Genomic DNA, 144,179 nt, shown 5'->3' on the forward strand with positions numbered 1-144,179 from the left:
TTGTTATGGAAATCCTAATTGTTAGGGCTTGTTTCTTAAATCTCGGTACATTCTTTGTTCGGGAATTAAAATTTTTAATTTATCTCGTGCAAATTTTCAGATAGCCGTTTCTTGCATAATTCACAACAACTTCTCGACAATACAAATTATACGATATTATATAAAATAATTTCCATGTTTGGCTAGCAACTGATTAAGTATTGATCTGTGAATCGGGACAACAAACTTTGCCTTTTTAAAATTCGGACGAGTAAAATTAATTATTTTCCTGCAGGCTTTCGGTATGATCAGTTTTAATAGAGTTTTTGTTCTTGAAAGTTTCGGTAACTTTAAAATATTTTATTAAAGAAAATAAACAAGACGAGATTCACTAGCAAAATATTATCGAAAATTAAGTAGCTTCTGGGATACCGGAAGTTTATTTTAAAAATATTTATTTCAATTTTTGTATGGAGTCTTGTTGATAATTCTATTAAGTATAACATATGCTGCGGTTGGTGCAATCCAATCAATGCAATTGTCCACAATTCGGGTTTCGGAATTTTTTTTTGTATTTCTTTTTAGATTCCTCTCTATGTCCAAACAACAATACATCTAAATCCTTGAAATCTATGTATCTGTTTGTAATCTAGATAGTTGTTCCACAACTGTGTACTGATTGTCGCATCTTAATAGAATAACTTCATTTTTATGTAAATCGAGTTCATGAAATTCATTGATTATCGTGGTATCGCAGCAATGGTAACTCTAGATGGCAAAAATATTGAGTAATTAATAATAACTCTTATAAAACAATGATTTTAGTGTTAAACATTGTGGAGACTAATAATATCTGGTATTACTATACAACTACTCCAACTGAACTTGTAAAACAATCAGATATTTATTGAAGTATTAGAGCTTTTGGATTATGCATAAGTTAAGGTTTGAACGATGTCCAGCGTTATTCGTCACTTGTGCACATTTAAGATATTTTTACAGTGCATGAAACACAAAATTTTAATTTACTTTGCTGACTTTACTGTTTACTGTTTAACGGAGCAAAACGATACTGCCAGTTCAAATTTATTCTAAATTAACTAAATCCCTATGTCTAGACGTATCACTCATCGTACGATTCAGTCTGTTATAAACACATTTTCTTCGTAAGTATCCATTCAGTCACGCGATATAACGCCTTCCTCTTATAAAAAAAAAACGACCAAAAGGATGTATGTGATCATTTTTTCGCCTGGATGGCTTACAGTTGTCGCCTGTATCTTCGTGTGTCAGTTTGCATTTGATGATCTTCTGAATTACACTCTTTTGTCCACCAAAATATCCATGGTGGAATATGGGGAATTTATGAGGTTTCTAAACATTGAATCTGGGAGATCATAAGGCTGTTCTCTTGTGCAATTCAATTAACCGTAGTCAAATTAATTATCAAGAAAAGAAGACAGGTCGACGATGGATTGGCAATTTTTCCAAAGTTACTCAAAGAGTTTCTTGATATAGTTTAGTGGAGTTTAAGCGAAAATATTTCAGCTGAAGCTGTAGGGTCACAAAAGGTGGATTTAAGGTACTCAACGACCACTATCCATGTATTATTTCAAGTAAAGAACATTATTCAAGTTCTGAAGAACATCTCTGATCCATGGACTCCCTGAACATGCATCACAGTTGAAGGTGTAAGGACCCGAAGGTGGACTAAAGTTGCTACAAATTAACATAGTCAAGAAGTTTATAGCTCACACCACGTGTGGTCGTTTATTTATGAGTTAGATGTCATATAATACGGGTCTGACTATCCGGCTATTTGTTTTTGAAATTACCTGAATGATGAACAAGTGAGCCGACAGAGAGTAGGGGCCTGTTTTCTAATAGATGAGAACCCTCAGTATCGATTTTTAACGCCGTTTAACCAGTCGCTTCTTATTTCCGTAAAGTAAAATAGTTTTTTAAGTAAAATAATGTAGTAAACCTTGCGATTTTTACGATACTTCTAAACTACTTGTATACTGATGTTTGTTCCCTTTGATGTTTTTTAGGCATATGAATCTGAAGGATCGAGATTGATATTTCCATAAAATATAATTGATTAGTTATTTTATAACTAAAACTGTGCCATATATATGTATATATAAGTTCTTTAAAATGAATCAATTATATGAGCATCTACGATGCACTAGGAAAAGTTATTAACTAAAAGAAATAATAAGTCCGTTCTAAAGTTCAGTGTAAAACATATATGAGTATTAGACGAATCGCTAATCACTACAAAACGGAAGCTTCATAGAAAATTACAGCAATTAAGATTCGAAAGTTCCGCCTTACATTCAACCGAGATTGCGAAACGAACAAGCGAGAGGAATACGGAAGAAGAACTTCCCGAAAGAACAAAAGTCGATTCTAATTCAAAACTTCATTTCGCAGATAGAGAAATGAGACAGCGAGTTTTAAGATTCTCAAGCTTTTACCATTGCTATTTTATCACCGTTTCGTACAACTTATACTTAATAAATAATTAGAGAATCAGAAAAGGGTTCATTGAACCTTTTTTTTTTTAGAAAAACCGCCAGTAAACTTTTTAATCCCGTTTCCCCACTCACTCTCGATTTAAACACATTTCGCAGCCCTATGGTTTCGGAGTGCCTTGCAGGGCATACATTAATTAATTATTTTTCGTTGTTTCAGAGAGTTCTTCATCTGTACGTCCGTCCATCTGAATAAACGACCAGGGCAAGGAAAGTTTGGTGCGAGGAGTAGTCGTTCGGTTGGGAAACAGAAGAATCAGCATGTCGACGATGAGCGATTATGAGAGAATCCGGCTGGTGATACTAGGAGGGCAGGGTGCGGGGAAAAGCTGCATCATAAAGCGGTTCCTGTTCAACACGTACTGCAACAAATATCGAAGTACCGTGGAGGATTTGTACAACAAGGAGTACGATCTGGGACACATGACTTTGAAAGTGGATATTTTGGACACAGCAGGTACGAATATACTTTCATATGTATTTATAGATATTTAAATTACTGTATGAGTATTTTCTTTTATTTATCGGTGTAGTCTATCGTACCAAATATGATAATTTGTTTTCTTCTCTGTTCTGCGCCGTTCCCGAAAACAATAAGTCACCACGTTGTCTAACTTATAAGTTGTTAGTTTAATAGCATTTTTTATTTTCTTATGAGAGTTGGGTAAGCCTCCTTTGATATTTTATGATTTATTTCCTGTTTCACTGTTCTCAAATTGAGTATGTTTCGTAATGTTTCGCTCTGGAATTTTTCTATTTCAGTACTACTGTTGCGTGCTGTGTGGTTTTTAACTCAAAGACAAGAAGCTTCCTTCAGATCTTCCTTCTTTACACTTTTTTTGTAGAGGCCTGGGTTAACTTGTCTGGTTTACTTAAAATAATGTTTAATTATTTTTGACAAAACAACTATAACAACTGGAGGAATTGTAATGAAAAAGAGTATTTTTAATGTAATAATTTTTTCCTTTTCTTGCACAGATGTTATATGCTCGATAGTGTACCCCTGAAATTATTTCATCCCATTTTAGCAACTCGTAGTGTATCACGCCGGATTGGTCCCACCATATATATAGCAACACCTTTAAATATTTAGCTTCGTAGGGGAAGCGTTGATTTTTCCCTTACTTTAACTTTGATATACAAAATTGTCTATTTTTTCTGGCGTTGGAAGAATTGCTGATATACGAAAAAAATGCTGTTCATCATATCTAGGCTTTAATTTAAATAATATCCAATATACTTTTTTGATCCATCTCCAAGACTTTTAATCAATACAAAATGTTTTTTAGGTAATCTCTAATAAGTGACCTGCTGCTCTTGCTGAGTTTGACCACAATACTCGTTCAGAGTATCCTCCAATTTCACGTGTTCAACGTTCTTCACTATTCAACCACTAACAATTGGCTCTTGTAAGACTCAGAACCAATGTTGTTGACTCAGTTGAATTCTAGTGTCGAAAATTATTTTGTCTTGGTATAATTGGTATTTCTAATATTTGGTTAAATTGTGCAAAAGGATAAAATTCAAATAAGAAGCTTTAACACGTGTATTAGATTTTTTCAATAAGTTCAAGGAAATATATTAATGTATTTTAATTATAAAAATGCATTTATTTTTCAATATAGTTTCGACTTTAATACACCTTTTCCGTCTTCTTCACCGTCCAAAATACGGATAAAAGAGCGAATGTCAAGAGAAGCTAAAGCTGTCGAACAAGTTGGAGGACGAAATAATCCATAAATTAATTCTGCAGCTATGTATGTTGAAGTTATTTCTGCTATAGTTTCTGATATTAATGTCGTTATTGAATTCTCTTTACAAAAATGGTTTCCAAACTTTGTATCGTCTCAGGTATGACCACTCATGAGCTAGCCTACATAGAAGGCTTTGTATTGGAGATGGTTCACCTAATCCTTTTGGTATAAATCTCCATGACTTTTCAACCGTTTTTAAAATGAACTTAATATTCAATTGTTCTATTGGCTTCAATGACTTTAATAGATCAATTGTACAATTACAATGATTTTTGATTCTTATGTTTTTATGAAAGATGGCGTGTTAAAATAGAGACGAACTTAAATCAATTGAAGATTCAACATTTCATAAATAGTGCTACGCCATATTATTTACAAAAGTTATATTTTATCACTTGCTTCATTTTAATTCGTCTAGAACATTTAAAATGCTTTTTTTGTAGCGTATCTTCTTAACTAACCCACTAATGAAAATACCTCTTAAGCTCAATGGTTATAAACTCATTATTACGGTAATTATGATTAAATTTGAATTTTCTTGAAGTACGGGGGATTCCCGACAAGCTGACGGTATTATCTTGGATCTCTACATATATTAATATATTTTTTGTGGGGTAATTACGTTAGATTTTAATTCTGTTGTCGAGGAGGGTTGCCGGCACTGATCCTCTCGAGAAAATTAATCAGTTTTACACTGATGGCGGGTAATAAGAGAATGGTATTATTTTGTTTTGAAAGTTTTTTTTCGTTGGGTCTCCGGAGAAATGCCACGAGTCTGTGGAATTAGCTCATCCTTAGTATATTTTAATTAACAGACAATTCACATAATTTTATAGAAATTTATAATGTTCTCTGGTGTATACAGTGTTTGTAGATTAGCCCTCCATCCAGAAAACTGTTGGTGATGGGGGTATTATTTGAAAAAAATTAACTTATAATTAATTTTATCCATCTATATGAATTTCGTCTTGATCTATTTTATGTTGTGTAATTATTAATCATATATTTATTATTTTATTACTGTTGTTGTTGGCATTAGACTATATTGAACAGAATTTTATCGAGAAATGCCTGAATCCTTTCTCAATCGTAGATAATTTGATGTCGTATATATCAAATGTACTATAACTCATTAAAATAATTTGCAACGCTTTATTCTGGTAAGTTTTAAATATTACTGCCTTGAGGAAGCCTTCTTCAGCTTACTAGAGACTACATTTGGGTCAGCAACGTCTACTCCAATCTTATAATATTTGTATAAACACCTTCAATTCATAGTTAAATAAATTTAGTGATGGAATAATGATGATGGATAATTGCAATGCAATAGAGATGGATAATTGTCTAAATCTTTTTTACAGGTGATATGCAGTTTCCAGCAATGCGCCGACTGTGTATCGCTACTGCTCACGCTTTCTTACTGGTGTACTCGGTTGCATCGGCATCGTCATTCGAGAGCATCAAGCAATGTTTCGAGGAAATTCGGGAGCAGCGAATCGATTATCAGGACGTGCCCATCGTAGTGGCTGGGAATAAGTTGGATCTTACCCCAGCCCATAGAGAAACCACACCGGAGGATGTCTCTGAATGGGTATACTGCGAACTACCAAAACTGAGGTAATTCGTTTTCATTTTGTTATTTACAATATTTGCTATTCGTTTATAATTAGTTAAAAATATTTTGCTTAGTTCGATTAATGAAGTTCTTCAGAATTTTTTAAGAATTATCGAAAACCATCATCGATTTTATGGATTCCAAGTGATGTTTTTGTCTGAATTTTAATTGATTGGTTAATATTGTAATAAGTTATAAGTTTTCTCAACTTGCTATTTTTTTGCTTGCTTGCTCAAACAACAGTTTTGTTACAGGCCTGTGTAAGCCAGACGATCAGAAAGAAATAAGTATAATTTTTCGATATAAAATCCGAACACATGAAAAAACAGTATTTAGATTTAGTTTAACAAAAGTGACTCTCAAAGTAAATTAAATCTCAGACCTTATAGGTGTAGAAATAACCCAAAACAGGCAACTATTATTCGCAGTGCCCATTTAGCAGATTGTTTTCAAAACACCTGACGTTTCCAATTTTGCCTTTATCAAAACTAAAACGGTCGTTAAAAACGGCAGGGCACAAGTGGTTTCCCATCTCGTTGTCGAGTCGATAACAGCGTATCGGTTGGGGTTTCCTCGGGGTGTATTCCGTCACTAAATCGAAACCTAACAGCAAACAACTTTAATTTTGCCCGAAGATTTGTCGCCGGCAACTGTTCCAACTATTTCCATAATATTAACAAGGAAACCTGGGGTTGCTCGGAATTTTGGTCATAATTAACATCCACATTTCTTGTAGTAGTTATTCTCGGGTTTGAATGAAAAAAAGTGACACAAGCGATACAGTTCGAATGATAGTTTATGGTTACTTACACGTATATTGATTATTTTTTTGGTCAATATAACCTTAGTAAAACTTTTTTGCGAATACATGTTACGTATATGCCATATTTTTGCCATCCGTCATGTAGTCAGTTTGTTAAAAATGTTTCTTAACTTTTTTCGTTGAAATCCACGCGGAAAAAAGATCCACGCGGTAGACTTCCAATAACATTAGTTAGCATGGTAGTAAAAATACGATGAAGAGAATGAGTATCATTGTGTCATCCCTGTGTACAATTCTCCAGTTCTAACCAAAGAACTAAAATACATTCGAATTCTCACAAACATTTTAAGTATTTTAGAAAAAGCACAACGAATTTTGTGCCCCATTTTATCGCTATGGTCTACTAGATTGATCCTTCATCAATAAAGAAGGATAAGGAGTCGTGTACTTTTGTTCCAAAGTGAATTGGGTTCAGTGATTTCACAAGAAGTTTTTAACATCGTTTTTCCAAACGCAAAACTATTTTTTTATATTGCACACCCATATTATAAATTTAACCTCTTGGACTAGCTGAATGTAAAAATGTGTAAGAGTTGGAAGAGTATTCCGATAATCTAGAACTCTATAAATCCATAGGAACATTGAAGATTCCTGATCAGTGTATGTCACTAATTGATACGCTATTGTACTTTATAAAATCGCTTGTTCATATTCTTTTTCTTCTTCGTGTACTTACTTCCAACACTCTTACATTTTATGTGCTTGTTCTTATTTAGTTTTGTGTTTTGTCAATTTTTCTCGACCGTACTTATCTCCCATCTTTATTTCACATCTGCAGCCATCTTAAATAATTACCTATTTTCTTGTTTTATTCATTTTTCGAATACATTTTATATTTTTGATGGTTTTTTATTGAAATATTTACATTAGTATTATCTTCATCATCATCTGATTTTCTCTTGATATTAGTGTACTCTGCAACCACTTTCTGCTTACCTTTGTTCTTTACTCACATGTTATTTAGGGTTATCTAGAAGAAGGGGAAGAAATAAGTCCCTTTTTTCTACATCTCCCTTTCTTTTATCTTTTCTTTGTTTCACCTTACCTTCCACTCAATTTTTATCTTTTTCTCCATTTCCGATTTTTACTCATTTTCAATTTCTTCTGTCCTTTTATTTCTGCATGTAATTTTAATAGTTTTTTGATGATTAAACTTTTTCACCTAAATATTTTAAAAATAATTTCATTCTGTATTATTTTAAGTCTTTTCAGTTCACTCTTTTTATGTAATGAAACTGTTTGTCAGCCCGTTTTTTTGTTCGTTGTTGTATCTATCCTCATATGTTTCTTCATAATTTGTTGTTCTTAATATCGATGAGTTTGTTTTCTTATCGGTTCTGTATTTAAAATTTTTGTGCTTCTCCTTTTTTTTTATTTTTCATTGTCTTTATATCTACTTGCCTCTATTTGATTTTTTATCTATGTTTAATACTTGTGCCGTTATATTTATTAACATAGAAACCTTTTTCTGCAATTTTTCTAAAATTTTTCCATTAGCATTTATTACGGCCTTGTTTAATTATAATAGTAGCAATTATATGCAATATTCATTAAGATTAAGATGGAAACCTTTTTCTCTGCTTTTTTTCTCAATTTTTCCTTTAACATTTATTACGGCCCTGTCTAATTATAGTAAATTCTTATAAATGTTTCCTTTATTCTTGCGCTTATTGTTTTTTCCTTATTTAGTTTATTTTATTTAAAGGTTGTGCTATCCACCATTTTATTCTCTTCTAAAGCTAGGAAGGTTGTATTCAATAATAATATATCAATAATTTAAACTACAAAATACCAAAAAACAAGCTTATTAAATAACCTGGTGAGATTTGAATCTAAAAATTACTTTACAATGTTAAGATGTACACACTAAATGTTGTACATTATATTAACGGGGTTTTAGTGAAATATTGAGATAATTATGTAAAACTTATCATCAAACTTTTGTCCTGTCGGAATATTTTTCGTATCAGTAACAAGGAGAAGTTGCAGAGAGGAAGCTTGTAACTTTATGTAACTAATTAACTTACAGAACTTGCCTAAACCACGACAGGGACTTAGGTCCATGTTTGCTTAATAAAGCCGTTGTTCACCATGTTTTTGGATAATCCGTTTTACTACAGAAGAAGCTGTATGTATATAGTAAAGTACAGGAAGTTAGTTTTAAACGCGAACTTACTTGCTACATTTTTGGGTGGACTCTAAGCATCATATATAATCTCGGAAATTTTCTTGCATCTGACTTATATGTAATGTTTTATTTTTATAGTTTATGTTGCAATATGAAATATTAAATTGAGGACAAAGTTATTTCAGCTTTTTTCATGTTTTTTTGAATCGAATCAATGACCTTTTTGTCACTTTTATAGTTATAAAACCGTAATTCCGTTACTGCAGATTTCGTAAGATCTCTGAGTGAAAACTAGACTGAGTCATTGGCATAGGTCTAAAGGTCTATAGATTAAAAAATACAATAGACTGTAGTATAACCAATCCAGTACTATTGGCTCCACCATTAAAGAGTATCTTTACTATACTTTTGTCCACATGGATAAACCTATGTTCTCCGATTTCCTACGCTTTAATCTAACTTAGATATGTACCTTATAATATTCCTTAGATTTTTTGATTTGAGTTGTATATAGAATTTTTTTACAGGTTTGAGTTGTTTTTACTTGGAATTTTCCGTATTTTTTTGTGTAAAAAAATGTTATTTAAACATTTATAGTAATATTGTTTTTTTGTTTTGATAATTTTCTTTATTCAGTTCTGTCGATGATGGTAAATGCTAATACGTTACAGGCGCAGTACCGAAATACAGTGTGGGACATAAGTCCCGCTACCATTTTGATTGCCTATAACTTTGCTCAAAGAAAAGATAAGTAAGTTTGGTTTTCTCAGAAAGTTTATTTGACCTTTACATTTTTTTTCATTATTAATCAAAAATTATATCATCTAAATGGTGGCCGCGATTCGCTAGGCATCTTTCGGCTCTTTTTAAGGCATTTTAAAGACATTCTGCAACATCTGAAACTAAATTTCTTCAATTTCGTTACGAATATTGTCTTTAAGATGTTGAATTGTTTGGGGGATATTAACGTAAACTTTTGATTTTAAAAACTCCGATAAAAAAAGTCTGGTGCATTTAAATCCGGAGATCTGGCTGTTCATGCTAAATCGCCACTTCGCGAAATTAGTCTTCGTGGAAAAGCGTCATTTAATAATTGAATTGTTGAACGAGCTGTTTGTACTATAGCCCCATCTTGCTGAAATCACATGTCCTCCAGTCCTTGCTCTTCCATTTCAGGCACAAGAAAATTTCGAATAATGTCTTGGTACAAGAAAATTTCGAATAATGTCTTGGTACCGTTCAGCAGTAACAATAACTGCACCACCTTGGTCATTTCCAAAAATATAGGGACTAATGATGTTTCCAACATGAATACCACACCATATGTTACAGTTGCTTTTAGTGGATGCAATGATGTTTCATGGATTACTTGGAGATTCTATGTTTCCCAAAACCGACTGTTCTGTTTATTTGCGTGGCCAGTGAGAAGAAAATGGGCTTCATCACTCATTATCAATTTAAACGAAAAATCTTTAATTTCACCAGACAGCCTTAGGATTGCATTACTGTACTCAACTCGTTGGTCAGGTTACTTAGAGCATCGTTGGTCAGGTTACTTAGAGCAATTTTTCTACTAATTGAATTTTGTACGGTTTCCAAAATTCGCCTTAACTGCATGCAGAAAGGTGTAACTGGGAACCATGTCTCCGAGTTATTGTTTTTGGAGATTCTGCAACACTATCGCGCACCGGAGCTATATTTTCAGCGTTACGAGACGTCCGTTGCCTTCCAGAATGAGGCCAGTCTGCTTTCGTACCGTACTGTCGAAAATGATAAGTTGTGGTTTTATGAATAACTAAGTAATTTCCACTCAGTGGCAATAATAGAACGATTATTTTCAATAAATATTGTCATTACTTCTGCTCGTTCTTGTGGCATATATAAAACCATAATAATTTGGACAACATAATGGTTAAAGCGAAACTGAGCTAAACGTCATATAACCAAGATGGCGCGCTAACAAAATGATAGCAGGACATTTGCCCCACTGTTAAATAAAAAATAAACCAGCCAAAAAAATATAGATATTCATGTCATATACAACTATTTTAGCGATTTTTTTAGTGTTGCTAAAATGTTAATGCTATTATGTAAATATTAGAAGTTCGAGTACCTATAAGGGATAGAAAGGCAGGAATATATATTTTATCTTCCCCATCATTTCTCGACTAAATCCGCTCAGAAAATAAAATTTGCCACCTGGACACGGTCGTAAAATCGACTAACGTCGTTTTCCGTCATGTTCCAGGGTCCGTATCCTGGAATGTTCGGCGAAGGACGACATCAACATAAAAGAGATTTTTCGCTCGTTCCTGACTTTGTCGAAGCTGGTGCCGAAAAACGACGTGACCGACGCCAACGCCGGATTGAAGAGGAGATCGAGTGCATACGTATCGGCCACCAGCAAAGGGAAACGAAGAGCGGAAAGTCCTTTGCCGGAAAAAGCCTCTGGCTCAGGTAACGTTACGAAATACTGGATATAATAATGGTTTTTAGATTACTTTCAGGTGGATACAATTTTGATTTAATTATCGTAATAATGATGATGCAGCTTTTATTTCCTAAAAACAGTTTCTTTTTAAAAAAGTGTCTTCAAATAGTTGTTATGAATATAAATGGTCAGGTCTATCTTAAAATATATTGATATGTATGAGTTGTAGAAAAGACAAGCACCAGTTGCGTATTGTATGAAGACTTTTGTTGTCGGATATTTCATATATATATATATAACAAAATATTTCAGTATCTAAAGGAATATAACAAACAGCGGATTTTAAAACCAAAAAATACAGCGAGAACTTAACATAAACAATACCTAGTTGAATTAATTTATATAATAGTTTTAGGCATATAAAGCTAGGAAACTAATAACTTTCCATTTTGAAGGTGCCGGTGGTTCGGAGGGAAGTCACCTGGCGAAGCCCCGGTCCCGTTCTCTAATTCGCCGGGCCAGCAGGAAAACTAAACAGCAGATAAGGGACGCGCAGGTAGACGAATGTAACGTATCCTAAGCGGTTCGCGGAAAGGGTTGTTTTCGGAACTTTTAAGGGTCGAACAGGTGGTGTAAGTGACAGTTCAGGAAGTTTACGGGGAATGTAAACCGTCAGATAATGCCGTCGGTGACACAGCGGCGGAGCCCGTTGGTGACGAAGACTTACGGCGAGGGTTGCGGGAGGTCCCTCCCGAATGTTACTGTATCGGTGATCCGAGCTCTTCGATGTTCAGTGTTTAGTCGTAAGCAATGGGACGCAATGATGACGTGCGCGTTAATATTATTTTTTAGGTGACAGCCCTGAGTTTTAATAATGTACGTTTATACATAATTATATATACATGAACTCGTATTGTTATATAAAATGTTACATGTGTTGACATAGCTTTACCAAAATTAGTTCGTACACTGCAGGAGGTGTTCCAAATCGGCGACACTATCACGACCACTTCTGGTTGTGAGGGGACATCACTATTTTATTGGTTTTAGGTAATTGAGTACTGTGTATTAGAGGAAGGAGTCATTATGATTTTTCAATCACTAACATAAAATACTGAAGGAAGAAATATAGCAGAATATTTTTCAAACTGACGAAATTATTTTTTGAACGCTAGATTTTGGTATTTCTTACGTTTTACAACGATGAAATAAAATAATCCAGAATACCTATATTAAAAGGTAAGCCCTATTTATATTCTCTATATATATGATGCTTGAATGAAAAATTATGAATGTTAAAATGGTAAATATTCAGTTTTTCCCTATATTTATTTCCCAGAATTCATTTATTACGCGAAGAAGAAGTTATCTGAAAAACCTTTAATGTTTTAACAGCGTTACGAAATAATTTCATCTACCATCTTCAGGTCTTCTTGTGAAGATACTATGTTTATATCACCTTCTGAGTTTTGTTGTTCAGAAACAGAGATCGAGAATCTGAGAACAAAGAGTAAATAAACTATATATGATGTAAGGGTTTGAAAGAAAACTAATTAAACACTTGTTGAGTATCAATGAAATTAACTGAAAATTGAAAAATTTATTATTTTCTAAAAAGTGAAACTGAAACGATTATTAAAATAGTAAGCATTCAGTTTTTTCCTTTATTTATTTCTCAGAATCCATTTATTACGCGAAGAAGAAGTTATCTGAAAAACCTTTAATGTTTTAACAACGTTACGAAATAATTTCATCCACCATCTTCAGGTCTTCTTGTGAAGATACTATGTTTATATCATCTTATGAGTTTTGTTGTTCAGAAACAGAGACCGAGAATCTGACAACAAAGAGTAAATAAACTATATATGATGTAAGGGTTTGAAAGAAAACTAATTAAACACTTGTTGATTACCAATGAAATTAACTGAAAATTGAAAAATTTATTATTTTCTAAAAAGTGAAACTAAAACGATTATTAAAATAGTAAGCATTCAGTTTTTTCCTTTATTTATTTCTCAGAATCCATTTATTACGCGAAGAAGAAGTTATCTGAAAAACCTTTAATGTTTTAACAACGTTACGAAATAATTTCATCCACCATCTTCAGGTCTTCTTGTGAAGATACTATGTTTATATCATCTTATGAGTTTTGTTGTTCAGAAACAGAGACCGAGAATCTGACAACAAAGAGTAAATAAACTATATATGATGTAAGGGTTTGAAAGAAAACTAATTAAACACTTGTTGATTACCAATGAAATTAACTGAAAATTGAAAAATTTATTATTTTCTAAAAAGTGAAACTAAAACGATTATTAAAATAGTAAGCATTCAGTTTTTTCCTTTATTTATTTCTCAGAATCCATTTATTACGCGAAGAAGAAGTTATCTGAAAAACCTTTAATGTTTTAACAACGTTACGAAATAATTTCATCTACCATCTTCAGGTCTTCTTGTGAAGATACTATGTTTATATCATCTTCTGAGTTTTGTTGTTCAGAAACAGAGACCGAGAATCTGACAACAAAGAATAAATAAACTATATATGATGTAAGGGTTTGAAAGAAAACTAATTAAACACTCGTTGAGTATCAATGAAATTAACTGAAAATTGAAAAAATTATTATTTTCTAAAAAGTGAAACTGAAACGATTATTAAAATAGTAAACATTCAGTTTCTTCCTTTATTTATTTCTCAGAATCCATTTATCACAAGAAGTTCTCTGAAGAATATTTAATGTTTTAAAGGCGTTACGAAATAATTCCATCTACCATCTTCAGGTCTTCTTTATTTTTCTGATTCTGGGTTTTTTTGTTCAGCAACTGAAATGAATGTATATAAAGCAGAGATCGAAAATCTAAGAACAAAGAGTAAGTAAAGCATGAATAATTTTAACTTATAATTGAATGATTGATTATTATTTTAAAAATTTAACTGAAACAATTATTAAAATAGTAAATATTCAGTTTTTTCCTATATTTATTTCTCAGAATTCATTTATTACAAGAAGAACTTCTGTGAAGAATCTTTAATGTTTAACAGCGTTACGAAATAATTCCATCTACCATCTTCAGGTCTTCTTTGTTTCACTGATTTTGGGTCTTGTTGCTCAGCAACTGAAATGAATGTTAGTAGAAACATAGATCGAAAATCTAAAAACAAATACTAAATAAACTGTAGATGATAAAAAGGTTTGAAATAAAATTAATTAAAAAGTTGTTGAGCATCAATAATACTAACTGATACTTGAAACATTGATTATCATCTAGAGAATGAAACCAAAACGATTGTTAAAATGGTAAATATTCAGTTTTTTCCTATATTCATTTCCCAGAATTAATTTGTTACGGGAACAAGAAGTCTTCTGAAGAATCTTTAATGTTTTAACAGCGTTACGAAATAATTTCATCTACCATCTTCAGGTCTTCTTTATTTGTCTAATTATGGGTCTTATTGCTCAGCAACTGATATTAATGTTTATACAAACAGAGATCGAGAATCTAAGAACAAAGAGTAAGTAAACTACTAAAGCAGCCTAGCGTCCTATGTTATTGCCAAGATGCAAACATCATATCCAAGAGCCTGAAACTGGCTTGCCACAAGAAGAAACATTCAGAAAAAAATATCCTCAGGGAATAATCCTGGACAATATCAAAATCAAACTGCAGTTAGATTTAAATAACGTGCTACATTCAGTAGTAAGGGAAACACTAGATCAGCTTCACCAGATCAGCAATTGAATTGCTATTAGAAACTGACCTAATAGTCAAGGAATCAAAAGACAAAAAGAAATTTGAACGCAGCAGAACCATAAAACCAAACAGGACCTGAAGATGACAGAGGAGATTCTGTCGAAACGTTATCAAAACATTAAATATTTTTCTGAAAACAATAAAAATATTTTAAACTAATAAAAGCAATCAAGTAAGTTGCACTTATTTCAAAATGAAGGGAAAACAAAGGCTGTGATGAGGTGATGTATGACTTTTTATTTACAAAGATTGGTACCAGGAAAGCTAGGATTTCTAGCGACTAATTTAGGAGTTATATTCAATAAAAATATTTTAAATTTTAATCTGGGATGAGATTATGTTAAATTTTCTTCTTTAAATAAGATAAGACTACTAGAACTTACTAAATGCTTCTATGTTAAACTGATTTTATAGAAAACATGGTTTAGAGGAATGGATATCAAATAAGTAACATTTTTAGACTACTTAGTAGACTGTTTCAAACTTATAAACCTTTAATACACAATACTCGAAAATAAATAAAAAGGAAATGAAATAATAGCTCGTATTTTATTTCTAAATACCAATTAAAAACGCCCGAAAAATTCTGATTATCTCGTACCCAGAATGTCGCGCGGTTGTTGCTTTTGTTTTGAAACTCCTGTACGTAGGTTATAATATTATCGTTGAATTTTATGGAATTTTATATTTGTCCGTCTAAATAAACTTTGAATATTTCGCCTTTTTAGTATTAAAGGATCCCACGTTGCAAAAAATAAACGATAACAACCCGAGGAATGTTTACGGTTTGGCCAGCTTTTTTACTACCTGTCCGATCTAGTTTACCATGGATAGTTGATGAGTCCAGATGACAGACCTTTTTCGAATATTTCAAGTGTATGGTTTTATTTCCAGTTATTATAATTTACCAGTTATAAAACGGTGAGTGTTACATTCAATATTTTTAGTATATTATATTGAATTCCAAGTTTGAATTAAAGAATACAAATATTTTTAAAAATTCGAAGCAGACAATATATTAGGATATATAACACTGTTGCCAGATTGTGTATATCTGAGGATTTTAATATGAAAATTGAAATCTGGTAATTTTATATGTGGAAACATATATATATATATACATATATATATAAACATTTTATATATATATATATATATATATATATATATATATATATTTTATATATTTGTTAGGAAAACCATATTTTTTGATATTTTTCAAATAATGTAGAACAACATTGCCAAACTTTATAGCAATTATTGATATCTGAAGATTTTTTTAATATATTAAAATTACTACTAGACTGATTGTTCCTTGCTGGGTTATTGTTTTATGGTTATATATTTCAGTTGTTTTTCATATGTTTCGAATTATATAGGTTGTCAGATTGTGGATTAATTGTTTAGAAATTGGAATATTTGTGTAATATCAAGAAATTAATTATTTTATTTTATTATTTTCAGTTTATTATTTGAGATTTATCCATTTTTTTTAAATTTTAAAACTATGTTTAAAAAAAAAATTATTTGATTTTTTCCAGGATTTTATTGCCCATGTTTTTATTTTACGTATGTTTGGACCAAATTTAATATTATGTGAAATATCGTCTTATATTTTATGGGTCGTATATATATATATATATATATATATATATATATATATATTCAGCTATTTTTCAAATAATGTAGAGCAACATTGCCAAACTTTATAGCAATTATTGATATCTGAAGATTTTTTTAATATATTAAAATTGCTACTAGACTGATTATTCCTTGCTGGGTTATTGTTTTATGGTTATATATTTCAGTTGTTTTTCATATATTTCGAATTGTATAGGTTGTCAGATTGTGGATTAATTGTTTAGAAATTGGAATATTTCGGTAATATCAAGAAATTAATTATTTTATTTTATTATTTTCAGTTTATTATTTGAGATTTATCCAATTTTTTTAAATTTTAAAACTATATTTAAAAAAATAAATAAATTTATTTGATTTTTTCCAGGATTTTATTGCCCATGTTTTTATTTTACGTATGTTTGGGCCAAATTTAATATTATTTGAAATATCGTCTTATATTTTATGGGTCGTATATATATATATATATATATATATATATATATATATATATATTTTAGTTGTTAAGTTTATATGGATATTTCACGATTTAATGATTGGCAAAATTTGGTTGCCATGTGTTTCTACTGGTGGGATTTTTGTTTGAAGTTTGATTTTTTATATAATAATTTAGGAAAATGTTGCCAGATTGTCGTATAATTAATTAAAATTGACGATATTCTTTTATTCCCGAATTAGTCACTGACTACGTTCGATTAGTTTGGTTTTGAACATCGTTATAATATCTATTTCCATTTTTTAAACAAAATGATGTTGCCACATTATACTATGTTTATATCATATAACCAGGATATCATCGTGAAGTTTAGATTTTTATGTATTATAAATCGTCTCGTATATAATCGTCAATTACACTATAATTGAAATTGAAGACTTTCTCATTTTTCAGAGTTATTGTTACATATATATTTCTAACTTTAGATTTAGTATGTGGGGTCATCACAGTGCTTAACTATCTGTAGATTTTCGGCACAAAATTGATTGTTCGTCTCACTACTTTAACTGGACATTTATTTTAACATATAATATAAATAACTTACCTATATCATGTTGGCAATAATATTTTTTATAATTAAAATGTATATGGTTTCTTATTGTCCTACGAACAGTAGAAATTATTTTTGCGGTGTTGCATTTTAATTATTTCGATTTAATATTTCTTTAGTTATCCAGAAAATATTTACTATCAGTTTTACCTCTGCGCTTATTTTGTAGGTAAGCCTTATTTAAATTGTCTCCATTTTCTAATAAAATTAAGACCACATAGAATATATTAATTCAATTAGAAAGCAGTTAATATATATGTAACTGTTTTAAAAATAGTAGACATTGTTGCCAGATCGTATTTTAATTAATTATATTTAGAGAATTAATTTTCTAACAATATTGGCAAATTTAGTCATATTGAACTGTTCTTAATTTTTAAGTATTTATGCATATAAATTACGCAATCAAATGTTAATTACGTAGGGCAGAGTATCAATACATCAATAAATTTAAATAATAAATATTTATAGCCCACATTCGATTTAAAAATCCATAATAATGCAAATACGAGTCCCCTCCGCGAGGCCTTTTTTAGCAATATGGCATTTCTTCGAGGATTCCGCGTCGCCCACTCCACTATTTGATCTCGCTACCCCACGTGGAACCCGAGAAACGACGCTAAACGACGCGAGGGGTAGAATTCTTATAAATTCGAAAAGAATCTCGCTCCTTTGTCTGGCATATCGTAACAGAAAGTTTCGGCTGATTTTCCGGTACCGTGCATTTTTTTTATTTAACAAAGTTTGGTTGTTTTAGCGGCAGTTTCGGTTAAATGAAGGGTAAGCTTATAGGCCAGTCGGTTTGGTTTTTTCAATATTTACACACGCCCTAGCATTTTTATTTGTAATATTGAGTAATATCCTTTAAAATATGATTTGAAATATGTGAAATAGATTTTTCTGAATTGGTGCTGATGATGATCATTTTTCAGTAAAATATAATGACATATATATCAAATCATAACATTGCTTACCTTGTATTAGGCCAGATTCTTATCATATATTGGTCAGTTAACCTCATATATAATGCTCAGTTAACATATATAGATTTTTAGTAAATGGTACTTTATGATCTTTTCTCTTATTCTCGTTAACTGAATGAATGAATCATCATATTGAAACTTCCTTCTAAACTAAGATAAAAAAGTGTTGTTAATTTGTAGCTAACTTAATGTACACACTAATAATGAGTCTTTTATATCCAAAACTAGAGTTACGCTTGCTAAAATATTAAAATGTTTTAAAATTTTGCGACAATTTTCATCATAACATTGGCTAAAATGTGAAAGTTTTTCTTCATTTTGTAGTGGAAGTTTTTAATTCTCCCTTTATCTGCTCATGGAAAAATCTTAAACAAAATAGTCATATTGGAAAGTTTTAAAAAAGGTCAATTTACATGAAATATATATATATATTTATATATTTTAATATTTAATTATTACATTGTTACGTCGTTTCCCAGTAACCTACAATTTGTCTTTATGATAACTTAAATCTAGGTATATAACTAGGGGGACCCATCGGCCCAATCTCAGTCTCTGGTGAAATAATGTTTATACATGTCACTGCTGAATTTTTTATTAACTGCACCTCACTATACAACACCAGGTGGTTTGAATCTTTTAAGTCTGTGTCCAACTCTGGTGGTATCCAAAAGTTGCAATACTGCAATATTTTCATGAGAATGGAGTCCTCATGTCCCCTTGCAATTATCTTGATTTCTTGACTGACTGTGGGTATCTCAAGGTCTCGATGTAGGTAGTCACTCCTGTAGTATTTGAGTGCGACCACAATACTTCTCAGGACTTTGTTTTGAAAAAATTGTATTTTGTTTATGTTAGTCTTTGCAGAACATAATTGAACTCCAAATGTCCATATAGGTTTCTGTATTTGCTTGCAATTATAGCAATTTATTATGTACTGATAATTGTGATTTTCTTCCAAATAGCCAATACATTTTCCTCTATTTCAATTCCAGTTCTTTGCTTTTCTTCTTTATATGTTCCTTCCAGTGAAGATTTGCATCTAGATTCATTTTGAGATATTTAGCGTTGTTGCTATATGGAATGATAGTATTACTTAATAGTTATTGGTTATTCATGCTTGTACAGTTTGATTAGAGCTGAACTGCACTTGTATAGATTTACTTTCGTTAATTTTTATTTTTCAACCTTGTGTCGAATTATTTATATTGTCACTTGCCTGTTGTAATTTTCGTGTGGCTTATTCACTATTGTCTCCGACAGCTATAATCGCAGCATTATCAGCAACTGTGGTCATCCTAATATTCTCCATTTGTGGTATATCACAAGTTTAAAGTAGATAAAGCAAAGGTCCCGGTACACTTCCTTGTGGTACACCTGCTTTAGGTCTTTTTATTGTTTAAATCTAAAAGTTTATCGTTTTGTCATCTGTTTTTCTGTAGACCTACTACATGAAATATATGATTACAATTAAAATATGGGAATATATGAAAAACGTTATGCTAATTCGAGATAAAAATATTTTTTCCAGAAATGTATCGTTAAATTTCAAAATAATTCAGTTAAAATATATAAAAATTACAAAAATTTTTGCAGTTGTTGATATTTTATATAAACAGAATAGGCTAGTTTGGACTGTTCATTCTGTTATTGCAACAAAAAATTTTAAGTAATAGAATGGCTCGGAGATTTTTGATATTCCTTTTTAATCCCTTGATCAAATTTTTTGCATTCTTCGGAAGTTGTGGTCTAGATTGTTGAATGTTTGTATATATTATACTGCAATAATAGATCTTCGTATTTTGAATGCTTGTGGACATCGCTTGGTCTAAAATCTTAATTTTTTAAAATTATTTCATCTAATTAAAAATAAATCAGATCACCCTATAAAATACTAAACAATCCCTGTTTCTGTTTAAAACAATAATTCTTTAAAATTATATAGGTTAGATACTGTAATAAGTTTGGTTAGTCTGTTCATTAATTCTTATTAATAATATAACTGCGAGTGTTAAAAACCTTTTTTAAAATTCTCTTAAACTTCCTAATTTCAATAAATACTTACATCTTATACACTAAAAGTATATATTATCATTCCTAATATTCCTTCTTCATCTTATTTTATATTTATAGATTGTAACAATATATAACAGTAAATAATAATATAAAAAATATGAAATCCCAATACTCGCAAACATCAAATAGGCAAAGTAAACACTACAAAAACTGCAATACAAGTTCGATTGTTAAATATTGACGCCGAAACAAAAAGCCTTATCATCATCCAGGGTCCCCACGTCTCCTACATTATTCATCGGGTTTTTTCAATGCCGCCCTCTAGAGGATTACGGACATATCATTTAAGAACCTCCACGGACCGCCAGATTTTTTTAATATAATCCAAATAATAATAAACAGCGAACAAAGGCACCACCAGAATGGAGAAAAGGTCACACACAGACATTAAATAAATAGAGCAGCGTTTCGTTGACCCATTTAATAAACGGAATGGAAGCCGAAGGCAGCCGGGATTGACTAGGCTCGATGTTCGGTATTTTTCTCCCGCCGCCCTCCGTCAAACCCTCCCCGCTCCCCGCGCCCGATGGCGGGCGATTATTTTAGTCAGGTGGATTAAAGATCTCTCTGTATAATTCAGCGGGTGAATGTTTTATGCCGTCCGAGCCGGTGCTTCGTAAAATTAGTCTAATTCTTTTGTCTGATTATGGCCCTTTGTAGTCGTTGTGAGGGATTATTAGCCGTTCAATTTTAAACGCATGAGTTATGGCGCGCGATTATTTATTCAAAACGGTCCGTTCCTAACGGATGATGATAATTTGTGATTAATTCGTTCGTTAACTTTTTATATTTGTCTAAAATATTCATGAAAACCGTTCTTTTTTTATATATGTTTTTTAAAGTCTCCTTTTACCAACTATGGGTTTATCTGGACTGGGCCTAAAGTTTAACGTGGGCTCCGAACCATGGTCCTCAGCAATAAGTTTACCGACTTGCGAGTGACCAACTTTAGAAATCATCCCAGAAGACATCCGGTCTTACCCAGCCTGATTACTGGCGTGACTGGGATCATTTTCCTTGTCGGATTTTGCACTCTTCCCTAAGGACAATCAGGAACATGAATTTATGACAATGCCTCAGCAGGATTCGAACCCGCGGCCATCGCAACAGTAGGAGAACTGTCCCATCGCCTTTACCACTACGTCACCAAGCCGACAAAACCGTTCTTTTGTCGGAGAGAAAAACACTTAAAAAAAATAGTGGGTTCTGAAGCAAACCATCTTCATTCTGCGTCATTATGATATGCCGAATTTAAAAGAAAAAAGAGAGCTCGAGTATTAACTAATTGGAAGATCTAAAACCTATGCTGGATAAGACTGAATGTCTTCTGGCTTGGTCTCTAAGTTGTCAATCGGTCTGGATAAACTCAAATTGGTAAAAAGAAGACCTTATTATATATTTTTTTAAAGTTGTAGGCGTAGTATTTAGATCAGTACCCAGTTAGATCAGTTATCTGATAACTAGTATTGCTTTGTAGCTAATAAGCTTTTTCATGTTTTTTTAATTCATAAAATTAAAACATTAATCAACGATATATGTACCGTTTTCATTTTGTCACTTCTTTTGGCATCACGGTTTACTAAATTCTTCATTATTTTGAGTCTGCTTGTTAGTAGTTAGGGTTTATTTGAACTGAAACTATTGTTTAGCGTGAGTTCTGAACCACGCTCCTCGGTATTAAGCCAATTTAGGTGTTTCCTAGCCTAGTTACTGCTGTGAATGTGTCATTACAGTAGTCTATGAACAATATTTAACATTTCTAATAAATTTCCACTTGTTATGTTTCCCTCTACCTTTATAACTCAATAGTCAACCGCCCACCACATACTCTTTTTAAAAGTAAAAGCCAATGAAGATAAACAATAAATAAACGCACCGAGAGAATTGGAAAAGCTCTGATACGCACGCTGAATAAATAGAGCTCCGTTCTGTTGACTCGCTTAATAAGGGAGATGGAAATAAAGCCGAACGAAATTGACTAGGTACGATCGTCAGCGTTTGTTCCCTAGGGATTATGCGAGTCAGGTGGATTAATTTTTTTGTGTGTGTATGTAACTGAAAAAGGGATATTTAGTATGGGCAAATTGGCAACCGCCTTTTTTACGTGTTTGCCTTTGTCTAACTTTTAATGCCTGGCAATTTCGGTCTGATAAATCTTATTTTTTATATACTATTAACTCGGAATTAAGATCATTAATATTATTTTTGTTTTTTCTCTTTATTTTCATTTCGCCTGTCTGCTGGAACTCTGGAAAGATTATGAAACTCTCATATAAGTATGACTCATATGACTCGGTGAACTTCCCATTATATATATGTATCTTGTATCTTGCAAATTTTCTCCAACACTAACAATAGCCACTTTATCGATTATTAATGAATCTGAAACAAATTTGAATGTTACTGAAAAATATTGACAAACTGGACATGAAATTGTCCTGTTCAAGTTTAAAAACACTTGAAACCTTTAATATAATTGGACACAATAAATATTATATGCCTACCAACGTCTGCATCTAGTCGTTCTTCCTGTGTCAAGTGTCAGTTGATGTTGGGAACAAAAATTCCAGCTGTTTCAAGTAGGGACTGCAAGACAGATAATCAATAAGATGAAACTCGATGACAAGAGCTGGATCAAGACTTACCAATATCCTCAGTAACCATTACAATTTCACTCTTATATCGTTTTGACGAAATATTCATATATTTTTGAAATCTATAAAGCGCGGTTATGAACTTGTTGGCCTTCCGAAATTTCTTTTCCTATATTTACACGCTGGCCTGTAATATGAAGTTTTCTGTGTTTGCCTCTTTGTAATCAAGGTTTTTACCACGGGTTTTTCAGTTTATTGCAAAATTTATTAGAATTGGTGCAGTGCCCATACGCTTTATGTTCTTTTTTTCAGCAATACAAAAATACAATTCATCCTAAGCATTACTTTTGGTCGTCCCTTATTTGGAGACGACAACTAGCTGAGAGCCCTTCTCTTCCTTCCCCTCAGTTTGCGGTCGTCTACAGGCACTTCTAGGGAGCTGAAAAAAACATAGTTGCCTAGTTTAGTTACATACTTTATTTCTTTTATATATAGATCAGAAATTTGATTTTAAGTTCACAGAACTCAAAAGAGTATTATTTAATTACAAAACATAATTAATGGCTTATTTTGAGATCTAGAACTACAGGTATAGTCTCTTCAAAGTTATTATGCACATACAAGTCAAAATTGCCCTATCAACTCTGAGTTTTAGTTTAGTTTGGCTTTGACCAAAAATTGATTGAACAAAAATGTTAGCCAATATAATTTATCTTAACATTATAGGGCATCTAAAAACTACACTTAATTATAATTAGTTATAACTTCTTATAACTATTGCTTTCAAGAATTTTGCATACGTCTGATAACCGGACGACTTTGACAGACTCATTTCCTTACGCATTCGAACTAATCAGACAGCATTGTGACTCTTTTTAACTAGAATAAAATGAGAAGGAAAATATTGTCTGATTCTGAAACGAATTTACTAGCCAATACATTAAATAACTTGATGACGTATGTACAAAAAACTTTGAATAGTGGTTTATTCAAAATTACTTAATAAAATTTAGATTAACTCAAGTATTTCCTCCTTGACTTATCCAATAATCGTAGTGTTGTTAGGATCTTTTCTTACAATAACGGATGGTCTTTCTTGAAACACTTATTTTCTAAATCACTGAACTGGGGATTTAACTATAAGGCTTAAAGGGATAATTAGTTTTCGACCGGGGATTTTGATATTTTAATATATTTTCGATTTCACTAAACTCAGAATAACATGTTTTAATTTGTTTTTTACGTTGTTTTTTATGTAGTAAATTTATCATTATATGCAGAAAACCGTATGTGGATAAGAAACATTTGTTTCTGATCCTATATTTATTTACCTTCTTTATGCTATTGTTTTCTTCGACCTTTTCGCCTTCCTTAATTAGAAGCACAATTAGGCCCTGTAAGGTGGCACAGCGATAGGGTTGCTGATTTTTTTACCTCTTAAGCGTTTTTGGATTATTTCCACAAAATATCACTACAAAATGACTAATTGGATGTTACTGGATGATATGAGTAGGCGGAAGTATATATATATATATATATATATATATATATATATATATATATATATATATATATATATATATATATATATATATATATATATATATATATATATATATATATATATATATATATATATATATACTTCCAAAAACTTCCGCCTACTCATATTCTGCCGGGACCATTTCGTTTTGTATTCCTGTTATTTTCGATCCGATTTTAATTTGTACATGTAAATGAGGGATTATGGAGGGATTGGTGTAATTGACAAGTCCTATAAATAAAAGCTTTTAAAAAAGGGACGACAGGATGCCGGACAACCGGGGGTTGAGCGAGATTTGATCGAGATATATCGATCATTTTTGTAATGATGCAGGTATTTTTTCGTGACCTGAATTTTAAGGTTGCCCCATTTTAATGTGCATCTGATTTTACATGTTTAGTTCGAGCTTTGCGTTATGTTTTGATTGGTATTTCACTCATTTCTTAATTATTTATTACTTTGTAACCTGTCTAATAGTCAATGAATATCGTGTTACCTTTTTGCCAAAAGGATAAAATGAATATGCAAATTTTACTAGGTTCGATAATTTAGGATATAAAGAAAATAAATATCATCCAAGTACAAATATAAAGTATTTTAATGACTTCAATGACTTTCAGCTTCCAGATAAATCCCTAGTTGATAAAAGGAGACATTAGTATATAGAAATAAAAACATATTTGAATAAGTGCAATATACCAGCGAATCTGATTTTGAATTACGACATTTTAGTTAATCCACATCTTTGTTCTTAGGCGCCAAAATTATAGCTACTTGTTATTCTTGTGGTTAACAACGATATCCGGGATTATTTTGTTCGTGTGTTCGTCTTTTGATGAGACCAAGTTGCAAAAACTCGTAGAAAATGCCCAATTCGATGACAATAACCTTACCAATTGCTTGAAGTAATCTTCAGATTACGTGTTATTCAGCAAGCTGTAACTAACCAACACGACTTTGTTTCATGTGTTTACATAAGGTTTTAAAAATTATTTTTTACGTAATTTCCTTGCATTTACTCGACATTTTGATGGTTATTGATCAAATCAAAGATACTTCAAGAAATCGGTTCAGCCGTTCTTTTATTATAAATTGTATTACTAACACATTTATTTTATGTTTTATCCGATTTTGTTTTATCATAAAATAGTTTCCGCTGTCTGTTCGGTTGTAAAACTATTTTCTCGCCCTTTTTCTAGGGCGCAGCGGTGATTATAACGGGACTGGAGTGATCGACTGGCGTTCTATAAATAATGTTTTTTAATCCTGGCGAATTGACCGATGAACGAAAGGTTCAATGCGGTTTCCATTAAATTAGGCTAATCGATGATTCTCTGCCATTTATTTTCACTTTAATACATCAAAAATGTTCATTCTCGTGAGGCCGTTCGGTGATTTATTTTGTCGTCGTCAACAGGATTATATAAAAATATAATCAGTATTTTCACGCGTCGTTTATTTGATACCGTCGAGGACGTTTTATTTTGTTAATTGCGTTGTGGTGTCAATGATACCTCTTGTCTGATTCATTGGTGGGAGGAATAACCTATAGTGGGGAGAGACAGTAAATATAAACAATTATTTACCCTGGATATATATTGCTTAGTATCATAGTGCCGTAGTAATCATCAGAATAGGCTTCATTACTCTGGATTTATCCAAACAGTATATAAAGATTTATGAAACAGAATTTATTATAGTATGCATTTTATTATAGGTTTAATGCATTTAAGTCTAAAGTGTTTCTTGAGCAGAGATATAATGTTATATGTGATGATCTTTGGTAGTTTCTGGTTAAGTTATTTCATTGAAAGAGTTCTGGTGAGATTGGGTCAAATAATAAACAGAGAGTACAGTATATGGACTATATATGTTTCAACTATAGACTTTATTCAACATTCAAGTGCTTGACTTAATTTTTCTAGTTGTTTACATAATTTATAATGGACAATTCTATTCCAACCTTTCCATAAACATAGCGCCAACTTTATTTTCTAATTATTATTAATATTGGTACTTATTTTGGCTTATTTTTATTACTCTATCTAACTCCGTCCATTCCTACTCTTCTTTTTTACAGTACTGGCCAGCTTGGGTAGCGCAGTGCTAAAAACGACAGGACGGTCCTCCTACTGTTGCGATAGTCGCGGGTTAGAATCCTGCTGTGGCATGGTCATAAATTCATATTCCTGATTATCCTTAGGGAAGAGTGCAAAATCCGACAAGGAAAATGATCCCAGTCACGCCAGTAACCAGGCTGGGTAAGACCGGATGTCTTCTGGGATGATTTCTAAGTTGGTCACCAGCCAGTCGGTACGCTTAATACCGAGGACCGTGATTCGGAGCCCATGTTAAACTGTAGGTCCAAAAAAATGAGACTTAAATATATATATACATACATATATATATATATATATATATATATATATATATATATATATATATATATATATATATATATATATATATATGTATACTCTCGAACCACTGCATCAGTTTCGAAATCCGTATACTTATTGATTTCACAATACTATTTCATTTATTTCTTGTTAGTAATGATATAACATTCAATAACCCATCTGCTTTTTATTTCAATACGATCTAGCCTGAAGTTTGTCATATCTCTTTTTTTCCTTTCTGATCTGGATAAGTCTTTTTATAACTGTCGTATTATTTTATTTTCATTCATTTCTTTCATTTCGTTTAGTAGCCTTATATTTTTAAATACTTAGCACGAAAAACAGAAGTAAAGTCACATTGATTGTAGTTTTATGAACATTTATATACGTATACAAATATATTTAATTATAATCTTACAAAACAAAAATAATTAAGTTCACTTCGAATCCTGCTAGGACATGGTCGTAAGTTTACGTTGATTTTATGTGATTTTCCAAGAAGCAAGATGCAAAATCCGACAATGATCTCAGTCACGCCAGTAATCAGGCTGGGTAAGATCGGATGCCTTCTGGGATTCTAAGATTGGAGCCCAGCTAAACCAGATAATAACAGGCAAAAAGGAGGCTCATATATATAACAAACTAAAGTTATTAATATTGTTAAGATTTTTTTACTTTTAACACTTTATTGAAACTACTCCTAATTTTTTGTTTTTATGTTCACCTTTCAAGTTAAGGATTGTACAATATTGTTCCCGATTTTATTCTGTATTTTATAAACCATTTTCATCTTTAACCAGTGTGCATATTTATATTGTTTAGGTTGTTTTTATAATCATTCGTCACATTTAATTACAAGGGACATATCGTTATGATGTGCAGCATAAATTATAATCTTAAACGACATCAGCTACTACAATCTGCATCTGCTTATAAGCGTAAGACATTTATTATTTAGGATAAATATTCATTAGTAAAGCATACAGTTTTAAACTCGTTTTACAATAAGGTCAATTATGCTTTATTTTTGAAATTGTGGTGATAATGGAAATTAAACAGGACTAGGATGTCTGAAAGATTTTAATATTGATATAAAATGCAAGAGAAATATAATTTTCTGTGGAAAGAAGCTTTAAATGAATGGCTTGGTTGTTGTTTAGGGTCTCTTATATTTTATATGTCACTTTAACCTTTATTATTCTTTTTATAATTATTACACAATTTAAAATTTAATTGTTTGCTCATTCTCGCAGTATTTTGTTACCATCACCATTTTTCCTATGTTTTGGGCAACCTGCAACGGTCCACCTACGGTTGCGATAATCGCGGGTTCGAATCCTGCTGGGGCATGGCCGTAAATGTATGTTTGTGATTGTTTAATATTTGTGATTGTCCTGGGCAAGAGTATAAAATCCGACAAGGAAAATGATCCCAGTCGCGGCGGTAACCAAGCTGGGTAAGACCGGATGTATTTTGGGATGATTTCTAAGTTGCTCACTCACCACGTTAAACAGTAGGTCCAGTCCAGATAAATTCTCGTTGGTAAAAAGGAGACTTTAAAATATATTAAAAAAAAATATAGGTAATAATATAAAGAAAAGATACTTAAGATTTACAAAACGTACTCTCGATCGACTTTGTTGTAAAACGAGAGGCACGAGAGCATTAAAAATCAATGAGATATTGAGGGGAAAAATTGAAAAATAGCATGTTCATATTATGGAGGATATCGATATTTTTTGTCCGTGTTTGCAAGGCAGCTACTTGAGAATTTATCGGCGAAAATGTAATTATTGCCAAGACTACCAGCTCCCGAGTCCCCGTTCTTTTCGGTTGCTTTATATTTATTATCTGGTTGTAAAACGATAGCGAAATAATAAATGTCCCACCGACATTTTTATCAATTTTAATTTAATTTCTATTTTTATTTATTTTTTACGATACGAGCATCTAATTTGGTTCTGTTGGTAGTATAAATTTGGTTAATTATCAATATTTTGTAAATACACTAATTATTATTAAACTTAATAATTAAAATATTAATACAAATAAATATTTTTTCCACTATTTTATGTTTATATATATATATCATATAAGTGTTTGCTTGCCTGTATTCTTCCAGGGTTAGTTCGTTTCCCTGATACTTTAAATTTGATTTTAATATGTACACGTAATTATGAGGATTGAAGATTGGTGAAAATTGGTACTCTAAATGCATATAAAAGTATCATTCTTTCTTGCTTTTTTTAATAGCATTTAAGTTATAATATTTTCCCTAAATTTATAATTATTTTCTAAGTAAGATCCTTCTAATAATAATTATTATTTTTTTTATTTATAATGCCAGAATTATATTAATTAAAATTTAAAAGAATTGCTGAAAACTTTACAATTTAAATTTAAATGATTGAATAACACACTTAAAAACAGTTTTGTTGTTAAAATTCAATTAATTATCTCATTCAAATAAACCAGATAAAAAATATTTAAATATATATTTTTTAAATTTATTAATATATTATCACTAGTCATTGCTGAATAACTTTTAGTCTCTACATTACAATTTAAAATAAGGTACTCATCTAGGAAGACCCGTTGGTCCTTATCTAGTCTCTAATAAAATACAATAAAGTACACTTTACTGCATAATTACATAAGATCACACACCTAGGTTCCCTTGAGTCTGCGCCCTAGTACAGTGTTGTCAAAGAATTGCAACACTTCGATGTTAACACGGGAGTGTAGTCTTTGTCATCATGTCATACCTCTTTGAGTCTCTTAATTACCTCTATGACAGTTGGAATCTAAAGGTCTCGGTATAAGTAATTGTTCTCTGGTTCTTTGGCCTGCCTCTGATCTAATCTGGGTGCATCCACAATACTTCCCAGGACTTTATTCTGAAATATTTAATACTACAGTATTATATTGATATTGCTTTTCGCAGAACATCCTCATAACTGATTCACATAACCTATATGTACCTATAGGTTTTATTATTTGATTGTACAGTTTTTTAATTCCAGTTCTTTTTGATATGCGGCTTCCAACGAAGTTTGGCAAGTTTTGGAAGTTGGCATTGTTACTATTTGGGATAATATTATTATTCATATGTGTTGGTATATGAACAGTTAAAACATGATATGAACTCGTTGAAATTAAATATTAAAAATTACTTTATTTAAGAGTATTTAGTTGTCTTTTTTAGCTTGTTTTTTAAGGGTCATAGATCTTTTTTATAAAACTTATTAGTTTTATAAATTTTCAAATGAAATTATTCATATATCTTCAAAAAGGAGCAATGGTTTCTATTTTTGACATAATAGCATCATACCAAAATGAGAATATTCTTCATTATATTTTGCTGTTCTTCTTTACGAATTTTTGTGTTCCTCTTATATGAATAAGATAATTTTTATATAGATGATATATTTAATATTATTGGGTGAATTATTTTATTTTATGCCACAGCAAATAAATTAGTTACAATTAGGAAGAGACAATGTTGAACCACTTTAAAAGTTATTGAAAAGCTCTAAAAATAGATGGAAAGAGAAATTTAACATAAGCGTTTCCTTTACGGCAGATTATTTATTATTTAAATTATATATTTATTTACGTTATCTTAATATATTCTTGTTAAATTATTTTTCTTTGTATGCAATTTCTTTGTATAAATGCAATACATTTTTCATGAAAAAATCTTATGCAAAAACCTAAACCTAAATATTTTAATTTCTAAATATTATTAAGTCCCATAAGACATTAGTAGTCCCATGATTTTTATTGTTTTTATTATTTTATATATAAGTATAATACAAATGCTTTCTTTATTTAAAGGTTTATTCCTTCTTTACTATTTTTTAATTGTCTTCTTATATGTTTGTTGCCTTTATAAAAATTTATTAATTAATTAATTTAAAAAATGGAAAAACAACAAATCAAAGCTATTATTCGGATTGTAGTTAATTTATTCAAGAGGATCAATATCATTGCCGGGTAATTCTACTTGGCGTTTCTGTTAAGCGCTTCAGTTGCACGAGGTTTTAGCGACGCAAAGGAAACTGACGCTAAATCTGTTTATACAGTTTATCCAGTTCTTTAATGTTGTTCGAATTGGTTTTGTTTCGGAAACTTGATAGGTTTTTTCGCTGTTTTATTTTATATCCTGAATAATTTCCCGGGAGGGGTGGCCGAGGTCCCGGTTTTTTTATTTTTCAATAAATCAGGAAACTTTACGACCTCAGCGAAGACGAAGTTTTCTCGCACCCTCTTATGTTCGATTATGTTTAATTTCTTTTTTTTTCGCACTTTTTTCCTTCCTCCCGGCGAAAAATAAAATATTTAACAGTCGCAATTTATTTACTTTTTATAATAAAATGGAATTCGAGTCAGTACTTGAATGGAATGGTTAAGATTGGGTGTTTAACATTAACGAGATGCCTTAATTTGTTTTTATGGTCGTTTTTAACGTTAATATAAATACATTTCAATATCGGCGATGTTGTGAGTGGAATTTTTTATTTAATATTAACCGGTAAATATTTTTTGTAGTCTATTTTTGTAATCATTTACAAATCTTTGAAGTACCATTATAAGATGAAGTTCTTAGGTGCTTTGGAAGGTTTGCTCTGTTGGTAAATTCCATTTCATCTCCCCACGTCTTTAATTATCTTTTTATATGATCATTTCCTGTTCCTATCTTCAAGTTGAATTTCATCTAACTATGTTGTCATCTCAAACTATGCAATCAATTGCAATCCATACTCCAGTCATTTTTCGTCTTATTGTTGCTTTGTTTACAGTAGATATAATCCTATTTTAAAATTCATTCTTTTCCTGTCACTTTTTTTTGTTAAATTTTAGTCTCCTTTTTACCAATTAGAGTTTGTCTGGACTGGACCTACTCTGGACCTAACGTGGGCTCCGAACCACGGTCCTCAGCATTAAGCCTACCGAATGGCGAGTGACCAACTTAGAAATCATCCCAGAAGGCATCCGGTCTTATCCAGCCTGGTTACGTGGCGTGACTATTGTCGGATTTTACACTTTTGCTGCGTGGATTCAAATCCACGAATATCGCAAGAACAGCAGGAGGACCATATGTGTTCTATATTGAATATTATATATTTATATTTTACTTTTTATGGTCTCTTCTTTTTCATGTTCTTAATATTCATATTAAATATGTTCTTAATTATTATCTATTTATTTTACTACATTCAGCATTGCAATTAAAATTATTACAATTAAAATTATTATGGAATTTATGCACATATTTTAAACTATATAGAATGCTGAAATGCGTACAGATTATTATATTGATATAAAATGTATATCATCTATCGATTAATTATGTCACCAAGACAGACCAAAAGATCATGAAAGAGAAACTTTAATTATTCATTAGTTTATAATATTTATATTGAGGACTCTGGTTTGGAAGATAGGTAGTAGTAGGTCTAGTCCAAAGAAACAGAACTATTTCAAATTTATTTATAGGTACAATTAAATAGAGAGATGAGCCTTGAATAAAAAAAAATCGATTTCATATAAATAATTTGGCATGGAGAAATGATATATAATACGACGAAATTCGATAACACCGTTAATATTCTATATTTTGGTTTTTATATTACAATTCCAACGGCATGGTTATTTTTTTATTCAGAGCATCAGTTCGTTGTTCCTATTGTTTTCGGAATTAGACAGAAAACAATTAACTTTATTTGATTGAAATCAATACCGTATTATTTCAAATATAATTAAAATATACCTCAACATCCTTTAATATTTTTTACAATGGAGCTGTTACATATTAAAAATATTGGAACCAAATATCATATTAATAATTTTCGGGTATTGTACGTTTTAACCATAATTATATCGATTCATTTTCGAGATAATTATGTACTTTAAATTGAATGTAATTTCATAAAGTTCTGTATCTAAATATTTTACTTAATTTTCGTAAATCCGACATTTATACAGATTTATTATATTTTAAACCAGAATAATGAAACAGAAATAGGTGTAATTCATATTTTTGACGAAGGTATATCTGTTAAAATTTATAGATCTTATCGCTCATAAATTAACATTAAAATAGAAGGAAATGCTAATTAATTTTCTTTCATTGAATGTTAGGAACATATATTATTATTATTAGTGTTATTAGTTATATGAACATCAAAAGTTCCTACATATTTAAATTGGATCAAAGTAACAAAAAGCAAAGAGTTGATTTAAAATTTATAAATTCAAACCGACCTCGCTGATTTTTAAAATTTATTTATAATAACTCCGGGCATATTATTAGATTCCCCAAATTATTCCAAAGAATTATTATTTTTTAGATTGCTTATACTCCGTTATTATGTTTCGCCTTTTTTTTACAGCAGCCCTTGGAGTACATTTTTATTATTATTTTTTTATATGATCATTTTTCGGATGGATATTCCTGTGGTGGAGATGGTTTTTAGGAAATCTAATTTTTTACGGCCGATTTGCTAAATCAGGGAATTTTACGATGTATATGAAAATGAGTTTTTTTCCTGAATTTAATTTAAATTTTAGTATGTCAGTCTCGAATCCATATCACAAAATTGACGAACTGGGTAGTTATATTTTGAGTGTGTCCATATATCAATGTATTATTATTGTAAATGTAAACTATTCTTTATATATATATATATATATATATATATATATATATATATACATATATATTAGGAAATATAATTTTTTACGGCCGATTTGCTAAATCAGGAAATTTTACGATGTATATGGAAATGAGTTTTTTTTCCTGAATTTTATATATATATATATATATATATATATATATATATATATATATATATAATATATATATATATATAATATATATATATATATATATATATATATATATATACATATATATATATATATATATATATATATGTATATATAACCTTTATTAATATCTCATTTCAATTTCTTTGTTCGATTTTCCAACATGTCTTACTGTTTTGCGTTTGTAAATGATAAAGTTATTACTTGTATATGAATGTTGTTTCGAGAACAATAGGTCTTTTATCAGTTATAATTGTCAACCGATATTGTAAAGCACTAGACACCTTCTCTCATCTTTATGGAAGTACACAGTATATCTAATTGTTCCTTGTTTCTTTATTTAATATAAAGTAGATAGGTTATGTTATTTTGTTCGAAATTAATATAAAGGAGCAATTTGGCGAATATAGAGGGTAGGAGGGGATTATTTAACGCTTTCAAATAAAAAATCACAAACAATTGAAGGCAGTGTAGCTGATATTTATATAAAACAATTTGTGGTCTGTGGACTCTCTATTTTGTTGATATTTCTTGATACCTTCATTTTCTGTTTTGTTTGAGTAATGTAGATTATTAATAATTAATTTTTATGTAATAATCGCCCAATAGTCGTAAGTTGACCAAATTTCAATCGACCATCAAGTTAGTTGTTTCTTTTTTAGTTATGAAGCGGAGAGAAATATTTCAAGCCTAGCAATGAAAACGAAACTCAAATAATTTTTTTTTTAATGTTTAATAATATATGTCTGTCTATTAAAATAGGGAATATGTTTCTCCAACGATTAAAAATATATAAATAAAATGGTAATTAATAAATGTTTGAATGAATAAAACATATTTTATTACGTATATTTCATCAATACTAATTACGTGGCTAGATTTTTTAATTTTTCTCCATTAGTTTATCCATATAATCTACTATGCAATCGTCTTTTAGTCCAATGAATTAACAAACAATATTATCAGCATATTTTGGCAAAACCTTATTTACCTTTATTCCTAGTGTGTTATGATTTGGGTGTTGATAATTAACAATATTATATTTTATTTATTATCTCAAGTATTCTTTTGTTTTAAATGTATACGTTTGCAGCTGGGACATCTTCAAATTTCTTTCTTCAGCTATCATGTCTTACAAATGTTCCAACAGAACTAACTAACAATTTATATGCAAAAGCCGAGTCAAATTACCAATAAAAGTATTTTTACTGATATCATATTTAATTTCGAACTAAATTTACAACATTTCAATAACATTTACAATTTTTTTTTTAATTTCGGATCTCAGGAGTGCGAAAATTCTCCTCTTGTGGAGGAAGGGTAGGTGATTCATCTTATTATGGAATCTTGTTAATCTCTTTAACTTCACAGCTAAATATACTGCGTAACAAAAAACTGTAATTGGCAAAATTTAAAATGTTTAAGTTTCTATGGTCTATTTGTGATTTTTTTAATCTGAACTCACCCTTATTGTTCCATAGCTCCAACAATACTGGAATAATAATATATAATAATAAATTATAAATATAAAGGTAACACAAAATCTTTGAAGAATTGTTCAATAATAATTAAACCATAGCAGCCTCAATTTTCATATGAAGTTGTATTGTTTCATTTTTATTTTTTAATTTTCTTAGTTATTTTTGAATTGTACACAAATGAAACTAAACTAACTAAATTATTATGTGAAAAAGTTAGTTCATATCCCTCTAATATGCCATGTATTATGGCTTTAGAAAAAAAATCTGTTATTTCTTTCAACTTTCTTTGCACGTAACTTTGATGTAATGGCATAAAGATAAATAAAGCAGCTCTTCAGCGGCGGGCAAAAGTTCGCGAGTTTAAGGGCGATCTCGACCCCCTCCCTCCCGACAATTAGCGCGAGTTCTCGCGTTGTTTGGCCGCGATGTCTCAGTTCTTTAGGAACGAAAACGAGGGTGGTACGTGAGATGGCTGTGGAATTTTTCGCGGGGTTGATTCCGAACGAAATATCGTTGAGTGGAATGTGAGTTTCCTTTTTTTTGCGATTTTTTTCTCTCGTAATCCGACCAAACCGCAATGCTCATGCAAATGAGATGATTTAAAAGTTTTCACGCCTTTTCATTTTGAGCTTATTTCTTTTGTTCTCTCGGCCTGTCGAGTATTGTTATAGGAATGAAATACGTCGTTTGGTTGAAGATAATGTAAGAATTTCCATGATATTCACGTTCATTGTTATATATATATATATATATATATATATATATATATATATATATATATATGTGAGAACTATACAATACAGTTCATTTTGGAAATAGAAAACGTAAAATAGTAAAATCCCTTCAAAACAATAAAGGATGCAAGAAAAACTATTCCACAAAAAAAGATTAAGGCTTTTTCAAAATTCATATTTCTTATAACCACTTCCAATCATATATGAAAATTATTTCTCTTTCTTTATATTAATCTTGAATTATATCAGTTTTTTTTGGAAATGATTTATAGAACTTGGCATAGAGTTAACTAACAATTAATAAATAATGAAACTTATTTTGTTATTACAATTCTGTGTACTAAAAATTGCCAAATTCTGGAAAGATAGAAGCAGTTGCAAATTTTGAGCTCGGAACAATCCTCAAGAAGTGTATCAAGCTTCATTGCGTTTTCTAAGGTACTATCATCTCCTTTGTCTTTAAAAATGAATAATATTAATGATATTCAGAGATTATTGTAGCAAAAAATAACATTATAACACAGTTAACACAGAAGAAACACGATAATTATATTGTTCTACGCTTGGAGCTGATGTTATTTGCTATGCGACATTCGACTGTGTCCTGTGAAAACTGTTTTGTTGTTGGAGACTATTACATTCAACTGGTTTTTAAAGAGACCCAGATCTAAACTGAATTAACTTGTTTCGCAAGAAATGTCGCAAGAAACAAAGAACCACTCGCCATTCTAGACCGTCTAACGTGAAATACCATTCGATATAAAATCGTAAATGCTACAATGCTGCATGTTTTTAATTAAACCCATATTAACATATAGTGAAGAATTTATTGTTTTGTAACCTCATATTTGCCACATAATAATTATGAATAAGTAATTAAATAAATAAGTAAAATAAATAAGTAATTAAATTATACATATATTTGAAGTATCGGCTGATACCAAATACAATAAGTTGAGTCCAAATATACGATAAAATTGACGGAAAATACCGTCAACGGACTCGGATTAATGGTCACAGAGACGAATTCCAGGAGAGATCACTTATTGAAATAATTTTGTACGTGCTAAATAATATGAATCAAAATAAACTTGTTACCCACTGCATCATCGGAAAGATGTAGGCTTAAAGTTTTTTAATAGTTTTGTCTATTATCAGGACACTTTTATTTTGTATATAATAGTATAAGTAATTATTTAAAAAATGAGGGAAATGAATAAAGAGAAACAAAAGGTTCCCATTGATGATTGAATTGAATTATATATGTTCAATATAATAAGTATTTGAAAATTTAAAGAAAATTCTAACAAAAATATCTAAGTATATCCATTTTATTCTCTGCGAAAAGTTACCGAAATCAGCTTTTCTTCCAGCGCTCTACAAGATCAAATAAACGTCCGCTCATCCAATTCGAAAGCGATTAGAAGTCTAGTCGTTTTAACGGTCCACGATCCAACGTATAGGGACTTAGTTTTGGCGGAGAAGTCAAAAATCGCATTTCGTTTAAGCCGCTAAATACCTCGCTAAAAATTTACAGAAACCCGACCATATTAAAACATCGAGTATGGCTGATGATTATGGAACACGATTATGATCTGATGTTTTTTGCAGCGATCTCATTTAACAACAAAAGTTGTTATACTAATTCGGAACCCATTAAAAGTCGTCTTTGAGATCTATCCCCAACTTTGTGTCCCAACAAACAAATTTATCATATTTCGGCATCAATAGAACTGCCAAATATTAAATTATCTTCGAAAACATTATTTCATACTTCTATGAACACGTAACTATTAGACGTACCGTAATCTGTATTGTCTGGCGTTGTGAAATTTTGTTCGGAACATTAATTTACCAGATCTGAAATTTTATCAGATATTACTTCATGACGAAATCCTTTTAAGGTCTAAAACGTAATTAGAATGAAGCTTAATTAGATATCTTGTTAATTGTATTTAAATATGTTCTTCGTTTCAGTTCATCTTAAATTATAATTTACATTAAATATGCTTTATTGTGTGAGAGGTAAGAGGGGCTTAACATATTATATGGTATTATTTTCTCCGGTATTAGTTGAATAATTTCTATATATATTATAGCTCTGCACTTTTTTAGAACTACAGCAAGAAAGCTGTATACCGCATCTATAATTTCCAATTTTAATTTTATTTACAAACACATCTCATAGTTCTTTTTTTTTCATAATATTAATTTAAGTTTAATAGTGAATCAGTCAACAAAAGATGCATTCTAAACTCTCTAAACATTTTCCATTGTAGAGTTTACTACTAATAATTTTTTGTTTCATTGTCTCCAAAATAAATTACGCTCGATTTTTGATTTTATACAACTTAGTTTTAAAATTTTAACTATTGTTAAATTCATGGCTTATATAAGGAAATTTAGTTTTAAGATATTGAAAGTCTTTGCCAAATCTTGATTCCTTGTTCTTCTTTGTATCTTTAACAACTTTTCCACCAGATCTAGCTTCATATGATGCGAATATATTATATATATACGACAGTTGATAGAATAATTAAAAAAATACTGGTTGTAATTTTATTTTTGTTGTTTCTTCTCTGATTTTCAATTGATAAGATCAAAATTATCAGATCAAAATTGTATTTGGAATGTTTAGACATTTTTTAAAGATATCAACATAGTTTAAATAAAAAAAAACAAAATGTTCCGCTTGATAATGAAATTGAATATAACACAAAATGTATACCAAATGTATAGGCATAACACTGAAAGAAGATATAGTTCGGTTTCGTTAAGTTTCATGATTTTTGTTTAAATATTTCATTGCGGATATGTGTAGTTAAGCTGTTTGTAGTTATTTTCATCTAGTTTTGATATGATATATTATTGCTGTTCTACTCCAAAGAAACGTCAACATTATATATTTCAATGCGCAAAGTTGTCTTATGTTGGTTCCAAAGTTATCGTGGTCTGGTGTCTTTATAATTTTGCAAGATAATATATCTTGAAGCCAGTTAAGTAGTGCAAGTTCCACCTGATCCTCTTCTTCATCGGTATACAATGTATACATACTTGTAAAAAAATTCATTTTCTGACACTGTCTCGGTTGAGTATTTTAGGATAGTTGTCCTGACATAATACATTTATCAACAATTTTTGGGATTTCTATAGGAGGATTATATGCATCTATCAACAGTGTTTTATCACGTCAACAGCTGCTTTTTTCTCCATACTTCCTTCGCTCTTTTGCTTGATACTTATCGTTTTATTGAGTATAAACCAGAAATTTGTCGTTTGATACCTAGTACTATATAGGAAAGCTAGAAATGCACTATAGTTAAAATCAGCCATCTCTTGTACACCTCTGCGATTAGTATCAACCCTTCTTATAATGTAGTCTTTCACTCCTCGCCTAAAGATACAAGATCTGAATCTGAATAAAAAATAATGTGTACTATGTACATCGCATATCATGCTTATTTAAGCGCTTGTCTAGTTCTCAGATTATCATTCTTTCATATCAGTTATATCTGCAGGATTCACCTGCTTAACATTTAACGAATTGTTTATATAGAATGGGGCAAAAGTCCCTCTACCATTGGCGCAATTTCCGCTGAGTGGCAATAATGGAACGATTATTTTCTATAGTCACTATTTCTGCTGGTTTTTGTTTCTTATATTTATCCATAATACAATTTGGACATCTACACAATACAATGGTTAAAGCGAAACTGAGCTAAACGTTGCATAACCAAGATGGTGCGCAATGAAAATGGTAGCGGGACTTTTGTCTCCCTTTTATATAAAACATTTTATTTAAAAAATAATTATATTGAACTTTATTTTAAGTCTTTATTGTAACTCTATTGACCTACTAGCTGCTTTCGTATAATAACCGCTCTGGGTTTTTTCTATATTTATTATTATATTACAATAATACCCAAAAAGATAAAGAGATTTTAAGTTCACCTACTTTTAAACCTTAAATGCAATTAGGGGAAAATATTTATTTTAGTTGTTTTTTATGTAGAACATATTTGTGTAATCTATATAATATTTACAATCGCAATATATTTAATTATAATTGCAGGATTTATTAAAATACCTATTAAATCGAAAACAAAAGCGTTGCCTAAACCGTAAACAGTCTCTCTTAGTTGTCGATTCTTCGAATTTATCTAGACACTTACTATAATCTTAAACAAATATTTATCAATGTCTTAGTCGAGGTGTTTGTATCTTAGCTTGAAGCTGTTTCTCCTCACTGTAATCGTTTAGATATCTTGAAATGTTGTCAAAATGTTTACCGTCCTTTACAATGTGGTAGGTATACTAATAGGGCAATACTATATTTGACCAACATAAGATTTTATAGTTAGCTAGCGTACTTTTGAGTGTTTCTTTCGATATATTTATATTAATTGTTCTGGGATAACCAGGGTCTTGATCACTGTGCACAAGAAAAAATTGATATCTATTAGAGATTTCCAGTTATCTTCGAGATAGAATTAGTAATGTTAACCACTGTAATTTATACGCATTACGTTCTTGTATATTTGTAAAAATATTGGGTTGCTTTCCGTTGAAGAACGAACCAACATTGTTGTTGTAGAATCGATTATTTTAGAATGATTGGTCGACTATATTTATATATTACTTCGACCCATGATTCTAAAATATATTATATACGTTATTATAAAATTCGTATTGTATTACTTTCTAAGAATTAAAGTTAAATAAATAAGATTTAAAACAATTGTCTGTGACATGTAATACGCTTGAAAAAAATTTGAGGTACCTTTAAACTAATAATATAAATAAATAATCAAATTTTTGAGTGTACTTATTATATAGTTGGAGTTTTAAACTTAGCGCTAAGCTAGGATATATTTAAGTAATTCCTGTACCAAGTATTATATTAACCGTTTAAAGAGAACAAGAATTGCTCATGGAGTATATGTATTATTGGGTGTTTCGGAAATTTTTGTATGTATTTTTCCTTTTCATAATTTTATTTATATAATATTTATATATAAAAAATAAACATATCCCGCATTGCGTTTGTTTTTATTCTATGCCGTTGATTTTTCTCTCCTTTGTGTCTCCATTATCCACTTCCTAAGACCTCCAATTTAGAAGTCGTCCAAGTTCGAAATCCAACGGTCTGTTTGTCTTGGTAAAAGCTTTCTCGATTCAATGATTTGTTATTTGGGGTTGTGTAGTCTGTTGGCTTTATTTATAACCTTCTGTTAATCTGGCTTTTGAGAGAAAAGGTCACTCTTAATCAACCAGGTCGGTGGATTTATCGTTTTTTTTTGAGCTGTTTAATTGTCATTTTATGTTTACGTCGACTTAACTTTCTTTTATAATGTTATGTTTATTTTTAGTAATGTTTGATATATATTTTTCCTTAGCGTTTGGTGGATTTATTAGCTCATCAACTGTTTACTAAGTCATGTTTTTTTTTTAAATATAGATATTTCGCTACCATCATAAAAGATCTTTTTATTATTAAATGCTGGCTTGTATACTGATATTTCTTTCATTTTAAAAAGGAATTTTTTGAGACGGAAATATTGAGAGAGAAAATAAAAATGAATATCAAAGTGCTTTCCATCATTTCCTATAACTTTTACCCGTCATTCTAGTAATAGAGATACTAAATCGAAACGATGTTGATTTGGAAGCGATCAATTTTCGCAATTCTTCAGAATTTCGAAACCATGTGCCGTCAATCTTAATTGAATAAATCTAATCAAAAGACGTTGTATCCGTAAATTAGCTCTGGGCACTGTAGAACTCCCCATTTCTACTGTAACAGTGTATCCTTCACAACTATTACGTGATCATTCAAGATGTCGATTTTGCATTTGTTACCGACAATTTCCGGTCCTTTTTTGCAACACTATGTCGTTCAATTCCTTTAATTAACGACGTTTGTAAACTGCAGTAACATTTTCTGACCTGGATTTCTTCCAGGACTAATCCATGACCATGTACTTGAAGTCATTGTAGTAGATCCACTTGTGCTACAGAAATCTACAATTTGTTACGAGACAAGCAATGGAACCGCAATGATGAAACTATTTAAAATGGCATATCAGTCAAGTTTCATTTTTGTCACGTATTAACTTCTGGAAACGGTTAATCCATCAACTATCCGAACCATTATATATCGGTGATCAAAACACATTGTAACAGAAGCTATAGCTTTTTCGCATTTTGAGAAAATTTATAAAGGCCGTTTCAATGGAACATTTAATTTTCGTGATTAAAAACTTATCTAACCAATCTTTCATTTATTCAAATGAAGTAGGGCATACAAGTGCATTTTGGATCGATCTAAATATACTGTTATAATCAGAGTTGCAAAATAAGCTTGGCAAAATACCATTTTGGCTTTGGATTACGATAGAACATACACTCCCCATCGACACATTGTATATGCACGATCAACAATATATAATGCACTATAATAAAATAACTAAATGCTAAGATGATCTAATGTTTATTGAACTAAGAGACAGTTATGAAAATAACCGTGTTAAAGACATTGCTGAAAGGGATTTTTAACCAATATTTTATTCACCTTCTTCAGTGAAGGACTTTCTGAAAAAAGCACCAGATATAAAAACTACAGGAATTGACTAACATAATCTGAAATCCAGTGAACATAGTGACTGTTCTGAAAATAATCTTGTTAAAGGACTGTCGAAAAGGTTTTTTTACCAATACTTTTCCTTTCTTTATATATTTCATATATTTTGATACTGCTATGAATCTTCTTCAAAAGGCTATTACATACTATTAACATGAAGCTATTTATGAGTTGTGAGTTTGCCTATTAGAGTTATATTCTCACTGGGATCAATCACTGGAAAAATGTATGTATATATAACTCTCTATATGTTGTAATATTTCTTTTGTATCGACATCTGTTTTTAAGTGGAAATAAATCCATAAATTCATTTATTTATAATTGTATCATAGATTTTGCATATATTGTCATAGAAAATTATAAATTCATTTTTATTTACCAGCCATCGATCTATGTAGCCAATTTCTGTTTTGGGTTACAGTGGCTTTGCTTTTAAAAAAGGCGTTTGGAAGGCACGCTCCTGATCTGATAAATGGCTCATAACTACTTTAAACAGACAGGCAGACAGACAGTTTTAACAACTTATATTACATCTTATTATATAGATATATTATAGCATACAGCTACAGAGACCTATAGTTTATTCCCTTTTATTTGTGTGTGAAATGTGTTTTGTGGTGTTTCCAGAAATCGAATCAACCTTTAAATTCGTCCTCTGAAGAAATTGATGCGAGTGCAGATATATATTCTAAAAAAGCTCTAATTCTTGACATAGCTTTTGTATATACGTTAAGTAAAACTCCACAATAATTGCATAACTCATCATAATACCACTTCTCGTCCTGGCAATATGTCGTCTCATAACAAAAGCCATATTTTTGAATAAATATTGGTATTTTTGAGCGACGATATGTTCTATCATAATATTTTACTAATAAAGAATCATTAAACTTAACTCAATTTAATAGTTTACAGTCTACAATTTAGTGTGTTACGCAATGGATATTAGTGTGGGATCAATGTGTGTCAATCATAGTGTGTTCTCATTGGGATCAAATTTTTGTTCTGAATATAAGCCCTTTGACAACTATCTAGGGCATAGAATTTTTTAAAGAAAACTTTCAATTACGGTAAGCTATATTTTATCAATACTTCCATTCAGCATATTTCTATGCGTGTTTCTTTCAGCTCAGTATTCTGTTCGTTTTATCGATTAATCGAAATAACAGAAAAAGTTGTATAGGTCTGTGTAATAATGAAACAGATGGTTAAGCTTTAATGGTAATGTCAGGACATAGTCTTTATCGTCAGATTAGCCCTTTCTTAGATTAGCACCGAAATAGGCCAACTTTACTGCAACCTCTGCCGTAAACTAATTTTTATTCTCTCTCATTGTCATTTCACTTGTCCCCCTTTCGCTTTTACGGCCCCTTTTATCTGTTCGCCTTTTACTGCAGACGGTTTAAAGGAAGAACCACCGCCATTATTTTATCGTCACTTACTTAATTTGTGTTACTTTATATTGCACTTTTATTGGATTACTGTATTATATAAGACCGTGAATTTATTTCAGGAATAGTTTTGCACAATCACAGTTATATTGTCAAGTTTTTGTTTAGTGTATCTTTCTTAGTTACTTTTGTCATCTTAAATCAATCCTCAAATTATACTAGCCCTCTCCATCCACTGCCGTTTCTAGCACGGTCACTTGATGATTTGGAGACCGTCTAGTCACTGCTAGTTTTGTCATCTTGTCCTTACCTCAACCTATCACATGCTGGACGACTGTCCATCAGTTATGTATGGGCTGCAACACTTTTAATTCCTTAACAGGAGAATATAGAGACAGACTCGTTGGATTTCTTCGAGATATTGTTTATCTTCGTAGATAATTCTTATTTTGTGTCCATTATTGTCAGCACAAAGTTTGGGATAAAAAAGTTGTTTTACCTTTACATCTCATAATACGAAGAAAGTAACCATGCAGCATTCTTTTTACCTGATATGCATACAGTTAAATATATAAACTTTTATATATACTGTTTTTTAGAAAATTAACCAACATTTTATCATGTTACCAAGAAATGGGCGATAGTTCTAAAAGTATTGGTTAGAGTTTAAACCCAAAATATGTTCAAGAGGAACTGTGACGCTCTACAAGAATATTTGTATCGCAAAGTCAAATAATATTTGAATAGCGTCAAATTGTACCTTAAAAATGTGCTTATTAAAGTAGCATCAATTGTTTAAAGGATTAATTTATATAAAGAAATAGATTTTGGCTAAGTATCCTAATCAATATGTTGTTGCATAAATCTATTAGAAATCATGGAGTCATGATAGATGTACATTCCTTAACAATTATGTAAAAGAAGTTCAGTGAAATTTTGTTTATAATCTGTTATGGCTAAACCACAATGTAAACCAAGATGAGATAGAGTATATAGAGGCAAGGCAAATATCTCTTGATTGGTTATTGTTTCATTTATATAATTTGTGTTTTTATGGTATATTTATTTTCTGCATATTTATTTTATCTTGTTTTTATTCACTAAGCATAATTTAAATAAATATCTCAGATCTAATTAAATAAATATATGTACAAAGCCGCTAAATAACACTAAAGAAGCTGCTATAATAAAAAAAACTTTTATTTTCTTTCATTTGTTCCTCTCTAACATCTCTCTTGCTATTCCAAAATTGTTACGCTTAAAATCAACACAGTTTTGTTGTATTTTACTCCTCACTTGCTATGACTTTTTATTTAGAGCCAGCCAAAGTTTTAGGTCATTACGTCAAGCCTCTAAATGATATTTTTGCTTAATGTGTATGTAGAAATTGGCTTCACCCATAGTTCGCTTAGCCAAAAGTGGTTTCTTTTTTATTTACCAATATATAAGCACTGCAAGTTATTTTTATATATATGAATAGTATCAATTTATGGCCTTGACTGGTTTTACGTATTTTGCGTTTGTATTTTAATTGGACTATATTTACAAAAATTATTAACTAAGTAGCTGATATCGACCAAGGTAAAGGTATGTTGTACGCTGGCTTGAATAAAAATGTATATTATGTGTTAAAATATTGAAAATAGAAAACTAAATTACACATACTAATGACGTACACGTAATGAAAATAATTTGATCTCCTTTGATCTCATGTAAGAAAATATAGAACAGCATTGTTGACGAATTACTTAGAGGTATCGTGGTATCGGGACCGGGCGGTGGGAATACTGAGATGTACACTTTTGGATGTAAAGGCCCGCGCCTTGACTGGAAATAGTTCCATAGTTTTATGGAGTCTCTCGAAGAGTGTCTTGACGTAATTGATAAACGAATGTTATTGTAATCACCGTTGTAATTACCTATATTATCAAGTTAGTGACCAATATAATGTTTTGTTGGACATTTGTATTTTATTTACCAAGAAATAAAAGTATTTCTTACACTCATATCATCTATTTCAATCGAATATAAAATTATACGAACATTTGATAACTTTAAAATATATTTTACGTGGCAAATAGTTATAGCACATTTTTAATGGAAACAAAATCAGGAAAATATTGACACTAGGTGCAAGAACCTTTCGGTATATTAATTATTTTACAGGATTTTGCTAAATTTTCACACGTGGTTTGACAGGCGCTTCCACAGGAATAGTATTCATTTTCTCTGGTACAATTAATCCAATTGAGACCTAAAAAAAAACAATCATAGCATATTGAGTGAAGTGTAAGCCTCCTTTTTATTGATATTATCTTGTAAACTAATGAGATAAGGAAAAGTAACAAATCAATAACATATCAAAGTCATATAACAAATTCAGAGCAAATGTTTTATTCTATTTATCCGAATTTATATATTTTAACAGTTTTCTAATTAGCAAGACAAAAACACCAATTAGGTTTATTTTAATTTTTGTTGTGAATGTTGAACTCCTTAAATAAAAATCAAAAATAGCCTTACCTCCTGATGGTAGAGGGTCGGTTGATCCTATGTTTATACAATCTCCTTTCACCTCATGAGTGCTCCAATAGCAAACAAAAGCAGAAAGAAGAATGAGTTTACACGCGGTATTCATATTGTTTTCAGTTTAATGACTAGGTATCTAACCTGGCTGGTTATTATATATATATATATATATATATATATATATATATATATATATTCTGTAATCGGCAGGATATTTCGCTTGATTACGTTGTCGTAATTTTGTGTATATTTGCAAATTGTCACGTCATATATCTACATTTGGTTATTTCTTCCAACGCTGATTATGTATTACATACCAGTATGGTTTTGTTTGAACTTTTACTAACCTCTTATTTATTAGAGATCAAGGTCAATTTTTATTAAATATATATTTGATAGTGTACTGTTATTTAATGTGTTTTGTTTATTTTACGAACTTATTGAAACTATATTGATACCACGTTTTCATTCTGATGTGATAAAAACAATAATTTTGTTAATAGAAACACGCGAAGCTTATCAGTAATTACTGAAGACGAAACGTGCACTATAGCGTTACAGTATTAGAGTCACTACATATGTAGTTATCATGAACAGAGAGGTTTTCATTTTCACCGAGTTAAATTGTTAACAATTCATCTCAAGATAATTGATTTTTTTTCTGTGCGGTTTGTTCATCATAAGGAGCTACATTCTATTCTTCTAATTTAGTGTCGTAAAAAAATGTAAACAAGAGCAACATAAATAAAGGATTTTACTAGTTTTGAATACCGTGATTTATAAACATTAATACCAAAAAGAAAATTATATTGTCAGTACTACAATATACTTACGTAATCCTTACTAGATTTAAAATAAACTTTATCACAATTTTTGACACCAATCTATTTCAGATATCGTTAGATCAAACATTTCATTCACTGTGTAATCTCCTTCATATAGATTTTCCACATAGGTAGGCTCTGCATAACGTTCAGTTTTAGAACGTACAAGGACAGCTGCTGATGCAGGTATTTCTACTTTTATTTCATCCGTGTTTTGAGAATTTCTGAGCTATTTGGTAGTCAGAATCCAAAAATCTTTAGGATGAATTGCAAACTATCTACTATCTCATTGCTTTTAACATTAATACTACAGGATTAATTTCGTTTGTTCCTTTTCCGTCTTTTACTTGTTATTTTATTTGTACTATATGGGCTATTTATTGACATGTACATTTAACATGTACAGGCTTAATCAGAAGGATTATTACCGTTCTCTATTGATGATTTCCGTCCATTTCACTAGTTGATAATACAATACGACACTCTTATTTCATTAGTCATACATACGAGCATGGACAGCGTCTATATTCCTCTTTGCATCGATTTTAATGTACAGGATGATTTAAAAAGCACTTTTTAGCTTTGGTGCGGTAATATTTGGTCTTTCTCTATTACCAATAACAATGTTGAAGCTGTGTTTCAGTTATATACATTCCACTTTCGACGTTCCTATGCTTTAATTTGTATGGCACCCTATTTTATTACTATTTCAATAGCAATTATCAATCAATTCATTGCTTTCGAAGATCTGCTTGAATAGTTGGAGCCGCTAGTATACCTGTACTAGTATGACTGTTCCTATGATTTTTTTGCCGAAATATGTTACTCGTTTTTCTAATATTAATCCAGGCGGGTCATTAAATGATAAAATAACTTTTTTCTGAGTGTTTATATAGCAACCATTCACCCACATTAGTTATTTATATATTGTACTAGGTTATACTACTTCTAGTTTTTTATGACTGCTCAAAATTGTTTTAAAATATTGTTCATAAATTTCGAGCCATTATTGATTTTTCTAGCCATTTAATTCCACGTATTTATTTTGTATGTATGTTTTAAATGGTGCATATTTAAAAATTCAAAACTAAGTGCGCTTAGACATAAGCTCATTATGATAAAGCGATGACGAGGTACAAATATACTTTGGCTTTAATAAAAAAGTCGTACGTGTTAGAACACTGAAAATACAGGACTTTAATAAGTAATACGCATGATGAAGGAAAGTTTTCTGCCTTCTCATTTTGTGTAACTTTTCCCATACTTCTGCATTTTTTATATCCTCGATCAATTTATTTACTTTGTTCTGCGTTCAACTTTGTAAGTTCTGTTTGAATTAAAAGCGAAATAACACGAATATTTTATGATTTTAAAAATATATTTACATGACACAGAGTTACGGTATAATGTTCATTGAAGCAAATTGTGTTCTTCGAAAATGTTGGTACTAATTGCAAGATCCTTTCGCTGGACATAATGTTATAGGTATACAATGTCCGCTACAGTCTCTGGCATATCCAGGACAACAGTAGCAATGATCATTGCATCGAAAGTTAACTATGGGACAGGGATCTCCCAAAGTATCACACTCAGTTTGACAAGCGCTGCCACAGGAATAGTGTTCATGAGGTTTTGTGCAGTTAATCCATGTCAGACCTGGAAAAACATCAATAAAATTGAACTAAATATATCCATAATGTGTCCCAAAATAGACCCAAGGACTCAAATAGGAAATAGTGTTTTTTTTTGTTACTTAAGTTAAAAAAGTAGGGTATATGCTATGTATAAGTTGAACTGTTTCCTATTTCACAGGTTACATGGAATGTTACCCATCAATATTATTCAATTTTAAGATAATTTTGCGCGGTTCTCTGGTGTAGTACTCGGTTTTTAATAACCTTAAATTACAAAGTGGCAAACTGTTTTTTTAAGGTTGCCAATTCCGCATATATGGTGCCAAATTAGATTTTGTGTTAATTTTTAATATCAATTAAACATTAACATTATTTAGTCATTATTGCAATTTTATTAAAAAAATTAGATCATTTTTATCGTTCCATCTCGCTCTATATGTGTATGTATTTTGCCTCTTTCTATTCAAGTATTTAACAATAATGCTCTAATGTAATGAGTATTTGTTATTAGTTCCATAACTACAGATATATTTAAACTGAACTATAGATACAAAAGTACCTACTGAGTAAACGAATATCTTATTGATACATTTGCTTGTTTTGTTCTAAACGAAGTAGACCAGATGCCAATTAATCTGATGAAGGTCAAAATTTAAAATAGTCATTTTTATTTTTGTCTATATGATATCAGTTATCCGACTGATTGATTAAGAAACTATCACAAAAAATTTAACAAAAAAAGTGATAATTCCAATGGTTTTCGTTACTAGAGTTAGTTAGTATAAATTCTGTATCATAATATTATTCGTACTCGCTTCGGCGGTACATATACTAAAATTGGAACGATACAGAGAAGATTAACATGGCCCCTGCGCAAGGATGACACGCAAAATCGTGAAGCGTTCCACATTTTTATATAAGGCACTTAAGCCGCTCATTAATCTTCCAGAGGATATGTAAACGATTAATGATTGTGATCCCAGATGCAAAATGTCGAATCACTAATATACCACGGCATGGCAGTTCTCAAAAATACACATGGACCTCTCTATGAAGGTTCCTAATAAGGAAACAAATAGTTCTTCTACAATAAAAAGCTTCTTTAGACAGATAATCGAAGAGAACTATTCAAATCATTTTATCTTCTACACGGATGGTTCAAAACGTGAGAACTTTGTCGGTGCTGCTTATACGTCTAGTCTACGCGAGAGACACTTTTGGCTTCCACCATTGACTAGCATTTTCACAGCGGAGCTGCTGGCTATATATATGGCCCTATCTGCCTTGTAAGAATCACAGATTAGCGAATGCATACTAGTAGCATCGGATTCTTTGAGTTCCCTGGAGAGTTTAAGATCGGCAAGGACAGTCCACCCTCTGGTCACATACATCAGAGAGATACAGACAAAGTTACAATTTAGGGGTGTAAGAATAACATACCTCTGGGTCCCCTCCCCTAAAGGAATATCTGAAAATGAAAGAGGCATCTGGCAAGTAGGGAAGAGGAGTCGATCAAGTTAAACGAACTGGTTAGCAAAAAAGATGCCAAAGTCTATATGAAGGGCCTAAATAGGCAATTGACCCAATTAGAATGGGACCTTCTAATAAAAAACAATAAATTATGGGAAATCAAGAGGATCTTTTATCAATATATGGACCATAATAACATGAGTAGATGCATTCTTGCACGACTGCGAATGAAGCATTGTAAACTGACGCATGAATATTTGTTGAAGAGACAGAGCCCGCCCTTATGTGATTTGTGCCATATTCAACTTAGCGTGAGACACATCCTACTGGACTGCCAAAAATATGATGATTTGAGGAGACAACTTGAGATGCCGACAACACTGGAACAATTGGTCCAACCTGAGCAACTGACTCTGCTGATTGATTATCTAAAGACCATAGACCTACTTCAAAATTTGATTGTATATATTCTCTTGTTTATAATCTACTGTGTAGTATTGTAAGCTGTTAATGTTCATATAATGTATTGTAATTCATCCTAAATAACCCAAAAGGCTGACGGGTTTAAATAAATAAATAAATAAAATAAATATTATTATTATACTTTTTTGCCAGAATTAATTTGTTTTTTTATATCATTTTATATATATTCGGAATATGACTACTTTCTACTAGACTCGCTGAGATATATCGGGTGCTTAAATCTGCCAAGTACTGGTGACAGTCTTTTTGTAAAGCTACTATCACAGTTGACTTTAAAGGTATAATATGTCTAAGAATGATATATCATAGAACTAAAATAAATAGAGAGTTTACTGTAGAAGCAATTTTGATGCATCATTTTGATGTTAATTAGAATTATAAATAAAATATATTAATAACAAGGATATAATGGTTTAAAGCTACACTTTTTCGCCAAGACAAGAAACAAAAAATGCAGCATACAATTTGGAAAGATAGGCTTAGTTTCTGAATAGAAAATGTTATATGCCTTCAGTGAATATATAATTTTTCTAATAATTTTTATATATAATGTAAAAATTAAAACTATCTTACCTCCTGGAGGTTTGGGGTCATTCGGTCCTGGATTTACACAATCTTTCTTCACGTCTTGATAGGAACAAGTAGCATAGTAAACAATAGTAAAAAGAACAATAAGTTTACACGCGGTATTCATGTTGGCTTCTGTTTAACAAAATTGTCTTCGTCTTGAACCCGCCTGATAATTAAATATGTTCCGTAATTGGAAGGGGATTTTCGCTTGTTTATGTTCTCGTAATTTTGTACGTGTTTTTATATTGATATCGCGTCACTGTCGGTACTTAATTCTTTCCTGTGCAATTTTCAGTAATCTACAAATTTGTTTCTCTTTTAGGTGCTGTATATTTTGGGAATTAATTCATCGTAAACATTTATCGTCTTTTATTTGTTGATTTATTTGATCTTGTTTGATTTCTATACCAATTAAGTTCGAAACAATCATTTTGTAGTAATTTACGTGATGTTTGTATTACCTGTTTGCTGTTGGCTAAATTTATATTATAGTGTTGTAGTATTATAGACCAAGCAGTTACTACGATCAAAAAATAACATTCATGAAAAATGTGTTAACCATGAAGTAATTTTTGGCAATGTTAAAATCCCAAAAGCCAAGTATATGAAAATGTTGTTTCACTTCCCTTTTTATTCTGTACATTTTTCCGAGCCTTTTGAATTTTTGTAACACCACAATATCAATCTGGTTAGCTTCTTATTTGCGTTCAGTCTCATATTTAAAATGAATATGAAATAATTCCAGCAGTTTATAATGCTAAAATATATATTTTACACGATATGTAGTAGAAATATTGATATTAATTAGTACAAGATCCTCTCGGTGAACACGAATTTATTGGAATACAGTTCCCATTACAGTTTCTGGCATAACCCGGACAGCAGTAACAGAGATCATTGCATCGTTTATTAATTACAGGACAGGGATCTCCTAAAGTATTACATTCAGTTTGACAAGCGCTGCCACAGGTATAATGTTCATGAGGTCTTGTGCAGTTAGTCCACGCCAGCCCTGGAAAATCGATGAAAAAATAAACTGACATTAGCAAGGGAAAAGTGTATCTATAGGGTATTAAAAATTGTTCGCAAAATTTGTGTTTTATAAAGAACCCAGTTTTTTTAATTGGATGTGATATATCTCTAAAAATGTTCCCACTCACATCACATCTTTTGCACCTAATCATGGAGCTATCAGTTATAATCAGATCAAGGTTGCTTCAATATATTTCTGTGATGAAACTGTTGGTTTAGATTTAAACATGTTCCAGGTGTTATTTCCAAGGAAAATAGCCGTAATATCATAAGCTATCAATTGAATTTTTGTAGGTACAGTCATCTAGTAGTTTTTTTTTAATAGTTTAGAGTGACAAGGGTCATAAGAGAAAGGACACTTCACACAATCACACTTCTTTTTATGTTCTTTTAAACGAAAAGCTTTCATTTGTTGTATACTATAAAAATAGCGCTAATACAATTGTCCCTAGAATTGATCCTTCTAGCAAACCATCTTCGATATGTATGGCTTCAGTTATTATTTCAGTTCAATTTTGCAAAAATGTAATGCAGATTTTTAGTGAGTATATACAGTAAAGTGCTTGCTGAAATTTGAATATTTGGATATTCATTATCAACATTTGTACAAATGGGAGCGAAACGGCACTAATTGATCCAGTTTTCTTGAATTGTTCTGTTACTTTCTTCACATTTTTGATTTGTATATAGTACTGTGAAAGAAAAACAGGTCAATTTGTAGTAGGATTTGTCCTTTGCTTCAAAATTGGCCTCAGTTTCAGCGATCACCTCTTCATTAGACGAAAATTTCTTCCCAACGAGCAATATTTTTAGCTCTGAGAACGGAAAATAGTCGTTGAGGGCCAGATCTGGAGAATATGGTGGATGAGCAAGCAAATCGAAACCCAATTCATGGATTTTTGCCAGTCGTCACTGACTTGTGACACGGTGTATTGTCTTGGTGAAGCAGCACTTTCTTTTACTTCAAATGCGGCCGTGTTTCGGCGATTTCGCCCTTCAAACGGTCAAATAACGTTATGTAACAGTCGATTCAATTTACGGCCACTGATAATCATTTTGTGGATTTTTTAAATGTTTTCGTCGGTAACAACCTCTTTTGGGCGTCCACCGCGTTCAGCATCTTCAGTGCTCATTTCACCACGTCTAAACTTAGCATACCAACCCTTGATGGTTGATTTTGGGAGAGAGTCCGGAATCTCGGCATCAAGCCAAGTTTTTGCTTCAACTGTATTTTTCCTCTTCAAAAAGAATTATTTTATCAACATGTCAAATTCGTTATTATCCATTTTTTTCACAATAACAAAAGTTGCTCCACCCAAAATGCTATAATTCACAAACTAATGATCCGACAGCTGTCAAATTTAAAAATGCACTTTTTGAGGGTTAGGGCTAACTAAAAAAACATATGGATTTAATTATAGTAGCGCCATCTATGTGTCAGGCTGGGGACTTTTCAATTGACCTCTTATGTTCATAAACAAATTTCAAGTAAATATGAGAATTATAAATATACTTCTAAATATAGTTATTAAATATTTGTGTCTAATACAATTTAAACAATAACAATAAATATTAACTGTGAAAATTCCCATGTATCACATATAATTAACTTAATAGTGAAACTGAGCTATAGTTATACTGTCGATTACTTTGTTTAAATCAATTAACGATAAATCTATCTATAAATATATAATTTTCAATAGTTCTGCCTTTTTATCTTCTTTAAATATTTTTTTACTTTGTTCAGGATTTAAGCTTTTTACTCAATCGAAATGTGAAATAATACGACCATTTCTCAGTTGTAAATTATATTTTACAGTTACAGTAAATTACATATTGAAGTGAAATAATGTTTATCTCGAAGAATGGTGGTAACGATTACAAGAACCTCTCGGTGGGCAAGCTTTTGTTGGGATACAGTTCCCGCGACAGTCTCTGGCATATCCGGGACAACAGTAACAAGCATCATTGCACCGTATATTAATTATTTTACAGGGATCTCCCAAAGTATTGCATTCGGTTTGACATGCACCCCCACAAGAATAGAATTCGTGAGGTTTAGTACAGTTAATCCATGTAAGGCCTAGAAAAACAACATTAAATTCACTATATTTAATCATTAAATTAATGAATACTTTCATTTCATTCTCCTTGTTTTTTTATAAAATACAGGCCATGGATTCCCATGGCTAGTATATTTAATACATTAATTTTGTTCATATTTATCTACCCGTGCATGTAATAATTAAATTATTAAGTATTAATGTTACTTTCATAAAAAACCACCTGTTTCTAGTAATAACAAATTTCATTGTAAATTAATTTTTTGTAAGGCAGATTTGCTCGAATGTTTTTTAAATCTACACGGCCTACTTCGTTGGTGCAGTGGTTAAGGCGTCAGGGCGGTCTTTCTACTGTTGCGATAGTCGCGGGTTCGAATCCTGCTGGGGTATGTGTGTACTTTATGTTTGTGATTGTAATTGTAAATGTCTTTATGGTCAACAGTAGAAAATCCGACAAGGAATAACCATCTCAGTCGCGCCAGTAAACAAGCTGGGTAAGACCGGATGTCTTTTGGGATGGTCTCTAAGTTGGACACTGGTCAGTCCTGTGTTGGACACTGGTGGTTCAAAAAATAGACGATCTTGCATTGGTTTTTTTTGCAAGCTTAGAATCACGTTTTATGTTAAATACCTAAATGAACTTTGATAATAATCTGATCTAATAATCTAAGATAAACTAAATATAATTATTTAATTTAACTTCGTTATCGTTAATAGTTATATTTTGTGTTAATAATATCCTTTTATTTGACTTAATGTTCAGAATATAGTAAAATGATGGCTTGAGTCCATATTTTTTCACAGCATTTTATTATTCAGAGAGCTTGTATTTATGGAGAATGCTTATTTTTATTGAAAGCTTTAGAAAATTAGTTCCTATAGAATTACGAATATATCTAGATTTTATTTAATTGTATTAATATTGACTATAATATTTAAAAAAAATGAAAATACACTTCACTTACCTCCTGGTGGTAGAGGATCGTTTGGTCCTGGATTTATGCAAGCGTCTTCCTCCTTGTAATTATAACAAGAAACATAGTAAACAAAAGCAGCAAGAGCGATGAGTTTACACGCGGTATTCATATTGTTTTCTGTTGAACAGCTAACTCTCGAATCCGACCGCTTATTAAATATACGCTATAATCGGCAGGGGATTATCGCTTGTTTATGTTCTCGTAATTTTATGCACGTTTTTATATATATAGATGTCGCGTCATGCATCGGTATTTTATTATGTCTTCCAGTTTGGTTTATGTAATATGTCTGTGCGTTTTTGCCGAATTCTTCGTCATAGACACGTCGAACAATAATGTATCTTATTCTGATTAACTTTCAGTAAAATTATATGTGTTATTAGGCGAACAAAAAAAATTAATTTATTGTTTTTCTCTAAATATCACTTGGAAATTACGAGGAAAGTTTTGGAAATTACTACTGGTAAACAACTCTAATAACTACGATGTTTTCATTTTTATTATATATTTATTGACTCTGTCGAAATTATCAAATTCTATGCTTCCAAGTTTTCTGATGGACCAAATGCAACTGTCACCGAACCCTCTATATGTATATATGTAAGGTAGGAAAATAGGTTCAGGAGCTAAATAAAATTGGTAAAATTTTGGAAATATAAAATAAGTATACATACATTTGATAAATAATTGATTTAATGTTGAATCTATATATAGGAAGGGTATAGACACTGAAATTTATTGAATAAAATGAAAAAATAAAACTAATTTCTGTATGAATGAAATGAATGGATTATCGTACTTTTATGTTAATTGAAAGAATTTTTACGAAATAATAGTTTATTTACTTAATATACTCTTATATAATAGTTCTTAGTATTTCCGTTGTCACTAGATCATTAGGGTGTCGTTAATAGTTTTATATTTTGTTTATTTGTCCAGGTTTACTTTCGTTAGTTAATTTAATTATTTCAAAGTATCACTGTACGCTGTTCTTACATCTCAACAATATGCTGTCTAATTTCTACTTCTCTGAATTTCACATTCTTCGATATTCACTCTCAACAAGTTCTAGCTATATTTTACGTATAAAATAAAATTGAAATCATTACTAAAATATATTATGTTTAAAATAAATGTCTCATTATTATCAGTTACTACAATTTTTGTTACTATTTTTGATGGAAAACCTCATTAATAACTTGACTGCTTCCGACACAACAAAAATCATTTTGTTCTCTGTTCTTGTTATCGTTAGATTTTGGTATATGTTGATACCTATTCGATGTCATTGAAAATAATGTCGTGCTATAAATTTGGTGGGTAACATTTCCACTATAAATAAAATAAATGCTATTTGAATTTTATAACTTTGAAAAACTTAACCTTGCATTCTGCACTTACCCTTGTTTTTAAAGCCCAATATATGTTAAACTACGAAGAATAACACAACAATTTAATTATTTTTACTATAAGATTATTAATATAACACGAAATCTAAATGTTCAAGATTGTTTTTTTGTTTTGACTTGATTGACTGTACCGATCGATTCCGATAGTTTGTTCTTTTCTATAGTTTATTCTATTCAAGGAAAGTGCGCATGCGCCAAAGCCGGAGATGTTGTTTAGTAACGTATTGTATAAGCAGCTATCTCGAAGGCTCTTCAGATTGGGCCGGATGTTACAACCGATACATATCCTCTGATTATACTAATATATTTTGTACTAGCGACCCGCCCCGGCTTCGCACGGGTGCAATGCTGATACTAATATATATTACTATGAAGATTTCCTGCTATCTTTGGAATATCTAAATTCATACAATTTTTATTACATTACACATTTTTAAATGCAAATTTTAAATTTGTAATATCTCCGAAAATATTTGTTTAATTTACATGCTGTAAGGAACCATATTGATCTATATTAATTGCACACTGTATTTAAGGTACTTAATTCGATCAGGATTAATGCCGTATTGCTTAAAATAGCTTCGTAAATAAGCCATTTTCTCACGTAAAAAGTAAACAATAAAAATGGTTAATGTGGGTTATCCCTAAAAGATAAACATATACCATCGCGGACTTTTTTGGAGACCTTTTTATGGTGTACAATACTGTAGTACATTAATTTGATCTAACTCGTAGGGTTAGGCAGCGTTTTTGCTAATTGCTAAATAAGCCTAAAAAAATAGGTTAATTTACGACATCACGTTAGAAACCTCTAAAATTAGCAATTTTGCCTTAGTATATTATGCATGTGTTATACATATAAACCTTCCTCTTGAATCACTCTATCTATTGAAAAAAAAACGCATCAAAATCCGTTGCGTAGTTTTAAAGATTTAAGCGCACATAGGGATATAGGGACAGAAAAGGCGACTTTGTTTTATACTATATAGTGATTATTAATTGTATTCTTGTTTAGGATTTTAATTTGTATTTTATATCTGCTTTTATATTAATAACTTTCTTATATGCTGTCTTTATTTTTCTATTTTCTGCTCTATATAATATATTACACTTTATATATATTATACGTTTATTTATACAATTTGGTTTTGCATCGTCTATTTCTTTTATACATAATTATTATTTCTTGTTTTCGTTCACTATATATAATTTAAATAATATATCAGTGTACTACTTAAATAAATATACATTTTAATAAAATAATAATAAAAATTTCGAAGAGATCGTGCAGTTCTTCGTTGGTTACGTAGCGATAAGCAGCGGTAGATAATCGAAGAACTTTGTTTTGGTAGCGTTGTATTACTACTTGTTTTGATATTTTATATATATATATATATATATATATATATATATATATATATATATATATATATATATATATATATATACTTTTGACAACAATTAATTAAATTTTATTTGTATTTTTATACGCAATACAAACTGTAATATAAATGTAAATAAACAAAGTCAATTGTTCTGTATGATACTAATAATTAAACAAAACCAACCGGCGTCCGTTGATTTTTCTGTTCGATTCAATTAATTAAAATTGAAACAACACGAAATTTAATTTCGAACAGGGGAAATTCCGACCGATAGCAGGGAAAAGATAAATGTTTTGCCAAGTCGTCGGGTTTGAAATTTAACGTTTCGAATCGAAAAAATACTGCGTAAATTTCGAATGTAAATTTTTCCTTTGTTCCTTCGAATTTATACAGTACTTGTGTTAGTTGAGGGTAATTATTTTTGTAATATCTCGTAATATCGAAGGCAATTTTTGAGAAACTTTATGAAGACTGGAAGAATGTTATTGGGAAAAATAGTTTTTTTAATTTATGGCCCTATGTCAGATTTCGGTAGTCCGAAGGATTATTTGATATCGTCATGCATTCACTAAGTTTGTCAAAATCTTATTTTTCAGGACTCGGATATAGTTATTTTTTAATCATTTGCTTATTTTAACAATAATATTAACAACTAACCAAGAAAATTCACCATTAAAAGGTTCTTTCATATATTTCATATGTTTTCTTTACGATAAACTGTTTAATAGCTATTCTCGGTCTCTTGTACATGTACCACTTACCGCGTATATAAATGTTCCTATAGCTACATTTGCTAGTGGCACTCGAAGACTAGCCAGAAAACTAGAACTCGCCTAAAATAATATAAATAAGTGGACCCAGGTATGGAGAATAAAAGTCAACCAGTGTAAATCGGTGCATATTGAATTCAGCTATAATCTCTATAATAAATATAAGTAATACTATATCCCATGTAGTAACGATGCTAAATACTACTATTGTGAGAGAGGAAAGGGTTGAGATAATTGCTTGGAGCAGTTAATTTTATATGTGCTTATATTTTTCAAGGGTAGTATAAGCGAGTCATTTATAATTTAGCAATTTATAATTTCATTTTAAAAGAAATAGAATTACTTTTATATTTGAATGTTCTGTGGATCTGTAAAAAGGAATGGAATTTTTCAATGAACTGGAGTAATTGCCCATAAATGTTTTATCGTATTTTAATATGTTAGTTACTATTTTTAAATAATATACTATAATAAATATAGACCACACAACAGAACTTAAAAAAAAACCTGAAAACTAAATATGTAACAATTGTAAATAAAAATTAAACATATACTTAATCATAGAAAAAAAACTAATCCATGACATAATTAAAAAGATCGAATTTTAACTAAATAACTACTAAAGCTTTTTGAATAAAGTAAATGCTTTATTTATTATTGAACGGAAATATTATTTAACAAAAATCGACAGAGTAATCGAAATATTACCTATTATTGCCATAAAAACAGTCAAAAGTATTTTACTATTTATCATTCACAATTTTAATCTTTTCACCCTATTACATTAACAATCTTGAAAATATCGTTTCAAACTGCTGCTATATTAATATACAATACATTGTTATTTACAAGCAAACCACCAAAAAAAAATCATAAAACTATATATGTTACATATAAATCTATGTAAGCATAAATTGGGTACATTTTTGTCAAGGTCGCGGCTAGGATGACAGAGCCAGAACCTTAAAAATCATTCGAATGAAACTAGTAGAACCAAAAATCAGTCGAACCGAAAATAGCGACTGAAATCAGTCGAAAAAAACAGTCGCTGGTAAAAAGTAGTAAAATCAGTCAAACCAAAAATAGCGACTGAAAACAGTCGATAGTAAAAAGTAATGAATTACTAAACAGTCGAAAATCGTCACTAAATACCTTGGGAAGTATCATGATGCAAAACTTCTTTGAAAGAAGTATATTAAAAAGAAAAGAAAAGAACTTGAATTAAAATGCTAAAAAATGTATTTGTTAAATTATCTGTACGCAACTGCCATAAATACATATAATACATATAAATACATGTCATACATATAAATACTAAATCGTATAGACTATCAAGTAATATTAACATAATAAAACTATTTCAGAATAAAGTGCGGTGCACCCGCATACCCGGAAAGACTTATTTACGTCGATATCTTCGGATTCCAACTGTCATAGACCAAATTCAGAAATTCGCATCAGGACACGAGGAAAGACTCCACTTCCATGTTAACATCGAAGTAGTGCAACTCTTGGATAACACTGAACTAGAACGCAGACACAAGAAAAAAATCGTGTGATCTTGTGTCAATATGTAGTGAAATGTACTAAATTGTAAAAATACTGAAAAGTGTTACTAGTAAAGGCCAATGGGGCTTCCTAGATGAGTACCTGGTTTTAAGTAAAAGAAAATGTTATTTTCAACAATGTAAGCTATTATAATAGAACTGAAATATTAATTATTCATGTATCCATTGATTAAACCTATTATTTGATCGTGGTTATCAGTTAACAGAGCTTTCCATTTTAAACTGTTGTTTCCCTAGCGATCTTTTATCGCCCGTCAGAGTATCTTCTCGTTTATTTATTAATAGGGTAACGAAACGAGATACTGAAACCTTTGTAAGGGGGGGATAACGAGAATCTCAACTCTATTTTCACAAATGCACGTTGAGAGAAAAAGATTTTCCGATATAACAACGTGGAGAACAGATTGGGTTTAGAGATAATTATGGTGTAACGATATCAGGTTAAAGCCTTTTTTTAATAAATCTGTTTACTACACACATAATAATATATCATATATTAATTACTTTTTAAAAATTCTTCTACTTCCTGTAGTTCTGGTTATTTAGATATGCGTGTATAATATAATATATAATAATATATTATATTTACATATGTAATTCAAACTGAATTCATTTCAGGACAAACATGTTGTTGTTATTTATTTTAAGATACTTGAATTTTCCATTGTTAATACCAAGAAACAAAGGGAAAATCCTTTGAAGATATATTATTGCCATTTTCCCTGGCTGTAGATAAATTATTTAAAAAAAAAGAAATCCTAATTTAAACAAAGCTTAGGGATCGTCTAGACCTTAAGATTATTAACTATGTTTGAAGTCATAACCGTAATTTCATATTTCACAGATGGTAAATTATCTTTTTGACAGTTAGAAATATCGGTTCCCTTGAAATCACCTTAGTACTAAAATTTTGCGATTTAACTTAGTTCTGTTAAACCTATAAGGTCTAAAACTTTCTAGGAATTATATAGGCATTATTCTACGTCTTCTTTATTTATATTTTATTATAATCATATTGTTAATGAAGACGTACTTGTATTAAATAATGTCTCAGTGATTTTGTTAAAAATTACAATCTGAACAATTAACTGTTCAATGAGCAAAATACTGTTATAATTAAAAACTACTAATAATAAAAAGACACTTGTTATCATTAAAATATCTTAGATACCATTGACTTGTTTACATTAATATCATATTACACCAGAATATAGGAAAATGTACTGGCTAATTGGAAGAAAATCACAAATATCAGTACATAATAGATTGCTATTATATAGGCAAATACTGAAACCTATACGGACGGAGTTCAATTTTGGGGATGTTCTACAAAGAAGAACATAAATAAAATACAAATTTTTCAGAACAAAGTTCTGAGAAGTATTATAGGCGCACCCAAATACTATAGGACTGATTACCTACATCGAGACCTTCAGATGCCCACAGTCAGTCAAGAAATCAAGAGGGCAAGAAGAAAGCAAGGGGGCATGAGGAAAGACTCCATTCTCATGAGAATATCGAAATATTGCAGCTTTTGGATACCACCAGAACAGGACACAGACTCAAAAGAATCAAACCATTTGATCTTGTGTAGTGAGGTGCATATAATAAAAAATATAGCAGTGACATGTATAAACATTATTTCACCAGAGACTGAGATAGGGCCCATGGACCTCCTAGATATATATACCTAGATTTAAGTTATCATAAAGGTAAAATGTAGGTTAGATGTATGCGATTAGTAACAATGTAATAGTTAAATAATAAAAAAACATTACACCAACTTTTGTCAGACCTACGCTATCGAGAAAACGGAATAGCTCGACATTGACATGGCGAAGAACGACCGTAGACCAGTTTTTTAAATGGCCCTGTTACTGATGTTTATTACCAAGTCCCTACGCATATCACTATTTCTGAGTTATCATAATTATCTCAGAAATCACGAAATTATGTTCAGATCGTTGATTGTTGACTATGCAGACTTACTTCTACATAACCAATATATAACTTCACATCTAGTGTCATTCCTAAATATTTTGTTCTGTTGGTATATGGTACCTAGATATTATTTATTCTGACAGAGATGCGTTGATTTCTATTAATTGTAAATTTGACGGGACAGCTTTAATCTCATTCAAAAGGATTCTCTACTGGTTAATTTTATATAGTGGTCTTTATCTACCGTTTGTATAATAGCAACGTCAGCAAAAGTAACTATTGTTTAATGTTGCAACTAAAGAGTAGCATCAGTGTACATCATCTTCAAATTATTTCAATTGTCAATGACTTTTTTTGCACTAATAATTTAATTCGTTTTTAGCATATGCATAGCAAGAATTTATGCTTTCACCCGCTTCGGTATCGATGTGGATAGCGCACCAAAAGTCATAAGTGAGAGTTTTTTCGCTAGGAATCATGACAGTAGATCCATCTTTCATCGCTAGTTACATCGCATATTATATAAAACTGTTCTTTTGCTGACTAGCAAGCAATGAAACAGCGATGCTGACACAGTTCGTGTCAACATTTTCAGATAATACGGGTCTCAACCATTTTCTCATGAACATCTGAGTATAAAAGTACTGCAAGAGTTTGAGCTGGGTTTTCATCTTGCAATTCATTGTCTTCAAACTTTTTTAATCCTTAACGCAGTTTTTTGTCATGAAATTTAGAGCAATGATAATTGAGATATGATCATAATTATTTAAAAGAGTATTTTGTGAGATTCTGCATCTAATTTCTACAAATCGAACAATGAATACTAAATAGAAACTGTTATTTTATACAAAGTGTTAAGTTGTTGTGGAGAAAACAAGGTTGTGAATTAAATGCAAGTTATTTTCTCTCTTCTTTGCGTAAATTAATACGCAGAGACGAGTTGTTTAGTTAAATTAATAATATAAATATATATATATATATATATATATATATATATATATATATATAGATTTAAAGATGTTAAATCGGTACGTTATGGTGAAAAGAATAATGAATTAGATGGAAATGACTTAATAAATCGTACGCCTGGTTTTTGATAATATTGAATCATCGGACCCAGCTGTTTGTTATAAACACGATACGAATTCTACTTTTCTTTCTTCATTCTGATTCTGATAATACTTTTTTATCTTGACATTTTACGGCTCTTGATCTTGGTGCAGTTCCTGTCAATTCTTCTACCCATTCTTTCTCGTCATCTCTTTCTTGTATACGTTACATTTTCTTGCAAGTTCTGATTGTCGTTGTAGATGCACCATGTTTTATCGCTGAAGCTCCTCCTTTGGTTCTGGGTGGTGGTGGAGAAGGCTGGTCCGAAAAACCATTTTCTGGAAAAATTCTTCCAGCTAGGAACTTCTCACGCCGATAGAAGACGTGCGTGTCGGACTCTTAAGGAATTCTTAAAAATTCCACGATCTCGGACCTTCTTGATGTTGATTATAGACGCCATAAGGAGGCCTCTACCAGGTCTTCCGATACGCTTCGTCTAGCCTCGGTAATTGAATCCTCATTATCCGAAACACTCGACAACGAACCGATGGGATATCTTTTTGCTGGACACATGTGTTTTGTTTAATCGGTGCCTTTCTTGGTTGGCATAGCTTCACCAGACAAAAATGGTTAAATGGTCTAATAAATTTTCATCAGTATATATCGCTGGTTAGAATATAGAATATATAATATGCGCATAATAGATTTAAACGTTTATAACATCAATTATTTTTTCAAATACCTAATATTTTGTTCCGGATTAGATAGTCTACGTGTTATCAGCACAAGTTATCTCTTAGCCTAAAGGATTAACACGGATTAATCAACTTAATTTAGACAAATTCATGCTGATACGTAGATACATGTACAAGATAAAATGCTAACTAGATTACGAGGGTGTCAATTTTTAGGAAAGGGTACGTTTGTTTCCATTTTGCATGGAGACGCGTCGATACATTTCCATATTTTTTGTGTCTATATCCACATTTAGGTTTAGTCTCGTCTGGAAAGGTAAATAAACGCTTTAGGAATTTAGTTAACCCCTCAAATGGAATACGATGAATTTCGCCCGTTAAAAATTCCATCGGTCTCCCGTTTCGTACGTTTTCGTCAATTCGCCACAAGAAAGAAACACGCCATTTCAATTCTTTCGTGGAAAAAGCTTTATTTATGGGTGATAAATAAGTATCGAGAAAGAGAGAGATGTGCTATAAAATACCAATAATAAATGTAATTGATTAAATTCCATTATGATTTTGGTTTAACATATTTTACGACATATTTTCTTCGGGCTTATTTATTATGCAGTAAAGTAAAAGGAGATAATAAAGCTCTTAAGCTCGAGATATTTCATAATCAATTCATTTTAAATTTAGTGTCGTTTTTTATAACAGTTATTTATAGACGAAATTAGCTATTAAATGTCCAATATTAGCTAGTGAATCACTTTAATTAATTAATGAATAAAATATAAATTTATGAGCTTATTTCGGTTTTAGTCAATAATATTCTGGAAATAACATTTGTTCGTTAGCCTGACAGTTGGTCTGGAACAGAATTCACTATATTAATCATATACGTTCAACAAATATAATTAACAGATACAATGATGACAAGGACAGTATCATAAAAACATTTTGCAGTTTATAATCTATAATAATTATCACTAATGTTATCAAGAAATTTAAACACATTTGACAACATGGTCTACGAGGACCAACTAAAATATAGTTTTATAGACTAATTCGATAATAAGTTCCGATGCATCAAACAACATTCTATTTCTTTCTAACTTGTATAAAATTTTATTTAAACATTAATTACGTTTATTAAGAATTTAACATTTTTGATTCTCTACATTCCTTGTACTCTTGATATATCGCTATATTAATATTGAGTTAAAACCTCAAAGTTATCCCCCATGGGGTCGTCATAGTCTTAGGCTTCGAGGATACCGGTGTGACAATCCAGGGGCCCCAGTTTTGATCTTGGCTGAATTTTGCAAATACAGATCTGAACGTTGGAACATTTTGTACAACCTCTAGTATAAATGTGAAGTCGCTAGTTAACAGATTCACTTGTTTATGATGATATAACAAAATAATATAATCTCAACAATTTAAATATATTTTTGAATAATTTTTGTTTAGCTTGAAGCTGCAGACATTTCCTACTCCAGCGTTAGTCCAACTGAGGAACTACTGAGGGCTACTAAATGATTGCTGTGAATCTGTTTCATACAATGAACATTTAATTACTATGTTTCTTTTGTATTTTATCTACTGTGATATATATGTTGATTGTATATGAAGGTCTGTATTAGTGGTACGTCAATTTCCCGGTGAACTTGGGGTTTTTGGTCGAAACATGGGTCTTTCAGGAAGCGCCTAATGATCTTTTCTTGGAAGATTTGAAAGCATTTGACCTGATTTGGTGAAAAAAACTTACAATAGATGCTAGATCCATATAGGACGACGGACTGTATTAGCATCTCATTCAACAAACATTTGATAGCCTGCTGGATCTACAGGTGAACGAATACAGGGGAATATCTATCATGAATGAATCATGTAAATTTGTGGTGACCAACAAGAGTAGACTTAGACTCTTGGTCTTTTCTAGGAACCTTGAGATACGTCTGTTTTTATGAGTTTTGAGACATTTGTAGAGCATTTCTTTAAAATGAGAGAGTGGTGATTATCCTGGTTTTCCTTACCCTCAGACCGCCTGGTACTAATCCTCGTGCATTGTTACCTGCAGATTCCTTTGTCGGTGCCACTTAAATTCAGTTGCTACAAATGTTGTACGAATATTCGTTTGTTGCTTGTGTGTGTTGACTTTGTTGTGTTTGTTTGTTCGAACATTCACTACTATTTTTGTGCACAGGTAGAAGAAACACTGACTGAATAAATACTTGTTTAATTCAATATTAAGTACTACATGTGGTCAACAGGAGGATTGACAGAATATTAGGTTAGCTACAGGTTATACATTTAAGTGTTAAGGAAATTAAATAATGAAGACGAAAGAGATAGAGAGACTTCGTCGTACTGGTCTTTTATACCCGGAATTGCATGCTACCAATCCTAAAGGACTAAATGATTGTAGCGGCCGCTACAATCTTCCATAGCGCTTCCGTACATCCCTCCGTACAGTCGACCACATGCATTCAAATATCGGAATGAACAGTTTTATATCAACCAGTTTTTCAGTTACCGTGCGACTTCCTTTCGCAAAAATAGTAGTGAGTGTTCGGACAAACAATCGAGTCGATAGCCGCACATTCCGACCGAAAAAACGAACATTTTTAAAAACGTAACAACAGTTCTGACATCTATGTGTTAAGGACCTCATTTCATATTTAAGATGAAATTTTCGAATATTTCCATACATCCATTTGATTTCGAGGTCAATGTAAGCGATAAGCATTTGGATTACTATTCGGTTTGATGTCTTAGTGCAACCCCATATTTGCACCCCATATATCCAAATTGGCTTTATGATTTAATCAATTTCTTTGATGTAAGACCAAGTTTAAAGTATCTGCCGTGTAACCAGTAACACTTGTGTAACTTTGAGTCTAATCTGCTTTGCTTTTTGTTTGACATGATGTATCCAATTTAAGCTACCATCGAGAGTTATTCTGAGGTATTTAACTGATTCTGCTTGAGGAATTGGGCATCCATCAAGTCATATAATTAGGTTTTGTCATTTCGCCGCAACGCAAAATTAACATGGACCGATTTGGCTCTATTCAGCTGCATTTTCCAGTCTCTAGTCCATTCGTAGATCTTGTTGATCACTACTTGTACTTTTTCTACAGCCTTACACAGAAATACATCTTTTACCATCATAACTGTGTCGTCGGCAAATGTTCCAAATATTGTTTCTTTTGTTGTTGAAATTAGACAATTAGTATAATTGATTTAGACGTTTTCATAATATTGATTTTCCTATTCCTTTTTCATATAATATTCCTATTCCGATCTTTCAGTCAGTGCATCTTAGTTTGATTGAGAATTGTCTCATTTTAATAACAATTCTCTAAAATTATATACATCAAGTTGCAAAATAAAAAAAACATTATTTTAATTGGGGTTAATAGTGAATTTAACAGAGACCTGAAAAGTTAATTAATAAAAGTAAACGTTATCGATTTGTTTAATAAAATTGTTATGGTATTAAATATAAATAACAACTAAAGATATTATGATAAATATAACACATCATTTATTTTGTTTCGCTTCTCTCGAACGCCGCGTTTTCGATTCCAACATTTTTGGATGCCTCTACGTCCGATGGTTTGTCGTCATCATGATAGTTCCACGGTTGTATCTCTCCTTTGCCGCAGATTATGAAGAATATGCCGCAGGCTATGTACACCAAAGCTCCGATATAAAATATTTTGTGCCATTCATGTAGACCATTCTGAAAATAATGTTTATGGGATTACTGTAAACAAAAAAAAAATAAAACGCTCACGTGTTCTGCAGTGAGATAGCCGACAATCATGGGACTGATAAAACCAGTTGTACTGCCAACACAATTAGCAATCCCATATAAGCTTCCGGCGAAGTTTGGTGCTAGATCCTGGGCATTGGAGAGATTGGTCAGCGTACTGGCACCGTTGGATGCCAGAGAAAGTGTCAGTATAACCACTGCCCAATTGATATGACACCCAGCAAAGGTTTGTAACAGTAAGAGTACTCCAGGTAACAAGTGAGCTGAAATATCATCATTTATCATTAATAATAGAGACCTATATAGGATCTCTTACACAAAATAATGAAACTCTTTCTAATACTGGTCTTGCTCATCCATTTCTTCCTCAAAATTAAGTCGCCAATACTACCGAAAGCGAATCCTGCGATCATTCGTGCTAAATAAGGTATCGCCGCCATGAAACCAGTATGACCAATGTTGAAACCCAGCACTGTCGACATGAAATTCGGTCCTGCTGTCATCAGGAAGAACAGACCCCAGAGGTTACCGAACTGAGCCACTATCAACGCCCAAGCGGGTACAGAGAGCGCTATGGATTTGTAAGGTGGCATTCTCTGAAAATTGCATAATATTTAGGTTGCTGGTTTGGAAATCTACACAAACATCTTACTGATTTGTTTGATAAAGTACCCGCTAAAGAGGATTCGATGTATTCCTTCTCGGCGTCTGATATCCATGGATGTTGTTGAGGTGTATCTCTTATCAAGAATACCCAAGCAAACATCCATACAAAGGCTATGATAACTGTTACGTAGAAGGCCCATTCCCAGCCGTAGTTTCCAATTATGTTACCTAAAAGTAAAAAAAAGTTGGATTACACATTATTTATATGCTGAAAACTAAAATAATATGGAAAAAAATTGAAGATATCAGGAATTGGTTTGTTGCTCCAATACTGAAGGCTTGATGGATGCATTTAAAATCCACTACGATACAGCACAGTAGCGCCTTCTCATAGATTTGTCGTAAAGACGGTTTAAAGCAATTCTGCAATTCTTAAAGCAATCCAATCGACAAGACTTCGGTATTGGTTCTTCGTAAATTAATATATGAAAGCCGTGGTTGGCAGGTGTACGGAGATGTTCAAATTTTGTGCATATTGCTCTGACAACAAACTCCAAGGGTTTGCCAAATTCCTTTGCTTTTTGTATCTATGAGAAAGTAGATACCGCCCAACTGACTTGACCAAAATAAATCAATTTATAGAATAAGTTCCGATGGAGGTGTTTCAAATTCACACTTTCAAAGCTTCCGAGGCTTTTAGAAAAAGAAGGAGGTATTCTCGTTGAACCAGCTATTACACGGTTTGTGATCAACCCATAATTCTTCTTGACCGCACTGGATTAGTGCCAGGTCTATAATAATATTGTCCAATATCTATAATATAAATATGATTTGCACCTACTGTTTGTATGATACAAGCTGCTTGTATGATATACTCCACTCGACAGTTTGCATATCTTTTTTGCTTCATATACATCGATATAATATCGTACACATATATTTATAAATTTATATATATATATATAACATCCTTATTTGTCACTCTCATAGGCTTTACGAATTTTCTACTATATCATTCATGTATGCGTAAATCAGTATACTTCTATAGTCTCTTCAAAGTTATTTTATACATACGTCTAACAAAATTCTAATCTAAATATAATAATTGAACAAAAATCTACAGTGAATTATACAAACACAATAGTTTATGGGTTAGCCTTATTGCCTTCAAGAATTCTGCATACGTCTGACATTGACAGACTCTATCGTTTACGTGTTCGAACTAATCAGACAGCGTTGTGTTTCTTTTTAATTAGAATAAAAAGACAAGGAAAATAGTGTCTGGCCATAAAACGAGTTTACAAATTGCGGCAGGCAATACATTAAACATCTCGATGACGTACGTACAAAAAGAACTTTGAATAGACTATATATCTTTATAATTGTCATCATATAATTTATACTTTATATCTTATCCATTTAATTTTTAACTTATACTTTATACTCAACCATGTATTTAGTGTTATACCTTACACTCTATATTTTACATCTTATACTAGACAATTTATATTTATAGATCCATGCGTTGTATCATTTGTATGTTGACTGATGTGAATGTACTATACATTGTAAAACTGTGAACAGACCCTAAATAGTCCAGGAGGCTGATGGATTTATAATAAATAAAAAGATATGAAGAATAATCGAGCGTCGCAATTGTATCAGACATTTCAAAGAGTCCTTCCATATGCTTTTCACCAGAGAAGGTGATACAAGAAGGTAACTCACTGGAAAAAAAAAGGTTTTAGTATGTGCTAGTTAACATGCACTAGATTAAAAAAATATATATCGTTAATATTTTGTAAATATAATACTATTTTCAAGTCTCTTTTATTATAATGTATTATTTCGAATAGTTACCCAAATTGTTAAGAAACGTGTGGTCCTGTGACAAAAAGCAAATTGTTTTCGGATTCAGGTGTTTGATTTTTACAGATTTCCCTTTGATCTTATATCTGAAATTACAAAAATTATATTTAAAAAATCAAAATTCTTCCAAAGATCGGATACAAGGTTTTACGATATGTAGTTCACTAGTCCCTCGTGACAGCGAGTTTATCATGGCAACTAATAAACACCACAACTGGCACAGGTTTTATTATATCAATTCCGAAAAAATTCTTACCAGTGCACGAGAACCAATTTTTAGAGTTCCTGGTGCGTATAATGTATTGGTACAATTATTTCAAATATGCTGATTTCGATCTTGGAGATAAGTTATGGACAACTTTTCGCCGATGAAAAACATGACCAAACGATGGATAGTATATTTGAAACAAGAATCTTAAACTTAGGATGTATATACCAATACCAAAACAGGGCAGCCAGTTAAAGATAGTTCTTCTTTGTATCTGGTTGAACATCCAGGGAATGATCTATTGCGAATTCTTGGCTGACTTGTTCCGAGGTGATTATGGGATGCATAAGCCAAAAATTAAGTAAAATGAGCGCGGAACCTGATCACCATAGACACGTATTTACACAAAAGACATGGGAATATTGTTTTAGTACTAATGAAAATAGTCACTCATCCTTAATGAAATATACATTGTAACAAGGAAAAACTGAAACGAATCCTACTAAAAATATTATCGCCTTCTATTGATTAATAGGCTTTTAAAAGTTGTTGGATCGGTGCTAATTATGTATATGCTAATTAGCAGCAACATTTTTAATAATGGTGTAGATGTAATTATTTTTAAATGATTATTAATGATTTGGTATATTAATATATAATTATTTTCCTGTGAAGTTATTATTTAAAACTGCTCTGTATCAAGAATCATATAGGGTGGGGCAAGAGTTTCGCTACCGCTTGATTACGCGCCATCTTGGTTAAGTGACCTTTAGGTCAGTTTCGCTTTAACCACTGTGTTGTGTAGATGTCCAAATTTTATTGTGGATAAATATACGCCACAAGAACGACCAGAAATAGTGTCTGAAGGCTGTCAGGTGAAATTGAAGATTTTTCGTCTAAATTGATAATAAGCGATGAAGTCCATTTTCTTCTCAGTGGCCACGTCAATAAACAGAACAGTCGGTTTTGGGGAACACAGAATCCTCTATTGCACCCACCAAAAACAACTGTGTGGTGTGGTATTCATGCTAGAAATATTATTGGTCCCTATATTTTTGAAAATGACCAAGATGATTCAATTCCTGTTGCTGCTGAACGGTATCAAGACATAATTCGAAATGTTCTTGTACCTGAAATGGAAGAGCAAGGTCTAGAGGACATATGGTTTCAGCAATATGGGGCCACAGCACACACAGCTCGTTCAACAATTCAATTATTGAATGACGTTTTTTCACGAAGACACAAGTGGCGATTTAGCATGTCCAGCCAGATCTCCGGATATAACAGCACCAGACTTTTTCTTATGGGGTTTTTTAAAATCAAAAGTTTATGTCAATAAGCCCCAATTGATTCAAAATCTTAAAGACAATATTGTTGCAGGATGTCATGAAAAAATGCCTTAAAAACCGACGAAAGTTGCATAGCGAATCGCTATCACAATTTAGCCGATATAATTTTTGAATCGTAACAAAAAAAATGTCAAGACCAAATAAACTTTTTTTGAAAACCTAACTTACTTATCAAAATGGTAGCGGGACTTTTGCCCCGAGTTGTATTTAGTTTCAAATTATTCTAACGTTTATATATCTATTTTTGCTGTATTTTAAAGTCTGCTTTTCATCAATCATGGAAAGGGTTATCATGGTGTCCGAATCCACAACCCTTCGGTATTAAACTTTCCGTTCCCGTCCTACCCAGCTTAGTTATTGGCGTGATTGGGATCTCTATTTCTTATTAAATTTGATACTGTTACCTAAAGACATTGACAGTCACAAACATAAAGTACATCCATGCCTTGCGGTATTCGAACTCTATAACATCACAGCAATAACAGGTCAATTGAAAAGTCCCCGGCCTGAAACATAGATTGCGCTACTAGAATTAAATCCATATGCTTTTTAGTTAGTTCTACCCTTCAAAAGATGCGTGTATAAATTTGACAGCTGTCGGATCATTAGTTTGTGAATTATAGTATTTTGAGTGAAGCAACTTTTGCCTTTTCATGAGACACTGCCTCATGAAAATCAACCAACAAGGATTGGTATGCTAAGTTTAGATGTGGTGAAATCAGCACCGAAGACGGTGAACGCAGTGGACCCCCAAAAGGCTGTTTCCAACGAAAACATTTAAAAAATCCACAAAATAATTTTTAATGACCGTAAATTAAAACTGAATGAAATTACAGAGACTCTAAAGATATCAACTGAACATGTACATCATATCATTCACGAATATTTGGGTATGAGAAAGCTCTGTGCAGCGCAGCTCACGTTTGACCACAACAACGACAAATTGATGATTCGTAGGAGTGTTTGAAGATGCTTTTGGATCGATATATGACAATCATTTCACTTCGAAGTCCAATCGGCGTCATCCAAGTGGTCTACACACTATGAACCCGCTCCAAAGCGTGGGAAAACGCAACAGTCGGCTACAATGTTATGGCGTCTGTATTTTAGGATGCACTTAATGTCCAACAACAGCCGTACCTTTTTTTAGGTATATCGGTAATTCCTTGTTTTTTTTTTCGGCAAAGAAAACACAACGGTTATTTATACTGGTTAGTTAAATGATATTTAATCAAGGAATACGAACTTTGGTTCTATACACTTTGTCAAACATTCAGGTAATTTATGGATGCTATTGTAAATAAATAGTTTCGTCTTTTTTTCTTGTAAGACGTTGATGGAGCTATTCTTTAACTTCTTTGAAATCGTCGATGTGCTGCTCTATAAGCGTGTAGCGCATCGATGCGGAAAGGTAGTAGTCGACTACTTCCTGTTCTCGGATCTTTCAAGAATGCTCGTTGGAATGAAGAGGTGATCACCAAAACTGAGGCCTATTTTGAAGCGAAGGCCAAATCGTACTACAAAAATTATATCGAGTAGTTGGAGGGTCACTATAATCAGTGTATCACCCTCAAGGGAATGTTGTTGAATAAATAAGCTAATTTTACCAAAAAATACGTTTTACTATGGTAGGCCGAGGACTTTTCAATTGACCTGTTAGTATCGCAGCTTTCAGTGATCTAATATATTTTGAATTTAACACGGTTCATTGTCTATTAATGTTCGTATTCTTTTAGGTAAAATATGATGTTATATAATGTGTTAATACCAGAACTATTATTCTTTATTTGTATAAATATTATTTATATAATGAATAAAAATCATTTTTCAAAACATATTAAATTTTCTTTTAAAATGGATTTATGTTATAATTGCGTATGCATATATTTATGAATAATGAATATAATGTGTTTTTGCCTTGTATATGTCATAGAATGCGGCATACATAAATAAAATACGCACATATATAAATGGAAAATTCTGTGATAAAGGGGAAAAGCCCCGATGCTAATTTTTTATAGAATTAGTTTGTCTGACGACCTTCACATATTTAACATAATGTTTACTTGATTTATATAGTATATAAAATCAGTACTTAAAATATACAATGCTTTTGAGTTATTTAAAACATAAAATACCGTGATTGTAGTAATTAAGTGTTAATGGGCCAGCTCTGGCTATTAATAATTAGGCATTGCGAAATTGCCTTAACTCTTTGTTATGATTTAAATACCAGAAATTTAATAGATTCCGATGGTAATATTATTATGTTTTCTCTTTCCACGTTATTTTAGGAAGAGAAAGATGAAAACACAGTCCATTTCCTGATCTACTGTATCTTATCATTATCACTCATTGGTCTAAAAGGGCTTTTTTCTATCGAGAGCTATTATTGTTTGTAATAAGAATGAAAAGATCTCGATTTATTTTTATGGTTCTCCAACAACAGCCGTACCTTTTTCTAGGTATATCGGTAATTCCTTCCTTTTTTTTCGGCAAAGAAAACACAACGGTTATTTATACTGGTTAGTTAAAAAATATTTAATCAAGGAATACGCTATTTGATTCTATACACCTTGTCAAACATTCGGGTAATTTATGGATGCTATTGTAAACGAACAGTTTCGTCTTTTTTTCTTGTAAGACGTTGATGGAGCTATTCTTTAACTTCTTTGAAATCGTCGATATGGTGCTCTACAAGCGTGTACCCCATCGATGCGGAAAAGTAGTAATTGAAGAGTACAGCGTACAAAACTCTGTACTTGTAGCTTGGAATAAGCACATTCTTGATTAAAGAAAGCTTGGACTAGAAACTAAACTAAGACTTAGAAAAAAAACCCTTATCCTTATATCTTCGTACTGTATCGCTAATGAAGTGATCTAGCGTGATATAGTATTAAGTACTTCAAAAGGCTATCATTATACCCTATTGTACCTGCCAACTAGTTAATGTGAATGACAGTATACTAATGAAGAGTTAGTGAAGAGCTATGTTACGATATAGACTTTAGTGTTAGATTTAGGACTGCACAGGTTGTTCAGCCATTAAGGATAATAATAAAATGTGTCTTGCGTGTTCAGTCCCAGAGAAGCTTTCATTGTTAAGAAATTGTTTCCTACGATTATAATTACAAAAAAAAATATACAAAAAATAGTGAATGAAAAGTGACAAAAAATCATTAAATTTTACCGAATTACCTTGAAATATTCCCATAAATATTATAAAAAATATAACACTTAAAACTTACCTAACAAAGGCCAAGTAACCACGGTCCCCAACGAGCCCCCCAAGGTGGCGCTAATGAACTTCCCCTTCTCGGAGGGCGGCGCCCACTTCGAAATCAAACAGTGTATCGCCGGGTAGGTCACCGCCTGAAAAATTCAAACCTGGTTTAGAGCGAAGGAGGAAAAAAACGGAGCAACGCTTTCGCATTTATGAAATATCGAACAAGACGACGACGGTACCCCTCCGTCTTAGCCCCCCCGCCCTCCTCAACGCCGCGACGTCGATCAAAATCAAAGACCGAGCGCGTACCTTGCGGGTAGGCTTTTTGTTCCGCGATTAAGGGCGTGTTGACCGGAGGGGATGACGTGGGGTAATTTGTGGGCCCCGGCGGGCAAAAACGCGGGGAGCGGGTATATATATCAAACGGTATTCCGGCTGGAGAGGCAGCAAGAAATGCCCGGAGCGGGATCTTATGGTCGGCGGGGAGTCGGGCGCGAAACTCCGTCGGCGCGCTGGTTGGCTTTATTAAATTATTCCGACGCCGGGAGTTTTGTTTGTGTTCAATTATTAAGAACCGACAATTCAAAACATTATTTTGCGTGTGTTTCGTGTCTTTAGGGCTTAGGGATTCCTTTACATTCTGTATAAAGTTTAATTACAGTCTCTAGATGATGTTTCGTGTATAATTTTTATTTAAATTACCTTTTACTACGGCTCAGATGTGTTTCTATAAATAATCACAGACCCATACAATGATCAAATAACAATAAGAATAAATTTTTACAACTTTAATTTTATATTTATAGACACTACTTTTTCGTATTTTTCTAGTAACAGTTTCATTATATCATAAATAATTTTTGAAGAGTAGCAAAGGTTCCGACCAAATTATTTGGACGCCAGGTGTCTTATTTTGTGTTAAATTATTAAGAACCCACAATTCAAAATATTATTTTGCGTGTGTTTCGTGTCTTTAGGGCTTAGGGATTCTTCTACACTCTGTATAAGGTTTAATTACAGTCTCTAGATAATGTTTCGTGTATAATTTTTATTTAAATTACCTTTTACTACGGCTCAGATGTGTTACTATAAATAATCACAGATCCATACAATGATCAAATAACAATAAGAATCAATTTTTATAACTTTAATTTTATATTTATAGACACTACTTTTTCGTATTTTTCTAGTAATAGTTTCATTATATCATAAATAATTTTTGAAGAGTAGCAAAGGTTCCGACCAAATTATTTGGACGCCAGGTGTCTTATTTTGTGTTAAATTATTAAGAACCCACAATTCAAAATATTATTTTGCGTGTGTTTCGTGTCTTTAGGGCTTAGGGATTCTTCTACACTCTGTATAAGGTTTAATTACAGTCTCTAGATAATGTTTCGTGTATAATTTTTATTTAAATTACCTTTTACTCCGGCTCAGATGTGTTACTATAAATAATCACAGATCCATACAATGATCAAATAACAATAAGAATCAATTTTTATAACTTTAATTTTATATTTATAGACACTACTTTTTCGTATTTTTCTAGTAATAGTTTCATTATATCATAAATAATTTTTGAAGAGTAGCAAAGGTTCCGACCAAATTATTTGGACGCCAGGTGTCTTATTTTGTGTTAAATTATTAAGGACCCACAATTCAAAACATTATTTTGCGTGTGTTTCGTGTCTTTAGGGCTTAGGGATTCCTCTACACTCTGTATAAAGGTTAACTACAGTCTCTAAATGATGTTTCGTGTATAATTTTTATTTAAATTACCTTTTACCACGGCTATCATGTGTTTCTTTAAGGAATTACGAACTAATACAATGAACAAATAATAATAAAAAACTTTTTTATAAATACTATTTTTTCCTATTTTTCAAGCAGCACTTTCATTATACCTCACATAATTCTTTAAGACTAACAGAGGTGTTTCTATGAAGAATGACGAACCTATAAACAACAAATAAATAACAATAAGAAGTAATTTTTGCAAATTTAATTTTGTATTTGTAGACGCTACTTTTTCGTTGAATTTTTTGGGATATTCTTGAGAAATGTGGGTAGAATGTTAGGAGTTTCAATTTATGCATTTCCATATATTTACCAATTTTGCAACAAAAGACCTAGAATCGTGTAATGTGACTCTATCATTCATTGCTCATGTTGGACGCATACATCAAGATATCTCATCAAAGCTCATAGTTGATATTGTGCGTCATCATTCTGCATATTTTAAAACTAATGAATTGATTTCACCATTTCTAGATTGCTACTTTCTCCAAGTTGTCTGATCAAATTTTATATATCATGATGTGAACCCTCAAAGAATAGTAGCTGTGATTCACCACATAACGACTGCTTGAATTTCCTTGTTAAAGAATATATAGTTCACTGATTCCATTGAAACTTGAAGAAAGTATCGGGCTCAAATTATTCCTGTTTTCTCCCATTTAACGTGACCATTATTGTTGTAAATCCACATGTAGAAAGTTCATTTATACTGGTAAACTGACAAACCAAATTATGCTATTTTGTTGTAATAAAACCATTTGAAAGTGCAAATCTCAATATTTCATTGTTGTCATTGTTTAGTTGTTGTTGAATCTTAATATTTCATTGTTAAGACTTTTCCTACACCTCTATTAGTCATTTGATGATCAATTCAAAAATAGAAAAACGAAACTTGTTGCGCCATTTTTTATCGAACACTTATTTCCGAAATGTTGAAATACTTCCAAAATAAGGTGCAAGAGGTCCTTAAACCTCAAACGAAAAAACACAAGCAAATAAGTGACAATTACAGAAGTAACTGCAATAGACTAGTCCGGTTTTTCGATCACAAACTGGGTTAACGAGTATTCTTGGAATCTTATCCGTATATGTCTCAATTAAATCGTAATAATTCGATATTAATAACCGGATGGGAATTACCAGTTTACGCTATATCACTTAATGTCAGTTGGGAAAGTTGTTCTAATTAATTTATTCCTCTATATTATTCAAAAAAAATTGAGGGGAAAAAATATGCACTTGTTCCATAGCGCTGACGAGATAGATTTTCATTACGTGTTATGCATATAACAGGTCAATTGAAAAATCCGCGGACACATAGATGGCGCTACTTGAATTAAATCCATATGTTTTTTAGTTAGCGCTACCCTTCAAAAGATACGTGTATAAATTTGACAGCTGTCGGATTATTAGTTTGTAAATTATAGCATTTTGAGTAAAGCAACTTTTGTTATTGTGAGAAAAATGGATAAAAACGGAATTTGGCCAGATAAAATATTGCTTTTTGAAGAGAAAAAATACAGTTGAAGCAAGAAACTTGGCTTGATACCGAGTTTCCGGACCCTGCTCCAGGAAAATCAGCTATCAAGGATTGGTATGCTAAGTTAGACGTCGTGAAATGAGCACCGACTAGGATGAACGCAGTGGACGCCAAAAAGAGATTGTTATCGACGAACATTAAAAGAATCCACTAAATTATTTTGAATGACCGTAAATTGAAACTGAATAAAATAGCAGACACTCTAAAGATATCAACTGAACGTGTACATCATATCATTCACGAATATTTGGATATGAGAAAGCTCTGTGCAAAATGCGCGCGAGCTCACTTTTTACCACAAACAACGACGAGTTGATGATTCTGAGCAGTATTTGAAGATTATCAAGCGTAATAAACCCGAGTTGTTGCGTCGATATGTGACAATGGATGAAACTTGGCTCCACCATTTCGATCCGACGTTCAATCGACAGTCATCCGAGTAAACTGCACACGATGAACCCGCTTCAAAGCGTGGGAAAACGCAACAGTCGGTTGGAAAGGTTATGGCGTCTGTATTTGGGGATGCGCATGGAATAATTTTCATTGACTACCTTAAAATAGGAAGGACCATCAACAGTGACTATTACATAGCGTAATACCGTTTGAATGACGAAATCGCCGAAAAAACGGCCGCATTTGAAGAAAAAGGAAGTGTTACTTCTCCAAGACAATGCATCGAGTCACAAGTCATTGAAAACGATAGCAAAAATCCATGAATTTGGCTTCGAATTGCTTCTTCATCCACCTTATTCTCCAGATCCGGACACCAGCGACTATTTCCTGTTCTCAGATCTCCAAAGAATGCTCGCTGGGAAGGGATTTTAGTCGAATGAAGGGTTGAAGGCCTATTTTGAAACAAAGGTCAAATCATACTACAAAAGTGATATCGAAAAGTTGCAGGGTCGCTATAATCAGTCTATCACCATTGAAGGGAATTATGTTGAATAAAAATTGCTATACTTGCTGATTAAACCCATTTTAATCTAAAAATACTTTTAATAAGAACTAATATAAACTAGATAATAAAAATAATAAAAGCTGGCCAACTGACAAAATGCCGAAGAAGACCAGAAATTGCAATATCAATGACTTTATCAACGGATCGATACTCGTTACTTATGGAGGCTCAAAATTTGTATTTTACACGTGCTATATTTTCCTGGTGGAATTCAAAAAAATTGTCAGCACTAACTCAAGTCCTTGTATAATAAATAGCGAATATTAGTAATCCTTATCACATCATATTAACAAATTACCGTAACATTAACTTACCCCGAACAATCCTATGACGAATCTACTGGCTATTAGTAAATTAGGGTGAATGGATGAGAGCAACGGTCCTAATAGCGTCATTACCGTGCTGACCAGAAAGGAAATGGCGACCGTCTTTCGGGGCCCGTATTTCTCCGCTATGGCGGCGGCCGGAATACCGGCAACGACGAATCCCCAAAAATACGCGCCTAATATCAGGCCCTGCAACTGCGGGGACCAGTCGTACTGCACGCCCTCCTGCAAATCGAGAAAATCTAAAATAAATAGGTGCACCACTTCCGGAACGACAATTTATGTACTATAACTGCTATGTGCGGACTGATCCCCATAGAACTGTCATTCCTTCCTATGGAGTAGTTCGAGTTTTGCAGCAGACACTCTGGTATAGCTTTTGTACTGGAGTTGGTGCTCCTGCTTTTGACCATGGCCAGCAGGATAATCGACAGATTGATCCTGAGCATGTAGAGGACGTAGGTGCAGGTAAAAAGCATCACCCATGTTAGGGCTCTGATAGGAATAACTGCTGAAAGTGGAAATCCAAACAGGCGTTGGTGAAATACAGTATTTTTGGGTTTTATATTTACGTTTTTTTGTTAATGTCAGAAATGCCATCATTGTCACAGTATGTCGAAGTATTTACCTAGAACAGAGAAAAACTAAGTCATTTATTTGTCATTTATTGCATTGGTCAACAATGTTTTTTTTTACTCCAAATGTACGAATTGTTTGTTAACTATGAATGGGTTCTGGATTTTCGCAAGCTATTTCCAAATTGTATTTTTTTAAAAAGCCGTAAATATGAAAATATTAATAATAATTTTTTTAAATATCAAATTATTACTAATAGTTTTGTTGAATAATATATATATATATAAAAATATGCACTTGTTCTATAGCACGACGAGATATATTTTCATTATGTGTTATATATATATATATATATATAATATATATATATATATATATATATATATATATATATATATATATATATATATATATATATATATATGTTGGAAAACCATAAGCAGTAACCTGCCATTAAGTGACGGTCCCTTTTCTACATTTAGTGGAAGTTATCTCTGTTTCTTACTACTACTACCTAGATTCTCAGAAAATATATCCAGATGACTGGAGAAACTGCAACTTTATGGCCACACTTTAAAGCTTCCCTACATATTTTTCGCAGTTTCTTTAAAATTCGCTGTTGTATCGTTAAAAAGCCAGAAAATTTCTTCCACGTATAAAAACCTCTTCAGGTTTCATTTTTAGAGTATTTCGGTCACTCTTTATCGCTTAAATCTTTCGTAAATATCCGCAGCCGGATCTAACAGTTTTAATTCAACTCTTTAATATTTATGTTATGAATCTGATGACTGTGTGTTGAAATTTATGTGTTTAAAAGTTCTATTGTTGATATAGAAAGCATATTATTTTCTATTATTTTCGAATTTTGTTCATTTATGTGCTAAACATTTTCTCGTCGCTAAAAAATCAATTAATTTTCAAACCAAATTGATTGAATATATTCTACAGTTATACATTTTAAAGTTTTCATTAGTTGGCTTAGGATATGTCATAAGAATATATATCATCAAATATATATTCATCAGCTTTGGCTTTCATTGACACATTGGCTTCACCAACAATAACATTTTCTCTTAGAGGTCACTCTTCTTGTTTTTAGTGAACTCGCTTTTCTCTACTATCTTATAGATGCATTTACACATTTCGTCCACACAAAGCAACCGTTTATGTTTATTATAATTAATTATTAATTAATTATTTTTTTACAGAACCACTGTAGTATTTTAGTATTCTTTATACATCATTGCGTAGAAAGATCCAGAGCAGATTTAGATTTCAAGCAGATTAAAAATGCTTAATCTTCCATTAGCAATGTCAGATGTATTGATCGTTTAACATCTTAATTAATCATTAACCATTTTAGCAGCACGTGATCAAAAGATAACATATTACATCGTTGTATCTTGGGATATTTAGAACTGTTGATTGGGCGTAATATATTCACCAGATGTCTCCATATATGACCATTTTAGTAGCACGTGATCAAAAGATAACATATCACATCGTTATATCTTGGGACATTCGGACCTGTTGATTGGACGTAATATATTCACCAGATGTCTCCATAAAGGATGATTGATGCGAAAGATTAAGATACTGGAAGAAGTTTAATATAATTGAAAAAATGTAACAATTAAAACAACTAAATTATATTAAAAAAAGAAAGCCTAGAAAACAATAGTTTTTATTGAAAAATTAGGGATAAATTCGAAAGACAAAATATATGCTGGGTTTCACTTTAGAAACTGTAGAATTGGTATGTGAAAGAACAAAAACTCAAATGATGATCAATGAAAACAAGTGTTGTGATAAAGTTAATAAGATAAAGCAAATAAATCAGATGTCCATATAGTAATAATCGAGAAATTGAAGTAATTGAAGTCATGATTGTTCGAAATATTTTATTTTTTGTCTTAAGTTTATGTTAATTAGAATAACATCCAATATAAACTTGAACTGTCATAAATGAACATTCTCCTTGAATGCAATTTATAATCACTTTAACAACTAAATTAAGTTAGGAAAAGTAAGCCTAGAAGAACAACATCCTTTATTGAAAAATTAATCAGAATATAATCAATAAAAAGCGTTTTTCTTTATTATTGGCATACAAGTTAACATTCAGATGTCAACAGATGAAATACATACGAGTATATGTTGGATTTCAGTAAGAAACCCTAGAACTCAAATAACACGCAAGCTTGGTTGAAAAACCATGAATTGAATTGATGACTAATGGAAACAAGTGTTCTGGTATAGCTAAGAAGATAAAATAAAATAAGTGAGACGTCTATAGTGTAATAAACCCGAAATTGGAAATAAGAGTCAATCAATATATATTGTTCGAAAAATGTTTGTCTTAAGCTTCTTTTACTCAGAATAACACCCAATTTAAATTTGAACTATCATAAATGAAAATTATCCTTGAATGTAGTTTATAGTCCTTTTTTTGATCGATATATTGTTCGTTATATTACTCTTTTGAATGCTGCATTGCTGAAAACAAACGAAACCGATAATCACTGGTACCTACGTGCTTATCTTTTATTGCTCGGTCGTTTTCCACACAACAATAAACTACATAAATCAAGTGAATTGCTTCAAAAGTTTTTTTAGCGATTATGTAAAACGCTGCGTACCTGTATATAATGACGAATTAATGGGAAATCATGACCAACATTCTGGAATGTTACGGTAGCGAGGCATTGATATGTATGTTATCAGCTTACGGTATATTATAATCATAATTATCATGTTTGAACTTCGAGTTGTATAATATTCGATGATTCTTATTATACATATCAAAAGTGACGATTTCGCAACCAAGAACTGAAACATACGCAAAAATTCCCATGTCCCAGTAGAACGAGGTTGTCGGAATTTTTGGTTCGTAGCATTAACTTTCTAAAATAATTAAAAATTTACTTGAGCAAACTCGTCATAACAATTAGGACATGGTTGACCTCACAATGCAAATGACAACACATTGTTATCAACGAAATTCGATGGATTTATAGACGTGAACATTATATATAAATATGCATTGTATTACATATAGATATTATATTTATTTGTGATTGGTTTAAGAATTAATGCATACTTTTATTTTACTTAAACAAATTTATTTCAAGAATAAGAAGTGGTGACGTATTGAATCCACAGTAGTGTTTCTGTTAAAATTCAGATCTGTTTGCATTTTAATCTAAACAAAAACGAAAGTTTGAAACAATCGCCCCATCAAAACAAAGACTATGAATGAAAGAAATGAACTTAAGAATTTCGAAATTCCAAGGCATACTTTCAGCAAATTCGGTCGGCCTTTGATGGCCTAACAACCAGAACTGCTAGGGTTCTCTGCATATTCCGGTAAACTGGAATTGGAAAATCCTTCCTTAGCTTTAGAATATCGAAATTCCAGTTTTTCAAAGCTTGTTGTCAGAGACTTAATGATCATCTTAGTGATTGTCCTTATCACCCAAATTTCGAGAGACTATTACCACCATAATGGTGATATGTTGGACTCACCCAGGCACTAACAATACTGGATACTGAATGGTGTTCTCTGAAATCTGTTCGTATTTTATTATAAACCAATATATAAGCAATTGTCATCACTTGAAATAGATCATAGCCCTACGGGTTTGATGGTATGGGCCGTACCAGTCGCACGGTAAAACATACGCTCAAAATATAGGCATGTGCTGCTAATGAGCTTATTCTTTTTGTAAAAATATATGATTTTATATTTAATATAATAAGTAACATAGTTTAATTACAGTTAAAACTAAAAAAATATACAGGAACCAGATAAAATTAAACGTAGTTTATAACATTAAAATAACAGAAAGATACACAGAATCCCTAAGGAAGTTCCAAACAGGTTTTAACACAGAAAAATCAGCACAATTACATCATCTTCAGAAACAAAAATTATGTTGCTACAACAAAGAAGCCTATGAAATGTTTTACCGTAATTTCAATAAACTCTACGAAGATTACACACAAATCTTATCGAAATTGTGGAAACTTGTATTAATAAATAAATCAAAACCAAAGACCAAAAACCAAAATCCAGCGACTATTAAATATGACGTATTTTTCGCCAAAAAAATTGCGTAAATAAGAAGTTGCTGTTTCAATCATTAATTAACCTTAGTCAAGATGACTAATACTTGTAAGATTACATAAATACTGTTTTTAGTTATAAGTAAATATTTGAAAAACAAGTAGAAGGTGATAACAGTGTGAATGTTAAATTACATTCGTACCTTTTTTTAATTTCTAGTCTGATGATGATGATCTATCATCATATGCATTGTAAATTTAAAGCACTTCAAAGAACTCCAAATAACGAGCACTCTTACAAGTTTCCGTCCTCGCGTACTGTAAATAGTCTTAACTTTCGAGGTCTTTAAGGTCGATTTTGGCAATATGAGGTGAAAAACATGACTAAATCACTGTAATTTGTGTTTCTTGGTCTGCTCATCCACTGTACCACCGACTGTTTACTGCATCTTAATCGAAAAACTTCATTTTTAATACGAACTTGGACAGAAATGCGGAGAATTCCATTTACATTTGCCGTCGCATTTGGAACACTTCAACCTTACATATATCGAAACGTTTACTCATTTATTTACGAGTTCAAGAATTTTCTAGAAAAATTTACACTCTCTAAATATATTAGTTGCTTAAAATTTTGACACATTCCAAAAAAGTAAAACATTCTAACAGATTATAGAAAGATACAAAATGCCGGGCCGCAAAATGGACCTGTTATATTTAACTGTTTTGGCAATTTCTCCTTTTAGCCTGATTCAAACACCTTAATTGTCATTGACAGCGTCCAGCGGCAACAAACCGATTCAAGAAACCATTTCTTTTTTCCCTTTCAAACAGCATTTCGCAAACAGTTTTTATTTCCTTTCATTCAACTCATATAAGTAACGTGTTTATATTAAAAACATTGACCGTTTCTATAAATAAACTGTTGAACAGTGGATTGACCTTAAATATTTATAATTATATAGCTTTACTTCCAATGCCATATCTTCATTTTTAATGTTTCTCCATGCTCTAAGATTTCTGTTAAAATTGCCATGTTAAAAATCTACTTTTTCATATATCTTTTGAACAAAGTATGTAAAATTAATATGTTTTCGTAGATGGTTTATTTATTTATATTTAGCAAAATTAAATATTATATTACTACGTACTATCAAACAAACAAACTCTTACTGAAACACCTGTCTAATTACTATTTTCACAATTTTCACATATCTCATACCATAATAGTACACCAGCAGGTAGTACCAGACGACTGAAACAAGGTGGTCGTAGAGAGATGACTCGTTCTTTATATAGAAGTAATTTATTTTCTTAACAGTTACCTTTATGATCGTTTTCAGTCTACCTAGACCTTGATGCTACAGCCGATAATTTTATGTTTAGTTTTAAAATCACGGAAACATTGTGCTGATGCTAGAGTATTCATGTCACTCTGATATAATGACCATTTTACTATATAATGAAATAATGTTTATGCAATTTTTATTTAAATTGTATCATTGTATATTGTGAGTATAAGAACAAAGCCGATTTCATGTTATGTCTCTCTGAACAAATGTGTGGTTATGTAACACAAAATTTCCGATACTTATCCGAACGGGCAAGTGGTGGAGAGCTTATTCTCGGAACCTACTTTGTAAAATAAACACTACGATATAAAAAACAAACATCATATTTTACTGCGAACAAATTATGTTTGTGGTAAATGTTATATAAATAAGTGAACAAGAAGAGGTATTCTCATATATTTGCAGATGTAATTATGCTTTATCGGTAATTTTTAAATAATCTCTATCTTTAAAAACGCATCGATATGTTTTGTCTTCTTGATCCCTCATTCATAAAATCCCTTATACCTATCACTAAAAAGCTGTAAATAACTGTAGGGGGAATAAGGGGTAGTACAAAAGCCTTTCGATCAAGATACCAAAGCTTCTGGAGAGGCGATTTCGATGTATGTGGCTTGGTGCTGTATTGATGGAACACAATTCCTGTTCAAATGGTCAAAATTGTCTGCTTCTTGGTGATTACTTCCTTAAGATAACTAAATTGTTTATAGTACAGATTCGAATTAAGGGTTTGACCATAGTAGATCAACTCAGAGTACGTAATTTCTTGTCAATTCCACTAAATGAATAGCAAAAGCTTACTGGTCGTACATGCTTGCTTGGTCACCATTCCGTTTTGCATCGATGTACGATCGATTCACATTCAAAATTCAGCTATTGAAGTTTTTTAATTTAATTCAGGTGGTACCAAAACATCCAGCATTATTTTGTTTTTTTCCCTGGTCAGTCATTTCTAAATGATTTCAGCTATGTTTTGTATAATGTTTAGCTTCTAGGAAATAGAAACATCGCTTATGTGATGGTCGTACTCGGCTATTTCTATAATGTTATTCACTCTTTCAACAATTGCTCGTCTTTGACATCGAGATAACCGGAATAGATTCGACGAAACCAAAACGACCGACTTATCAAAGAAATGCTGTAGCGTGAAATATAGCGTGTTTTCTCTTTGCTAGTATCCATCTTTAACCTAAGTTTGAGTGAGCTTATCATACAATTATCATATAAGCTCTTTTAGTAGAAAATGTCAGCTTTTTAAATTGATCCAGTGTAAACCGGTCGAACTTTTAGATCAATAAATTTCAGATACATTTCATTAACGCCATCTATTGGAAAAATAATGGATTCGTTTTTGCTAAACTCAGTATTTGGCGTAGTAGACGTATTAGAAAACTTAGTAAGTAAACCTGGTTATCTAAAACTTAGTACTCTGTACATGTAATCAAGATGTTTCCAAAACTATTGAATTTTGGTTAAGATATTGAATTACTGTACAACGTTTTTTACAATTCAAGCCAATGGAGAGGGTGTTAAAACATCGTTTGCTTATTGAAACTTACAATATCGATTGTAACAACTTCGATAAGTAAGTGAGTACATGGCATCACATCTTAATCTTACATCTTAATGCCGAAGACAAATGAGTGAACATTACAGCTGCGAGTATAGTTTGCAATAACGTTAAGTGTCAGTTAGAAAGCATTGGAAAGACAGAGAAAAGCATCTAAAAACTACCTCAAAGGTAAAGGAGGGGGTCATGTTTATATTTAATTATGACCGGTTATGAAAACTTTTAATACAATTATATGTTATCGATTATATTCTCTTATCTAAAGAAGTAGATAATATTTAATAAATGTATATATATGTATGTATATATATATATATATATATATATATATATATATATATATATATATCAATCAAATAATGCCAAACCCTTAATTCCCTTATTGCTTTAAACTATAGTCTTCTATATTCTATTTCAATAGCAAGAAATATTATTGAAAAAGCTTTTATGTGCAATAATGTTTTACTATTCTAAAGAATAATCAACTATGAGCCAGACTACATATATATTAACAGTATATTACTTTTAGTATATTGGTATTATACGAATATTTTATCGAAAACATTGATACTCATCATAACAATTGACTAAAGTAAATTATTGAGACATGCGCATCAGAACATTTGTGAAAATTTAGAGTATATTTTTTACCAACTAGCATTTATCTGGACTGAACCTACTACTTAAGGAGGATTCCAAACCCTCATTACAAACATAAATGTACAACCGTGCAGCATTTATTAAGAAACTTCTGAATCTGAAGTCTCTCCAGAATAAAATTTTTCTTGCATAAAAGTAATCAATACCTGAGATTGATCGAAATATTGAGAACTTTTTAATGGTTCGTAGTTTGAAATATATTTTAATTTTTTATTATAAGTAATAACTTGTGTATAGGCCAGACCGGGGACATTTCAGCCGATGTGTTATATGTGATGTAACTTAATAGTGCAGGTTTGTAATGGGCAATTTCTTCAACTAACGGACCATGAAACCTGTACAATGATACACAGACATTTTATTCAGTCTCAAACAAAAGCTAGTTACATAATTTATAGAAACCTCAGTCAATTGCCTCAATTTATTTGTCATCATATCAAGCTAATCTGGAAAAGTAACTTTAACCATACGGTATTTATGACAATTAAATAGACAAAAAGGTAATTACTTAGCTTGTTAGGATCCTTCAGAATCAGGTTTATTGTGTAATTTTTTTCGGTATTTAAAATTCTCCTGAGCCATACTTATGGGTTAATTGGTTGTTTTCCAAACCTTGTGAGTGTTTGTGTTATTAATTAGACCTTATTGATTGAAACATTTTAGCAATAACATATCATTATATGTCATTGATTAGCACTGTTGAAGAAAACATTGATCCTTAATAACATGATGATTTTTAAAATGTACTTCCAAACCATAATTTATTTTTAAAGATATGTTAACAGGTTTATACAGAATAGAAATAATTCATTGTGTTTCTGCATCTTCTGACTTATAACTATTAAACTAAGATTACAAGGTTATTAAACTATTACAAGGTTTTAGCAAGATAACGGGTCAATTGAAAAGTCCCCGACCTGACACACAGGTGGCGCTACTAGAATTAAATCCATATAGTTTTTAGTTAGATCTAACCCTCAAAAGATACGTGTAAATTTTGACAGCTGTCGGATCATTAGTTTGTGAATTATAGGATTTTGAGTGAAGCAACTCTTGTTATTGTGAAAAAAATGGATAAAAAGGAATTTCGCGTGTTGATAAAATATTGCTTTTTGAAGAGAAAAAATACAGTTGAAGCAACAATTTGGCCTGATGCCGAGTTTCCGGACACTGCCCAGGAAAATCAACCGTCAAGGAATGGTATGCTAAGTTTAGACGTGGTGAAGTGAGCACCGAAGACGGTGAACGCAGAGGACAGATATTTAATGAAATAGCAAATACTCTAAGGATATAAACTGAACGTGTACATCATATCATTCACGAATATTTGGGTATGAGAAAGCTCTATGCCGCGCGACCAAAAACAATGACGAGTTGATGATTCGGGGTAGTGTTAGAAGATGATCAAGCGTAATAAACCCGAGTTTTTGCGTCGATATGTGACTATGGATGAAACATGACTCCCTCATTTCACTCCAAAGTCCGAAGATGTATATGTATATACAGAACAATAATTAACTAACATAGAATATTATTGTGATTACATGTCCTACAATCAGAAATGTCTATTGAAATACCAGGTATTAATGTGAACAACTGTATATTGATTGTATTGTCTTATATTGTATTATATCTGAATTGTTGATATAGGATCTAATAGCTTAAAGTTTCTGGTTTTGATATTAAAGTCAAAAAACGGTATGGAGGATCAAAAAGTTATAAGATAATGAATTTCAATGCCTACCCACTCGAAGAAAATCCAGTTATATAAAAGAATACATTAAAGAATTAGAACTCCCCAGTATTTATGTTAAATGAAATGATTGCAGAACAATTTTCAAATATAAAGCATTAATAGCATTTAAAATATAAATAAAACATTGTCTAATGGCTTAAAGTTAGATTTTAACAAGTCAAAGCTTTAACAAAAACACCTTGTATCCTCATTTATACGAAAACATAACATAAATAATACATTTCTATTTTACTTCAAGGGACTTCTTCAATTTTTGTCACATTTTTTAACATTCTTCTATTCAATATTTATTAACTGCTTTATATTAGAATATTTGATATTGTGATTTAAATACACTAAATAGATATAATTAATATACGAAACTTCGCGTCACTATTCTGATGTTGAAAGTCGTGTTAAATACTTCGATGAAATATAGAAAAAGTGGTGAACCTAAAAGAGGAACGTTCTGATGATTCAAAGAAGCTTGATGCTAAACAATTAGAACCTTCCAGTATTTATGTTAAATGAAATGATTGCAGGACAATTTTCAAACATAAGACATTAATAGCATTAAAAATATAAATAAAACATTTATTTTTCACATAAAACATTATTATTTATCATCAAAATTGGATGTCGTACGAACTGGAGCTTGAGGATATTGAGCCACAATTATTCTTGGTTGAACTGTTGCTTTAAAAACAAGAAAGAAAAGGTTTTTGAGATGTCGATACTAACGATGAAAAATTGATAACGGATGATAATTTTTAGCCCAGAAACATCAAGATTTAACAGTTTATATATCAATATTTATGGTTAGACGTCCAATATCATCCGCAGCAAAATAATTATACTTTCGAAACAGAAATTATGTTTTGATTTTCGGACCTGCTATTCGAACGTTACTTAACGAAACACAACACTAATGAGTATAAATAACATCGTTATATACTGAAAACCCTAGTCGCTAGTATTAGAGCTATGGTATATTTAATATTTTATAATACTTGGAACCGATATTATTATGTGTGTATCTGATTTGTAAACTACCATTTTGATTAAGTGATAGCGTTGTTTGTCCTAACGAAATATATTCAATATAAATGTTCCTGTTAAAAAACAATCTAGTAAAACAAAATTCAAAAATAATTAACGTACACCAACAACTCTTCTCGTTATTTGTATTCTAGTAATAATATCTCCTATATTATATATCAATTCTTTTATATTTAATGAAAGATTATCTCTCTTTAAGCATTAAAGCTGATTTCTATTATATATATTTTTTTTCACCAATTTCTATTAGTTTTTTTAAATATTTATCTATAAATTTTGTTAAACTCACAGTATCCATAAACTTGAGAGAGTTGTGACTTTCTAGCAAATGTAACTTAATCTGCAGTATATTGGCACTTTTATGTTGAAGAAGGCCATTATACAAATTTATAGTGGTATTTTTAAATTTGTCAGCCTTTGGCTATTATTAGTCCTTAGAAACGAAACTATCTAAATCCTTGAAAGAGTTTATCTTAATTATAACATCATAGCAATATTACGTTTAATATTCGAATAATTTCTTCAAATATATAAAGTCGAGATATTATAAAAGCACTATCTATTCAACAAGAGTAATATTCTTTACAAATCGTTTCACAAGAGTATGTCAACATTTCAGGATTATTGATATCTTTCCAGTGAGCAAGTTGTATTCACGATGGTGCGGAATAGTATAAAATATTGTCAGCAATAGTATAAAAACACATTCCAGTACGACTTTACAAAGGATTTAAATTATTTAAAGATGATACACCTGCTCATATAATTAAAAAAAAACAATCGTCAAACATCAACTTGTCATATTTAGCACCTTCTGATTAATAGCTCTTCTCAAATTATTTCATAATATTAACCAAAAGAATAATATATGATAATTGTTGGAATTTTACAACTAATGTTGAGATTTTTGTTCAATTTTTATATCTAGGAATATTCGTTCTATTCCGCGAACAGAAAAATTGAAGAGCCTTGCAAAGTAACTTTTTTTAAAAAGTTTGGTCCCATCGACATTATAATGCTTGTGCTATTTAATCACTGTCTAACACAGCTTATTATGATAGTTATAAGAATTAAAAAAAAATCAAAAAAAATCAGAAAGAATATATTATTAGACTGACAAAGGCTTTAATGTTTAATATAAGATCTAATGCCATTAAGTTAACCCAGTTAGTTCAGATCAGAATAGATACACTTTCGCTATTTCCGTGGATGTTAGAAGACTTGTTTCAGGAATGCCAGCCTGCAAATCCTACTTCTTCGCTACATCTCCTTGAAATAAATCAAGAGGCTTGAAATCCTGATGCTTCAAAAGATATATTCCTGTTCCTATAACTATATTTTTCAACCAAATATTCTAACTATTTTTCAACTACATATAAAAAATCTGGATCCAAAGAGTGATAGACAATATATCAAGCCGAGACAGATGACAATAAAAAGGATAAATTCTTTAGAAAATGTATTATAGATGCTATCTAACAGGTGGGGCAAAAAAACAGGCTACCATTAGATTGCGCGCTATAACCATTGTTTTGTGTAGATGTCCAAATTTTATTGTGGATAAATATACGCTACAAGAATCAGCAAAAATAGTGACAATATTTATTGAAAATAATCGTCCCATTATTGCCACAAAGCGGAAATTGCGTCAAAAATATCCTAATCGTCCAATGCCTCACAAAACCATTTATCGTTTACATGCGAATTTTCGACAGTACGGTACGGCAGCAGACAAACCTCTTCTGGAAGAAAATAGACGTCTCGTAACGCTGAAAATGTGGATTTGGTGCGCCTGGTGCAGAGTCTCCAGAAACATTAATTCGGAGACGTGGTTCCCAATTACACATTTCTGCACGCAGTTTAAGCCGAGTTATGAAAACTGATTTGAGAATTTTCACGTACAAAATTCAATTAGTCTAAAAATTTCTACCGAGAGATCCTCATTAACGAGTTGAGTACAGTAATGCAATCCTAAGGCTGCCTGGTGAAATTGAAGATTTTTCGTCTAAATTGATAATGTGCGATGAAGTCCATTTTCTTCTCAGTGGCCACGTCAATAAACAGAACAGGTTTTGGGGAACACAGAATCCTCAATTAATTCATGAAACATCATTGCATCCACTAGACACAACTATATGGTGTGGTATTCATGCTGGAAACATCATTGGTCTTTATTTTTTTGAAAATTACCAAGGCGTTGCTGTTACTGTGACTGCTGAACGGTACAAAGACATGATTCAAAAGTTTCTTGTGCCTAAAATTGAAGAGCAAGGACTAGAGAACATGTGGTGGGACATGTGGCGTGATTGGGCCACAGTACACACAGTTCGTTCAAAAATTCAATTATTGAAAGACATTTTTCATGAAGACTAATTTCGCGAAGTGGCGATTTAGCATGGCAAGCAAGATCGGATTTAACAGCACCAGACTTTTTCTTATGGGGTTTTTTAAAATCAAAAGTTTATGTGAATAAGCCCCAAACGATTCAAAATCTTAAAAACAAATATTCGTCACGAAATTAAAGAAATTCAGCATCAGATGTTGCAGAACGTCATGAAAAATACCTTAAAGAGAATCGAAAGTTACATAGCGATCCCGGTTACCATTTAGCCGATATAATTTTTAAATTATAGCACAAAAAAATATAAGGACCATGTAAACTTTCTATGGAAACCAAACTTACTTATCTTTTCTTAGAGCAAAGTTATAGGTAATCAAAATAGTATCGTTACTTTTGCCCCACTTTATGTGCATTGAATTGTTATGCATTGAAACTTTTAAATTGCAAACCATTTTTAGGTGTGTATATATAATCACCCTGTTGTTTAGAAAATCGTTCTATTTGCAAACGATGGAAATAGATGGAAAATAATAGTTTTATGGTTAATTACTCGGAAAAATTACGACAATTGTCGAATATAAATGTATTCCTTTTGTGAAAATGCCATGATCTGAATCTATTATGTGTAATTGAATGTATTTATTTGTAAATATTATTACATAATGACTGATAGGATATTTCAGGTTTATATATATATTCATTCCCATCCCATTTAAACATTTTTCAGGGTCTCTAATAACGTAAAAAATAATGTAATATTATTAAATGAACTTCCGGCATATTTTTATGAAAGCTCTCTTATTATCATTTATTCACCATTCATTACGATATTAATAATTCACTACTCTAAACAAAATGAAAATACTAAGAGAAATGACATAAAATTGCTTGTCGTCTTTTCACTAATTCTGCACGTGCATAATAAAAAAAGCTCTTAGTATAATGTGGTTATTATAAAAATTATTCGGGGTTATTAATCAAATTTCCCAAGAGCAATGTTGGATTGGATATTCACTCGAAAAATAAGAAAATATACTAACATTGTTAATAAGTTTTTGTTCTTTTGCCATGGTATATGATCACCATATGATGTTTAAATGTCAACTTATCAGTACCTATTAAATTTTTATTGAACTAAATCATTAAACTTTTAATAATAGCAGTTTTAATACCATCACTTTCAATTTGTTTCAAAATAATAAGGATTCTGTTTCAGCCAGACGAACATCTATATAATATTTCAGTGTTTAAGCTTCAAACCTTTTAACATTTTAAAAATTGTTACTGTATGTTTATTTGTACAAATAATAACGAAAAAATGTTTAGACATTTTAGACATGTTAGATAAAATGCTGATAAACCTTTTTGTCCATGGTTTCTTTTTGGTACAAAAATACAAAAGCGAATTGCAGCTGTATTAGTTAAGTAATAGGTTAGTAATAGGAATAATTTTTATGGACAAGCATTTAACAGCATTGATAGTGTCATGTTCTGTTAGAAAGTTTGAAAAACAATTTAATATAATATAGATGAATAATTAGGATCAGTTTATGTCATGTTTTCTGACATTTGAACAAAACGTTATTAAAAATTAAATGTTAACAAAGTATTTTTTCATGAAAATATAGCTCTCTATACTCTCTACGAATGTGAATAGAAGGTGATTTGTGGTGGTGCTACGTGGTAGTGTAAGACATTAGTGGTGACTTTGGAGAAAAATATTTAACTCAAATGAAACCGTAATGTATATTTTGATAATAAAGATGTGTCATTCTAATGATAAAAAAAGGTCTAGAAATTTTACAAAAATATTTAACTAATTATATACTTCTTTGAGCAACTAAATGTTTTAACCATTCATTACCCCGTACACTTTTTTGACTGAAATATGAATTTATAAACGTATATGCGACGATTTCTCGGCAATATGCAGGTAAATTATGCACCATATTACACAAGAACCACTATTGTATTAAGAATAACATAACTAACAATGTGAAGAAATACTTATTATATAATTTTAATTGTTAAACAGAAATAATCACAGAATCAGATTACGGAAACAATAAATTTGAAAAGAATCATGAAATATTTTTTATGAACCGTACATTAGATAAATACGCACAATATATACTTTGTATAAACATAAATAAACAATATTGCTCAAACTATCTATAATAAATTATAATTTTAATCTCAATAAAGATATTTTTTAACATGGTCAAAATTCTTTTGTATCAGTTTTTTATCCAAAATACTAATATATAATCTATTTATATGTATATTACATTAATTTATATTAAAAACTTTCGATATAATTATTGATTTAAATAGATTTTCAGTTTTCACTATCAGAAAATATTATGTAGAGAATCAGTTTGATTTAAATTAAAACTACCTAATGGAAAATTATTAAACACTAATAGAACCTCGCACTAAATAAAAACTACATGATTTCATACTGAATATCTTGTATAAACATTGCAAACATATACAGCTATACGTGGAAATATTGCTAAAATAACACATATTAAGATAAAATCGAGTTTAACCTGTATAAAAGTAAATATAATATGCCTATTTCTAGTGTTGGTTAACATTATAACATAGTAATATTAAAATTGTATTACATCAAAATAATTTAGTGACTCAGTCAATGTTAATTCGAAATAAATGTAGCAAAACGTGAACATATTATGTTATTGTAATAAGAATAATTCAATAATTTTTAGTGACAATTGCTATGTAATTTTAAATTAAATCTATTAAATTATTAATAAAAACAGTGAAACAAAACTAGCTAATTAAAAAAATGCGTTATTATTGTGGCAGTTAATATAATAATTATAACGAATTGTAAATAAATCGTAAATTAACAATTTTTATTTTAATATCAAGAGAATTGAAGACTAGTTCTAACTGATGAATATAGATAGAGTATTTTCTTAATTTGTTGGAAATTACTAGAAACTAATAGTTTGAAAACAAATACTATAAAAATATTATAACTAAACTGTGCAAATTCCAAAATTCATTATTATAATTGTGACCAGAAAAATCGATGCACTTGTTTATAGGTTGGAATAAATGTAAAATCATCAACAAAATCCTGTTGGAAGAATGTATTCATCAATTTTATTAACAATATGGTTTAAATCTATGCGAGTTAATAAAGTAATTACAATGAATTGTAAATAAAATGCAAATTAATGATAATTATTTTAATGTACAAAAAATATAGAAGACTATTTCTAACTGATTATTAGAAATTATTGAAAAAGAAATTTCATGATTTGAAACAGTAATAATTTGCATAATTATCGGAAGTAAATAGATTGATTAATTGAGCAAATTGATTAATTAGTTTTATAAACAGTATAGATTTTAAATGAAAATAAATTGTAAATGAGCAATATTTTGTTTTAGTTTATGAGGTGGACTTAACGCAATTTCTTTTTGATTAATGTAAGTGGATTATTACCTTCGTGCAAAGGAGAAAACTATTTCTAGAATATTTCATAAAATTCTTTATTTATTGACAGAAATGTTATTACTTACGGACAAGGCCGGAAAAAATGTACGGATAAAGTAGGCCGTAGTGTGCACTCGTGTAGTCAGTCACATACTTTTCGCGCGAAGATTAATTTGCAACACATACATTAGACTAACACCGTGCTCATTTGGATGGTACCACCAGCTGACTGTCAATGGTCGATATGAATCGAATTTGGGCGTTTTTACTAGTAACATTGGACACGGTAACGACAGAAAGATAAGCGAAACGTGAGTGCAAGTACGGTACGAAATGTAGCGTGAATCTGCACGCACGATGGTGGTACCTGGGTACCTATAAAAGTGGTACCGGCGCTTGGATATGGAAAGTTGTCTTGGTATTAGTTTTGGGGTTAGTTCTCGCAAAAGACATCGAACGATCATTCCCAGAACTGAAATTAATTTCTTAATTATTATGTGTATTTAACTATCTAAACAGAAACATTAACCATTTCAGTCTACTAAAAATGTATAATAATTTTTAATAGCCTAATTTATACAATAAAGATTATATTTTCTAAAATTAGTATACTTTTAATGTGTCGCATATTTGAAATCTATTTCATTACTATAATATGAGAGAAAGGAGAGTTTAATTTTTTTTCTCAGTATTAAATTGACGAACAAAATGATTGGACTTTCCTCATGTATACAGTTCTAAAAATGTTTTTGTTTTCAATTTTCTTACTGTATTTTTTGTTTAAATAATCATGATTTTACGACAATTATAGGGATTGTCTAGAATTGTACGCTAAATCGAATGGTAGTAAAATCATTTTCGAACACTTCGTTTAGCGTTCATACACAACTTAACACTTCAAATGTGTGTTTTTAAATTAGTAGATTTCAGTTTATATCATATATCATAAAATCTATAAAATTTAAATCAATTTAGCATGGATTTTCATTTCTCTCGCTCCAAAATACACATATTCTGAGAGTTATATCCTTATCCGTGAGGCAAAAACAGATTGAGACTTTTTCCATATAACAGGTCAATTAAAAAGGCCCCGGCCTGACACGTAGATGGTGCTACTAGAATTAAATCCATATGGTTTTAGATAGCCCTAATCCTCAAAAGATGCGTGTATAAATTTGACGGCTGTCAGATCATTAGGTTGTGAATTATAGCATTTTGAGTGAAGCAACTTTTGTTATTGTGAAAAAAATGGTTAAAAACGAATTTCGCCTGTTGATAAAATATTGCTTTTTGAAAGGAAAAAATGCAGTTGAAGCAAAAACTTGGCTTGATGCCGAATTTCCAGATACTGTCCCAGGAAAACCGACCATCAAGGATTGGTATACTAAGTTTAGACATGGTGAAATAAGCACCGAAGACGGTGAACGCAGTGGAAAATGATTTTAAATTATCGTAAACTGAAATTGAATGAAATATCAAATACTCTAAAGATATAAACTGAACGCGGACATCATGTCAGTCACGAATATTTGGGTATGAGAAAGCTCTGTGCAAAGTGGGTACCGCCCGAGCTCACTTTTGAACAAAAACAACGATGAGTAGATGATTCGGAGCAGTGTTTGAAGATGATTAAGCATAATAAATCCGAGTTTTTGTTTGTGACAATGGATGAAACATGAAAAAAAAAACATATGTGACAAACATGAAAAAAATCCATTCGACAGTCATCCGAGTGGACTGCACACGATGAACTCGCTCCAAAGCGTGGATAAACGCAACATTCGGCTGGAAGGTTATGGCGTCTGTATTTTGGGATGCGCATGGAATAATTTTTATTGAAAAAGGAGAGTCAACAGCGACTATTACATAGCGTTATTGGACCGTTTGAATGACGAAATCGACGAAAAACGGCCGCATTTGAAGAAAAAGTAAGTGCCGCCTTACCAACACAATGCACCGTGTCACAAGTCAGTGAAAACTATTGCAAAAATCCATGAATTGGGCTTCGAATTGCCTCCTCATCTGCCGTATTATCCAGACCTGACCCCCAGCGACTATTTCCTGTTCTCAGATCTCAAAAGAATGCCCGCTGGAAAGAAATGTTAGTCGAATGAAGAGGTGATCGCCGAAACTAAGGCCTATTTTGAAGCAAAGTACAAATCGTACTACAAAAATGGTATCGAAAAGTTGGAGCGTCGCTATAATCAGTGCATTACCCTTGAAGGGAATTATGTTGAATCAAAAAAACCAATTTTACCAAAAAAATGTGTTTATTATAGTAGGCCGGTGACTTTCAATTGACCTGTTATATATAGTTATGAGAATTAGCGACTTTTTGCTATTCTCTATTCTATTTTCAATTCTTTTGCTGTCCCTTCTGCTATAATAATCGCAGGTTAATGAACATCTTTGGGGTTGTAGAGAATTTTACGCTAAATCAAATGATGATATAATAATATTTGTATAATACTTAGTTTTTATATTATACGATGATCTTAAAACTATGAATTTTAAAGCACTTTATTATGGATTTTCGTTTCTCCTCCCAAAATACAAACATTTTGGGAGTTTAATCTTTATCAATGACGTAAACAATTTTAGCCTAATTTTCGTATATGTCGTTGTTTTATATAACCGTGAAGATCATAATTTTTTCACCATTTTTAATAATTTTCTTGCCCCCATGTTAGTTTTCAGTTAGCTAGCTAGTTATTAGATAGCCAGATAGTGTTTCGCTGACATGAAATAAATTTAAACATGAGTAGGTAATTTTATTTCAGTAGAATTTGAGCTTATTAAATGTTTGGAAAGTATTGTTGGCATTTTAATAGTGATGGTTTTGATCTGTAAAGCAAGGAATCGCTCGAGCAGCTGATTGATAAAGAGAGATATTAAATATTTAAAGAATTATTTAAGCTATTGGCATCATTACGGAATGATAAATGGGAAAATAAGAAAGTAGGTCTTCATGTAAACTGACATACTGGATATCTAAATGTATCAACGACATAAAAAGGAAACCATTTTTACATGGAATTATTACCGGTAGTAAAATATTAACCTTTTACTAAATTAGTGGTTGTATTAAAACTAAATTAACCCATTATTATCATTATTATCAACTACAATTGATATGTTTGTATCCTGTATTGAAAGACTGAAACAAGGAACTGTCTGTTAACTTAAATATTTTTTTCTAAAATTCTTTTAGATACAAAAATGTTAATTTTGAAGTAATGGTTTCAGGAATATAATTTACAGTCCATTTTAGTTTTGACAAAGCAGAAAAGAGTTTTTTAACTGGCATACAACACCTTTGAAAAATAACAGTCCATAAAGCAGCCTAGATCCAAAAGTAACATCATCAAATAACATCTTAAAAATTAAGATTCTAGAGGTCATTTTCGTCAAATTTCGCTTTTGTTATTTCAGAAAATGGAAAAATGAAGCGAGTTTATATTTTTAACAAGTGTCTAAGTCAATGCCAGGAGCCAGGATTAGTTTAATGGTCCCATAAATTTCGTTAAACAAGTTTATAAACTTCCTAAATATTGAGGTAAACAATTTTAACTTGCGAAATCGCCATGTAATCAAATACTGATAGTTTCTATAAAAGAGCTTTGAACCATTTTTTTTTAATGCCGAAACCGAACGAGATTCGAGTAATCTTAGAGTGACCAATTATGGTTATGACAAATAGATTACGTGCTAAAGACTGTATAAACTTCTCAAACAATTGCAAGGTTCGCATGTCATGTTAAGCATTTGGTGAAATTGAAATGGAATTGTTCATCGTGAGTTTGGCTAGCTTGAACCTAGTCAAAACATTAGTTTGACACTTTACTTACTCTACGTTACTCTAATGTTAATGAAGCTGGTGATTAAGAAAATCCATCAAAACAATACTATATTAAGTACATTTTTAGTGATTAATTTTAGTGAAATTGGTTTGGAATTTATGATGCATGCATCGAATAGACCCGTCGAGTTATCATTCGTTACAGTCTTTGTAAACTGTTTTTATGGTGTACTGCAAAAAAAGCTTATGAAATTCACAGAATTTCTAAAGAGACAAAGTTATATTATATATTAACATTTGAAGTATATTTAAAGAAAAACAAGAAAAATCCAAAATGGTACAAGCTAATCAACTAGGTACAAACTTGCGCGCCCTCGTTGATACTATTTTTCAAATTCTTAAAGGTTTAAACTTTGGGAATATAAAAAAAAACGATTTTTTCAAATTTCGAGATTAGAATAGCCCCCTTAAGACAGGACGTTTCTCCTACTATTGCGATAGGTTCGAACCCCGCTGGGACATGGATGTAGTTTATGCTTGTGATTGTAATTGCAAATGTCTTTATAAGCATCAGTAGAAAATCAGGCAAGGAAGAACCATCCCAGTCACAGGTGCCTTCTGGGAAAGTTTCTAAGTTGGTCACTGGCCAGTCGGTAAGCTTAATGCCGAGGACCGTGGTTCGGAGCCCACGTTAAATAGTAGGTCCAGTCCACATATTAAATAATAGAGAATACTCTTGTAGGAATATTCGTCTGGTTGATCGGTCGGAATATGGTGCTGTCGATGCGATTGTTTGCCCGAACACTCATTACTATTTTGTGGAAGGAATTTTGCACGGGAACGGAAAACACTGCAATTTATATTGATACATGTGGTCGACAGGAGAATGGACAGGATATTAGGTTAAGATAAAGGAAGTACGGTAGCGCTGTGATACTATTACAAGGGGGTAGAGAAAAGAAAAGAGAGCAAGACATCGTCGTGGTCGTCTTTTCTAGCCTGGAACCGCATGGTACCCATCCACCGGCACCGGCGTTGCCAAAGGATGGTATCTACAGTCCGAAAATTTAAAATAACAATAATTACATTAAACTGAAAAATCGAGATCAACGAAATATAATTAATATGTTAAATAACTTAGTCGACAAAATTTCAATAGTTAATATACAAAAACCCTCGCTACCCTTCAACCGATTTCGGTAATTTCGAGACAGACGTTTACCATTTCAAGTTTAAGAGTTTCTACGTGCCTGGGTATATTCAAATATTTAAAATGTGCATTACCGAAGTCCAATACAGATCACGTAAAACTGATTGACCTCCGTCGAAAAGAAAATGTTTAAAATTGATCGAGTTCCATTGCGAAACGTGGCGCTCGATCGCCTCCCGCTCGTGCATCGCCATTGAAAATTATTACGAGTAAATAGACCAATGGCGCGTTATTATTTACTCGCCTTGACATTAAACTCTGATAATTAACGGCGCGGCCGCGGTATTATTTCTGTCACCCAACGCATAATTCACGTCATCGTTCTCCCGTAATTATTATCTGTGCGTCTAGATAAGAACGGTCGTCCGTGAGAATGTCAGGCATTCGTTTCAACGGTTTTCTAGACCGTACGGACGGTAAGGAATATGAAATAGGATAAAACACAAACCATTTTGATATATAAAGTGAGATTCTATTGTATGTAACAGGTCAACTGAAAAATCCCCGGCGTACCATAGTTAAAAATTGGTTCTTTTTAGTCAACATAATTCTCTTCAAGAGTGATACACTGATTATAGCGACCCTCCAACTTTTCGATACCATTTTTGTAGTACGATTTGTCCTTTGCTTCAAAATAGGCCTCAGTTTCGGCGATCACCTCTTCATTCGAAGAAAATTTCTTCCCAGTAAGCATTCTTTTGAGATCTGAGAACAGGAAATGGTCGCTGGGTGAAGTAGCACTTTCTTTTTCTTCAAATGCGGCCGTTTTGTGGCCATTTTGTCCTTCAAACGGTACAATAACGCTATGTAATAGTCGCTGTTGATGGTCCTTCCTTTTTCCAGGTAGTTAATGAAAATTATTCCATGCACATCTCGAAATAGAGACGCCATAACCTTGCCAGCCGACTGCTGCGTTTTCCCATGCTTTGGAGCGTGTTCATCGTCTGCAGTCCACTCGGTCGACTGTCGATTGGACTTCGGAGTGAAATGATGGAGCCATGTTTCATCCATTGTCGCATATCGACGCAAAAACTCGGGTTTATTACGCTTGATCATCTTCCAACATTGCTCCGAATCATCAGCTAGTCGTTGTTTTTGGTCAAAAGTGAGCTCGCACGGCACCCACTTTTCACAGAGTTTCTCATACCCAAATATTCGTGAATGAGATGATGTACACGTTCATTTGATATCTTTAGAGTGTCTGCTATTTCATTCAATTACAATTTACGGTCATTCAAAATAATTTTGTCTAAAAACCTCTTTTGGACGTCCACGGCGTTCACCGTCTTCGGTGCTCATTTCACCACGTCTAAACTTAGCATACTAATCCTTGATGGTTGATATTCCTAGGACAGTGTCCGGAATCTCGGCATCAAGCCAAGTCTTTGCTTAAACTGTATTTTATCCCTTCAAATAGCAATATTTTATCAACACGCGAAATTCCTTTTTATCAATTTTTTTCACAATAACAAAAGTTGTTTCACTTAAAATGCTATAATTCACAAACTAATGACCCGACAGTTGTCAAATTTATACACACATGTTTTGAGGGCTAGGGCTAACTAAAAACATATGGATTCAATTATAGTACCACCATCTATGTGTCAGGCCCGAGACTTTTCTATTGATCTGTTACGCTTGATCAATTCTTTGGGTCCTGCTACAATTCCAATTCCAAATGGTAACTAAAAATTCACAAAGAAAACGAATTATGGGTAAAACAACTTGGCCACAACGAGACACAATTATCTTGGTGTCACATTTCTATTGATTTAACGGCTATTTTTCTTCCAATGATTGGCTAAAGTCATTTGAACTTCCTTTTCCTCATATCCGAACCATTGAATTTTTTTTTCTTTTATCAGGGCACTTAAAATATCCAGCTTAAAATAAGTATATTGTTCTTTACATGTTTTTGTAAATATACTATATTATATTATTTTATTGTTTGCCGTAAAAATAATGTATCTTACTACTTTAAATCCGTCAAAATTAACTCCCATCCCCAACGTAAACAAGGGCAATTCTCTGAAACTAATATGGTGGTGTATTGGCTAGCGGCTTGTGCTGAGCAAATTAATTACCAGCAAACCATTTGTTTGTCAATCGGAGCTTCGGCTTGTTAGCTACAAGTCCATATATCAATACCACGTAACCTGCCTTATATTAAACGCTTCTGGTTAAATTAAGATATCGAACAACTGGCCAAGATTCATTTGCTTCCCGTTTCGAAGGAATGTAACATATTAAGACAATTATAATTGAAATAAAATAATTTGTATTAATTCTAATAATGATTATAAATATATTAAGAATTTTATATTTACTTAATACAATTGTGTTACCGTAATTAGATAGTAATTGGATTTGTAATTGTGATACTGTTGGGAAAACATAGTACGGCGGGAGCTCCAGAAAGCTGATATTCATGGAAGGGGTGCGATTGGAAAGAATTATGGTGTAAGCAGCGATTGGAAAGAATTATGGTGTAAGCAGCAATATCGTGGTATTTAGAAGATTCTTCCATTCACATCACTGCCGAATGAATATCTCTACGTCCTCAGCGAAATTTCTATTAAGATTTACTATTGCCAAACACTGCCATATTCCAATGCAATATTACACATACCCAAAAAGGCTCAAATCTCTTTCCTGCTCAGCACAGTTGCTGGATCCCAACATACTCGAACCATTATGATGACTTTTAGAGAAGAAAATGAGAATTTCCATTTCCAACCTCATTAAAGCAATTGGCGAATGTTTTGGTTCGAAATGCATAATACTACGAATCTATTCCTATTATGTTTTGTCCGTTTATATTAATAAAAAATAGTAATAGAGAAACAACTCAATAGGAGTCCCTGGAGAAAAGTTTCTCTACGTCCAATATCTAGATGAGGTTATAATCGCTCTTTCTAGTAATTTGATTGGTCAATTTAGATCTCTATTATAAGCAGCTGTAAAGAAAATATTTTGCTCTTAAGATATTTCATTGTTTCCTTGATAAAATTTGCCATGCAACGTGACATTTTATAGACTAATGAAACTTAAATAAAAAACAATTTATGTATGTATATGTATATGAAAGTCTATATTGCGATTAAATGTATATTCCGATCTAAATAGTTCAAGAGGGTGATAAGGCGTAAAATCAATGCTTTGTCTGGTTTGGCTGTGAGGGATTTTTATCGTCTAGGTTTAAGGGTATATGTTTGCTTTCAATATCATCACCAAAAATGTTTGAATGTTGATTACCTTCAAGGTCTGTTAGGAATAAATTTTCATTAAACATTGCAACATTTCACCCATTCAACATTTCAAACATTTCACAAGCGAATGCAACGTTACTTTTTTTGTGCCACATTCATAGTATTAAGTATAGAAATATTATTTTGCGTCTTAAGAGATTTCCACGCTTTTATCTCAAAACTCAAATAAGATTTTCTTAAAATGCATGCCTGTGCATCCAACACATGTGATAAACATTGTTGTCACAGCTGCGAGATTGTAAGTGCATTGGTATAATATTTACACCTAAAAAAATACGATAAAAGCGTCCAAATATGCCCGTGTCTCGTGTACAATTACATTAACAATAAAAACAAATTGTTATGGAATTTTTTCTTTGTTTCAGTATTATAACGAAAATTTTACAGTCCTTTCTAAGTTAACTGTTTACGCACTAAAAGACAAAATAAGCGAGTACGGAACTCGTTTCATATGCCATATTGTTAACAACTTTCTTCAGGAACTTTCTCGGCGGGATATCTGCGAACGTAGATAATGTTGATAGAAGAAATTTCGTTAATAATGATGTTGATAATTTGGATTTTGAGAGGGTAAATTTGTCGATGTTTGCTTTCGTATAGCAGTTATACCTAAAAGATTGCGTCATTTAAATCAATATTTAATAAACGATATAAAGAGTTATTCACCTCAGGTTTGTGGTTATTATTAAGCAAAATTTGTTCTTCGGCTGCTTTCTTTTGTTTCTGGAGCTGGCCATTATATCGTCCTTCCAGAAGTTGGATTTAGTCATAGAACCCATCAGGAATTCATTCAGTATTTGAATGTGTTTCTTATTTATGTTTTAAAATATACTTTTTAATTACATCTTACATTAGATTTTAATACAGTCTTAATTTACAAATGTATGTGTTACTATTGTTCAAAAAGTTCCACAGAATAACAGATGTTATTGAAAAAGCCTACGAAAGTAAAAGAGTATGCTCAGCTATATCCTTAGATGTGGCAGAAGCCGTCGGTAAGGTTTGGCATGGTGGCCTTGTTCATAAACTACAGAAAATGTTACCAAAACAACATAGCGAATTACTAAAATCATATATTACAACCAGAATGTTTAGACTCAAACAAGAAGAAGCTTACTCTACAATAAAAGAAGCTAAAGCATGCATGCCACAAGGAAGTGTACTGGTACCAATGATTTATCTACTCTACACTTCTGATATACCACAAATGGAAAATATTACGATGGCTACATTTGCTGATGATACTGCTATTATAGCTGTCAGAGACAATAGTGAGGAAGCCTCACGAAAATTACAACAGGCAAGTGACAATATAAATAATTGGGCAAAAGCTTAAGAATTAATGAAAGTAAATCTGTACTTGTACAGTTCACCTGTAAACAGACCGTACAAGCACCAATAACATTTAACAACACTATCACTCCATATAGCAACAACGCTAAATATCTCGGAATGAATCTCGATGCAAAACTTCGCTGGAAGGAACATATAAAGAAGAAAAGAACTGGAATTGAAATATAGGAAAATGTACTGGCCTAATTGGAAGAAAATCACAATTATCAGTTCATAATAAATTGCTATTATATAAGCAAATATTGAAACCTATATGGACATACGGAGTTCAATTATGGGGATGTTCTGCAAAGAGTAACATAATCAAAATACATTTTTTTCAGAAAAAAATTCCTGAGAGGAGTGATTGCCTACATCGAGACCTTCAAATATCCACAGTCAGTCAAGAAATTAAGAGAATTGCAAGGGGGCATGAGGAAAGACTCCATTCTCATGAGAATATTGAAATATTGCAGCTTTTGGATACCACCAGAAGTATAAATATTATAAATAAAACACTCTATGTTTTCTACCGCTGTTATTCTTGGTCGCCCGCATTATTTTTTTTAAACTACTGTTCTCGTTTAATTACTTTAAATTTCCTTTCCTAAATTTTTTAATCTGGGCATCATTTAAATCTTATCGCTCACACAGTAAGCTAAGCAAATGCAAAATTTGGAAAAGTTCATTTTTAGTTTTGATTGATTCATATTTCTCTTGTTTCACATGCATTATCTTTTAGCAATATTCGCTAGTTGCTGCAGCTTCACCGATTCAAATTCCTTCAGGGGAACTTATGTCGGCATACCAAATATGAGATATAACCATATCAGTGTGAAACATAATGGTGCAATGAACCTGTTCTGTAACATTCAGATACCACTTGAATCTCAATGATAATATTCATTATATCATAACCGTCATATAATGTATCACTTTTGTCTAAACATTGAAATATTAGATCAGTTGAACCTGTATATTCATACAATTATTGTTCACTTGTTTCGTAATTGCTCTCAAACCGTCCGACTAATGATGAATATGCTATATAATATTTTTAAACCTTCAATATAATAGGATATGTATTCTAAAAAAACCATTGTTGTTAATCTATATATATATATATATATATATATATATATATATATATATATATATATATATATAAACAATTAAAACATTAGTAGCGACACTTATACGTACTAAATCAACACATTCTAGTCGATGGTCACTTGTTAGAAATCATGAGTATTCATGTGATATCTATTGACTATTCATAAAGACGTATGTTGTTGCTATAGAAATATCCCAACATTCTAAAGGTTCCAAGTGGCATTGAAAGCCTAATTGACCAATAAATGATAAATAAATTGCCTCTAGTGTCATCATTAAATATTATTTAATAAGTTAGTTTACATATAAAGGTTTATGAGAGTGGTTCAAAAATAAATAAAATAGATGTTACAGGTTTCGGTGAAGAGATATAAAGATGTACATTATGTGAATTATTAAATTTGAAAGACAAAAAGATAACGAAACCTCCCTTCTACAGGTATGTTATATCCTGTTAGTTATGTAATTCTTTTGATGAACATCATCATGGCATCTTATGATTTGTTAAAAGCAGAGTGGACACCAAAGAGATGTATTGAATTATTTGTCGCTGAAACTACCTCCCAGTTTGTCTTCTATATTCTACAAACATTGCTCCTACTGATTAGAATTCATTTGATAAATATATGCTTATCATCATGTATGATAAAACAATGGAGAATATTCTTAAAATTTGTTAAGTTCTATTTATAAACATATACAAATCATTTAAAACAAGATACTACCTTACATCAATTTAAACAATTTTTGTTTGCTTAAATTGAGTTTATGCTTGCAAGTATTTTCACATCTACTGGTGAAGTTAAGAACCAACTTGAATTGTCAAATTATTCTGACATTTCTATACATACATATTAATAACATAAACGATAATATAAGTAAATCTAATAAAAGTTTCCTATTTGCTATATTTGATGAAGCCGCTTTTAGAAACTTATGGTGATGCTACTCCGTCATGTACTTATTGTGGGTTTTAGTTTCAGTGACTTTAATTATAAAGCGATAATATTGATATCAATAACTGAGGAGAATCAAACCAGTTCGAAGGTAATTAATTTCAAGACTTATTGAAGAAAAACCCAACTCAAACTCTCAATGAGCTTTCAAAGAGTTTAGCATTTGATGAATCAACTGTTTCTAGGCATTTAAATGTGATGAAAAAGATCCACGAGGTTACAAAATTACCACCGGCGGGCAAAAAAGAAGTTTCCTTTGCTGTATTATGATTGGCAATTAAAAGTGGAGAAACCAAGTGTTCTAAGTGTATAGCTCCTGATGAGCTATACATATGGACATCGAAGCTGAATATTCATGGCCATAAGTCCATTCATGTGCATACGGTACATGCAGTGTTCCGTAATATTAGTGCGAATGCATACCGACGTCAACTAAACAAATTGAATGAGGTATTGTTGCAATACCGAGTAACAGATTTAAAGTCATTATCTGGCATGACCACGGTCGGCTACTTCTTGCAAATTTGTGAAGTATATATTGTGAAACATACCTTTTTCTTACCACCATTAGCTTTACCATACCATACCACTGGTCAGTTGGATGGCTGACAAATCAACATCGTTGTTTTCGCTACGGTATCGCTATATTGCCATAAAGAATGATGAAAAATAATTTATCTTAATATATCCTTTTTAAGAGGTGAAAAAGAGCACAGCACACACAAGCATATTATCGAAGCAGCTATTTCTATATTTACAAATGCTAATTTGCATTAGAATTAATTTATATCGCTTGCATATTTACCTTTAAATGTTTAGCAATAAATATTTATTCGTTAAAATGAAAAGCTTATTTCAGATAAAACTGTTTATATGTTTGTGATATTTGTTTCGTTGTAACAGAACAAGTTTACTCTTTATTTTAACACTTTTTTATATATCTTACAATGTCTTACAATGCTAATCAGTCTTGCTGAAAAGCACCTGTACGATTTTCGTTAACCTAATATCTCTGGTACACACGTATTCGGTACGACTAGAAATACTTTCCACCAGACACCGTTAGATAAATAATCGAAGAATATTCTAGACCCATAATAGCAAAACGAAAGGCGTTACAAATACTGGCAGACCGGAGAGGAAAAAACAAGACGCGAAATGTTCATGTTACAACATACGACAAAAACGTACCATTTCCATCGAAAAATTCCATAAATCGTGCTGCTATTTTCGTTCATTATATAACGGTATCGAACAGTAAACGTTGCTAGTTAATAGCGCAAGAAAAAAGACGTTCTCGTTGGTGTTAATACACTCTTGGGTCGTGATTTGAACCCGAGGACTGGTGCAAGAAGTGAATCCCCATTACCCATAGGTTCTTGTGTTTTTTTTAATGATAGAGTAGCAGTTTATTTGTTATATTTAATCATCGATATTGTCTGATCATATATTTTTATCATAAAAAACACAGTTATTTCTGTTAAATTATTGAAATTATTATAATGTATGTTATATTTTGGAGACTACATCACGAAGCAAAATGCATCAATACAGCTAAAACAATTTTTTTGGAAAATGGATGTATATCTATGAGAACTATGTTGATGAAAAACTTAACAGTTTTCCATTCGATATTATTGAGTTATTCAGTGAATACAGACTCTTAAATATTCAAAACTGTATTTTCCAGATTGATTGCTTTCGTTTTGTGATTTTTGAGAGCACATTTGGAACCTTTCGGTGATGATAATCCGCATTATCCTGATTTTCGTTTTTGGTTTCGACGATTTAAAAGTGGTGATTTTGTTGTCTATGTGAAAGGACGGCTTGGAAAATAATTAATTAGAAGAATCTTTGCAGCTCAAAGTCTTAACACACTTTTAGGCAGCTTAGTAATTCACGAATCAAATTTTTCCACACGTTCACGTGCGATGGAAGGATCCAAAATGAGGGAACTGACTGAAAACTGAATTTTAAACCTTTTCAATATCTCGGTTTCATTGCTTGTCGGGCAAAAAAGATAATTTTCGGTAAAATTTTGCGAGTGGCGATGAGAAGCGGTTCTACTACGAAAATCTTTAAAATAAAAAATCATCGATTATCTGAGGGGAGCTATCCAGATGGGCACTGAAGAATATGAATGTTTCTAAAGTTCTAATTTAGTTCAAGCTGTTAAAACCGAATGAATATCTCACTACAGATATTTTCTTATGTTATTTTAACAAATTAAACGACGTATTGTTGTACAATGCTTGTCTACAAATGGCAAGGTTTGTAAATGATGCTGCACGCTGTTTGACATTATAATTTCTAATTAATAACAGCTCAATTGAAAACTACTCGGCCTGACACATAAATAGCGCGACTAGAAATAAATCCATATATTTTTTAGTTAGCTCTAACCCTCAAAAGATGCGTGTATAAATTTGACAGGTGTCGGATCATTAGTTTGTGAATTATTGCATTTTGAGTGAAACAACTTTTGTTATTGTGAAAAAAATGGATAAAAAGGAATTTCGCGTGTGGGAAAAAATACAGTTGAAGCAAAAACTTGGCTTGAAGCCGATCGGACACTGCCCTAGGAAAATCAGCCATAAATGATTGGTATGCTAAGTTTAGATGTGATGAAATGAGCACCGAAGACGGTGAACGCAGTAGACGCCCAAAAGAGGTTGTTACTGACGAAAACATTTAAAAAATCCACAAAATGATCTTGATCACCATTTGAAGGACGAAATAGTCGAAAAAGGCCGCATTTGTCGAAAAAGATAGTGCTACTTCACCAAGACAATAATTGGGCTTGGAATTGCTTCTTCATTCACTGTATTCACCAGATCTAGCCCGCAGCGACTATTTCCTGTTCTCAGATCTCAAATGAATGCTCGCTGGGAAGAAATTTTCGTCGAATGAACAGGTGATCGCCGAAACTGAGACCTATTTTGAAGAAAAGTACAAATCGTACTACAAAAATGGTATCGAAAAGTTGGAGGCTCGCTACAATCAGTATATTACCCTTGAAGGGAATTATGTTGAATAAAAAGAATCTAATTTTTGTAAAAAAATGTGTTTTACTATGGTAGGCCGGGGACTTTTCAATTGTCCTGTTAGGCATTTAAGTGCCAAAAAGTGCAGAAATGGATGTTTGAAAAGTTCCTAAACCAACATTGTGAAATCAAGTGAAACAATTATCAGAATGTAATCAAGCACACAATATTTAGAGATACGGGAAAACATTTTTTTAATTAATAAGCCTTAGTGAAAATAAATGCCTATTTTGAAGATAAGAGTCCTTAATGAAACATGTAAGCATACTTAATAAATGTACAAACAGAAAAGTGTATTTAAAAATGTTCTTTAGTTAGAAATAATTTCCTTCGCCATTTCGTCATCTCAATAGATGAAATTATTCAATATTATTTTCTTTAGCGATACTTTTATTTTGAGAAAAATATCTTACTTGGATTTATATACAGTTTGGATATAGCGATGCAAAATGTCATAATAGGGCACAAATCCATAAAGTCTTTCAAAATAATTAAATAAGTTCCTTCGCCATTTTATCGTAAAACCTTAATTTTATTTGGTCATAATAAGATTCTCGTAACTTTAATTTTAATAGTCTACAATGTATTTCTCGTATTTTGATTTTTGAGTATATCTACATGTATATTATTTTTTGAAAATATGTAAGCATCATTATTTAGTTTATACCACAAAAAATACCTTCGCCATTTTATACTCAATATGTTTAACCTTTGGTTTGTTTAATTTTTCAAGTACTTTATACAAATCTAATGATAATCAACTAGATAATAATACACGGATAATTTTATAAAAATACTTTATTAAAAAATTACATATAATTTAGAACCCTTATTGGTTTTCCATGGCTTACTTTCCACTGGAAAAAAAATCAAATATTAAAGAAAATATTAAAATAATTTCTGCAATAACTTACAATGAACCAGCATTAGCTGTGGCTGTAGCGGAGGCTTGTGCAAATCCGCCACCGCCACCGTGATGTCCGCCACCGAATCCAGGACCTCCATATCCTCCGCCTGGTCTGTAACCACCGCCGTGTCCTCCATGGCCAAATCCACCGCCTCCGTGGCCGAGACCACCTCCTACTCCTGGTCCATAACCACCTGGACCACCTCCATAGCCACCCCCTTTACCACCGCCAAATCCACCTGAAAAGAATTGTGGTTAGAAAGTTATTTGCTATATTTGTTTACTATGCTAGAGATTTGTTTTTCGTGCGCTTACAAATAGGTATTTGTTAAGATATATGAGAGATATATTTTGAGATTTGTTGAGCTGTATTGAGATATACAGGATATATAGCCATATAATACATCTTGTTGCACATTGACAACCCTGTTTTTGTGTAAACAACGCAACACGTATGTTTTGCTCAGTTTTCATACCAACCCTTGTAGCTTATATTTCAATTATATGTTAACTGGACCTCTGATTCAGATCATGATCAGATTACTGCGAATGTAACAGGTCAATTGGAAAGTCCTCAGCCTGGCATATAGATGGCGCCACTATATTTAAATCCATATGCCTTTTAGTAAGCCCTAGCACACAAAAGATGCGTGTATAAATTTGACAGCTGTCGGATCATTAGTTTGTGAGTTGTGAAAAAATACATAAAAAGAAATTTCGCGTGTTGATAGAATATTGCCTTTTAAAGGTAAAAAATACGGTTAAAGCAAAAACTTGTTTTGATGCCGAGTTTCCGGACACTGCCCCAGGAAAATCAACCAAAAGAGGTTGTTACGAAAACACCTAAAAATTCCGCAAAATGATTTTAAATGTTCTGAACGTGTACATTATATCAGCTCTGTGCAAAGTGGGTGCCGCGCGAGCTCACTTTTGACCAAAACAATGACGAATTGATAATTCGGAGCAATGTTTGAAGATGATCAAGCGCAAGAAACCCGAGTTTTTGCGCCAATATGTGACAATGAATGAAACATGGCTCCATCATTTCACTCCGAAGTCCAATTGGCAGTCATCTGAGTGGACTGCACACGATAAACCCGCTCCATAGCGTGGGAAAACGCAACAGTCGGCTGGTAAGGTTATGGCGTCTGTATTTTGGGAGGCACATGGAATAATTTTCGTTGACTACCTTGAAAAAGGAAGGACAACAGCGATTTATTACATAGCATTATTAGACAGTTTAAAGGACGAAATCGCCTAAATACGACCACATTTGAAGAAAAAGAAAGTGCTGCTTCACCAAGACAATGCACCGTGTCACAAGTCAGTGAAAACCATTAAAAAAATCCATGAATTGGGCTTCGAATTGTTTACTCATCCACTGTATTCGTCAGATCTAGTCTCCAGTGACCATTTCCTATTCTCAGATCTCAAAAGAATGCTCGCTGTTAAAAAATTTTCATCGAATGAAAAGGTGATCGCCGAAACTGAGGCCTATTTTGAAGCAAAATATAAATCGTACTACAAAAAGAGAATCGGAAAGTTGGAGGGTCGCTATATTTAGTGTATCACTCTTGAACGGAAAAACCAATTTTGCCAAAAAATGTGTTTTACTATGGTAGGCCAGGCACTTTTCAGTAGACCTCTTATATCCCAACATCTCCAATAATGAAGTTGACTATCGTATTTCTGACAAACACTGACATATTACGAGATGATAATGCGCTCATACACACAACACAAATGTTCAGTTTTATTTTATGGACCATGGCAATATAATCCAACATCTTCTATGGCTAATGCAATCATCAGACCTCAATATAACGTTATCGGAAATTTATCGGAAGTTTTAGGCCAGAGTGTGAGGTGTAGATTTCCATCTTCAACATCATTTGCATTGAAGCAATTAGCGGATGTTTTGGTACTAGAATGGTATAACATTTTGTTGAAAACTATTTAGATACTGAAGGCCTTATTAATAAATAAAAATTGTGTATGTGCCGGGTGTTCATATTATTTTGTTCGCCCCTTCTTTGTTATCAATTAACAACGTTGAATAAATAGAAATATTCCCCCATAAAGATCTTCGCGCTTTTCGTATTTTAATTTGTATTTGTACTTGATCTAATAAAGGAAACATGCGAAATATAACGAGAAAGTCTTCTGTATAAGGGAGTTATTGACTCGGCTATTGTTTATGTTTTAAGAACTCATTTTTATTCTTGATATTGACATAGAAAAATATCTATTAAAACATAAGAACAGTAAAAGTAATAAACTTATTTTTAATTGAGAACCATCTGATAATTAATTAAATTTTCTAATAATAATCCAACCATATAACTGTCGCTCATATATTATAATCTGGTAAGGTATTCGGCGCCCATATTAATGCCAGCTACAGACAATGTGTTCATTATTCCAACACAAGTCAAGAGCAACGACCTCGCCATTCTATAAGAAATAGACTTGAACTTGAAAGAAATCAATACAGATCTCAATCTAGTTGCCGGCGGAAATATAGCAAATGATTCAGCTGTTATTATAACGTAATATTAATATAAGTCATTTGATTTTGTAACTGAATTGTGATACATCTGAATCTATAGATGTGACGTAGTTTCTTATGGTGTATGATGTGGTCTCACCTCCTGCTCCAAAACCGCCACCGCCTCCACCGCCACCGCCGCCGCCTCCTCCAAATCCACCTCCAAAACCTCCTCCAAATCCACTGCCGCCTCCTAAATTACCATATCCACCAGGTGATCTTTTGCTTCTTAACTGTAATTTTAGAAATCACGTTAGTTTCGATTACAAAAGATAATATAAAATATAGGTATGATGTCGAAATAGTGTTGTTATAGTTAATTTTTTTAAAATAGAAGTCAATTAACAACCAAATAAGAACCAATTGTTCAATTAAATATATGGAACTGTCTTTAAACCGTTTTCTGTTTCGATTTTAATCTTCTCAAGTCAATTCGATGTCATCAAAGAAGATTTTTAGTTTACCAATAGCCATGCGTTCGACGGAGCTATGTCTGGAAAATATGGTGGTTACGGATTGAATGTTTATGAATAAATTACGAAAAACAATTGCTGCCTAAAAACTTATTGAAGAAGGTTAATGAAATATTGGTCTATACATACTCAAACAACATTCCTTATTGACAAGTTGACCGTTTTGTTATCTATAATCCTTTAACATACTAAATATGAGATATTACTTAAAAGAGCGAATACTATACAAGTAAATCTGGAGTTATATAAAGCTGATGGTAGGTACAGTAAATTTAATAAATTGCGTTAAAACCTACATGAAAAATCGCCATACGACCACTAATACTGATACAAATATCCGTACTAATACGAGTTTTCGATTAGTAAGTCAGCAATTCATTGTCTTTGTGCATTTACGGTCCTCCGGGCCATTTTATGTTGTTAAGATTCATATCGCCACTTTTACATAATTGAACCACAAACCGACAGTTGGGCTATGATCGAAAAGTATTATAACATAATACTTTTACAAAATGGTTCTAATTTAAACAACAAAATTAATGAATATCGATATACATTTTTGAGCAATTGAGGAAATTGAATTTCACCTAATACTACAGTATATAAATCTAAACTTAGAGACTGTCGAATATTATGTACATGAAAAACTATTACTTTATATGGAAATGTGACAAAATGATTCGTTTTATCATTTAAAAGTTTTTTGCATTGATGCTTTGAATGTTCACCAATATAAATCACTGATCAAAATACATAAAATTATAATTGAACAAGATATCTTAACAGTAATCTAGGAAATCTCTAGCGAAGGTACCGATACGAGAGAATATATTGAAAATCCGAATAATTGCTATAAATAGCAAACTGGAACAGTGAAATGATATGTAGAGAAAAGAACAGTAGAAGATCTCTTTGAGCATTTGTACTTTAGATCGTGGAAGGCAAGTGTATTTTTATGATAGGACTTGGAAACCCTAAAAGGACCCTAAAGTCCTAATATATCCTAATAAAAATAATATGTCCTACATATCGCAGATGCATTTTTGAGCATTTAGTGACTAAATCTAGCTATTTCATTTAATACTACAGTATCAAAATCTAAACTTAGAGACTGTCGAATATTATGTACATGAAAAACTATTATTTTATATGGAAACATGACAAAATGATTCGTTTCATCATTTAAAAGTTTTTTGCATTGATGCTTTGAATGTTCACCAATATAAATCACTGATCAAAATACATAAAATTATAATTAAACAAGATATCTTAACAGTAATCTAAGAAATCTCTTGCGAAGGTACCGATAAGAGAGAATATATTGAAAATCCGAATAATTGCTATAAATAACAAACTGGAACAGTGAAATGATATGTAGAGAAAAGAACAGTAGAAGATCTCTTTCAGCATTTGTAGGTTAGATCATGGGAGGCAAGTGTATTTTTATGATAGGACTTGGAAACCCTAAAAGGACCGTAAAGTCGTCATATAAATATTTTCAAAAAGTGCTTTTTATAGTTATATAACAACAGAGTAAAACAAGACAACCAAAACAAAACAAGAAAATTGCAGATATGATTGTTCTCAAACATCGATAAGCTTTACATTGTTTACTGTAATATTAAAAAAAAAAGCCGGTAAACTGGGATTTTTCAAAACAAAAATACGTAACAAATGATGTTATTCTCCTATCTTTAGTAATATCTAATATCTATGCCATAAAATCTGTTAGTTATAACTGATTAGCTTTCTAACATTTTTTGCACCACTGTTACGCTAAATTGAATAAATTGCGGTAAAACCTAAACGGAAAACCCCCGTCCTATTGATAAAAACATATCTGGGTTTTGTCAGATTAGCGTAAAAATACTATTTAGGAATTTTGAATTCGAACGTTCGTAAATATATTCACATGACTATCTTTGCATATCGTTCGACAGGATGTCTCCGGGCTATATCGACGATTTTACACTCCTAGATTATTATAGACAGTCGATAATATAGTTGATGCTGCTTTGCCTAGCAATTAACGAAACAAACGTGTTCGAGCTAAACTTAAGTGAGCAATAACTGAAATAAAATAACGAGAATAATCAATGGTCTATAGTAAATTGCAATTAATCGTTGGAAAGGTAGATAAATATTAATTCCTTTATCATTTTCTGCGAATCATACACATCATTGTTCTAACCAGGTGTGTCAAAAAAAAACAAAGAATCATCGTTGCCTTGTTGGATCTAATATGTAGCATTCGCTTTGATATGTCGAAACAGAAGGAAGGAGAAGGAGTTAAGGTCATGGACCTCTATCTTGGTTAATACTTTAGACAATTTAGTTTTGATTTCGACTCTCTTTATATGTAAAAATACAGCTTCCATATATTTGTGCCTGCAATACTTGATTGTTTTTTTACATATCATTACGTTTTAACCGAAGAATGTTTCTATATATCTATATATAGCTTCCTTGATAAATGGTCGAGTGATTAAAATTTGAATGAGATATTCTCAACGTTTCACGAGGTTCAGATAGAATCATTCAGTTCAGAAACTATGTATACTTAAAATTAATCATAGAGTAAACGATAGACAATTTAACAAATCAAAGAATATGAATCAATCTTAGTTTTTAATATTCTTATATGTAAAAATTTACTTTTTATGGAGTTAATTAATTAATCGCTTGAATATCGTGCGCAAGAGACTAAAACGACAGGTATCACAGATTCAATTGGATGCCATTCCGCAAGTTAATTTGGTTACTTCTTCTAATTAAACTTATACTCAAATATATATTAATTAGGACTTGTACTAAAGATAGCCAATTATGGTGATTGAGATAAAATCCTATATAATATACCAATAAAGGTCAATTAAAGAAATATTCTGACATTATTATGGGAAATATGGCATATGAATTAGGAATTCATAGTTATATATAACATTCAAATATTACAAACGATAAACTCAAAGTAATTATAGCATAGTTTTGTAAAGTATTGTAAGTAATAAACTGACATTCTAATATGACCTATAAGGATTTGTTTAAGAAGGAAAAAAATGCTATAGCTAGAAACAAATATAAAATTCCACTGTATCAAATAATCTTGGACATTCAGTCAAGGTGATAATGAGAACAATGCTTAGTATAAACTGAAACAAGACCTACAGCATTACGTTAGGCATTCTTGTGTTAGTTCATTTGGCTACTTATTTTAATGGAATTTGTACTCATATGTATATTAATTAAGATTACCAAAAAATTACGAATCATGCTGATAATTATAATGATGAAAATCTTCCTATATAATTATACCATTGTCTGGTTAAAATAATACAACATAATATTCAAATTTCAAAAGCTATAAATCGAATATAACTGAAAACGACATAAACTGTAAACCGTTCTTCTGCACTCTATTTTAAGGCCAAGGTACCGAAGCTACGAGCACACCAATAATACAGAGATTGCAACAGAGAATTCTACGGCGTATCAAAGATTCCTGGTCTTTCAAGAATGTATAAAAGCAGAATCAAGGAGACAATGACCAAATTTGTGGATAACGAAGAAAAAACAATTTATCCTGATGTTTCATAATGATCTACCAGCTAATTTTAAAAAGAGTATCCTATATAATATAAAATATACTCGACTCAAGTGGAATTTTACTAAAAACAACCCTTTTAGATAGGTATTGATATAATAGTCAAAAAAAAACACGATCAAACCAGGTAGGACGTTATTAGTTGAATAAAGGTAGTTTAAATATCAAAAATCGAAGAAAATTGCAATCCTTAGTATATGAAAGAAAAATGGAAAATCAACTTACGCTCTCAGCTTGCCTGGGGGCAGCATCGATGGCATACGATGCCAGCAACACTAAACACACAACTTTTACATAGGCCATAGTGGGATGACACTGATTTAAGTAAACAAAAAATCAGACTTTTATACTAAATTTTCTGTTTTGATACACTGTTTTTTTTTGTCGCAGAATCCCCTTTGTCGCTTCGTAAGGTTTTAGTCCGGAACCAAAGGTAAATTCATAGGCAAATTTGGCTCGTTTTGATATAGTTCAGATAACTCCATTTTCAAAGAAACAAAATTAAATGAAGACCAAGAAAATTACTGAGTTCGGTTTAGAAAAAACCGGATGTTTTTTACTATTCCACTGTTAATTTCGGCTGTTTAAACTTAAAGTGTGTTATTATTGTCATCAGTTGCTGTTAGCTGCACACAAATTAAAAACTGCTTTAATCTATTAAATAACTTTTATAATTTACGTTGGTATATAGACGCATTTTTTCTTGTAATTAACGGACCGTTGATGAACACAAGTGCACTATTGAAGATGCTACAACACGGAAACAGTAGTGAGAAAAACTCACTACAAATCTTCAAATCTGCTAGTTAAGATGACCATATAAAGTTCAGAAAATATATTCAACAGAATCATCCCTTCTATCTTCACCATCCATGCTGTCTTTATCATTATGCCATGTCTACTGTGTACTTTGGTCAGTCACTTGGAAAATCGTAAAAAACTATGACATAAATGTATTATATCTGAGACAAGTACTTGCGAAGGAGACAAAATAAATTTGGAAATATAAGTAATGATACAGCGACTCCACCATATTGGTGTAGTTACTTTTTAAGTAATTAATAATATTATAGAATTTTATTAGTACAAGTACAACGTATATTCTTTTGTCGATTGTTTTTTGATACTATGTACTATTGCCTTTTGTTTATATACTCTTAATCTATATAACATTGAACATTTCTATTATTTTACGTATTATTTAAACTAAAATTTTAATCAAGGCATCAATAATTCATTCAATCAACAAAACGAACTAATAATATTGTGCACTAACCTAATCTTACGCATCCGACAGGTATTTGGTTAAATCATTTGATCTCTGACTATAAACCGTTTAATGGGCAGATTTGCTAAGAGCATATGTTGATAATAACCACGTAAAACTAGCCATGAAGGCCAGGGTTCATATCGAAAAAAATTGTTTCGTTGGATTTCTTGTTTTCTCCAATATTTGCCTATAGCGGTACGACTTATGTCTGGTTTAAAAAAAATAGAAACTAAGGAAAACTAATTAATCAATTATATACATACATGTAGCATACATATAACTTAAAAACATGACATATATATATATATATATATATATATATATATATATATATATATCACTACATAGTATAAAACAAAGTCGCCTTTTCTGTCCCTATATCCCTATGTGCGCTTAAATCTTTAAAACTACGCAACGGATTTTGATGCGGTTTTTTTCAATAGATAGAGTGATTCAAGAGGAAGGTTTATATGTATAATACATGCATAATATACTAAGGCAACATTGCTAATTTTAGAGGTTTCTAACGTGATGTCGTAAATTAACCTATTTTTTAGGCTTATTTAGCAATTAGCAAAAACGCTGCCTAACCCTACGAGTTAGATCAAATTAATGTACTACAGTATTGTACACCATAAAAAGGTCTACAAAAAAGTCCGCGATGGTATATGTTTATCTTTTAGGGATAACCCACATTAACCACTTTTATTGTTTACTTTTTACGTGAGAAAATGGCTTATTTACGAAGCTATTTTAAGCAATACGGCATTAATCCTTATCGAATTAAGTACCTTAAATACAGTGTGCAATTAATATAGATCAATATGATTCCTTACAGCATGTAAATTAAACAAATATTTTCGGAGATATTACAAATTTAAAATTTGCGTTTAAAAATGTGTAATGTAATAAAAATTGTATGAATTTAGATATTCCAAAGATAGCAGGAAATCTTCATAGTAAGTATAGGGGAAGAGGAATTGTTTTACTCCAAATTTAATGCGTGCAGGCCAAGGGCAGTAATGAATGAACCAAAAATACTGGATCGATTTATATATATATATATATATATATATATATATATATATATATATATATATATATATATATATATATATATATATATATATATATATATATATACGTTATAGGCATTTTTCACAAACTACTTGTTTTGAAAGTGTTCACATGTTATCAAGAGAAAAATTTCTATGTATATTCTTCTATTGTACAAAGTAAAGTATTAGTACAAAGTATTTTTGAAATTTTGGAAATGTTATAAAAAAAAGTCTCGTTTTTCGAACTGCCCATTTGGCGAAAACATTTTTGATCATTTTTTTACTTTGTACGATTGCAGCACTTCTCTAGATGTATTCTTTAAATATTAATGATTAGCTATAATATTAATTTAAATATTATACTTAATTATTATTGATAATCTTGTCAAGTATGTGTAGTAAAAGCAATTTTTTTCCCTTTATTTCACTTGAGAAAATACCTAAAATCCATGCCTCTAAACTAGAATACTACTTAAGTTTATTCACAATTTTATCAAAACCAGGATAAGCTTCCTTTTGCAACAAGAAAGACTTTATTTATTCTGTCAGCAAACAGTTTAAAAGTTATAGAGGCAATGACCTAGCTGAAGGCTATTTCAATGTATCTGAACAAGCTTTTAATAGATGGTTTCGCTAAATTAATCTGATTTTTTAATGATCCTAGATTAAGACGACTTCAGGCTGGTTGGAGAAGCTTTGGCAATAACATATTTGATACCTGCCTAATTACTCCATTTTTTTCGAATAATTGTCTGTTTTGACGCGAAATAGGTATATAGGTATTCTAATTCAGGAAAAAACCCTACTTTTTAACTCTCAAATTTAAAAATAATCTACGAAAATATGAACTAGAGAAATTGAAGAAAATATATACCTATCTAATAATCATAACCGATACCTATTCTAAGAACTAATAATTGATCAATATATAAAGAACCAATGAGTTTATCACTTTGTCTGTGTCATATCATTAAATGGAAATAGGGTATATTTCTAACAACACCCGAAAGTCGTTGATACCAACAGCAGAATAGTGTCACAGGAAACGTGTGGAACATAAATAGTAGTATCTAGGATTTAATAACAAACTGATGGCGACTATACATATTATAGCACTGCTAACCATCTAAATCGAGAGATTATCATCAACAAGCCATTTCCTATCGCAGCAATATATGGCATTAAAAGTTAGTTCAGATAACACGTAACAATAACTGTTTTTATAAAAAAAAACTCAAAATAAAGATGATTTAGAACTAAGAGAAAGACTTGAGAATATCTCAACTAATTTTGTTATGTTTATGTTATGTTACCTTCCTATATATTGTTTATATTTTGTTGAAAAGTCATAATTAAGATATTCCATAGTAAAACATAAATAGATTTAATATAGGATATGTTCACGGTCATGATATTCATATGGCGAGAACCGGTTAGAGGTTGCTATTAATACTCGTACATGAAAAATTAATAAATTTAATTAATATCTTGATCATGTTTTTCTTCTACTGTTATAATTTAGAATGAAAAGTATCATGTATTTTCTTGGATATATCCTGGACAAGCTTTTAATAGATTGTTTCGCTAAATGAATCTGCTTTCAATACATTATATTAATATAATGTTGATGAGCATATATTTTTGTAAAAAATATTTCCATAAATGTATTTATATCAAAGCGCTATAAATTGATTTTGTTTTAATGTTTTAGGTGCTTGTAAACATCTTATTACATATAAACTTGTCGAACAAACGAAAAATGTTTCATAAACTACTAAGCTATCTGAAAGTTTTTTGATGGTTTGAGCTGGACTTTCATCCCGTTGGTCTCGCAATTGATTTATTTCAAACTTGTTTCGTTCTCTAAATAATTCTTTGTCAAGAATCACAATTTTCAAATCACTGGAAGCAAAACAGTCAATGATCAATGATGAGATTTATCAGTAGATTTCTTAAAATCGAATAATAGAAGTAATGAATATCGAAAATGTAATTTTGAGTGTTCCATGCCGAGTTCTACTTAATAACTATATAATACTAATAGAAAAATTGTTATTTTATGTAAAAAATTCAAAACGCGTAGAATTTTACAGTTGCGTTTTGTTGTTTTGCAAGTTGTTTACATTGAGATGTATTTCAATTTTCAAAAAAAATACATGTAAGCATATATGATCACTATATATTAAGACCATTTAAATAGAATCTAAACGTTATTATTACTTATATAATTTAATTAGCAGTCATCAATATTTGTTTAAGATTCAGAGCCAACATACTGCATCAATAGAAATCGGTCAGTATATGTTGGTTTTGACCTTTGTTTTAATCAGTACTGTTCAGAAAAGACGTTCTGGGACATTAAGCTGAAAAAACTGGCAGGTGATATATTAGTAGCTTAATCTAAATGAAATCATCAATGGAAATATCGGCTCATTTCGCTTGATAGGTTTGAGCACAAAATTAAAAGAAAAATGGTCGTTATACTCGCATATGTAAAGCGAGGACGAAATATTTCTCAACGTAACAATGATCAATAGTACATTGCAAAATCGATGAAAATCTTAAGTGAGATATTTTCAACCTCTTTCACCCTATTTTTCATATATTATGAAATGGTCGTATGGTTAACATTTATTTCTGTAGCTAGCATTTCTATTTTCAGTTGTGTACACAAAATTATATGATTCTACTATATAACATCAACATTTTTATTGTTTTTCCGTATTCAAAATTAATTGTTGATTGAAATAATTAGTAGCCGTCGATTGACGGTTCTTTGAAAAATAATAATATGTACAATTCTTTTCCTAGGAATACCTTGAATTTGCAAAAAGCACGACATTTAATTAACATGGTCCAGCATAAAGTAGTTATTTTAATTATATATTTATTATTACAGACTAGTGATGGAGGGCCTTGAGTACCTTAATGTTTGCTGTTATTTTATGTGATGATACAAGGAAACAATACGTTTTAAGTATAAAAATTTATTATTCTACAATTGATTTACACTTTATACAAATGTATTGATTCATTTAATGATTCGCACTTCGTATCAGAAGATTACAACGAAATATCAGAGGTTGTCGAGGTTTTTCACGGTTTGAGGTTATTTTCCGCTGAAAAAGGAAAAAAATATCGATGAGTAAGGGATGATTGTGATTTATGAGAAGAGTAACTTACTAGGAACCGGCTTTGGCTGAGGCTGAAGCGCTGGCAGAGGCTTTGGCACCACCGCCGTATCCTCCGAGTCCACCGCCTCCATAACCACCTTCTCCTCCATAACCGCCACCTCCGAAACCACCTTCGCCGCCGTATCCGCCACCGTTACCACCAAATCCACCACCGTTTCCACCGAATCCACCACCTCCTTGGTGTCCACCGCCTCCGAATCCTCCGGAGCCGCCACCACCGTAACCTCCGGCACCGCCGCCTCCGAAACCGCCTCCGTTGGAACCTCCGTATCCGCCTTCGTAACCGCCGCCTCCTGGTCCGAATCCGCCACCACCTCCTGGTCCGAAACCACCTCCTAAACCGCCACCGCCTCCTTTGCCACCTCCAAATCCACCTGAAAATTAACAAACATTAATATAACTAATAGTGATTTTCATAAACAATTGAAATGTGTACTATCTTGAATAAAGCAACAATAAGTTAAAGAACATTTACTGGTATAAATAACCAGTAGATTTCTATGTCTCTACTTTAGTGTATTCACTGTTTTAGTTTACTTTAGTGCTTTTTCTTATTTCACTAGTTTTTGAGGACTTACCACCACCTCCAAAACCACCTGAAAATAAATGAGGTCTCAATCAGTATTTTCTATAACAATTGAACATCATTTACTGAAATAAGAAAGATATTGAGTTGATATTATTGAACTTACCGCCTCCTCCAAATCCTCCTCCGCCACCTCCACCGCCGCCACCGCCATAACCACCTCCGAATCCACCTCCTAAACCACCGCCTCCGTTGCTACCTCCATAACTTCCTGGGGATCTTTTACTTCTCAGTTGAAGCTGTGAAAAAATGCCTTGATTAGCTTACTGCTGGTCTCTTCTATTTCTCTACATATGATGATGAACATATCTAACAATATGCAAGGGCTTCAAAAATGAACTCAGTTAAAATGTTGATCTTTGAAGGTTAGAAGCTCAAAACTGTCTTGGTAGAAAACTATCGATTTGGTATCGGCAATGGTATATAAGGAACATTTATATAACTCATAATTTCTAGAGGATATTTTATTGCTTTTTATACTGAAACTATTCAAATTCCTTTACTTTTGGATAAGAATAACTTGAAAGGTAACAACACACAAAACAATGTAAATATAAAGCTAGCGACTTTGATTTACTACATGTATTAACAGTTAAAGAATGAATGGAATCAGTTCTCATTTGCAATTAGTGACTCGAAATCGATCACTTTAAAAAAATTATGAAAATCGATCACAGAAGACAATAATATGTGAAAAAGTCCTATGACCAAAGTTTGAAAGAGCACTCCAAATGTTTACAATATCCGCATTGATGCCAAGCAGACCCTCTTTGATTTGTTGATTCATTAGCGTTACAAATTTATATGAATAAAAGAGTTCTGGAAAATATGAAGAACAGACAGAAATTATTTTTCCCTCAAGTCGTTATGATGGTGAGTATATTGAACAGAATAAATAGTTTTCCTCGTTTCCTGTTAATTAATATTAAATAAACACAGCTGAAATTTTCATAAAATTATGTAACAATAAAAACATTCTGTGATCTCAAACCAATTAATGTTAGTAATACAAGTTACCAAATGCAACGTAACTAGTACTTGTTTTAAACATCTGAGTATTTTAATTCCTAAATAATAGGTCAATTAAAAAGTTCCCGGCCTGACACCTATATGGCGCTACTAGAATTAAATCCATATACATTTTAGTTAGCCCTAACCCTCAACAGATATGTGTTATATCATTAGTTTGTGAATTACAGCATTTTGAGTGAAACAACTTTTGTTATTATGAATAAAAATGGATAAAAAGGAATTTCGCCTGTTAATAAAATATTGCTTTTTGAAAGAAAATTATACAGTTGAAGCAAAAGCTTGGCTTGATGCCGAGTTTCCGTTTAGACGTGGTGAAATGGGCACCGAGGATAGTGAACGCAGTGGACGCCCAAAAGAGGTTGTTGCCTACGAAAATATTAAAAAAATCCACAAAATGATTTTGAATGACCGTAAATTGAAATTGAATGAAACAGCAGACACTCTAAAGATATCAACTGAACGTGTACATCATATCATTCACGAATATTTGAGTATGAGAAAATTCTGTGAAAAGTGGGTGCGGCGTGAGCTCATTTTTGACCAAAAACAACGACGAGTTGATAAATCGGAACAGTGTTTGAAGATGATCAAGTGTAATAAACCCGAGTTTTTGCGTCAATATGTGACAATGGATGAAACATGGCTCTATCATTTCAGTCCGAAATCCAATCTACAGTCATCCGATTGGACTGCACACGATGAACCCGCTCCAAAGCGTGGTCAAATGCAACAGTCGGCTGGCATGGTTATGGCGTCTGTATTTTGGGATGCGCATGGACTAATTTTCATTGACTACCTTGAAAATGAAGGACCATCAACAGCGACTATTACATGGCGTTATTGGACCGTTTGAAGGACGAAATCGCCGAAAAACGGCCGCATTTGGAGAAAAAGAAAGAGCTGCTTAACCAAGACAATGTACCGTGTAACAAGTCAGTGAAAACGATGTCAAAAATCCATGAATTGGGCATCGAATTGCTTCCTCATCCATCGTATTCTCCAGATATGGCCCCCAGCGACTATTTCCTATTCTCAGATCTTTAAAGAACGCTCGCTGAAGCGGTGATCGCCGAAACTGAGGCCTATTTTGAAGCAAAGGACAAATCGTACTACAAAAATGGTATCGAAAAGTTGGAGGGTCGCTATAATCAGTGTATCACCCTTGAAAGGAATTATGTTGAAAAAAAACTAATTTTGACAAAAAAATGTGTTTTACTATGCTATGCCAGGGACTTTTTAATCGATCTATTTTAACAAAATTTAGATACATATAATTGTCAAAGAATTCGAAAATCTAACAAAATAGTACGATTTATCTGGTTTTTTCAAAAAGCCATTATTTGTTTCAAGTAAAACAGTTAAATTGAACTGGAGATATCATGTCAGCCGTCTGGAAAAAGCTAGTTTCGAGAAAAAGCGTTTAAAGTTTCATTCTTAAATGCTGTATCACTAAAACAACTGTATATCCAAAAATAAATCAAATTTCGAAAATCTTCCTAAGGCCATATTAATATATTATAAAAAAGCTATGTTTACGAACTTCTATACTAGAATACACCCTTACAGAATTATCGATATATGAATCGGAAGTTCTCCAAATATTAATAAGCTTAAATTGAATGTAATATTGCTACCAATTTATTAACAAATCATAATTGGAGTTTCTCCCCATAATTGGAATTTTAATACGCCAAAAAAACAAATTTCAATAAAAAAATAACAACGGACTTACCTCATTGGCGAGAGGGTTAGCTCGGATGGCACCACTGGCCAAAACGACCAGACACACAACTTTCAAGTAAGCCATGTCGGTTGACTATGATCCCAAAGCGATCAAGTGCACCATTTTATACTTGATCTTCTCTTTTGGCCAACGATTTTTTTATGTACGTTTCGGATGCTTCGCTGAATTTTAGTCCGGGCATTGGTGGACGCGAATTCGGCGAATCCTTAATAGTTTCGTCCAAGAACGGAGCTATTATAGTAATAAATTTCAGTTTTCGCTATTAATTAGTTAAATCACATATCACAGATACGTCGCGTGTCTCCGAATTTTGTTTTAAAATATTACATTAAAAAATATAGTTATTTGTTTGTTTGTCTGTCGGTTTTACCTATTCTATTTAATGAAAATCCGGTCCGTTTACGATCGAGGTAGTACCAATGTTTATTTCACTGCAGTCAGGTGATTGTAGTACGTATACACACCTAAAAACCGCAATAGTACTAATTATTTTTAGACTGAATTTTCTTATTGATAAATAGTATAATAAAATATGTTGATGGTTATTAATGTTAATATGTTTATACAAATAATTTTTGGTATAAGTTTGAAAATACTTTGATAGAAAGATTGAATTAGATTTGAAGTTACTGAGTAAAACATAATATTATCCATTAAGTAACTGAACAAAATTAAGATCTAACATTAAGATTTTTCTAAATAATTTTGATAATCAAAGAATGTTTAAATAATTTAATGAAAATAAGGTATGTTTACAATCTTTATTTATATATATTTCAGCAGCAGTCTGCAGTCGTATTATACTATTTCTAAGTTCAATTTTTTTGTAGGTAAATAGTAAAATAAAATATATTGGATATTATTAAAGTTAATATCAATATTCAAATAATTTATTCTACATCTTATTTAAAATACTTTAGAATAGGAATAGAATTGGCGTTAGGAGCTTTTGCTAATGATGTAACAATAACAACTGATAGACCAAACCATCTATAGAAAATCTTAAACAGAATAAAGTCAGAATGAAAGTCAGTGTTGGAAGAGACAGAAGAAAAAATATCAAAACTGAATATGCAAAAATTGAACAAGTCAGTGTCTTTAAATATCTGAAAAATTAAATTCATTAACAAAAAAGAAACATCAAAGTACAAAGCAATATGTATCATACAAGAAGTAGAAATAAAATATATCAGAAGAGAAGGATTAGAAACAAACAAATCAGAAATTTTTTTTATTTTGAGTCAATGAAAGAGTACATAGAAAGGGGACAACTTAATTTGTCAGGACACTTATAACATATGGAGGCAGTAGAACAGATAGATTCAGGGAAGCTAGGATGGATATAGGAACCGCCAATTTGGGTATTTGAACATGGAGCAAATTAAAACAGACCCTAAACACAACATTTCTGCACCATTTTATTGGTATTTTTTGATGGTATTTTTAAGTACCATCCGTTGGTTATTAATCTAATATAAGATATAAAGTTAGCGTTTTTAAAAATAATCTTAGTCAATTTTGTTATTGAAACTATAAAAACCACATTTTCTTCTAATTTTGTCATGATAGCATAATCATTGATAGCTACTACAGCATGGTAATTTTAAATTTACGTCTATAATTGTTTGTGATATCTGCAAACAAGAGTGTAGAATCCATCAACAAGCAACGACCATCTAAGTCAAACCAGATCTGAAATGGTGGTTTGGAGCTCATGTTAATCAGTATATCTATATTTTATAAAAATAAACTTTAAGTATACGATACTAACAGTGCAAAATTAAACTTGGAACATTTATATAACTCTTAATTTTTAATGGAGATTTTATTGCTTTCTTATACTGCAACTATTCAAATTCCTTTGGACAACAAAGCTTAAAGGAATCATATATTTGTAGGTCGATTGTTCTCAAAAATTCTATGCAAATTATATATCAGACTATACATATCTTATCTCTTAATGGGTTTTCCACTTGTAGCTCTTATAAATTATATTCTTATTAAAATAATTATTTTTATTTCAAAGGTAACCTCAAATAGTGTTTGTTTTGTATCTTTTTGTCCTCAAAATGTTGAAGAAGGGTAGAATACGTAGGAGAGAGAGGGCGAGAGAAAAATAGAGAAGCTATTATCAATTCCAGTGATTCTATTACATTGTTTATAAATTGTGTTTGGGTATATTCATTAATAACGAGTCAAGGACAATTATGCAGAAATGTTATAAATCTGCTCTGTTTACCAACAAACTTCATAAATACATTATCTTTATAAATAATATGCATAAACGTTTTAATGTATATATAAATTAGATAAATCTATCAAATACAAATAACAACAAACAACATTTCCTACTCCGAATTTGAAAATTGAGTATTCTTGATACGATATCACCGTAAATATGAAATGGTTTATATGCGTGAGGATATGTTATAATGTCCTATAGCATTGTAACGACTCATTAATATTTATAAGATTTTAATAACGGTTATTAATTTAAAACATATCTGCGTTTCTATATTAATAATAAGAATCATAAATCATCTTAAAAACATATTCAACGTCTATTGTTTTTAAACATAAATGTTGACGTAGTGGACTATTAATTTTAAACTAGTCTACACCAGTTAAGGTCACAAAGCATGCCTTTATATATGTAGTAGTACGTTCTTCTTCGGCAAAGGAATTCTAGGATGTGGCTAAGGTACAGGCTAACTGTACATCAAGACAGCTTTTAAGGCTTTATTATGTGATGTTGAAAAATTTTTCAACCTACTGCCTTTCGTTATCTGTCTTAATAGTTTGCCTGCTTTTTTCAACATTTGAATTTTCATGCTACGAAAGTAACAGATCCTTTAAAAAAGGAAAATTTGGCGAAAATGATATTTCAGATTTTCAAAGTGCAATATTATATGGACTGTAGTAGATGTACGGGTCTTCTATTTGGAAAAACAAACATTATTTTCCCCCCATCATTATTTGATTATTTGATATATTTTTAACTACCAATGAGCAATTTTTTTTTTCGCATTATAAGAAACGTCCGATGTTCAATCTTTTTTTCTACGTTAATATTTTTTCCGATTTAGTAACTAATCCTTGAGGAATGAATTAATTATTTTTATAAATATTAATATCTGCAAGGTTAAATCACAAAAAAGGATCTGAATTTAAAAAAATAATTGCTTATTCAAATTTATTTAAAACATATTTTATCATTTGTTAAAAAATAATTGTTTTGAAGTAATTATCAAGAATAAACTATTCTAAACATCTCTTTGATGAATTGATTTAAATTAGTAAATTAAATCTTCTTGAATGAAACTGAAAATTTTCATTTGATGTGTCTCCTTTTTATCAACTAGAGTTCCACGGTCCTCAGTATTAAGCCTACTGAATGGCGAGCGACCAACTTAGAGATCATTTCGGAGGACATCCGGTCTTACCCAGCCTGGTTACTGGCGTGACTAGGATAGTTATTCTTTGTCGGATTTTCCATTGTTCCCTAAATGCATTTGAAATTACAATCACAAACATAAAGTACATCCATGTCCCAGCAGGATTCGAACGAAAATGTGTTTTCTGAACGGCAGTAACCACGTGACTGAAATGATTATGCTTGTCGGATATTTAACACTTTTGCCTTATGATTAATCATAAACATGAGTTTACAACAATGTCCCAGCAGGATTCGAATCTACGACTGTCGTAATAGTAAGACGACCGTCCTTTCGCATTCACCACTGCACAACCAAGTCGGCAAAAATATAAGTGTAAGTTACATCGTTGTGTCTCTGTTTTTATGTTCGGTTATTATTTTTTCAGTGTTACTTATTCAAAATTCAGTCTATTTTTTATTTCAATTTCTATATGTTTACCTTCACTAGTCAGATCCTATTAGTTTTGCTTAGTTTTTTATAAACTCTAGATACAATTTTGATTAGCTTTAATGAAAAAGTAAGGCAAAAAAACTACGATTATTGTTAGTTTTTTAATACGAATTTCGAAATATTTAACATTATAAAATACTTGTTTGATATAATTCCATGATAGAAAAGGGCAAAAGTAGTGATATATACTAAATTTCAAGTTTGTTGACATATATGTATATATATATATATATATATATATATATATATATATATATATATATATATATATATATATATCGTAAAACAGAAGATCACAATCCTGGAAATTTATCGCTAAGAGAACTGTTAACGATTTTAAACCAATTATCTTTCCCATTGTCAATTGTTTGGTGCATCAAGTTTATGTGAATAACTGGGATACCAAATGTTTTTAACATAATAACATAGAGAATAGTCCAAAGTTATAAATTATATGATTTCCATCTTATTTAAATTAAAATTGGTCAAACTTAAATTCGGCGATAGAGATCAAGTTGTTGGTAGTATACTATTTCTAAGCAGATAATTAAATGAATTCAAAGTTTTGAGAATTTATAGTAAACTATATGCGATATGGGAGTGTTGTCATTTAGTATAGGACTAGCGTTCAGTTTGGCAAGAGTTTAACCTATAAAAACTACAAAAACTATAATAACTATATATTTATACTCAAATGGCAATCCTAGGTATCGAGTTTTTGTCTTAGTATAACATATATTATTGACGACTTGATTTATACTTTACATAAGTGCATCAAACTGTCTTAACAATCACAAATTGTCAACAAAAGACTTGATTTTAATTTCGCACGTAATTTTGAGGTTGAGTAAATGGGTAAGTTTGCTTCCGGTAAAATGACTTTTCTAGTAACCAATTTCGGCGAACGCTGAGGCACTGGCGGAAGCCCTGGCACCACCACCCAAACCTCCATATCCTCCTTATACATTTCCGCCATTTCTTCCATAACCGCCGCTTGGCTAGCGACCACTACCGAAACCTCCGGTACCACCATGACCTGTAAATATATAAATCAATGTAATTTTATCGATATTTTGGGGATGTGATGAGTGACCTCCTCCGTATCCACCGTCTTCGCCATTGCCGCTTCCAAATCCACCTCCAAAGCCACCTCCATATCCACCGCCACCTTTTTAGAACAATAAATCTATTTTGAGAACATTCTCTCGATATAAAATTGCAGTAGTTAAGGTTCATTTTCTGTTCTGTATTTTTATTTTAATGACGTGTGAACTTCATATCTTTTCTGAACCCGGAAATTTGTTTCTACCTGCCATAGTTAACCGAAAAACTCAAAAGAGGATTATTTTTAGATCATTTTTATTATCTCATACGATAAAAGACTGTATAGAGAGGTTCACACCCAATATCAAATGAATCCATTCAGTAGAACTTCAAATGTTTCGTCAAGCGCATTTAAAGTTTCGTTTTTAGATGCCGCGATTTGGATTCCGCATAATATAATTTATATTTCAGGGCTCCTTTTAAGTGCTTATTCAAGCTTTGAGAATATGAAAAAAAATCGATTATTTCATATTTCTAGACTAGAATGCCCCATCAATTCATAGATCACAAGAGATACATTATAACGTTTTTAATAAAGATGAGCTAAAGATGGGTTTTGTTATTTTATCAATAGAACGTGATGATAGGGACAGCGAAAGTCGGCACAATTTTAATGATTACATTTAAATCAATCACCTGTTGATGTAAGGTTTACAAACAAATCCGGATAAAAATTACATGTACCATGGAACATTGATATCGCCCGGAGAATTGATAGTGTATAGAATTTACCACAATAATGTATTGAATTTGCTAAAAATCCTTCAAAAATTAATTCGCAATCTTCATGGATAACCTAATAGTTTTTCGGGAGGGATATTTCGATTTCTTGGTCACTTATTGATATTATTTTACGTTATAGTTAATTTAATTTTAATGTCTCGAACTTACCTCCACCTCCAGCGTCTCCGAAACCTCCTCCTTTACCACCATAACCTCCTAGAGACCTCGTTCTTCTCGGTTCCAACTGTAAATTATTTATTTTTCAAATCTAATAAGGACCGATCTCCTACACTTTACTGCGATCCGATTGCCGCGTAAATTAAAATACGAAAGGATATTGTTTTTTTATAATCAAGGATACAACAACAATGAAAGAGATATCCAGGAGAAATATTATTCATGATTTTAACGTAGCGTTGGGAACTATCGACTGAAAACAGTCGAAACAGTCGATAGTCACAAAACAGTCGAAACAGTCGATAGTCAAAAAACTAGCGTCAAATGCACGGTTCGACTGTTTTTTGCAATTCATGATTTCAGACAAAGATGTACGAACCCTTTGCTGTATAAATTGTGAGAGAGGAAAAGACGGAGATAATTGCTTGGAGCAGTAGGTTTTATATGTGCTTCTTTTTACCAACGGTAGTATAACGTAGACGGAGTAAGACGGAGATGTATATATTCCTTCACGTACTAACTTGCAAGAAGAAAAGAAAAATTACCGAATACTATTAACATGAAATTAATATTTTCATTTTAAACGAAGTAGAATTACTTTTATATTAGAGTATTCTGTGGATCTGTAAAAAGGAATGGAATTTTATAGAATGAAATAATACCCCGCAAATGTTTTATCGTGTATACAATACAATAGAACTTAAGGAAAACCTAAATACCAAATATACAATAACCATAAATACTAAATGAAAATACAACATATACCCAATCATAGAAAAAAAAACGAAATCATGACATAATTAAAAATGATCGCACAATTACTAAAGCTTTTTTTAAATAAAGTAATTGCTTTATTTATTATTGAACGGAAATATTTTTTAACAAAAATCGAAAAGTAATCGAAATAACAGTCAAAAGGGTTTATTTATCATTTTTATCATTCATCACTATCATTCACAATTTCAATCTTTTTACTCTATGACATTAACAATCTTGAAAAATATCGTTCCAAAATGCTGCTATATAAAAAAATATATATAAAACTACAAAAAAAACATAAGACTATATATTTTACATAAAAATCTATGTAAGCATAAATTGGGTACATTTTTGTCAAGGTCGCGGCTAGGACCAGAACGTTAAAAATCAGTCGAATGAAACTAGCAGAACCAAAAATAGTCACTAAAAGTACACGACTGAAACAGTCGATAGTAAACACTAACAAAATCAGTCATACCGAAAAGACACCAGTTCATTATTCATTATTCATTAGTTCCCAGCACTAATTTTAAGTTATATCCATAGCTTGTAAAACTGGACGAATAAAACATAATTTTCCATTCAATAAAATGTAAAAATTATTTCATTAATGAAAATAAGTCGCTAAAGAATATTTTCATCATCCTTTTCGTATTTGAACATTCATATATATGTTAAAGGACTTACGCCATTCTTAGCGAGAGGATTGGCTTGGATGGCACTACTGGCCAATACTACCAGACAGGCAGCTTTAAAATAAGCCATATCAGATAGCTATTAATAGCTTTAGTAGACTTTGGTCCAAATATATTTCAACTCAATGAAGTGTACAATAAAAAGTATAAAATAATTTTTAGAATAATATACAAATGAGTAATTTAACAATACAGAAAAAAATTGAGATCCACATTATAGTATGTTAATTTTATTTATACTCAATTTACCACCAAAACAGTAACGCATTTTTTGGTATAATGGAAACACAGCAATTCTCTTTTAACAACAAGCTGTGAACGAGCAGACTAGCTGTTGAGGGAACGTATATATTTTTTTAATAATACATAAAATTATATTTTCCATTGTTTCGAAATTATCAAAAGTAGTGTACGTAAAACCAATGAAACTGAATGCTAGGTTGTTCAATAAAACCGAGAAAATGAAACATAAATTCTTATTGTCGTAAAAATTACTTCGTTTCTTTTTACATATTATTATGATTAGAATCATCGTAATTATTTTTCAGAAATTCAAAAGAAAATATTCCGTCACGAAGAGTCAGGATAGGTGTTGAAGAAACAAAATAATTTAACTTACTTCAAAATATAAATAAAGAAATCACTAAAAATTTAAAAATAATCAAACTTAGATTTTTAACACAAAAAAAGCATTTTAAAATGAAATATGTACATAATAATCGTTGTAACAACTAAATAAAAATAAACAAAAACCTTATTTAAACTAATTACTGCAGGTATTTTATATTCCACAATATTTCCATCACAAACAATTTAGCTTAATGGCTACCTAAACCTATTTATCTAATTACAATATTATTTTAACTACTATTGGTTAACTATTACTGATCATTTTGTCGCTGCCGAACCCAAATAGTTATTTTGATTTTGATTTGTTTTGTTGATAATGTAATTTTTTTATATATGTCAAAAAATTATTATAACTATACAACAACAAAAAGGTTGTGCCCGCCGGGAATCCAACTTGCGACCTCCCTTTGGGAGCTAAACGCTTTAACCATGACACCATAGAAGCAGTTGTCTACCATATTTCTACGTGGTCTTATATGATATAGTTAGCGCTTAAAAAGCGAACTGAATGGCTTTTACACTGAACGACTTCTGATTTTCCATCACATCAGCTCAGAAATAGCACTATATACAAATACCTGATTATTGTAGGTTGAAAATACGTGAAAGCTTGACTGTACGTGCCTCTGAAATGTGAGCGTTTCCTTCGATTTCCATTCGTAATCCATTCTTCGCCTTCCAGTAACTTCAATGTACCATAACATTCGCCTTTAAAGTCTAAACAATGTTTTAACCCTCTATTTTGAGCCAATCTCTGTATGATATGTCAACCGCTTTTAATCTCACTCAGAATTTTATGAGCTTGAGAGAGTTTTCTTTAATGAAATTAGTGGTTTAAACAAGTCCGCAGCTAATGTTAATCTTTTGTAATGTTTGTAAATTTTCTAATTATGGTTAGGATAATTTTATATCGCTTTACGTTTACTGCTCTCATTTATATTCATAGTGTCCACCATTTTTTGCCACTGCTATTGGTTGGAGAAGCCCAAAATTCGCGAACTTTTGTGATTGATTTGTTTTACCTATTTTTATTTAATTTTATTTTATGAATGGTTTTTTAACATTTATTTAAGATTAACCATTGGTATGACACCAGTATAAGTGTTGATTGTATTGCCAATATGATGATAACACACATTTCAAGAATAAATCGGCAAATTACATTTTTTTCTAAGTACTAATTTAAAATATGCTTTTAAACTAATTATACTTACGTTAATCTACTTTACGTTCAATTTTCAGTTTAAGAGTTTGGCTTCTTGGCATTATATTCAATTATTCTTACATTATTCAGATACAATACTCTTATAGAAACTCTAATTTTTTTGGGATAATCTAAGGGATATTTTTTATAAAGAACAAATATTTCTTAGTATATAAATTTATGGTTCGATTTATTTACACTTTACATAAATGACAGAATACTTTATTTTAACTGGCTTGTTTTGAGGTTTTCGTTACGTCTATTTGCCACTGAAACAGAGACATAATTGTAAGTCGATGTTGGGGGTTGTTTTCGATGAAACTTACTAGGAACCAGCCTTAGCGGAAGCTGAAGCGCTGGCGGAGGCCTTGGCACCACCACCAAAACCTCCATGTCCACCACCTCCGTGACCGCTACCTCCATTACCTCCGAATCCACCTCCGTCACCTCCAAATCCACCGCCTCCTTGGTGACCACCACCGAAACCTCCTGCGCCACCTCCGGCACCGCCGCCACTGAATCCGCCGCCTCCGGAACCACCATGACCTGGAAATGTTAAAATCAGTTTCATTCTCTGTATGTTGACTTGGTGTTACTAACCACCACCTCCAGATCCACCGAATCCACCGTTGCCGCCTCCTAATCCACTGCCTCCTCCTAGTCCACCGCCACCTCCGAGTCCACCACCGCCTCCTTTGCCACCTCCAAACCCTCCTAGTAATTTATAATAAAAAACAAATAAAAAACTAAACTTAAAGAATAGCACAAACATATGTACAAGATGTATTCTTTAAAATATTACACCAAAATCATGCGCTAATTCTCTTTAAATACTTATTTAAATGATTCTGTCTGCTTGATGACTTACCACCGCCTCCAAATCCACCTGAAAATTAACGAAAATTGTTCAGTTATATTCAACACAATTTTAAGATAGTAAATCAATTTCGAGGATACTCTAATGATGTCAAATCTTGGTCATCAAGCTTATTTCTTTAATTTAGATACAAGTATTTTAGATACAATATAAAATTCATACCTATTCTCAGTTTTGAATATATTGGAACAGCAGAATACCATTAACAAAAATTTTTTTTTTTAATTGTTTAAAATTTCATGTTTAATTCAACGATTTCGATTCAACGTTTCGACGATTTAGAAGAGCTAATTTTGGCACAGTGAAAAAAAGGTCGGGCTAGCCTCTCTCTAACTTTGGCTCAAAGATAAACTGTAATCCCAAATTGAGCAACACTTTCACGAAATTGATTCATTAAAAATACATCCAGCATTTTGCTTTTATCGTTTTCCTTTTGACTAAACTATAAGCACGCTTACATATGTAGATTGACTTTTATATGACTTTTATGAGGATATCCTTAAAATAGTCTCAAAAGATATACAAGTACAGCAGCAATAGCATGACCTTAGAAATTATTACAAAATGAAAAACTGCTGTAAAATTATGAGGCTAATATAAACACTGAATAACATTGTCTATTCTGATATATTCCAACTAAAAATAAAAATTGAGTTATAGCTAAATTTGGTTTTTCATGTACAAGTGTCAAAAGATAATCTTAATCATTTCAAACTGGACAGCTGGGTTAGATGCATTGTCATTTTATGTCCACATCATTGTCGAAATTGAAATACAAACAATTCAAGAATTTTAAGAAAGAATGTTGATTCCTTGGATGGTAGCGAGAAAAAAAGACGGCAAATAAGTGAAAATATAATACTTTGAACATTACATTTGAACGAATAATGGGTACATTTCATTACAATATTACTTAGAATATACAAAGAATGCCTCAAAATTGATTCACATTTATTATATCTAAGAATTTAATAATATTTTGGGATATTTAGATTTTCTAATTATTATTGATGTTCATTCACTTGTAGTATTGACTGAACTTACCGCCACCTCCAAATCCGCCGCCTCCGCCTCCACCGCCGCCGCCTCCAAAACCGCCTCCTAGGCCGCCTCCTTTACCCCCATAACTTCCTGGAGATCTTTTACTTCTCAGTCCGTACTGTAAGTGATTATTTTTCGAATATAATGAAGGCAACTAATCTTTCATCGATTGCAATACTACGACGCTACAGTCACGTAAGTTAATATAGAAGGTACTGGTTTTATTTATAATCAAGGACATATCAACAATGGATGCAGAGAAACAATGTTCACTATCTGCAGCCATATTTCATGTTATAAAACATGGGACAGAGCAAATAAGACATGATTTATAAGACAAACTATCTCATCAATGAATACAGAATCACTACAGAATGTTTTCATAATCCTTTTCGTATTTTAACTACCCCGAACATTTGCGTGTGTATACTTATAATAAACTTACTTCTTTCTCAGCGTGAGAGTTTGCTTGGATGGCACCACTGGCCAATACTACCAGACAGACAACTTTCAAGTAAGCCATGTCGGATGGCTTTGATTCCAATCGAAGCACTTACACCATTTTATACTAGCTCTTATGTTTTGGTCGTCGATTTTTTATACACGTTTTTGATGTTTCGAAGAATTTTAGTCCGAGGATATATGAACTGCGCTCTAATACGTAGACTGAAAGGTTCTCAGATCTAATGGCGAGAAAAAAATACATTTTTTTCCGCGTAACAATTTATTATTTAATAAAGCTTCTCCCAACCAGTTTGTTATACTCTGACCAATATTTCTCCAGTTGTTTATACAACGGTGTATCTTTATACTCATGCATTTTTTTATTAGTGGTCACATATATTTGTATCATATCAACAGCCACATAATTTAAATTCAATTTATGAAACTTTATTTACAAATCTTTCAATTTTAATCGACATAAGAAAAAATCAATAATAAAACATATAAGAGTATATTGTTTGATATATAAATAATTTGGTGGATGCGCCTACATCTAAGGTCCTCATGTATACATGGTTGCATAAGTCGATATTAAAGTAGTTTCCTGTAAATTATAATGAACGCTACGGCGCATGCTCATAAAATCATCTCGTTAAAGCCATCCGGACAGGATGAAGATCCCGCCATCTTGATTCATTCTGCGTTGGGGCTTTGACCGATTGTTTGTAGAAATAAATAGAGAGCGCCTCAGTTGAATCCAGTGTTTTAGTTGCCCAAACACCTTCACCAAATTGATTCTACAAAATCGGCCCTAACAATATTAAAAGGATATACAAATGTGTAAATTCATAACCGTGAAAAGAATTACTAACATAAAAATACTTAGAATATTATTATTATCCTAATTTTACCAATGAAATAGTCACATATTTTTTGAAACTTAGCAACCAATCGACTTAACATTGTTAAAAGCATGTTTATTATATATTTTTAATTGGTTCGAAATTATCAAAGATGGTGTAATTAAAGCCAGTGAAACTGAATACTAGGTTGTTGAATAAATTCGAGAAAAAGAATCTCTGCCAAAACAGAATGCTTATCGCTACGTAACCAACGAAGAACTGCACAATGACCTGGAAATCAAATGGATTTGCGAACTTATCCAAGATTTCGCCTTGAAACACGAACAAAGTTTACTAAATCATACTAACGTAGAAGCAATCCAACTGCTGGACCGCGCGCAGGATGTCAGGACATTGAAGCAAACAAAACTATACGAACTTATATAAAGTGTATACCTTTAGTGTAAACTATAGCTTAAGTTATTATAATTTTATAATTGAGGAATACATATTGATGTATTTTCTCGCACTCATCTTGTTTGTGAATTAATCCAAGCTCAAATGAAATGTAGTAATAAATTAATTTATAATTAAGATTGCACTAAGCGTATCTAATAAAGATGTTATAAGAAAAAAATTCTGGAAATAGTTACAGGAAACCAAAAAAAATTAACTTTATCAGTTTCAAAATTTAATACAAGTCAACTGACATTCAACTTCAAAATATTTATTGGAATAATTCCCTCCAAATCCCCCAATATCTCTCCTGCAACAGCTATTATCTCTTGACTTAATTGATACTATTTCAACGAATATATGAAAGGGACCGAAATCAAGGAGAACTAAACTTAACGAATAAGATAAAATATATTATTGTATTATTGATATATTTTGTTGATAAATCTAAAAAAAACTGAGATCTCTATATTGAACCAATGTAAAATTTCGACAGAGCATGAGGGCTATTAATGAAAGAGCTTCAGATGAATTTATCTTCGCTGAAATTAGTGTAAGTACGAATTTTCTTTTGTACTTATATATGCGATAAAAAAAGCAGTATATATTTGCTGTAATATAATTAAATTGGCTAGCTAAGTCCATAGTAAAACTTATGTAACACTAGCACATATTGTTAGATTTATTGATTTCCTCTGCGGCGGTTCCACCACATTCGTGTGTTTTAGTAACCTTCATTCATGTTTTATATCGAAATTTTGGATAACTTATTGGTTCCGTTTGGTTTCTAGAACTTTGTTTTGGTAGCGAAGGATTACTGGTCTTGGTCCAACCAAGGTACGATGGAAACGATAATTCAAACTTACTTATTATTATAATGGAGATCATATATTATTATGGTAAACCACAGGTAATGTTACTTCCTAGAAAACTATAAGAACTTAAACCAATTTTGCAGATAATTGTTATTTGTTTGTGACATTATTTCATAAATAGGATGGTTGGAATAACAGTGGTCCTTAACATATATATCATAGTCCCATAAAAAATAGTCCAATAATCTCAGATTAATGTTATGCAAAATCAGATGCATGTCTCCAAAATAACTGATAATTGAATTAATTATTATATTTTAGCCATAAAAATAGTATATGACAGTTATGGTTGTGTAAAACGTTTTGACATTTTGTTATAATCAAAGTATTCTAGTTCTAAGCTAGGGTAATATTATTACTACTGCTCCTACTTCAATTCACAATTCCACCATTTTTGCCCTTATAAACAAGTTACAGAAACGCTAAATATGACAATTATTTTTTTTGCGAGGCACATATTCACTGTCAGTACCTATTTTGGACTTTAGAAAATAATATTTTTTCATAGTATTTCAGTTCAATTATTTTCATATTGTTCAGGTTCAATACTCTTACAGTAACTCTACATTTTTTTGAGAAAATATATAGGTCGTTTTTTATAAAAGAACAAATATTTCTTAGTATATACATTTATTGTCCGATTTACACTTTACACAAATGGATCAGATTATCTTAAGGATCACAAATTGTTGACGGAAGACTGGTTTTTAATTTCTGAGGTTCTTTTGAGGTTGTTTATTTGCCACTGGAACAGAGATATAATATTTAGTAGATGTTAAGGGTTGTTTCAGGTGAAACTTACTAGGAACCAGCCTTGGCGGAAGCCGAGGCGCTGGCGGAGGCCTGGGCACCACCACCAAAACCTCCATGACCACCACCTCCATGACCGCCACCTCCATTACCTCCGAATCCACCTCCATTACCTCCGAATCCACCTCCATTACCTCCAAATCCACCGCCTCCTTGATGTCCACCACCACCAAAACCTCCGGCGCCGCCTCCGGCACCGCCGCCACCGAATCCGCCGCCTCCGGAGCCACCATGGCCTGGAAAGTTTAAAATCAGTTTCATTTTCTATATATTGAGTTGGTGGTACTAACCACCACCTCCAGATCCACCGAATCCACCGTTTCCACCTCCTAGTCCGCCTCCTAATCCACCGCCGCCTCCGAGTCCACTGCCACCCCCGAGTCCACCACCGCCTCCTTTACCACCTCCAAATCCACCTAGACATTTAAATAAAACGAATAAAATAAAAAAACTATATAAGATTATTCTTAATGATGTCATATAATAGAAATATTTAAAGAATAACAGAAACACATTGAATAAGATGTATTCTTAAAAATATTACAACAAAAGCATGCATTAATTCTCACTAAATACTTATTTAAATGATTCTGCTTGCTTCATGACTTACCACCGCCTCCAAATCCACCTGAAAATTAACGAAAACTGTTAAATACTATTCGACACAATTTTAGGAGAGTAAATAAATTTTGAGGATGTTATATTTATGTTAAATCTCACTCAGAAGTGTCAAAAGTGTAAGTATTATATCTCTTCTCTGGTTTGAATATATTATAGAAACAAAGCACTATACAAACAAAAAGTGTTATTTTCATATTTAATTTAAAAAAAAGAGGTTGATTTGGTTTCAACATTTTAGAAGTGCTATTTTTAGTATAGTAGGCAAATTCTGGATACACTCTCTCTAACTTTAGCTCAAAGTTAACTGGAATCCCAATACCGCTTCTCTTTTGTCTAAACCGTGACATCGTCTAGATACTTATTGCAGAATAACATTGACTCTAAATGTTAGCTGTACAGAATATCCGCATTTATAGCAATATACTTAAATGGCCCTAAAAGATAAAGTACAGAAAAAACCACTAGTTAGCTATGAATTATACCTTGGACATTAACAACCTGTTCGATAAGAGAAAATGCGGCTTTCAATTTACAGAAAAATATCATAATTTGATGTAGAATTAGAAACTATTATACAATTAATATTCTTGTTAAAAATGGACCAATAAACATTTTATAGAAATTGACGGTTATGATATTTTTCG

The 144,179-nt window shown here is 31.5% G+C and overlaps 8 protein-coding genes, 2 long non-coding RNA genes and 1 other non-coding gene across 21 annotated transcripts in view; 2 read left to right on the forward strand and 9 right to left on the reverse strand.

The window, feature by feature from the left end:
• The first annotated feature begins 2,683 nt into the window (after nt 1–2,683).
• On the forward strand, nt 2,684–12,838 carry LOC143203791 (GTP-binding protein Di-Ras2). Its single transcript, XM_076416073.1, has 4 exons — nt 2,684–2,973; nt 5,632–5,887; nt 11,085–11,293; nt 11,723–12,838. Exons 1-4 carry the CDS (start codon nt 2,778–2,780, stop codon nt 11,845–11,847), a joined length of 786 nt encoding a protein of 261 aa, XP_076272188.1. The 5' UTR covers nt 2,684–2,777; the 3' UTR covers nt 11,848–12,838.
• Nucleotides 12,839–46,369: 33,531 nt separating this feature from the next.
• Nucleotides 46,370–47,064, reverse strand: LOC143204210 (uncharacterized). The gene is made up of 2 exons (XR_013007543.1): nt 46,900–47,064; nt 46,370–46,630 (listed from the first exon to the last, which is right to left on the reverse strand). It is a non-coding gene; the product is annotated as an uncharacterized LOC143204210 (long non-coding RNA).
• A 2,024-nt stretch (nt 47,065–49,088) lies between these two features.
• LOC143204209 (venom metalloprotease inhibitor-like) lies at nt 49,089–52,097 on the reverse strand. The gene is made up of 2 exons (XM_076416697.1): nt 51,890–52,097; nt 49,089–49,385 (listed from the first exon to the last, which is right to left on the reverse strand). The coding sequence occupies exons 1-2, from the start codon at nt 52,008–52,010 to the stop codon at nt 49,177–49,179; spliced, it is 330 nt and encodes a 109-aa protein (XP_076272812.1). The 5' UTR covers nt 52,011–52,097; the 3' UTR covers nt 49,089–49,176.
• LOC143204380 (U6 spliceosomal RNA) lies at nt 50,171–50,277 on the forward strand. The gene has a single exon (XR_013007601.1). It is a non-coding gene; the product is annotated as a U6 spliceosomal RNA (small nuclear RNA).
• A 537-nt stretch (nt 52,098–52,634) lies between the features above and the next one.
• On the reverse strand, nt 52,635–56,139 carry LOC143204208 (venom metalloprotease inhibitor). Of its 2 annotated transcripts, none has more exons than XM_076416696.1 (2): nt 55,947–56,139; nt 52,635–52,898 (listed from the first exon to the last, which is right to left on the reverse strand). In XM_076416696.1, the coding sequence occupies exons 1-2, from the start codon at nt 56,065–56,067 to the stop codon at nt 52,687–52,689; spliced, it is 333 nt and encodes a 110-aa protein (XP_076272811.1). In that variant the 5' UTR covers nt 56,068–56,139; the 3' UTR covers nt 52,635–52,686. The 2 variants fall into 2 exon arrangements, with proteins under 2 accessions (XP_076272811.1, XP_076272810.1); XM_076416695.1 differs by lacking the exon at nt 52,635–52,898 and adding an exon at nt 54,710–55,001 and having other exon boundaries at nt 55,947–56,115.
• A 12,089-nt stretch (nt 56,140–68,228) lies between these two features.
• LOC143204197 (sialin) lies at nt 68,229–97,573 on the reverse strand. Of its 3 annotated transcripts, none has more exons than XM_076416685.1 (9): nt 97,338–97,573; nt 80,994–81,049; nt 80,709–80,929; nt 80,410–80,646; nt 75,823–75,946; nt 69,195–69,376; nt 68,859–69,138; nt 68,564–68,805; nt 68,229–68,509 (listed from the first exon to the last, which is right to left on the reverse strand). In XM_076416685.1, exons 2-9 carry the CDS (start codon nt 81,022–81,024, stop codon nt 68,312–68,314), a joined length of 1,515 nt encoding a protein of 504 aa, XP_076272800.1. In that variant the 5' UTR covers nt 81,025–81,049; nt 97,338–97,573; the 3' UTR covers nt 68,229–68,311. The 3 variants fall into 3 exon arrangements, with proteins under 3 accessions (XP_076272800.1, XP_076272798.1, XP_076272799.1); XM_076416683.1 differs by having other exon boundaries at nt 80,709–80,932; XM_076416684.1 differs by lacking the exon at nt 97,338–97,573 and adding an exon at nt 86,214–86,276 and having other exon boundaries at nt 80,709–80,932.
• Nucleotides 97,574–112,757: 15,184 nt separating this feature from the next.
• On the reverse strand, nt 112,758–119,854 carry LOC143203755 (uncharacterized). The gene is made up of 4 exons (XM_076416024.1): nt 119,732–119,854; nt 115,530–115,662; nt 112,889–113,120; nt 112,758–112,831 (listed from the first exon to the last, which is right to left on the reverse strand). Exons 1-4 carry the CDS (start codon nt 119,807–119,809, stop codon nt 112,822–112,824), a joined length of 453 nt encoding a protein of 150 aa, XP_076272139.1. The 5' UTR covers nt 119,810–119,854; the 3' UTR covers nt 112,758–112,821.
• A 4,951-nt stretch (nt 119,855–124,805) lies between these two features.
• On the reverse strand, nt 124,806–128,550 carry LOC143203751 (uncharacterized). Of its 2 annotated transcripts, XM_076416009.1 has the most exons (5): nt 128,379–128,550; nt 125,721–125,853; nt 125,607–125,624; nt 125,018–125,402; nt 124,806–124,953 (listed from the first exon to the last, which is right to left on the reverse strand). In XM_076416009.1, the coding sequence occupies exons 1-5, from the start codon at nt 128,451–128,453 to the stop codon at nt 124,944–124,946; spliced, it is 621 nt and encodes a 206-aa protein (XP_076272124.1). In that variant the 5' UTR covers nt 128,454–128,550; the 3' UTR covers nt 124,806–124,943. The 2 variants fall into 2 exon arrangements, with proteins under 2 accessions (XP_076272124.1, XP_076272125.1); XM_076416010.1 differs by lacking the exon at nt 125,607–125,624 and having other exon boundaries at nt 128,379–128,548.
• A 4,591-nt stretch (nt 128,551–133,141) lies between these two features.
• LOC143203756 (uncharacterized) lies at nt 133,142–135,952 on the reverse strand. The gene is made up of 4 exons (XR_013007427.1): nt 135,728–135,952; nt 134,273–134,348; nt 133,371–133,445; nt 133,142–133,313 (listed from the first exon to the last, which is right to left on the reverse strand). It is a non-coding gene; the product is annotated as an uncharacterized LOC143203756 (long non-coding RNA).
• Nucleotides 135,953–137,742: 1,790 nt separating this feature from the next.
• LOC143203753 (uncharacterized) lies at nt 137,743–140,093 on the reverse strand. Of its 4 annotated transcripts, none has more exons than XM_076416016.1 (6): nt 139,933–140,093; nt 139,491–139,605; nt 138,438–138,455; nt 138,176–138,283; nt 137,896–138,115; nt 137,743–137,838 (listed from the first exon to the last, which is right to left on the reverse strand). In XM_076416016.1, exons 1-6 carry the CDS (start codon nt 140,008–140,010, stop codon nt 137,829–137,831), a joined length of 549 nt encoding a protein of 182 aa, XP_076272131.1. In that variant the 5' UTR covers nt 140,011–140,093; the 3' UTR covers nt 137,743–137,828. The 4 variants fall into 4 exon arrangements, with proteins under 4 accessions (XP_076272131.1, XP_076272130.1, XP_076272132.1 ...); XM_076416015.1 differs by having other exon boundaries at nt 138,170–138,283; XM_076416017.1 differs by lacking the exon at nt 138,438–138,455 and having other exon boundaries at nt 138,170–138,283.
• A 2,624-nt stretch (nt 140,094–142,717) lies between these two features.
• Nucleotides 142,718–144,179, reverse strand: part of LOC143203752 (uncharacterized) — a 2,475-nt gene continuing 1,013 nt past the window's right edge. Inside the window, exons 3-6 of one of the 4 annotated variants that reach the window (XM_076416012.1) lie at nt 143,525–143,542; nt 143,211–143,330; nt 142,907–143,150; nt 142,718–142,849 (exon numbers count right to left, since the gene is read on the reverse strand). In XM_076416012.1, the coding sequence (XP_076272127.1) occupies nt 142,840–142,849; nt 142,907–143,150; nt 143,211–143,330; nt 143,525–143,542 (392 nt within the window). In that variant the 3' untranslated portion in view covers nt 142,718–142,839. Of the gene's footprint in view, nt 142,850–142,906; nt 143,151–143,204; nt 143,331–143,524; nt 143,543–144,179 lie in introns of all 4 variants that reach the window. The other 3 variants (XM_076416011.1, XM_076416014.1, XM_076416013.1) reach the window with 3 other exon arrangements.

The sequence above is a fragment of the Rhynchophorus ferrugineus genome, unplaced genomic scaffold, assembly GCF_030347505.1.
Source record: "Rhynchophorus ferrugineus isolate W39M unplaced genomic scaffold, kcgeb_rfMv2 rfM10, whole genome shotgun sequence".
In the NCBI taxonomy this organism is placed as follows: Eukaryota; Metazoa; Arthropoda; class Insecta; order Coleoptera; family Curculionidae; genus Rhynchophorus; species Rhynchophorus ferrugineus.

Coding starts and splice junctions, on each gene's coding strand:
- LOC143203791 (XM_076416073.1), top strand. CDS start 2,778: ATGTCGACGATGAGCGATTATGAGAGAATCCGGCTGGTGATACTAGGA. Junction 2,974..5,631: donor GGATATTTTGGACACAGCAG/GTACGAATATAC, acceptor TCTTTTTTACAG/GTGATATGCAGTTTCCAGCA. Junction 5,888..11,084: donor TGCGAACTACCAAAACTGAG/GTAATTCGTTTT, acceptor GTCATGTTCCAG/GGTCCGTATCCTGGAATGTT.
- LOC143204209 (XM_076416697.1), bottom strand. CDS start 52,010: ATGAATACCGCGTGTAAACTTATTGTTCTTTTTACTATTGTTTACTAT. Junction 49,386..51,889: donor TGACCCCAAACCTCCAGGAG/GTAAGATAGTTT, acceptor ATGTTTTTCCAG/GTCTGACATGGATTAACTGC.
- LOC143204208 (XM_076416695.1), bottom strand. CDS start 56,067: ATGAATACCGCGTGTAAACTCATCGCTCTTGCTGCTTTTGTTTACTAT. Junction 55,002..55,946: donor CGATCCTCTACCACCAGGAG/GTAAGTGAAGTG, acceptor TTGTTTTTCTAG/GCCTTACATGGATTAACTGT.
- LOC143204197 (XM_076416683.1), bottom strand. CDS start 81,024: ATGATGGCATTTCTGACATTAACAAAAAAAC. Junction 80,647..80,708: donor GTCCGCACATAGCAGTTATA/GTACATAAATTG, acceptor CTCGATTTGCAG/GAGGGCGTGCAGTACGACTG. Junction 68,806..68,858: donor AAAGAGTTTCATTATTTTGT/GTAAGAGATCCT, acceptor ATGATATTTCAG/CTCACTTGTTACCTGGAGTA.
- LOC143203755 (XM_076416024.1), bottom strand. CDS start 119,809: ATGGCCTATGTAAAAGTTGTGTGTTTAGTGTTGCTGGCATCGTATGCC. Junction 115,663..119,731: donor CCCCCAGGCAAGCTGAGAGC/GTAAGTTGATTT, acceptor CTAAAATTACAG/TTAAGAAGCAAAAGATCACC. Junction 113,121..115,529: donor TGGCGGTTTTGGAGCAGGAG/GTGAGACCACAT, acceptor AATTCTTTTCAG/GTGGATTTGGCGGTGGTAAA.
- LOC143203751 (XM_076416009.1), bottom strand. CDS start 128,453: ATGGCTTACTTGAAAGTTGTGTGTCTGGTCGTTTTGGCCAGTGGTGCC. Junction 125,854..128,378: donor CTAACCCTCTCGCCAATGAG/GTAAGTCCGTTG, acceptor ATTTTTTCACAG/CTTCAACTGAGAAGTAAAAG.
- LOC143203753 (XM_076416015.1), bottom strand. CDS start 140,010: ATGGCTTACTTGAAAGTTGTCTGTCTGGTAGTATTGGCCAGTGGTGCC. Junction 139,606..139,932: donor ACTCTCACGCTGAGAAAGAA/GTAAGTTTATTA, acceptor AATCACTTACAG/TACGGACTGAGAAGTAAAAG. Junction 138,116..138,169: donor CGGTGGATCTGGAGGTGGTG/GTTAGTAACACC, acceptor TAACATTTCCAG/GTCATGGTGGTTCCGGAGGC.